At 39.6% G+C, this 142,233-nt stretch overlaps 2 protein-coding genes and 1 long non-coding RNA gene across 4 annotated transcripts; 1 reads left to right on the top strand and 2 right to left on the bottom strand.

The window, feature by feature from the left end:
- Positions 1-8,539: 8,539 nt before the first annotated feature.
- Positions 8,540-81,649, bottom strand: GSDME (gasdermin E). Of its 2 annotated transcripts, XM_075212247.1 has the most exons (10): positions 81,518-81,649; positions 78,575-78,809; positions 66,900-67,092; positions 46,602-46,761; positions 43,431-43,551; positions 37,569-37,757; positions 34,145-34,272; positions 31,386-31,572; positions 16,115-16,188; positions 8,540-10,620 (listed from the first exon to the last, which is right to left on the bottom strand). In XM_075212247.1, exons 2-10 carry the CDS (start codon positions 78,789-78,791, stop codon positions 10,387-10,389), a joined length of 1,503 nt encoding a protein of 500 aa, XP_075068348.1. In that variant the 5' UTR covers positions 78,792-78,809; positions 81,518-81,649; the 3' UTR covers positions 8,540-10,386. The 2 variants fall into 2 exon arrangements, with proteins under 2 accessions (XP_075068348.1, XP_075068349.1); XM_075212248.1 differs by lacking the exon at positions 16,115-16,188 and having other exon boundaries at positions 10,512-10,620.
- LOC142157669 (uncharacterized) lies at positions 62,973-66,032 on the top strand. The gene is made up of 3 exons (XR_012692560.1): positions 62,973-63,099; positions 65,042-65,146; positions 65,853-66,032. It is a non-coding gene; the product is annotated as an uncharacterized LOC142157669 (long non-coding RNA).
- A 28,819-nt stretch (positions 81,650-110,468) lies between the features above and the next one.
- Positions 110,469-140,106, bottom strand: OSBPL3 (oxysterol binding protein like 3). The gene is made up of 14 exons (XM_075212250.1): positions 139,990-140,106; positions 139,157-139,307; positions 136,569-136,693; positions 130,760-130,894; positions 126,418-126,511; positions 125,490-125,734; positions 125,087-125,224; positions 123,910-123,973; positions 118,656-118,734; positions 117,960-118,104; positions 114,997-115,141; positions 113,908-114,034; positions 112,032-112,154; positions 110,469-111,850 (listed from the first exon to the last, which is right to left on the bottom strand). Exons 1-14 carry the CDS (start codon positions 140,017-140,019, stop codon positions 111,754-111,756), a joined length of 1,698 nt encoding a protein of 565 aa, XP_075068351.1. The 5' UTR covers positions 140,020-140,106; the 3' UTR covers positions 110,469-111,753.
- Between the last annotated feature and the right edge of the window lie 2,127 nt (positions 140,107-142,233).

The raw sequence follows: 142,233 nt of genomic DNA on the forward strand, positions 1-142,233 counted from the left end.
TCATACCCATCACTTCTCTTGGTGTTCTTGACCCCTCACCCTATCTTCCCTCTGTGTCTCCAGTCGGTCTCCCCCCGCCACTAGATTTGTAAGCTCCCTTGAGCAGGGCACTCTATCCTCATGTCCACTTCCTCCTTTGCCTTGGCCCCCTTCTCTTTTCTCCTCTTCACCACTCAACTCCTGCTGCTGTCTCTCCACTTCTATCTTGCCTCCGTATCTCTATTTTTGACCTGACCCTGTTGGCAGCGCCCACACTTGTGTGCACAGCTTCAGCCTCCTATTCTCTCCCCTCCTCCCTTCATCCCCACTCTCTGTGCACTGGTAGTCACTTTCACCTCTTTGCCTGTGCACCTGCTTGCTGCTGAGTTTGAAAGTTTTGTCCTTCAGCGCATTATTTGTACTTTGTTCTGCTTGTATGCCTTGTATTGTTACCATGTACTGTTAACCTTTACTGTTATCCCATGCTCTATGTAAGGAGATGTGGACCCTTTGTGGCGCCTCATACATAAATGATAATAATTATTGATTACATTAAAGTTTTTATTTGAATATTTTACTGTTTCTTAGTAATTATATACATTGTGAACGCCATTCTATATAATAGAAGAATTTCAGACCAAAATACTTTTATATAGAGCTATAGGATTTTAAACATGACCAACTAGCACTGATATAGCTTATCCTGAAATCAGCCTCACTATATCTTGGCAACTGTTTCTCTCACAGTGTTAAGAAAATAGAGTTAATAACACAACTGTTAGCAATACTTCATCTATTCTATCCCCAGGTAGGTACATGAAGTACTGAAATTCTCATCATCTCATCCTCTCCTATTCGCAACTGTGCTTATGTCTTACATACTTTTTAACAGGAATGTGTTATATATTGTTTTAACCTGTGTTTCTAACAGTGTTCTGGAATCATCTAGCCTATTAACACAAATAGCTGCTGTTTTTTTCTCTGATCAGATGACCAATTAGCATAGATGTAGCTTATCCTGAAATCAGTCTCACTATATCTTAGCATTCAGTCTAGAGGGACAGACGCGTGTTTTCTGCTCTAAGTATTTAGAAAATACAGTTAAAGAACACAATTGAACAACATCAGAAAACATCCAGAAATAAGCTACATCTTCACCAACCTAACAATGTACTTATTCTTTATCTAGACTGGACATTGCAACTATTTCTTGTTTGTTTCACTCAGGTTTCTTGCTTTTACTTTTAAATCCAAATGTTTAACAAATTGCTTTACATACTCTCCTTTCATGGCATTATCTTTAGGACTATATCATCCTTTGTTCACATTGCCCCTTAATTACTCCACTCAACTATATTTAACACACGGCATTTTTTTCCTATTTATATTCACTAACTGGAACAGCCTCATCCTGTCACCAAAAATTAAAACATCACAGATATTACAATCATCTTTCATATATTTCTGTCTCTCTACCATGGCTGTGAAAAAGTCCACAAGCAGTGGACGAAATGCGTCGACTGCTATACCAGAATCCGACCTGCTAAGCCTACTTGGTATCCAAATGTGACTGCCTGTCTATATTCCAAGTTTGAAACGCCAAAGAAAAGCAAATTTACTATGCAGAACTAATCTATTGCGTCATCTGGATAAATAAAGGTGCGCACCTTACTCTCTGCATTGGAGAATATCTATGATTCAAGCGACAGCCGAGACGGAGGAGTTCAGCCGGACTAATAGTCAGTGGAGATTGTAAGTGAAGTAAATTTGCTAAACTTCTTTTCTGCTTGTTAATATGCCGAATTATACTCTGAATCTCTGTCAGCATATTTTTCCGTTGTAAACAATCAATATTGGACGGTACACTTATGAGAGACTTTCACTCGGTTTGATTATCGGAATAACGGCAACACTGTTGATTTCTATTACATTTGGACTTGGAGTCTTAATACATATAACACTTCTAGAGAGATTTATAGCTTGCAGCATCAGACTCACTATATTTATCAAAAACTTATGTAAGATAAGACTTTCTATGTCTAGTTCTGGTTTAATTTATGCGTATTGTCAAGATATTTCTATTTAATTTTTATATTGTGGGGTATTTACCTCTAATGTTGTTTTTAATATGACATGTGCATTTTTATATAGGATTTATTATTATTATTCATTTTTATTTCTAGGGCGCCACAAAGTATCCGTAGGGCTATACATGAACAAACAATAGTACAGTACAAGGTGAAACCACACGGTACAATTAACAATAAGTACTATAACTCCGAAAGCTCAAAGCACAGCTAGAGAGAGAGGCTGAAAGTGGGAGTGTGAGGGATATTCAGCACAGGCTGGTAACCTGAGCCCAAGAGGATGGGTGCGGATGACCGGTTAGGAGCCACTGAGAGGTGCAGAGAAAATCAAGAGGAGTCAGAGGGCAGAAGGTCCAAGAGAAGGTGGGCTGAGTAGCTGGAAAGCAAAGTTAAAAGTGGTGGAAACAGGAGAGATGGCCCTGCTCAAAGGAGCATACAATCTAAAGGGAGGGGTAAAAAGACTGAAAGACACAAGGGTGAAATGGAGATGGAGTCATTGAAGGGGAAGAAAGGATGAGAGGGAGAGGTAGCCGACAAGGTGGGTAGTTAAGCAGATGACTGAAAGACTTTTAAGAAAAGGTGGGTTTTTATTGCCCGTTTGAAACTGGACAGATTGGGGGATGTTCTTTTGGATCAAGAGAGCGTATTCCAAAGGAGGGAGCAGCGCGGGAGAAGTCTTGAATATATGCATGAGAAGAGGTAATCGGAGGGGAAGAGAGGCGGCGATCATTGTCCAATCACGGTGGGTGGGATGGAGTGTGAATAGAGATGAGATTGGTGATGTAGAGAGCAGTGGAGTTGGTGAGGGCCTTGTATGTGGGTGTGAGGAGCTTGAAAAGAATTCTGTAGGGGTAGGGGAGTCAGTGTAGGGCTTGGTAGAGGGTGGACACAGAAGTGGAGCTGCGAGAAAGGATAGCCTAGCAGCGGTGTTGAGTACAGATTGAAGAGGAGTGAGATGAGAAAGGGGGAGGCCAATAAGGAGAAGGTTGTAGTAGTCCAAGCGGGAGATAGTCTCCCAGGATGCCACCAAATCTCTCATCCACTCTATGATTAAGGGCCGAATGCGAGCACTGTTGCATAATTGGAAGGGCAGGATTTGGCAAGAGAGTGAATGTGAGGGGCAAAGGAGAGAGATGAGTCGAGGATGACACCCAGGCAGCGAAGTTGGGGTACAGGCGAGATATAGGAATTTTCGACAGTGATAGGTCGTAGGGGGATGAGGTTTGAGTAGGAGGAAAGACTGAGTTTGGTTTTAGCAAGACTGAGTTTAAGAAATCTAGAGGACATTCAAGAGGAGATGGCAGAGAGGCATGCGGACATCCTAGAGAGGAGGTAGATCAGGAGCTGATAGGTAGAGTTGAGTGTCGTCAGCATAAAAGGTGGTACTTGAGGCCAAAGGAGCTGATGAGTTAATCCAGGGAGGAGGTGTATAGCGAAAAGAGTAAGGGTCCAAGAACAGAGCCCTCTGGAACCCCAACTGGAAGAGGGGGAGAGAGACCCAGAGGTGGAAACACAGAAGGAACAGTTGGCAAGGTAAGAGGTGAACCAGAAAAGGACGATGCCGGAGAGGCCAATGGACTGGAGGGTGTGAAGCAGGAGGGGGTGGTCAACGGTTTCGAAGGCCACTGAGAGGTCCAGGAGGATCAGAAGGGAGAAATGGCCCCTGACTTTAGCCAGGGCAGTTTCAGTGGAGTGGAATGGGCGGAAACCAGAGTGAAGAGGATCAGAAAGGTAAGTCGTGAGATGGTTGCAGACGAGCCTCTCAAGTATTTTGAAGGCAAAGGGGAGAAGAGAAATGGGGCTGTAATTAGAGAGTGAAGTGGGGTCAAGATTAGGTTTCTTTAGAATGGGTGAGACGAGAGCATGTTTAAAAGAGGGGAAGATGCCGGAGTAGAGAGACAGATTAAAGAGGAGAGCGAGGTGGGAGCAGGTGGTAAGGGAAAGGGAGCAAAGGCGGTGAAAAGGGATAGGATCCAGGGGACAAGTAGAGGGGGGTGGGATGAAATGAGAGAGTGGACTCCCTCACCCGTGGTAGGACAGAAGGAGTATAGGCGTTGGTGGCTGGGGGGAGGGAGGGTGAAGGTGGGGGGCGGCAGAAGAATGAGTGGAGGAGATTTCAAGTCTGATGGCCTCGATTTTAGAGGAGAAAAAGGAGGCAAAGTCAGTGGCAGTTAGGGAGGGGGGCAAGAGTGATGGCGAAGAGGCATCGGGGGTTAGAGGACTGGGAGGAGATGAGGGATTTAAAGAAAGACTGTTTGGCGAGTGAGAGGGTGGAACTGCAAGTTTATCTTCTCATCTTAAAGTGGAGGAAGTCAGCCAGGGAATGAGATTTTCTGAAGTGGTTTTTAGAAGTATGGGTGCATTTTTGGAGGAAAATTTGGCTTGGGGTTTGGAGCAGCGAAGGTGGATGGAATGGGCAGGGGCAACCGCATCAAGTGTGAAAGTGATGTGGTTGTAAAGGGAGGCCGCCTGATTGGGGCAGACCTGGGTCGAAAGGGGAGAGTTTTGAGAGAAGAGGACAGAATAACAGGATCAAGGGCGGCAAGGTTGTATCTGGACTGAGAATGATAGGAGATGGTGATCAGATAGTGGAAAGGGAGAGATGGATTAAGATTTATTAAAAAGACTTATATTTGTAGTTGCCTTGGATGAATATTTCATTTCTTTTCAATCATTCTTCACCGTGTGTATCATCTTCTTTGCGATGTGTATATTTCTCGTGTGTTTTTTTTTTTTCAAATCAGTGGAGACTGACACTATCCCCAACACAGTTGCGTTTTGTAGCTCCACCATAGGGTGTAGTTCAAATCAACAGCGGCAGGTAAAGTTTTTATTTCTTGGACATTCACAGTTCTAGCAAATGTCTCAACACTCATGTTCACTTCTTTCAAAGTACATGCTATTTGGATTCTTAATCCATTCTCTACAAGTTACTGTAAACGATAGCCCCCTGGACCACACCAATAAATTCTTGAACATTTTTCTGCATGGCTCCCTCATTTCTTATCTTCTGACATCCCTACCGTCATCAAGGTTGATTTTCAACATCTACATTGCTAATCCACATTCCAATGCAGCTTCCAAACTATTCTCACTATCCTGTTCCCTCAGCCTTTTGCAGTGGGTTGAATCCTCTACTCATCACAAAGGCCACTGCATTGAGCTTGTTTTCTCTAGAGTCTAGACTATGGTCAGTTTCTGATTTCTTTAACACGGCTTTCCCCCTCTCTGTCCCACGTTACTGATTGTCTTTCTGCCATTTCATCTTGGATGACCTCTCGCCAACTCCATCTTTCAAAAACAGAATTAATAATATTCCCACCCACCAACAGAAGTTACCTACATGACATTTCTATTTCTGGTGACATGACCATAAATGCCACCCTGCACGCTCACTGCCTAGGTGTAATCCTTGATTCAGACCTATCCTTTATTCCAAACATTGACGCTATATTTAAATCAGGCTGCATATATCTAAAAAAATATATATATTTCCAGAATTCGCAGATTAATATTCCTTGCAAATAGTTCTTCCTCTGCTGAGCCACTATCAGTGTCTATCTTGGTTGCCTTTTTTTTTTACCGAATCCACTATAAAACAATTCTACTAACACACAAGACCATCAACAAAACTGCATTTACATACATCTCCTTACTTGTCTCAAAATATCTCCCAACTCTGTATTGTATCTCTGCACTGTACTGTCTGACTTGAAATTCGTGTACTGTACCCCTTTCTCTCCCCCTGTGTACTTCTTCCCCTTTCTTCCCCTCAATTTTCTTTTTGCTTTCATTGGGGAAAAAACAAAAACTTATAATTAAAACTATTGTTGGAAAAAATAAATCTCTCCCAACTCGACACCTCGTTCTGCACAAGATCTGCATCTCACTTCCACTATCATTACATACTGCCATTCCCTGTTACAGGTTTTTTTTTGGGCTGCACCCACTTTGTGGAATTCCCTCCCTCACACAGTAAAGGGGTATGGGATTTGCTGGTGCTATATAAATAATTGTTGATGATGATGATAATATACACTACGTGGCCAAAATGATGTGAACATCACATCCATATGTGCTTGTTGAAAATCTTATTCTAAAACCATGGGCATTAATAAGGAGGTAGTACCCCCTTTGCTGCTATTTTGGAACATGGCAGTGGGAATGCACATACATTCAGCCACATGAGTATTAGTGAGGTTGGGCAATGATGTTGGACAATAAAGCATGGCTCACAATCAGGGTTCCGATTCATTCTAATGGTGTTCGATGGGGTGAAAGTATCTGGTTTACATGTCCCAATTATACCCACTTAGTAGCAATCATTCAGACAAAGCATTTATCAAGTACAACAGCACTTTCATTATTATACAATACACCAGAATAAAAATACACTTTAAACAAATGCCAGGCGGGTTTTGCACACACCCCTTACTCCCTTACCCCTCTATCCAAAAGCACTGCATTCACTTTTTTTTCTCCTGGATGCAGTCTCTGCATCTTGGGCCAATTTTCTTCCCCTTTACCAGTGCAGTAGGTATCTGATACAAAGTCCTCCTGCTCCAGCAAGCCCACCAAGCTATCAGACTTATGGGTAATGTGCTGAGGAAGCGTGAGTGAGTGCTAGGCCAGCAGAAGTCAAAAACTCCAACGCATAGACCCTCTAAAACAACCTCTACACACTGCTCTTTTCTCTCCACTCTGATCCACCTGTTCCAGGACTGTGTGCCTCCTATTAAACAGTTAGATATTTCACGCTCCCAGAACTAACCCATTGGTCGGTGTAAATATATGACCACTCTGGAATATGTCAACTGCAATAAGGGGTTGTTACAGGGCTGCACCTTGTCATACTAATACACTCCTGATGTTTTGACTACACAATGTCTAGCTGACCACAACCTGAGACTGGGCACATACTCAGGTTAATTAAAGGACTAGGTCAGGATAATTGACACTCCCAGGATTAACCCAATTACAAGCTTTTTCAGCCAGAACTAGCTTCCTGCTTCCTACTGTAGATAGAGGAGGGAAAAAATGTAACTACAGCCTCCACACCTGTCCTTGAACTGGACCCCACCCAATTCTTATCCCAAAACCTACCTGGCCACTTTTAAGAAAAAATATATACGTTTCAACATTATAGTAATGCTTTGGTATTATATTTACGGTGCATATTACGGATATAATTATGGTACATAATTACAAAGCACACCACAGTTGCATAGGAACACATTATAAATTATAACCCCCCCCTCCCCCTCCCCAGGTTGGTTAAGATGAAACAACCCCTCACTTCATCATTGAGATCAGGGGGGTATATTTACATAATGTAAAAACGTCATCCATCAGACCAGGCACTTTCGGAGGTGGACAGGAGTCAGCATGGGCACTCTGGCCGGTCTGCGTCTACGCAGCAAGCTGCCATGCACTGTGAGTTCTGACACATTTCTTTTATTGCCAGCATTTACTTTTTCAACAATTTGTGCTACAGTAGCTTTTCTATGGGAATGGACCAGATGGGCTAACCTGTGCTCTCCATGTGCATCAATGAGCCTTGGGCACCCATGTCCTTCCTTGTACCACATTTAGTAGGTTCTAACCACTGCATACCAGGAACACCCCACTAAACCTGCCGTTTGGGAGATGCTCTGACCCAGTCATCTAGCCATCACAATTTGGCCCTTATCAAAGTCTTACATCCTTACTGGTTGTTCACTTGCAGCCTAATTTATCCAACCCCTTGACAGGTGCAATTGTACAGAGATAATCAGTTATTCACTTCACTTGTCAGTGGTTTTAATCTTGTGGCTGATCTGTGTCTGTGTGTGTATTTGTATGTGTATATATATGTTGTAGGGTCAACTGGCATATTGCACGGGTCCCATTTTTTATGTGTAGCAGTTTTTTTATATTAGCAAATTATTTGGTAAATAGACCATAAATGCCATTTAGAAAATAAGATCTGTTGATTTGCCGCGTTGTACAGTATAACACAATATTATATATGTTTTTTAGAAGAGTTTAAAATATGGAATATATTTTCATAAGCACTTGATCTGCAAGCAGATTAAATTAACTTGTGAAGCTTTGATTTGCAAAATAAAGCTGTAGGTTTTTCTGTTCATATATTGAGGTATATGTGCTTCTGGAGAGGTATTAAAAGTGAAGAAGAGACAAAGAAATAGTATATACAGTTTATTCAATACATTTTCAAAAATGTGTCAACAGAAAAAAAAAAAAAAGAATTCATGAAGGTAGGATGAAGGAAAATAATACAACCACATACAGAAAGGCTGATGGAAATCTAGTCAATCGGTTACATATTATTTGACATTGTTCTCATACTGCTTGAATTTTTCAGTAAATAATATATAGAATAATGATCTTCCTATGGTACATTATTGGGGTATTAGAAGTCACTAAGGGAAACGTGAGGAAACTTCTAATATCCACTATAATTTACAGTAGAGTGTGTGTTAAGTGATGACATCAGAACTCACCATTCATATAGATATAATTTAAAAGGAGATTATACTTAATTAACATCACTTGTGAAATACCAACAGTAATTATATTAGTAATAATGAAATATTATTCCAAATCCCGTCTGGTATTCACAGCATAGCAGAAAGGGACATTTGCAGATAATGCCATTACATTATTAAAAAAAATATCTGGTTTTAATGATCCAGAAATTAATGAATTTGAGATAATGCAAAAAATGTGCTGTTGTTTAAACCAGATATAGGCAACCGGATGTACTTCAGGGGCTGCATGGGCGGCTCTCTAACCTTCAAAAGGGCAGCACATTACCCAGTAATAAAGTAAAACCGGTACCAGTCACAATAGCGACATGAAAATATCGGCAGGCTAATTGCCGACACTTCCATTCTTTGGACAGGTTGAAAATGTCGACTGTGTGATTGTGGACATTCACAATGCTAACATTAAAAGACCAATGCCGGCGGGTCCGTCAATATTGCTATTTAGTATCCTATTGTTACAGCAGTAACTAGTGGTACTATCATGAACTTGTAGAACCAGATGGAGAGGTCTTCACCTATAGCAGCTGCCTTTGCTGTAGAGCTCGTTACGCACACAGGTACTCGGATGCCCCCAGGTCTTATACTCAGAGTTGTACAAGTTCATGAATGTACCACAGAGTAGCGGGTGATAGTAAACAAAGCATGGTCAGGAAATAGGCCGAGGTCTTGGATCCAAAGCAGGTACCGTGGTTAGAAACAGGCAAGATGTCAGGGCTGGCAGCAAACAAGGAAGGTCCAGAAACGAAGCATAGGTCAGGGCAACAGGCAAGGAAACAAAGTCCAGTACACAAAGCCAAGGGTCATACACAAGCAATCCAATTCAGAAAATCCAGGAGCAAGATAGTAATCAGGAACTGAGAACTATAACTGGCAGGGAGGCTAAGCCCTCCCTGCCTTTTATACACAGATGAGCCAATCACAATAGGGGAACAACAACTGCACTAATCAGCCCATAAGGCTGTTACTTAATTTCACCAGTGCGCCCAGCTGTTGCTTTAGCTGAGCCGCGGCGGTGAAAGAGCGAAGCGTCCCGGCTATTGCCTTGGTGACAGCCAGGATGTGTAGACGGAAGTGATGTCCCGGTCTCCATGGTGACGGCCAGGACGCCAGAGGCAGTCGGAAGCGAGCCGAGGCGGCCAGCAGTGGAGCCGCGACTAGTGAAACCTACCCGTTATAACAATACATTAATTTAAATAAGGAGACATCTGTAATAACATATCAGCAGGCATTTTAAATAAGTGTTACAAGACCTAACAAACAAACTTGACAATAAAGCAGGATGGAGCTGGGGTGGGTAGGTGAAGGCTCGTAGGGCTGTCTGTTCATCACTGGTTTACAAAAACTTCAACGTTGTGTTCACATAGAAACAAGTGAGTAAAAGTATATACTTTTAAATGTGCTCACATCAGCGAAACATCCCCACACTTGGGCACACCAACATGAAAATGGTTACATGTAAGCAAAATGTTCTGAACTGATCACTGTAGTGTCTACAACCTACTGAATAAAAAAAAAAGAAAAACAAAGGAATTGATGAGCTTTGCAGGAATTGTCTGCTGGGAAAACATCCATCTGTTTGAAATGTATGACCTTGCTTTATATATTGTATATGTTTTCATTTGAAATAATGGGAGTATAAAAAAAAAAACTTATATATTTTTTTTCTATTGATTTGTTTTTGATGTTACATTTAGTTATTCACAAGTTAATTCTTTAGTTCACTGCATGTAATTGTTGCTATGGCAGGGCCCAGGAGGAAAGTCCAGCATAACTCAGATCTTATTTTTCTTTAATGAATGAAAACCTGATACTGAAAAGTAAAGAACTAGTGGTAGAAAGCCAGGCTCCTGAGTGATTGCTGCACTGATTTCTTTTTCATTCATGTCCAGCCTTATGTTAGATAAAGAGAACAACCTCTGTACAATCTGAAATGTGCCTTGGTCGATGAGATCAGACAGCAGTGGTCCTGTCCTTGAACAAAGTCCTTCATCTGATGTGATGTTTGTCTAATTAAAGAGAGAACACAGAAACACAGTTAATCTCAGAGGCTGTAAGATTCTAATTTATAGCTCTAAACTAACACTTGAGCCTAGAAGGCTCTATCAAGGCATAGCTAGCGGCAAGAAAAGACCACTTTTTTCTTAGATTAATTTATTAGCAGTGCTGATGCAGATTGGACTGAACTTTTGACATTCATATTATTTTTCTTTACTGTCTGCTACTTTGAAAATTACAAAATAAAATGTGAGTAAAGATCATGGAACTAATAAAGTTAAACATCAAATATGCTTTAACTGCAGTAAGAAGAAATTACAGTAACTGTATAAGTATTTGTAACAGGCTAAAGGCACTAAATCTCTTTCAATAATTTTCCCCATAAATTATATTTTCCCCAAATGATTTGTGTCGTAACTACAGTACTTCATGCATTGCCATATCATTTGTAATATAATAAGGCACAAGAAAGCCCATTCCATTAATCTCATCGTTCTCTAAAATAACAATATTCTCTCTTTCCACGTTTAATTAAATCCCTTGTCTTCTATTCGTCCTCTTTCTCAAAAGAGGGAAATCATCTTTATTTTTCCTTATTAAAGCATAGTAATGCCTACAAAATCTGACTTCATTGTCAGGGCTATATCATGGGCCTTAAATCTGGCTGTGGCTTACGGAGAAGACCAAGACTGATTTGCCCATGAGGAAACTCTGTGGGGGAGGTTTGGTAAAAACAACATTAAAGAAAAAAATATATACACTATATCACTGAATATACTTATTGTCTAAAATATAAATAAAAAGCAACAAAACTAGGTTAGGGTCAGGGGTGTTAACAGTTCATTGCTGGAGACCAAAAATTTAGGTAGGGGCCTGGCAATGCTTTTCACCGAGTGTTCATGTGTCAGAGGGGCCTCTTGGGAGAGCAGGGTACTCTGGGAAGGGTAAGTGTGGGAACCTCATCTCCAACCCTGTAGTGACCACACCTCCTGTAGTTACGCCCCGGGTCACCGCGCCATTCAGAAAAAGCTACTTTACCTTCAGCTACAAATGTGTTATCCATCATTCCTATTTATTCAGCATACAAACACAACGACTGAACGATATTTACTGGACAGTAAACAGTTTATTCAATTTCCAGGCACATTGTGAATGCTATTCATCGCAATGCGGAAAAGGTGTCAGGGCTGTCGTGCAAGGGCGCAGTAAATCCAATCCAATTGTCTCCTCTCCTGAATTAATGCTGAGCTATAGGACAATGTTGTTAATAGTGATCTATTGCTATCTGGCATTTAAGATAGTGTTCTATCACCCCTGTATCAAAATATAGAAGTAAAAAAATAAAAATAAAAATTGTTCATGTGTACCTTCACCCCATTCCTCATCCTAGCCACCCAAAATGTCACCCATTCTCTGTGACAAGGGAGCATAGAAACAGAACAGCAGAATTGTACTGTATGAGTCCCCATCACAACTACTAGGAGACCATGGATCTATCACTCTTAGATCCTCTATCAGTCTACCACCCTCTCATTTCAGAGTGTCCCCACTTGTTCTGGAAACCATTTTATTTCTAAAAATACCAACTTCCTGAACTCTAGTAATACATCTGGTACATTTGAATGTTTCTGCCATATCGCCCATCCCTTTATTCCTCTACACTGTACAAGGTCAATTCTTTAAGTCTTTCTTGATGTATTCATATTGACCATTTTACTAGTCTCTCGATTTTTTTTCTATTTTTATTAATGTCTATTGGAGAATGGGCCTCACAAAGTGTACACAGTACATGAGGTAAGTTACCAGTGACCTATGCAATGGCAATGGAACCTTCCTTTTTTTTGTATAACTATGTATTCTACTGGCTTATCCAGCTGTTTGTCTACACTACTTGTTTATCGTCCTGTCATCTGATACTATAACTCTAAGGTCCCTTTCATCTCTTGTTGCAATCTCCTGTCCTTCAGCCATACCTTTATCCATTTCACTATCTTTGGATACAGTATTATTGGCTTGCTTAAATCTAAATAACTTTAATCCACTTATCTGAACTGATCTATTTAGTTAGTCATAAGTCCACAACATTTGTTTGACATACTCTCTCAGCAGCAAATCCTCGCTACCTTATGTCTGGTCAATTTTTTTTTTCTTTATTTTTTTTTTTTTAAATCTAGTCAAGATAGGGGACTAATATGTTTAATGTTATATGTATTAACACTTTTAATAATAGTAAGAAAGAAAGAAAAAGAGGTATGAAGGCTCTGATTGTACACTTACATATTCTTCTTTACTGCCTTTATTGTGTAGTGGAACTAAATATGCCATGGAATTATACCTATCAGCAGCAATTGGTTAAAGAGGTCGTTTTTTTTTAATACTCTTGGATACCTACCATCCGGATCCATTAACTTATCTACTTTTAATTTTGTGACTTCACGTAAAACATTTTCTGTCATAAGTATATACAGTGGGGTATGACTTTCCACTCAGTCTAGGTGACCCCTTTCATATGTCAACAGTAAATAAATAGCAAAAATAGTAATTTAACATACCCACTCCATTCAGTGTGGAGCTTTACCTTTCTTCTTTCCTGTCACTATTGTATCTAAAGAAATATTTTGTCACTTTTTACTGTGACTGTACAATCTTTTCTTCTGTTTGTGCTTTAAAGCTTTTGCCACCTTTCTGTTGCATTTACCAACACATCTGGCACAAATATATTGCATATAGATAATATATTTTTAGTCTACTCCTCAGTTCCAGCACTCTACCCATCAATGTCCACCCAGTCAGGGATTCAGTATATGATTTCTCATTTCACTGAAGTCATGCACTAAAACCATTGTTTTTGTGTGGTTACCCAAAATATATTCCATGTATTTTTGCACATTCTTGCCTAAAGTTTGCAAAAAAAAAAAAAAAATTATAGCAATTTTTTCTATTGGCCAATGACTCCCAATCTAAGGACTTGCAAATATAAAGGGCCCGATTCATTAAGGAACTTAAATTAAGAAGTTTCTTACTTAAGTCTCCTGGACAAAACCATGTTACAATGGAAGGTGTGAAAATGAGTTTTTTGTTTTACACATAATTTAAATACTGACTGTTTTTTCATGTAGCACACAAATATTGATAGCTTTATTGTACACTGAAATTTAAAGTTCATATTTGTGTGCTGCATGAAAAAAACAGTCAGTATTTAACTTCTGTTCAAAACAAAAAACTAATTTTCACACCTTGCATTGTAACATGGTTTTGTCCAGGAGACTTAAGTAAGAAACTTCTTAATTTAAGTTCCTTAATGAATCAGGCCCAAACTGTGCACTTTGCATCTAAGTGCAGGTGCAATATACCTTTAAGAAAAAAAACAAACCAAGCTTCTAAAACCAAAATGGTATACCCTTGTCTATGGGGCAAAGTAACTAACTTTAAACAAGTTAACTAATCTAACTGCAAAAAAGAATCACGGGAAAGGCTTTATCTTTGCTAAATTCTATATTAGTATTTCCTAATAAAAATATAATATAATATACATATATATATATATATATATATATATATATATATATATATATATATATATATATATATATATAATTTTATAAAGAACAAAAGATAGTCCAGCACTTTAAAGCAAAAACTATATTGAATCGCTATGTGTCATCATATACATAAGTAGGAGATTTTGTGAACTATATAGGTATATTGGGGTAAGCTCACCTACCAACAACGATAAGACATCACCTTTAAGATGCTTTGACATTGGTAACAAGAAGTATACTCAGTATACCTCTATTTTAAGTTTGCAGCACCTATAAAGGCATAGGTCTGACTCCCAAAACAATTTTTTTACTGACTTCTTAATCTCCAAGCTTGCAAACTAAATGTAATTAAATTATTTGTAGGCATAGAAACAAAGTGCAGATAGTTGACGTTTCGGTCATATACAGAGACCTTTGGATAGACCTGAAATACTATGTGAGTAGCCTCACATGTATACCCCAAGTGCCAATTAATAAAAGCCATCCAACCCAGGTGTATAAGGTTGGTTTTAGTGCCAAATAAACCAAAACCAGCTTGAGACGCAAACCGGAAGTTCAAAACCGTAACTAATTATATAGAAGTGTAAAATATAAAATGACAAAATGTACAATTTAAATTAAACTAAATTTTATATAGCCAAAACCAGAAGTGCATTCCACACTGGACGGCAAACCAGATATTGCATAGCCGACTGGTAAACACACCCTATTCCACCCTGATACCCTGACCAGAAGTGAAAAGAAAACTGAAGGGAGAAACCAAACATAACAAAACAAATGAACATACAAACCACCTAGAAGCAAACGTGCCTTATGGAAAAAGCAAAACGGTGGTATAAAAAAAACAAACAGACTTAAATATACAGAACCATATATAGCCTCAAACCAAGTATACATTCCAACAGCATTTATTCACATGCATTTCTTTATTAATAAACCAAGCCTTTATAAAGACTGCCTGCTGTGTCTTTCAATAGACTTGTTGACTTACATAGAAACTACTAAATAAAAGGCTGTTCTATGAAAGAGACGTACTTATTATATGCAACTGTTGATGTTCATAGAAAGTATTTTTTGTTTACCTCTAACATTAATGTTAATCTGTTTTTAGTTCAGCTTATTGCAGCATTGTCTTTCTGCAAATGTGCCAGTTGCAGTTACATTTCCAGCGCCTTCTGCCAGTGACAGCTTTGATTTACTGATAGCATGTACTAGATATTCACTAAGCAGTATCTGGCCAACGCTGCAAAAGGTGACCTTATAAATCAGGGACGTAGATATAAAAAAAAAAAATCTATCAGGGTTTCACTGATGAATTACAATTGCATTGATTCACATGGTTTCCTGTTGCATGTTTTAACAGGCAAACCAATTTACCTGGTCAGCCTAACATCTCATAGTGATGACAAGCACCTTAGCATATTCCAGAGAGTGCATTACATGTATCATCATCATCACCATTTATTTATATAGCGCCACTAATTCCCCATTGGAGCTTAAAGTCTAAATTCCCTAACATACACACACAGACAGAGAAAGGCTAGGGTCAATTTGATAGCAGCCAATTAACCTACTAGTATGTTTTTGGAGTGTGGGAGGAAACCGGAGCACCCGAAGGAAACCCATATATTTGCAGTTTAAAATATCCTTTGAAGTTGTAGTAGGGTTGATATGGATGTGTACTGATCCTTTAATGTCATGGACCATTTCCTCCTTTCTTATACTCTACTGGAGAACAAACCAATTGTGCTTAACATGTCCATCAAGTGCATAAAAGGCAGATGAAACAGTAAAAGTATTCCTGAAAGTGTAGGTGGAAGAGATTGTTTGTAATGCGATTTCTATGAGTTTTATTTTAATACTCTGCAGGATTCATACTTCAATAGGAAAATACAATAACAAATACAAAACTCTGTATTTGCATTTATACTGAGAAACAAGATAACATTTATGTAATACTCACCAGGGCAGAGAGTGCTGGCAAAAGATGAAGTTTACAACAGCCACCAAATATTGCCATGGCAGAGTCTGGCATTTCTGTGAGACAAATGCCACATATCATTCATTACCTGAATACAGTCCACTTACTACAACATGATGTAATGAGTACTATAGATATTGAAATCAGAATCTACTCCGTGCAGTTTTATCATACAGTAAGGCTGGGTACACACTACCAAAATTTCGACCAATTTGTTATCACAAATGATTTTACAAACGACTGAAGTTCCAGTCTGCCCGATACATGTGTGCACACTATACCCGATTTACCTTCAGATCTGTGCTTTTCATCTGCTCCTGTAGTCGTTTAGAGAATGACAGCACAGTATTCATTCATTCCTGTCACACTGATTAACCACCTTGTTATAGCTATCCACATGTCATTACAAATTTCATTAGCTTCAGTGACTCAAACGAAATATTTAGTCTCAAAACGAACGGGCGAATTATTCTATCTACAGCATTCTCTACATTTATTCGCCGTCACATGTTCATTGCCGGCATCGGCTGAGTTTACGGAGTTTCACAGATCACTCTGTAAACTCTATGGAGATTGTGAGTGCATACACACTGCAGGAATGGAAGGTGGTTGGAATGAGATTATTAGTGTTACCGACCAACCAAATGAACTGATGATCGGTGCTTTGGAACGACTATCTGTTATCGTGTAAGTGTATACACACTACTGCGATATCGGGCCAAACAGTCGGTTTACAGGTGTTTGGCACGATAATCGGCTGAAAAACCTGTAGTGTGTACCCAGCCTATTTACAGCAAGAACTGTAGAAACGTTGAGGACGTGTGAAAAGGGTAGGGGGCAGACACTGTGTTAAAGCCAAGACTGCCCATTTCTCACATCTGTGACTGGTTATGATGGCACCTTTGCAAAGTGTTTCTTACTTAACACATAAATTATTCAACACACGAAAAACGAAATAATGGAGTGAAGTCAGAAAATGTTAAAGATAAAATATACAGAATGATATGCAGAATGCCAGACAACAGCCTATGTCATTTCATTGTAATGAGGGACTTGGAAAATTGCATGATACATTTAAAAAGAAAAAAAACTACACAATTTCCCACGCAAAGTATTTGCAAACATATTAAAAATAGATTTGGGGGCTTAGGTTTCCTTTATTGAACAACTTAAAACTAGCTTGGACCAATAGTCTGCCAATAGTGTATATGAAGAACATATGCAGGAATATTTTTCAGATACACTGTGAATTTCATGCTTGTAATCTCATTGAAGGAAAGTGTATCCAAGCCCTTTTTTTTGCTTGACTTGACTGATAACAGAACAACAATACATTACCCTTAGCTGTGTATTTAATGTAAATATAATGTTCTTTGACCTTCTAAGAATAGCAGATGGCAGGTAAAGCATAGAATATATTTGACAGAAGGAGACTCTCTGGAATGAACTTTAAAGACATAAACCATAATACTAAGAATGGGAAGTAAAAGCCATGAAACAAATACAATTTGTGATTCCACTTGGGAGACATCTATTTTGCCAAGTACCATGGCAACAGAGCTTTCATGATGTGAGAATAATATGCTCCTCTGTGACCTAATAACATTTTATTTCAAAAAGGTGCAGCTATAATCCCTGTAATCAACAGAATTTACTTGAGCACTATATACTCACTTATTTTTATACAATTCAACAGAAAATTATACCTCATTAAGGTTTAATCCCCATTAAATTGCAAACAAGTCTTAAAATCCACTGGTGGACATCATGTGTTTATATATATATTATATATATATAATCTACTATATAAATGCCTAGTGGCGTGTGTGAAAAAAAAAAAAAAAAAAAGCTGCAGCGCCACCTGCTGGGCATGGTTATACACTGACCTATATATTTCTTGAAGAAGAAGTGACAGTTGGGAGTGGTTGGTGGTTGCCGGGGGTGACAGTGGGGAGTTTTTAACACCTTAAGTAGCTTGATTTGACTAGAATGCATGAGTGTCATGCACGGGTTAACTTGTATATTATATATTCCAATTTCTTCTAAGTTTCCAGATAATAAAATAAAAACTCCTATTTGGAAATTACGATTTTAACGTCAAAGAAATTCAACCAGGGTCACAATTGCACAGTAAATGTTAGTCTGAAATAGAGCTACAAATTGACAGAGTAGTAAGGGGATGAAAGTTGGATAAGATGAATGCAGTAAGTTCTTCAGACCTATTCCAAAACGTAAAATGTTCTTGTTTTCTTTAATTGAATGCATATCATATTTGGTTCGTATAGCAAAGTACACAAATAATGAATGTAATGTTTTTGCTTTGTAATGTCTATTGAGTATTCTAAAATTCTTCATGACTGTTCCCTTGGAATCCACTCATGGTATTTCATATTACTTTGACTAAGAGCTGCTATTTTGGTTGTTCTGGCAGAGTATATACACCACTTGTGATATGAGCCTGAGCTGTGTTCAACCACTTACAAACACTGCTTTTTATTTCATCAATGAGCAAGTAGTGGTCATAAGCCATCCAGCGTTACATACGACACGTTTGACGTGTGTACCAATTTGTGCCATTTTTACCCACAAGACCTGACGGCTGCTCTGTCTATTATTGCGGCCCATCATCTTTGTGGCATAATCGAAATCTGACCTGGCTTTGCATTCAGGCCTCCAGTTCGATACTGAGGAGCGCTTTATTGTTTTAGTGGTCCATATTCCCTTCTCCGACGAGATTACTTCCTGCAACTGACCATCAGTGATCCTGTAACTGCACCATGTGTTTCTGCAGTGGCTCTAATATGTATTTTTGCCACTCATCCTTGGGGGACTGGCCTTGCTCTTGCTTCTTCACCACATCTCCATCCCTCCACGTCCAGACAGACACTGGCTTGATCTGCAGTGAGTCACTGGAGGCTTGCTGGATAGAGGCTTCTTTTTCAGCTTGTTGCCCGCATCACCATCTGGCTCCCCTTTTGTTTGTATGTTCTGCCGTCTGACCTGATTGCAGAGGAGAGCTACACTGCGCACCTGGAACCGTCTCGGTGACCTTAGTCTGTTTTACCCTCATAGCTGCAACAGTGATTACTTCTCCATTTTGCCTAAATGGACAGTCTGAGACCACTGCTACTGTTTTCTCACATTGCATTTCTATGTCTTGATTGATATGGTCTAGACCAGTGGTTCCCAAACTTTTTCAGTTCGCGGCACCCTTAGAGTCTCCAAATTTTTTCAAGGCACCCCTCCAAAATAATTATTGAGCAGTCCTGTTTTAGAAGTAGTTGGGTCAAAAAATTATAATAAGTATTTAGGTCAGGACAGAAATACTTATTTAGTTGTATGCAAAAATGCCCCCTCTGCATCCAGACACACTACCCCCTCTGCATCCAGACACTCTGCCCCCTCTCTGCATCCAGACACTCTTGCCCCCTCTGCATCCAGACACACTGCCCCCTCTGCATCCAGACACACTGCCCTCTCTCACGCTGCCCCGACAACCTGTCCCCCCTCCTCTGCCCTCTCTCACAATGTCCCCCCTCCTCTGCTCTCTCTTACGATGTCCCCCCCTCCTCTGCCCTCTCATGCTGTCCCCTCCTCTGCTCTCTCTCACGATGTCCCCCCTCCTCTGCTCTCTCTCACGATGTCCCCCCTCCTCTGCTCTCTCTCACGATGTCCCCCCTCCTCTGCCCTCTCACGCTGTCCCCTCCTCTGTCCCTCTCACGCTGTGTCCCCCTCCACTGCCCCGTGGTCACTCTCCTCTGCCCCTCTGTCACTCTCCTCTGCCCCGCGTTCTGCCCCGCTGTCACTCTCCTGTGCCCCTCTGTCTGCCCCGCTGTCACTCTCCTGTGCCCCTCTGTCACTCTCCTGTGCCCCTCTGTCTGCCCCGCTGTCACTCTCCTGTGCCCCTCTGTCTGCCCCGCTGTCACTCTCCTGTGCCCCACTGTCACTCTCCTGTGCCCCACTGTCACTCTCCTGTGCCCCTCTGTCTGCCCCGCTGTCACTCTCCTGTGCCCCTCTGTCTGCCCCGCTGTCACTCTCCTGTGCCCCTCTGTCTGCCCCGCTGTCACTCTCCTGTGCCCCGCTGTCACTCTCCTGTGCCCCGCTGTCACTCTCCTGTGCCCCGCTGTCTGCCCCGCTGTCACACTCCCTCTCACTCCTCTGCCCCGCGCCAGACATAAGAAAAAACAAAGAACACAAACTTACCAATCCGCCGGGCGCCGGGACCCAGCAGCTTCCTCTCTCCAGCAGCAGCTTGTTACTGACGTCGATATTCAGTGACAGCTACGGGAGAGAGGAGGCTGCTGGGTCCCGGCGCTCGGCGGATTGGTAGGTTTATGTGCTCTTTGTTTTTTTTTATGTCTGGCTCGCGGCACCCCAGTGACAGCGCCGCGGCACCCCTGGTAGCCGCGGCGCACACTTTGGGAACCGCCGGTCTAGACTGTTGTAATTTCATGGGGGTTTTATTCACAGAGTTTTCTCGTACAGGTCACCATCTAAACATCTACATAGTGGCTCCGAAACAAAATAAGAGTGCTAAACCTATCCCTACAGTGAATTATTTAACACCCACCCTCCCTCCAGAGGCTTTTTTTTTTTTTTTTTTTTAACTCTGATACGCTACTTCCTGACCCATTTCTACATAAGGCAAACCCTGGATTCAACATACTTGATGGCTTGTTTGCTGGTAAGTCACACTCACATGGTTAAATTGCTCTCTGTTAGGGGTCTAAAGTCCCCAAATTGAACACGTTTGGCCCTTTTTCTCATTTTTTTTTACCCAAAGAAAAAGGAGGATATAATAGCTGTTCATTTGTTCATATGTGCTCCCCCCTTTTTTTAAAGATCATAGATACCCCCTTTGCTATACTTCCAATAATTTAGCCCCAAAATTAATTTCACACTTAAAAATAAATATAAAGATATACAGGGAAGATTTCTGATCCTGACATGGGATCTGGAGGATAAGCCAGTGCCATTTGTAAATCCTTACGCCCCCAACTCTAGGCAATTACTGTGTCTTAAAGCAACCTTGAGGGAGGTCCAGAAACTTAGAATGGAGAGCCTAATTTTGATGAGAGACTTTAACCTAGTGTTGTTATATAGACTATTTCTTACTTCAGCTAGGTTGCACAAAATTTGGGTTGCACAATCTGTTCTGCTGGTGCAAAGAAGTGGGAGATATTTTCCATGCATTTTGAACATGTCCTATTCAGTGGCTATGGTACAAAGTCACCAAGATCTCATTAACGCCCTCCCCACTAGTGGCCCTCTTCCACTTATTCCTGGACCAGCTCCTGAAACATTATCGGTACATATGGGGACACATCCTAATCGCTGCCAAAGTGGCAATAGTACAACTGTGGAAAAATCCTTCACCTCCCACTATCCAAAAAAATAGTCTAAATTCCAGTTTAGTTTTATAATGGGAACAACGGCCTCCTCTCCTCTGGATAAATGGCATAATTGGCATTCGTTTTTTACAGACAGATCCCCACTATGTACCTCTTCACTCGCTTTTTTATTTTGTACCCCCACCTCCCCCCTTGCACCATACCCTCAAATAAAAATAATGATAAAAAAAAAATATAAACAATGCAACATAAATTATCATCAATAACATAAACCAGTATTAGAAGCAAATTTGTGTTCAAGAACAAAAGAAAGAATTGTAACTTATAACAAAGTTAGACCATCTGACTCCTCTGCAACCCAAAAGGTTGGAAGATTTTGAAAGCAGCAAGATCTGTCCTCAAAGCCCATTTAAAGAGAGTCACATTGCCAGACACCCCGATTAGGAGATAACTTGATTTGAGCTGTGGAATTAGATATCAACTCATTCAAAACGTTTATTGCAGCTAACAACACTACCTCCACACCCCCATCTGGCCTAACATTTATTATCGGATAACTGCATTATTTCATGTATGTACATTTTACAACATAGTAAGGAGGTAGCAATATAAAAAAAAACAACTTCTGGGAGCTGTGGTCATCGGGGTACCCTGTCTCATGTTTGATGGAGTTGCCCTAAAATTGAACCCTTTGGCGAGAAGTATTAGAACTTATTAATAAGATCACACACTTGTCAGTTCCTTTTCATCTCTCCTTCTGCTCGTCTACCACGAGGAATCCACAGACTAGCATGGAAATTTCCTGGCCATATTCTAACTGCAGGGAGATGTTTGTTGCAGAAAATTGGAAAAACCCTGAACCCCCCCCCCCCCACAATTATTACCCTAATTGCCAGTATCTGACAAATATATAAAATGGAACACATCGCTACCTTACTTCACAATAATCCCAAATTTTTATCAACATGGCATTTTTGGACGGAGTACTTCAATACCTAAGGTCGTCTCCGATTCTTTGTTTTGTCACATAGGAGATGAGAGTTCTTTACACATTTTTTCATCCATTCCCCCCTCTTATTTTATACCGCCCCCTCTGCCTTTCCCTACCCCTTTCTCCCCCTACCAACATTTCATGATCCCCTTCCCCTTCTTTCCTTCCTTCCCTGGTTCCCTTTCTCTCTCACGATTTATATATCTGTCTGTACTATTTTTATTCATTTATCTGCAATCTCACACGGAGATACTCTAATACTTTCATTCTCTTAATAAAAATTTGTATTGTGGATTTGCACTTGTTCTGATATTTATATGTTAACATTCCAATCCCAGTCCCCTCCCCGCTCTTTTCTTTTTTTGTACCCCTCTCTAACACCCTTTATTTCAATGGAATTTCAATAAAATTTTATTTTGAAAAAAACGAAAAACTTCTGTGTGTGCAATAACATTGCGGAAGGTGCTAATCTGCAGTAAAACAGTAACCAACCAGAATTTATCTGTCATACGCAAACCTGATAGATTGGGTTTATGGAGTCCAATGACTCTGTTCACTTAGCCATTTTTAATTTTGACATTTGAAAAAAAAAAAAGGAGAAAATCTGTCCTTAAATGCTCTCAAGTTTTAAAAGCCTCCTGTGAGCTACACTACTTTGATCAACTGAGTTCCCACAAAATTTGCATTATCAATATAATATGTGCAATACTTTATTTAGCAAGTACCCGTGATTCAATGACTTTTATTTATTGCATTAAAAAGTTGCTTCTGTGCAGTCTTTTAGCATCCAATGAAATTAAGTCTTCAAAAGATTGTGTCCTGTACGTAATATTCAAAGGAAAAAACTAAACTCCTGCTACACAAGAACACTTAAAGCATCTGTACAGTGGCTCAATGTAGAGCTAAAGTATACATGTGTGTATGCATAACTGAATGAAAAGATACTCTACCAGTGTGATAGATTGTCTTGTTTCTTTTTTTTTAATCTAGGCATGAGGAGAATTCAACATAGAGCTCTGCAGGCAAAGTGTAATCAGAGAAACCAATAAAAGTGCATAATGCTCCTTAACCTCTGATGTTTAATTCCTGCGCCTGACTTTTTATTTTTTTTCCAACAATAGTTTTAATACAGTTTTTTCAAATAAATGGGGAGGGGTGGGTTGGTACACAATAATATCCTCAATGCAAAAAATACACATTTAACACCATTTATCCAACAGAACATGTCAAGAATCAAACATAGCAGCCTAAGGCGAGTGAGGTCTTGGGGAAATATGATGACGTAGGGCACTCGTACCATCAGCCATAAACTTGTACCAACTAAACCACTTCATTAGAAGGGGAAATGCTGCAGTAGAGTAGGCGACCGTCAACATCTCCATCTTAAAGCTGAACTGGACTGTGATTATTTTATGTAGTGAGGGTAGGGTAGGCGCCTTCCAAGTTTGGGCAATAGCTGTTTGCATGGCAATAACGATATGACATAATTGTCACCTAAGGGGACCTGGGGAGGGAAAATGTAAAAAAAAGCACTAAATCAGGTATGGCGAGTAACACCCCTAAACAGTAGTAAAAACTTCTATCCATAGAGAATGAGCCACTGGGCAGCCCCAAAAGATGTGAAATACCTCCATAATCCCACCACAGTTACACCAGCAATACTTGGAATGAACGGGCCACATCTTATGAAGCTTGACAGGTGTCAAAACAAGCCTATGGAGTAACTTAATCGGCATCTTGGTGTGGTTCAGACAATGGGACATACAGTGCGTGGACTTGAATATGATCTACTCTTGGGCCACCTCCAACTTTTGACCCAGCTCCCATTCCCAGTGCAATTGAGATGGAGACTTTGGGGGAGGGGGGGGGCATCCTCCACAGTCAAGAGTTTATACCAGGAAGTAATAGCTGCTCTATTATCACTTTTAATTAATTTGGTTAGAAGGAAGGGAGGAGGTTGGTGCAGGGAAAGTTGGCGGAAACGGAGGGATGTAAGCCAACATGTAACATGGAGCAATTTGTAAAAGTCGCAGGACGGGAGGTTAAATTGGTCTCACAGCTGAGCGAAGAACATAAAGGATCTCTGCAGAATAAAGATGTTTGAGAGTAGTAATCCCATTATTGGACCAACAAGAGAGACTGAGATCTGAGATAAGTTTGGCTATAGCTAGCAGTGAGATATTAGAAGCGGGGAGGGAGATGACCTTATCTAACGCAATGACGATTATGTAGTATCTAATGACTGATTGTTATTTTCTGTTGAATTCATGTATGACTGTATATTGTACATAACCTTGTAATGTAATCTCAACCTGTGCTTTGCAAGATGACATGAGTTTGAACTTATGCAAGTGTTTTGAAACTAGCCAGGCCCGGGATAGCTAAGAATCTTGGAGGAGTTTGAAGCCCCAAAGTTGTAAACCAACTAACCAAGCAGAACGAGTAGAGGTGAGAATTCAAGGTACTGTGAACATTCCTGATCTCAGGACATCCCTAGCTCACTTCGAAAGCCCTGTGACATTTGGGAGATCAATCTGTCCTTATTGACAGCTAAACGCCAAAGGTGGGGGGTGAAGGCTATGCATTACAAGGTTTAAAATCTTCTGACTTAGACAATAATGTGTGCATTTTCATGAGGGGGTCTATCAAGACTGAAATGTCCCATGTGTCTCAATTGTGTTCCCTTATACACCAGGGGGTGAATGTATCAAGCTGAGAGTTTTCCGGCGAGTTTGAAAAACCAATCAGATTCTAGTTATCATTTCTTTAGTACATTTTACAAAATGACAGCTAGAATCTGATTGGTTGCCATAGGCAACATCTCCACTTTTCAAACCCGCCGGAAAACTCTCAGCTTGATACATTTACCCCCAGGTCTTAACTTGTAAGAAGTAACTCTGATCTTATTTCCTATTTTATTTTCTGAAACTTATTTGTGCAACATATTGTTTGTCTTGTTATTCATTTTTTTGTAACTAAGCCTTGGAAACATTTTTCAGGTTAAATAAATTTAATCTAGTGTGTTCACCGTGATTCTTTGTGAACTTACGAAGCCCAGGGAGGCATATACTTCATGTGTATATGATTTAAGTGTGAAACATTAATAAATGGTTCTGGTGAACGCAAGGACACCATAATAAATTGTGGTGACAGAAAAGGTGTATTTATTGCTTAGTGGCTAAGGTGACGACAGTCATGGCCAGCTGTTCAGATTGCTGTATCTGGGACAAGCTGGGCGTTCATTACAAACTGGTTGGCAGCTTGGTGGGATTGATATTTTTCTTTTTATCATAAGAACTTAAGTGAATTAGTGGTGTGTAATTCTAGAGAGAATCCGCATCCTAATAGACCGGAGATTACGCTCAAGGCTTACAAAATTTTAAAGGACATACTGCACATATAGTTTTTGTTCCCTCTACTTTTCTTGTTTTCCTTTTCTATTTTTTATTTGGTGGAAGTGTGAGGTCCATGATGGCCCCAGACTATAAACACATGAAAAAGGAAGAGCTTTTGACTTTGTGTCGAAAGAGAACTTGTTGTCGTCTCTGGCAGGAATGGAGAGCAACTGATTCAAGTGCTTATGGGGGCTGATCAGAATCTAAGTGTCGGTCGAGGCAGTGGAGAAAACCTCTCTGCTTCAGGAGGGCAGTCAGCACTGGACACTACCACAAATACCTCTGTTGAACCAAGTGGGGAGTCTAGCCTGGACAGTTACCTTCATACTGCTCTCAAACACATGAAGGATGCTGATCCTGCAACATCACTGCGGCTGATCCAGCAACTCCAAGAGGTTGCAGAACGCCATGCAGACAGGGAGGCTGCTGCTGCAGATGTGAAGCCGAACACAAACACCAACAAAAAACCCAGGCACGACCAATTTCCTGTGTTGGAAAAAGATGGCGACCTTGATACGTTCCTGAGGGGATTTGAAAGAACTTGCCGACAGTTTGAGCTGGACCAAAGTGAATGGGCCAGCTATTTAACCCCTGGACTGAGAGGGAAAGCTTTGGAAGCGTTTGCAGACCTTCCCCAAGAACTGGCCGGCGATTATATCGCAATTAAGAAAGCTTTGTTACTTAGTTTCAACATAACTCCTGGGGCTTACCGGAGGAAATTCCGAGACTCAAGGCGCAGTCCCTCTGATACCTATGCTGGACTGTGAGCGCATGATGCATCAATGGATTGAGGGATTGCAGATACTGGACTATGATAAGCTAAAAAAGCTAAAGGATCTTATTCTCCTGGAGCAGTTCCTCACACTGCGCCCAGCTGAGGTGAGGGAATGGGTTGTGGATCATGAACCTAAGACAGCGCAAGCGGCTGCTAGCCTGGCCGACAAGTACACAGTTACCAGGGCTCCTGTAACGAAGAAGAGTTGGGGAGCGCCAGGGCACACTACGTGGAAAGAGAGGCAACCTGAAGGATCACCCCCTGAGTTACCAGTCAACCAAACCAGCTGTTGCTGCACCTTTTAGGGGGGCGGGGGGAAAACCTGTTTTGGCAACTGGCCGAAGGTGTTTTACATGTGATGAAGTGGGGCACATCAGTGTCAACTGCCCCAGAAAGAGGAAAACAACTCCTTCTCATGTGGGGGTTCTGACAGGAAAGCCAGTGCTGGCCGTGCAGGAAGACTCCAAGAACGCCTCAGAGACAATCTGCAAGTGGTTAAGGTAGGACACCAAGTCACACTTCCAGACTCTTGTACATTCAGCTCTAGTGAGCAAAGAGAACATTATTCCCGGGAAGACTATTGCTGTCTGAGGAGTGGGGGGAGGGCCTACATCCTGCAGTACCCCTAGCCAGAGTGTACCTAGATTGTGGATATGGCAGAGGAATAACTAATTCCTGGAAACATTTTCAGATTAAATAAATTTAATCTAGTGTGTTCTCCGTGATTCTTTGTGAATTTACGAAGCCCAGGGAGGCTCATGCTACATGTGTATATGATTTAAGTGTGAAACATTTAATAAGTGGTTCTGGTGAACGTAAGGACACTATAATAAATCCTTTTTGGTGGCAGAAAAGGTGTATTCATTGCCAAGTGACTAAGGTGGCGCCAGTCACTGCCAGCTGGGACAGGCTGGGCGTTCCTGACAAATTGTATTGTCAAAAACAGCGAAATAGTCTTTAGTAAGATTGGGTGAAATGGAGGGCAGGGGTCTCCATTCTCTAGGAACCCACAAAAGGTTCACAATGGGAAGGTAGGGATTAAGGGCCCTCTTCAGATCTACTCAGGTTTTATGGAATGCAGGCAGAGGTCATTTGATAAAAAGCTAAACGCGAAGGAGTCCCCTTCCAAATATAACTTAACATGAGAGTGCAGAGATTATCTAGATTTATTTTAGGCAGAGAAAAAAGTACAGTACAAAACAGATACATCATTTTGGGAAGCAATGTCATTTTAAAGCTAGTAATTCTACCCAGCGAGGAGACTTCATAGCACCTCCAAAGGGTGAATAATTGGCATCAATCATAGACTCAAAGCTAGGCGTAATTAATATACCCAGACAGGACAGCAAAAAGACTTCTAAGAGTAAGTAAATTTCGACCTTAGTTGAGCATAGGTCCGACATTGAGGTATTTAGTTTATAGAAAGAAGCTTTGCTATAGTCTTCCAACTTAGCATGGAGGGTCGGCAATGAGGTCTCCGGGCTACTACTAAACAATAACACATCACTGGCAAATAAAACATAGCTTATGAGAAGTGTTGCCTATAGTAATACCCTGACAGGCGGGGGCGAGTCTAATCTTTTCCACCAGGGCCTCAAGGGCCAACAGATAAATAAGAGGGGAGAGGGAGCGAGTCGATAGTAGGATTGGACGGGAGAGGAAAATAGGCAAGAGGCATAAACTCCGCATTAGATGCTGATCCAGACGTAGCTGTGCAGATCCAGCACAACACATGGTAGACCACAATGTGTTATGCATCTAAAACAGCTTCTCCACACCACACCAAGACTAGCCTGCTCCCCAGGCAGGGCCGGACCGGGACTAAAAAACAGCCCTGGCATTTGAAGCATACAGGCCCACCTCTGTTGATGAGCAGGAAAAAAAACCATGTGCTGCAGCTACTCAACGGCGGCGCCAAAGGCGTGACAGTATTATGTTGGGGGCGTGGTCAACATGGGGCATTGATACATACATTACAATAAAACATTACATTTATCACGCCCTCCCCATCCACATCACACCACCACCCCCAGACACATTACGACACCCCCAGTCTACTGTATTTATCAATTCTTATGATGCTGCTGACATCCATTAGGGTGGGAACTTCCTGTAGAGTGAGCAGGGAAGCTGTTTGTCTCACGAGATTAATAAATCTCATGAGACTTAGAGCTCCTTGGCTTGCTCTGCAGGCTGTGCCCTGTCCGGGAACTGGAAGCAACTATCAGATTCCTCCTGTTAGCCAGAGCTGGATTAAGGCTCGAGGGGGCCTAGGCACTTAAGACAGGGGGGATCCTATAATGTAATATGGTTATTAGACACATTTTCAACAAATACACAGGCAATACTGTGAGCACTAGTGTTAGCTGCACACAGTTCTGCCTTCACAAGCAGTACAGTGTGAAGCAGGACATACCTCCCAACTGTCCTTGCGTCAGACCAAATCCTGACTAAGCGGGACAGTCACCCACCAAATTCAGGACAGTTGGCAAACTGTCCTGCTTTCTCCTACCTATTCTTGTCACTTTCATCACTTGTGGCTGCTTGTGTCTTTAGATCAGTTGCTGCTTGTCTGGATCCTGGAATGTTGGGGGCCCTATTTGGAAATAAAATGGGTACATGAAATTTAGAAAACTCCAACCAGCACCGAGGTTAAATCAATATAGCACCCACGTTTTAACATTAGGCCTCACTCCAGCCCCAACATTAAAAAAAATAGTATTCACATTTGATAAATACATCTATTGCCCTCCAACTAGCCCTGACAATAAATTAATAGTATTCCCATTTAATAAATAAATCTATTTCCCTCCCTCCAAATAACCCAAGGAAGAAATTAAATAGCATTTACGTTTAATAAATATAACCAGTTCCCACAACCATCCCAGGCATTAAATAATTCATAATCACATTTAAGAAATAGACTTCATTTTCCCCAAACAGCCCCACATTCAATTAATAGCTCCCAAACCACCCCAGCATTAAATTAAAGGTCCCAACACCCCATCTTAAAGTGATAGGCCCCACTAATAAATTAAATTGCTCCACCATCATCTCACAAATAAAATAGCACCCTATAATTAGCCCTTACCTGCAATTAGATTAATAGCCTACCTCCCACATTATATTAAACCCCCCTTCCCTCGCACATTAGTCATATACTGTCCCCCACACACGTTGGTCATTTTTATTTCCCCCCTCCTACAGCTATTGTCCCCTCCACAGTCATTTTCACTTACTCCTACAAAACCCCCTTCAGACATTTTCACTCCCTCTTACTCCCCCCTTCCCCCGGCAGCCATTTTCACCCTCTCTCCTTCCCCCTGTGGACATTTTCACTCACTCCCCTTCCCCATGCAGACATTTTCACTCACTCTTACTCCCCCCCTTCAGTACCTTTCACTATCCCCCCCTGCACCATTTTCCCTATCCACCGAACGGAATGTAAAGAAAAAGAATAGAGACCCATTGAGAACAACAACTTTCCTCAGCACTGTACACCCTCAACAGACTGTACACCCTCAACAGACCGCACATCGCGAAGGCTCCTACGTGGCTGCGCATGACGTCACATAAACATGGCCGTGCGGAAGTAAAAGCAGCGGGACTCGGAAGCGCAGGGAGCCTGACCGGTCCATACGGCCATTGGCCCTTCTGGCAAATGCCAGATGGCCAGTCAGGCCATGGGGACCCTAGGTAACAGAGGGGTTCTATCTGGCCCAGGATGCCAAACTAGATAGGTGGGGAGCCACAAAATTGGACCTTTGAGATCCCGGAGTTCGGAACTCCAACGAAGTGCATCCACTCAAGCAACACCCCCCCCCAATGTGCTTGACCTTTAAAGCAGATGCAAACACATTTTAAAAATAACCTGTTTTATTGTGTCAATACCCATGTACAGTCAAACTTGCATCGACATACTCTTCATTTATTGAATACTGCTTGTTCCATTTCAGGAAGTTGAAAGCATGAATGGAAGAAGATCAACTTGAATACAGCGCTCAATGATGTATATGAGAAGTAGATGACTACATTTTGCATAAATCTTTAGTTCTACTACAATTCCAAATAAGTAGAGGTAGAATCACGGAAAGGGTTTTTTGTTTTTTTTATATTTTCTACCTGTTTTTACTTATAGAGAACCCTGAGAATAAAAATATATTTACTCCCCAATGCTACCAAAAGGAAGCTCTATCAGCTATGAAAAACAAAAACAAAATAATATCACATTTTATTCTAAGAAATAAAAAATGTATTCCCAGTGAAACAGGCACACCACCAAATGTGACTGGTCGTAAAGGGGTGGGTTTTGTCCATCCAATCATCAAGTATTTAGCAACAATACACTTAATTTGTAAAAACAGTCATAATTGAAATTAAATAAATAAAAGTTAATCCTTTGTTGAGAAACTGATTCACATACTTAATATGGGTCCTACAAAAGGGGTAAAAAACTGTTGCCTTGGACTGAAAAATTGTTATGTATGTATGTATGTATGTATGTATGTATGTATGTATGTATGTATGCTTCATTAAATTGTCATGCCAATATGAAACAGATCTACACTCTAGTACATGAAGAAGTTTATAGAAAACCATTAAATTCCTGTCAAATGTGAAAGAAAAATAGAAGCTAAAAAATACACATATGATGGAATATAAAAACATGGAAACATTTCATAAATCTGCTGTTTAGCAGGAGGCTTGAAATAAGGGTGAGAAACATAAATACATGAATTACCATCCAGTGCGCTGATAAGGATGTGTATGGCTTCAAGCAGGTCCTTATTAGATGGCTCTAGAAGCTTCTCATTCTGTATATCATATCCTATTAAGTATAATATCTTCTGTGCTTGTTCTTTGCGTGGCGACTTTAACTCATCCAAGAACGTCAGACTAGGCCTATGTCCTAAGCAGATCTCTTCTACCTACCAGAGACAAGAGAGATAAATAATCATGTACTAAACGTTAATCAGAGGTAAGGAAACAGACGTTCTATCATCTGAGTTCTATGTACAAATGGCTCTCTGCTTCACAGTGCAGAAGGGAGAAAAATGGCTGTATTTAAACAGTACAAAAGCAATGCTACAAGTGGAAGGAAAAACATTAATTAAGCCTCTCAGCTAGATACAGTTTGCCCTGCATCTGCAGTATGAATGTCCTAGCCCTGTATATAAAGTAATTTTGATTCTAAGTTACAACAACACAATGTATAATGGAATATTTGTCTGTTCAAAATAATATACATTTTGACAATTCTAAAAATGAAATTATGCGTGGAAGTTATCTAAATATAGTTGAAATAAATTGTGTATTTATTTATAACTAAATATGTCCAAACATGCTGCTTGCTCATTTAGAGAAAGCAGTCAATGCTTAGGATGGGTTACATTAATGCAGGACGAAAGCCTATGAGATTGGACAAAAAGTTTTCAACTTAATAGAAATGATCCATACAGGCTGTGGGTTTAGCGGATTTATACAACAGGACATTGCCAGTCATATCACAGCTAACTGGATGGGCCTGATTCATTAAGGAACGTAAATGCAGATCCATGCCTTATTTTGCGTAAAATCGCTCTGCCCATCCATAGCCGGACTTTAGGTCAGTGAATGCAACAATATCCAATTAATGTTAGAGCGCAAAGGACCCTTACGACTGCCTATGATTTCAGGGGAGCAGAACGGGGAGGGAAATGGGCGTATGGAGGCAGTCAATGTAGAGTTTTCTAATCTCAAGAGCAGTGTCCAATTCAAGCTTTGGGCATCTCAAATGTATGTGGTTTTCTGTCATACACCTGGCCTCTAGCTGGTGCAAGGGATAAGTACCGACTGATAGTGATGACAGTGGCGTATTGCATGCAAGAACATGTGTTTGCAATCGGGATCAACTGTGAAATTCCCTATTAAGTACAGCTGACATTAATAACATCATGATGAATGCGTTGCATGGGGTGGATGAAAAAAAATAAATATACAGTATATTTAAATATGTTCTCATTAATGACTAGATTATTAACAGGTGACAATAATAGAATACTCTTTTTTCCTGTGCATTCTGATTGTACTTTATATTCCACATATATATTTGACAGACACAATACACTGCAGGATACGTCTAAGCAGAGCGTACCTAGACCCATATTTAACAAAAGACATTTCTGCAGATCCGCTTCTAGTAGAATACGGACATGTGTATGCCTGAACTACGTGCATTTAAAAAAATAGGAATGCAAATTATCGTTCGTTTACTGTGCCTTAATGAATCAGGCCCGATGTGTTCCTAGATGTACTAGGAACATGTCTAAACGATTTGCAATGTGACTTCAGTTACCAGTAATGAAAATTAATTAGTATCTTAAAGCTTTAATATTATAAACATTATATTTCATTTATAAAGTGCAAGTACATGATGCACCCTACTAGCGGATCCCCCCCCCCCCCCCCAGCAGCAATCTTCATACCTTTAAAGTGCAGCCGAGAGGTCCGATCAAAGGGAAGGAAGGGCTTGGCTATGCTAAATACCCCCCAATAAAAAAAGTCTAAGTCCACCCTTTGTGCACCCCAGTAAAAGCCCTAAAGGACAAATCTAGAAATGGATCATTAATAATAGTAATAATAATAATAATAATTCTAATAATGCATACATATTATATACTATTAAGTAAAAGACATAATAATGAGACTAGAAGACTCTACCTGTGTGTACAAAAATCTAATTATCAATTTTATTCTATATTTAAAGGAGCTTAGTGAAAAAATATTTAGATTTTCATATTTATAATTGCTTATGTCTTTTTTTTTTTTTTTACACTCTTTCAATACTTTTTGTGTTATACCACATTATACTTAATATTGGTCAATTACTAGCGTAACAAATTTCACTATTGGTACCAAACAGTGATTCCAGAGAGGATTTTGTCATAGGGACCTCTGCACATTACGAAACCTGCCCATGCTGAAACCCAGATTTATAGACATTATCTCTCTAAATCACACACTGTGGGCTGCAAGAAACTTTTTTTTACAAAACTCTGAAGCTTGTGACTGGGTATTGTAGGTTAGATAGTCTTTATCAACCAAAAAGTAGTGATTTGATTTATTGCTTCCTATCAATCACAGAACTTTTTTGCAGTTACCTGCACATCAGTTTTCGTACATCTACTGCTACACATTCTTGGTGAAAGAGACCAATCATAGAAAGCATTGACAATGTAAATGGGATGTTTTGGAAAACAATTTTGCTGGATATAAATTGAGCAACTTTAAAAGTTTTTTTTTTTTTTTTATAAACATCTTTAAATTGAAAACACACCGACAGTGACTATGGCTATAAAGTACTGTAACAGAAGACAAAGTATAGTTTAGAGAAGGTGAAAATATTAGCAAAATGTTCTGCAAAAAATAAATTCCGATACAAGTGCAAAATTCACGTTTACAGTTGGAAAAGATCTTAAAATCCCTGTTAAACAGCAGCAATAAAGCGTCAGCTGATCTTACCACAGCCTGTAGCTGAGTGACTGTGTTCCCATCATCTAATATTTCACACAGTAGATTATATATCTCTTCACGTCGGGTTTCAGCAAGCTCTTGGAATACAACAAAGGGCTTTGTAAGCTCCAATATGTCTTTCAAGAGAAAAAGGGGAAATAAATCAAAGTGTCTTTATGCTGCAATGATAAAACCACATGACATAAGCATAGTATTAATATCTTAAAGTACAAAACAGCCTTTTAAAAGATGAGAGCCATTTAATGGATTTGTTCCTGCAATGTGGAGCATTTTACTAGTGATGGTTCCCTCCCGCCACGTGCTTTGAAAGGCTGTGTGCATTATAGCAGCAAGTATTGGAACAGTGGCGTTGGAAGGTAGCTCTATGGCGCACAGCTATTTCTTCAAATGCCCTCGTCATTAGTTACAACACATTTCAAAGCTGTGTGAAAACCAAAAAGTCAACAGCATACACATAGGATTGTTTTTGTTGGGGGAAGTTTAAAGCCACATTATTAACTAGAACAAGCCTATACTATTCAATCACCAACATTCTACATACCATTGTATAACTGTAAAAGATGAACAGACATTTAAATACAAGTACAAACCAAAACAAAGGGTAAAGAGGAACCGGATACCCATAAAGTGGAATGAAAGACGCACACAAAGTGCGGATTGTGTCAATGGCAAGCATGTTGTGAGTGTGTAGGTTGGGAAAGGTTGTGAGAACAGGAAGATAAGAGTCTGTGTAATGTTGCTGAAAAGGAGAGCGTTCAGTAACCACTTACAGTAGGCCTCCTCCCAAACATGTTATCTGTGTGCCTCTGAATTGCCTTTGAGTGAGCAATGCTGTGTTTTGCCAGTGCCAACAGGGGAGCAGATGAGTCTGCATTATTTGTTTCTTAACAACCTCAGCTTCCGAGACCTCACTGCACTGGGCACATTATAACACTTAATTATGACTTTGTCTGTTTGTAACTAATTACTAGATCACTACTGAATTCTCAGTCCTATTTCTTAATGTGGCAAAGCAAACCAGCAAAGCAATTAGGTCTTATGGATATCATACAACACATTAATAGTTTCTCTTGCCAGTATTTCTATGTTCAAATTGTAGTGTTCCAATATTTAATAGCAAAATCACTGAATTAAGTCTGTCAGGGCCACCCATTTTCTTGTTTGCAGACCTGGGGGTAAATGTATGAACATGCGGGTTCTTCAACACCCGCGTGTTCGGCGATTAAATTTCAAGCGGCGCTGCATTGTAAAGGGAAGTTTCCCTTTACAATGCAGCGCCGCTTGAAATTTAATCGCCGAACACGTGGGTGTTCATACATTTACCCCCTGATGTAGCTTTTGCAAGTCATTTATAGAACTTATTTTATTTTGATATATACATACAAGTTGTAGGGTGTATGCACTACAAGCATATAGCCACAATAATAAACTAAAGTAAATCCTAAACAATATATATAGGGTAATATAATAATAATATTACAGGGTATATACTAATATTATTGGTAATACACTAATCACAGTGCATCAGTATGTAAGGATGTCTGTCCAGACATGCATTAAGAGCAAAATGGTGGCAGGGAATATAGCAGATATTCTTTTGCTGAAAAACTGTCTGTCACAAACACGCTCCCGGCTGCCGTGACTTTGGATGTTTGCTGTATGAGGTTACACACGATTCCAATCCGCAGTCTCTCTCTCTACCTATCACACAGGTTATAGACCTACTGAATCGCCCCTGCACAGCGCTCTCACACCCCCACACACTTCAGGTTTACCACCACCTATCAAATATGGGCAATAGGACCCCAATATACTGTCCCACACTGGCACACAGGCTTCTAGCTGCTCACAGACTAGCAAGCCCCACACCAGCGAACAAAGGGTTAACTCTTCACACCTCCAGACTGTTACACATATGTAAATGCAAGCACACACTAAGCTTGTTAATCAAATGTATCAACAAATAACACACTGGCATTCAAAGAGTTAACTTAGTCGAGCTATTTCTTTTTAACAGGCTAATGGATTTGTTCAAGTATTAAGGATGCAACATATTAAATTATAGATTTAATATACAGGGCATTCAGATATAAAGAAAACAATTAATAAAAATGTATATAACATACACAAGTAAAGCAGTTTAAAATAAAAGGGGTTACATTCAAAATAGCACTTACATGAGTTTCATTTTCTGGCCATGGGAAATTGGCTTGGAAGATGGACAGCTTATCAATGTGAATTGATTTCCCAAAGTCTGACAATTTTTTGGACCTGGTCTCACCCTTTTAAAGACACTTCCACACCTCTTTCTACCCCCAGGGTGTTGTGGCCTGTGACAATTTTTTCAATCACCATTTGCATGCTGCCCGATTTACTAACCAATTCTATTATATGACCTAACTTTCCTGTGGAGCGACAGACAGATCCAATTTTATCATTAATAAATCCCCTATGAACCGGTCTATCTTTTGATATCAAACACACCCAGATACAGTATAATCGTACAGCATGTACTCATTTCCTTAACTTCTCTGTGGGGCAGAATTCTTAATTTAACATATGAACGGCTCTTCATGATGCTATTGAGGAATATATGGTTGATGCCTACTGCCTACTTTTATTGATTTTAAGTGGTGGCATATTTTAAAACGGAATTATTTTTGTCTATATCACATATAGCCAACGTCAGCACATGGCCTCTTTGAGCCAGACAATATACTGAGTGGTTCCTAAAAGTCTATTCGGGTGTCACAACTCCATTCCAGGCCAGGCTATATCTCACCGCAGGAGTTCTTTGAAGCTGTCACAGGTGACACTCCTATCTTCTCACACTGGAATGTGCAAAGCCATCAAATACATTTACATCAGACTCTGTCTTCACGTTTTACACTGTAGTAGCTAAACTTATCAATGGATTCATTTGATATAACATATTTACACTACAGTTATGATTTATCCCTTATTCCCCACAATTATGTGATGGGTTAACCCTTATAAATAACTGTAACTTCTCTATGTTCACGACACTGGTTGATGAGCAGCATATACTGCAATATTATGGTTTTCATGCAAATACATAATTCATATAATAAAGTCATTATAGGGCCTCATTCTATTGACTATTTTAAGATTGTTATAAGAGGGTTTTACCAATGGACATGACAAAGCGCTCATTACTAAAATAAAGCACGAGCCATTGGATATTAGGGAAGATGTACTGGACCTGCTTTTTAAATCAGTGAGTAAGCAAGTATTTGGCTTAATTTTTGAACTGGGCACAATAATTAATGCGTAGGTGCCCATAATAATGTGCGGACACTGGCAGGGAAGCACAAGCAGAGCTTTGTAAATAAACTTGGTTATGTTTAAACCAATGTAAAATGTGTCATAAATATGCTCACTGCAACAATACCTTGCTTTAATACAGACAGGGCGGCATTGCCTGGAAGGGCCTTTCCATCCACAGATGCGCCTCTGACATCATCCACTACATCCCAGTCAAACAGAGGCAGGGTATCGTACAGAACTGAGGCAGTGTGTTGATGCTTTTCACTGGTTTCCTTTTCAAAACCTCCTTGTTTCTCAGATAACAAACAGAATTCTAGCAGAAAAAAAAAAGAACAAAACATATGTGACCACTGATCCGATGTAACAAATAAGCAAGAATTTCTAAAAAAGAGTATTGTAATACCCCAAGTGTTCTTGTGAGTAATTTATATAAAGATTCCCATATAAGATCACTACTGAAAAAAAGGTACAACAGCAACACATTGTAATTTGCATTTTGTGAATATAAATCCATTTATGCAGGAAGTGGCCATGTTGGAAGTGAAAGGCATGCATTATAAGTTTATTTTCAAATACTGAGGATGTTTTTGTGCTGTTTTATTATGTTTCTTGTACTGTCCCTGAAAGGAAACCTTTCATTATCATCACACCCTGTCAGACATCACGCTGTTCACACGCAGCCCACACCACAGGCAGAGGTATAATGACATCACAGTGTGACAGCTGCACAATGAAAAGACCACTTCACAGATGACAAGAAGGCCCATCCCCATTTTTTTCATCATCTCTAGATGGATGGATATTTTGTACACGGAAAGATAACAAATGTCTGCCCAAATCAGTACTATATTATCTCATGCTTGGAAACCATTACACGCGAGGCTTCTCAACCTACATTATTGCCGCAGAACTTCATTACATGCATTTGTTAAGCTTTTGCCATTTGTCAAGAGTAATTCCATTCTGTAAAACAGCAAGCAATGTACGCACAAATGGAAAAGATACAAGAGAAAAAAACTTGCACTTTACCATCTCTATTGTAACATGTATTGTAACTGGTACCTTAAATATTCTGCTATTGTCTTGTGTTAAAACATTTGAAAAACCCTCAACCTAAGAATTCTGGTAAGGTAATGTCAGTGATCACATTTTGTGCATATAATGTCTTAAAATACACTCATACTCTCCAAACAGTTAAGCCACTTGGCTGGCAGGAGTAATACTTGTGACAAGTCATGAGAGTAGCTTCCTACATCTTATATCACTATGAAATTCCATGTAATTTTCCCATCTCGTGCTGCCCAATCAGCTGTAACAGAGGCAGAAGCTTTCAGACATAAAAAGTGTTTACTGTATGTCTTCTCGAATGCATATGAAGTCTCTGATGCAACACCATAAATCCCAGAGTGCACAGCTTAACCTCTCTTGATACTTGATTCATATTGTGTGATACCGTATTGTGGACTCAGGCATTAACTAAATCTCGTATACTCTAGCAGAGGCACATATTTTGTTTCTTTTGCAGTTCAGTGTAAAACACATAAAACTGTCACCACTTGGTAAAAATAGATGATAAACCTATGTAGAGGTCACTAACGGCAGCTGGGAGAATGACCAGAGGCAACAAGTGTGAACACATGCTGATATTGTACACACTCACTTTGGTGTGCTATATGAATTTATACTTGTAACATTGCAGGGTAAGGGACACGTGGTTTAACAAAAAAAAATGATCATGATTAACTCCCAAAGTTTCTGAGGTCACAGTGGTACACTAGTTTAGAAGTGTATAAGACTGCTGAAGAGACTGTTATATCATTACTTACCAAGATCTAAGTTATTAGGCCTATATAAAGAAAATAAAGTATTTAGCCATCATTGAATGTGTGCTTGTATTTCTTAACATTAATTGGATCTACGAAATGTAATAAGTAATATTTGAGAATACTCTCTTTTTTAATAGGGGACATGAAATGGTTGTGATGCCCAAGTTTCTTCCACATAGAACATGTAACAAAATGCAATTACAACAGTAAGATTTTAGTAACAGTATAAATGAGATGAAAATGTGTTGTCTTCTTGGATTGGCAGCGCCTGTGATACAGTGGGTGGTAAATGTAGGTGTTGTGATGGTGTTGGAGCAGTCTTGGTGCAGGAATATTTATTAGCAACAGGTTGTGTACTAAGACTGCTTACACAGTGTCTCCAGTCTTTGGCACAAGAAGATCTGTAAAAATTGATGAGCAGAGAGCAAATTTAAAGGAACACTGTCATAGAAAGAAAGTTATGTGCCTTGTGCTCTATGGCCGTAAAAAATGAAATACAAATAAACATTAAATATCATCATCTTTCTTTTATGTAGCGCAACAAATCTGCAGCGCTGTACAGAGAATAATTGTCATTACAATATATAGCTTACAGTCTATATTCACTAACACATTAGTGTTAATTTTGTCATCAAACTAGAAATTAGTGTAAAGAAAGTATAATTCTTTAAATTAATGAAATGTATACAAGTGGAAAGATAATTTGAAAAGTGCAGCCAGGACAATTAAGTCCACTCTGTATGTGAAAATAAAAGTCAGGCACTGTAAAACAATATATAAATCAATAAGAGAATTTTGTGCTCAATATAGCTATATTGGGATAAACTCACCTGCCAATGCCAAAGTGACTCACCTACAAGTGATGCCTTGATGTTGGCAAGTGAACTTATCCCAACATAGCTATATTCTGCAAAACATTCTATTTATGTATATTCTGACACAGTGAATTATATATTGTTTGTTTTAAGAGCATTTGACTATCTTTTAATTTTGTCCACAGCCAATTAACCTACTTGTATGTTTTGGGAGTGTGGGAGGAAACTGGAGCAACTGAAGGAGAGAACATACAAATTTCACAAAGATAGGGCCCTGGCTGGGGATCAAACTCATGACTACATACACACAAACACATATATAAATATTATATAGAGACACACACACAGTATATAATATCTGCGGGACCACTGTACTTGCTTGACATTCCACTCACTCCATCAGCCTGGCTATATAGTGCTGGCCCCACATGGACAGATCCAAACACTGATCACTAAAGACGGGACATATGATTGGCCGATCGAATTACATGGTTGATAAAGAACAATTTGAGGAGGTTAGGTGGAGGCCTGTTGCAAAAACCTTTCAAAATTGGTTATTGTCATCCTCACATGGCATTAATAATTAGTGCTTGTACCGCTGCTTGCCTTGTTATATAGACTTCCCCATGCTTGGTATGGTGGCTTAGTAGTTAGCACTTCTGCCTCACAGCACTTGGGTCATGAGTTCAATTCCTGACCATGGCCTTATCTGTGTGGAGTTTGTATGTTCTCCCTGTGTTTGCATGGGTTCCCTCCGGGTGCTCAAGTTTCCTCCCACACTCCCAAAAAATACTAGTAGGTTATTTTGCTGGTATCAAAATTGACCCTTATCTGTCTCTATGTGTATGTTAGGGAATTTAGACTGTAAGCTCCATTGGGGCAGGGACTGATGTGCGCGAGTTCTCTGTACAGCGCTACAGAATTAGTGGCGCTCTATATATAAATAAATAAATGATGATGATGAAGAAGCTTCACTGGAGACCTGCCAGCAAAGACTGTCAACGGCAATACCCTGTGATAGCTACCGCCAATCCAGGGCCCTGTTAAAGAAGTTAAAGTCTTTAATCAGGGGGAAACTCTTGTTTTTGCACATCTCATAAATATACCCCTTAGTTCCTATAAGTAAAGTGTGTTCCTCAGGTATAAAGTCCAAGAAGCACTACAGTCAGTAGAAAAAGGGAAATTGTACCAAGATCAAGACCTGATAAACAGACAAAGATGCTTGGGTTAGAGTCAGTAAAAATACTAACAGCAATGTATGTCCAATGGAATTGAGGAATCAAATAATGGATTCCAGGCCATTTTTGCCAGGAACAATATTGATACACTCAGAGGGTACTCCCCTTAAGATCTTTTCAATTTAAGAAAATGTTTAGGAATTGTAGTTTTGCATCTTATGGCTTTTAAAAACACCTCATTTGTTTAGAATAGGTTCTGCTACAAAAGCAGCTACGTTAGGCCTTCTATTAAATATAACTAAGCAAATCATTTTCATATTTATGTGCTCAATTAATCATACACTAACTTTATTATTCTTGCAAGTCAAGTGTAAAGAATAATAATTATCATCGGCCACAAAACAGCAAGCTTAGTAATGCAGTTACGGGGAACAACTTAGTCATCCAGCCTATAAACTATTAGATTGGGAGTGGAGGTTGGAAGATCAGCTTCATCTCGTCAGCTAAATCGTATATTCTCAGACCAAAAATCATCTTAATATATGCTGGAGGAAGTGATTTAGGAAAATTTAACTTCTGCCTAATTTTATGTAGCAAAATTATCAATTTATCTAAAATTAAGTTCATGCTTCAGATGCAATCATAGTTTTGTCAGAGATAGTTTTTGAGCCTCTGGATAAAACAAGAATTAAGTTAAACAGATTAGTAGTATAAGTGTATACTAATGTTAGGTGGATACACAGATTATGTTAATAAAATGATAAGGTTGTGTGTTTAAAAAATGTGGTTCAAATGGGCAGCTTCAGTGAGAAAGGCTGAGCAGTAGTTATATACATGTTTATTCATGATGTGATATGAGGTTGGTGATACAGTTTTTTTTAATTGAATTTAAAGAATAAAGAGGGATGTGACCTTCCACCAAACCAAAGTGTATGGTTATATTCAATGTTCTTATATAACAGGTTTATGGTTTGCAAACACATTGACCCATGTTTTTCTCTTGGCAGTGCCTCAACGACAAAACAAAAACCACAGAGTGTTCCACAATGTCAATCCTGGCCATGTAAATATTGCCATAATTAATAAGCACTGAAGTAACATATGAATAGAGCAGAGATAAATGAGAACTAGATCACCATGCCAATCCCTTCATCCAAATCCGCGGGGGCACGACAAGTGCTAAGTAAAGAAAGGGAAGCCCTGAGGGAACGGGAATGTAACCCAGTGAGGTGGGAATTATCCAGGTTGACAGCTGGCATTATATACACAGCTGACTACAGTTTATATTTAATTTGCACCAATGACACAGGAACAAGTTTGTGAGATGGGAAATTAATGAATATTTCCAATAGCGTATTAAATTATTTTAATTTGATTTCTAATATATATATATATATATATATATATATATATATATATATATATATATATATATATATATATATATATACTATGAATCTATAACAAACATAAAATGTACACTTTTGTTAGTATAACTTTATATTGTGTGCTTTGTAGAAGCAACAATGAAGACTTCAAGCTTGGTTCTGTGGACAATCCTAACGGGCAAGGTACCTTGTAGCCCCACTGACAGCCTTCCACGCTGTGCATTACATGAAATACTCTAGAAGGAGTAATATGCAAGTTTTCGTTTGAATAAAAGAGTGGACTAGATTGCAGAGAGGATGAGTAACAACAAGAAGGCGTTAGACTTGCAACTGAATGAACTAATGTGCTTTGTTTATAGTCCTAGGGGGGGGAATTCAATTGTAAAAAAAAAAAACAGCATAAGGTGCCCCAAGAATGGCAGCAAGACACCTCATACTGAATTTTTTTTTATTTTTTTTATTTTTTTTTACAGAAGTAGAGCTCATTTTGGCTCGCGCCCTGTAGAGATACGAGCAAAAATGAGCGTTACTTTTACCGTAGTAACAGTAAAAATATGCAACCGCAATGTTCTGAGAAACATCAATGAATCTGCCCCTTACAATCCACAAATATTAAAACAAATGTTGTAGTATTTCTAAGTTGATGACGTTCTGACTAAGTTAAATAGCTGTAATAGGAAAATAACATTCATAACCTTTCTGGTTTGTATTTCACAGCTGTATTTCACACCAATGTAACACACAAATTATTAATTACACGATTGTAGTTACTGACTCACCAAAGTGACCATCACATTTTAAGAACAATTCCATTACAGCGAAAGCAATGGTAGTAGAAGCAGGTATTTCCAAGACTGTTTTGTCATCCTTAGTAACATTTCCATTTTCATTCACTGTTACCTGCAAAACATATTATTTTATTGTATTTATGAACATTCAATTTCAACTGGTCTTTTAATGATGTGAAAATGTTCACCGAAAATGTGTGTCCTTGAAACGATACCAAAGTTATTTTTGGTAATTTGCAGTTTTAATATTAGTTCGCAAAATAAATAAAACATGGTGAAAGGGATATCCACATTGCTAGGCTGATCCCAAGTTTATACCTTATTGAAGAAGAATATATATAATCCATTATTACATATCTCTTTTTCCATCAGGAGTAGCCATTATCAAAATTAACTGATTCCACTGCGCATAGCTCTCCTCACCCACCTTATCTAGCGAAACAGGTTTTGGCCTTTGAAGCAGCCTACATTTACATAACAAATGCTGTGAGCCAGCCCCTTTTACATGGACCTTTCCTCCCCTTAGGAATATGTTAAAACCACACAAGACTAACTTTCCTCCTATACCCACACACATTATATCCCATGGACAAGCAGGTATGTACTGTACAATTGTGGACGATTTATGAGACACATTTAAACAAGATAAAGTGTTACATGGGATAAGTTCAGTTTTGTAATTTAATATGGCAGCAAAGTCATATTAACAAGGATTGTGTTGTTATGTTGGAGTTTAGTATTAATATTGCTAAATACTGGTTGTAGAGTTTAATACAGACTGTAAAATGCTCCTTACATGGTTTTGCGTTAAAAAGAAGTTATACAGTACTTGATTATAGCCACATACCTTGAGTGGTATAAAACAGGCAATTAGAAAAATGGCCACCATAGAGCCACATGCTTTGTTAGCATGTGCTTTCAAAATGGACGACCTCACACAATGCTTTGGAATTTAGTGACTTTACACAGGATAGTCTCATTAAGTAGTGATGTAGTATTGGCAAAATTTGTCTGTAAGATAAGTTTTATTATGAGCACTAGAGTATATGTATCAGAATAGTGAGATATATATATATATATTATATATATATCTCATCATTATGTGATATATATATAGTGATAATGCAGCCAACGTGGGAACAGTAATGAATTCTGAGATACATATATATATACACACACACAAACGATTAAGATTTACACAATTAGCAAGAAATCAGTAATAAAAGATGTTATGCCTACACTGGTGGTTCCCAAACTTTCTCAGTTTGAGGTACCCTTAGGGTCTTCATACTTTTTTTCAAGGCACCCCTAAGCCAAAATAGTTAGCGGCTAATCTGTTTTTTAAGTAGTTGGGTCAAAATGACATAATAAGTATTTAGGCCCCTTCATCATACTACTGTGCCCCTTCACAATATCACAATGTGTCCCTTTACAATATCACAATGTGTCCCTTTCATTCTCCGTTACTTTACTTATCTTTTACTTGCCCTTCAATCTTCTGTTTTTTTCTTTTCCTCTTCTGTAGTATAGTATCTGTACTTCTGCTATTTGTGTTCCCTGCTGCTTGTTAGTATTGTGTTACAAATAATGTAAAAACCCAAATACAAGCACATTGGACACTAAGCAATGGTGTATTGGGATGTGTTTAAAAATTATTAAAATAAAAAAAATCTCTATGCACACAATCTACTCGGACATAGTACGCATAGAAGATGAAGATCTTCACAAATTAGGCAATTCTGACCAGAAGTAACTGCGAGGACTACTTGGAACATCCAAGAAAAATAAAGCATGTTTATTATAGCATCTATGAGGTTCACATCAACTCACACAGCAATGCCACTACATATAGTGAAAGTATCCATAAAACAATATATTACCAATAACAGTACTCACTGGGGCTATTAGCCCATCACCCCTGCGGCCAGCAAGCTATGGCGTTGCTGAAGTCTGTTACATTAAACTTATAAGTTGTTCAGGAACAATGACCTGTTCTTTATGCACTGTGGAGCTGGAGTAAAAAAAACGAATCCATTCTGTAGCAGAACAAACGCTAACTTGCATTTGAATTTTATATTTATGACAATGAAATCTTTACAGAGTTACTTTTTTAACTCTGTAAAAGACAATAAATGTGTACTGGAAACCTGTGAGTTATATACTTAATATTATGCAAAACTACAAAGTACTCATTTATTTGTCTTGAAATTTTAAATAAAAGTGAAATCAAATTCCACTGTGAACCTTGATTCTGTGTCAATGTTATTAGAAGTATAACGTGACCCAATACTCCTATAAGACTGGTGCAGGACAACGAAGGTGCAACATTCACCTATATATGGATGGAAGTTGTTTTTCTTAAGTTAAGCAGACATGATAAACACATACAACACATGAGGAAAAGGGCATACTTGCCAACATTTTAGATTTGGCTTCCGGGAGCTTCCGGGGGGCGGTGGGCGTGCAGGGGGCAGGGCTCCGAAAATCGCGTCATTTTGTAATGCCGCAAACCGCATCATTTTACAGGGGGGGCGGGACCAAATGCCGAGATTCCGGGTGAATCGCGGGGATTGCCACACTCTCCTGGGAGTCCGGGAGACTCACGCGAAATGCGGGAGTCTCCCGGACATTCTGGGAACTATTGCCCTCCCTGAGCCAATTTTGGTTTAAAAAAGAAAAAGCAGCATGTGATGACCAAGACTTACTTAATTTATGTAATGAAGATACTAATGCAATAATGTGTGGTACAATAATGTGTGGTGAGGTCCATGCACCAACAATAGTGAAATATTATTAATATTATAATTATTATATTATATAATATAATATTGTATATTATATATTGTGTAGGCACCACAAATACCTATGCTTCATGCAATACTACATTTTTCAAACCAAATTTCAATTGAACCAGTGGATACAACTCACACACAATACACCTAAGCGGATGAACTAGATCCAAAAATATGTCAGTCAGGCAAGTACATTACTAGCAAACAGCTTCCCAATCAGACCTGTAAACTGTAACATATTGACGTGTCATAATCCTACTCCTGCTTACAGATTTGGCAGGCGAACATAATTCCAGAAGCAATCATCTTTCTACAATCTAATATAAACCTCATACTGGTGGCAGCTCAGGGTGACAGTAATCCCTCCTACCTTCACTGTTTTTGCTTTAACTCCACACTTCTCCTCTGTCTGTGTGTGTTCGGAAATAATGCATTTTTGTGTGGTGACAATCTTCTCTTTCACGATACAGAGTACGTCATTCTTGTTCTCACGCAGCTGTTGTATGAAGGGATGGTGCGAGTTTATTATCCTGCAATTAAAAGAAAAGTTAAATAAAAGCATTGACAAAAATGTATTTTATTAAAGTAAATTCTGCCCTGATCACTACTGACCAACCCTCACAATACCTCTAGTTTAACATTTTTATTTGTTGTTAAAAATCAGGGACCAATTTACCCATCTACCAGACCTGATATTTTTCAGACTCAGGGTAGTAGGAAAGAGACAATTAACTTTTGGTATCAACAATTACTTCATGTAAGGATCCCATTAAAACTACCTCTCAACTCCATTGGGAGGTGGACTTGAATAAGACCCTTATACTTGCATAACACGAACAGATTTATATCACTTACTCATAAAATCTCTACAAGTTTGAACCACTCTGACAGTTTATAATGATTAAACTTTTAAGCAGATTGTTCCTCACCCCCGACAGAATGCACAAACTGTGATCCACCCAAATGTATTGGAGCTCTCATTTATATCTTTTGGAACTACCCATCTATCAAACCATTGTGGCAAGAGGTCTATAAGTTGGTTACTAAAGTTCTCAATATTGATTTAACCCCTTCTCCAGAAGAAGTGGCTTTGCCTCATCTTTACCCACTCAAAATCTCTAAATATAGCAGATATGTGTTGGGACACATTTTTATTGCCACAAGAGCAGCTATTGCTCCGCAATGGAAGGACCAAGCCCCCCTCCTATTACTAAAACGATGTCTAAATTTCAATTTAATTTCCTCATGCAAACAATGAGAGAGTACCATATTCCACTTCTGCTGCATCTCCTAATATTAAATGGGCTCAATGGCATGAGATGGCAGATGGGTACAGATGGAGAGGGTTCCACATTGATAATCCCGCACTGGTCACCTCTACCCACACCAGAAATTAAGATTTCTGGAACTACCTCCCTCGCTCCATCCGTCTGTTCCCGAATCCGAGCTCCTTGAAACGGGCACTCAAAACCCATCTGTTCCACAAAGCCTACCAGACATCCATCTAACCTTCTCCGCCTCCCTCTTTCCCGTTCACGCTCCTCTAGCGCTTGATCCCCTCCACTGACTAATGTCTGTTTTTCTTTCCTTCAGTATGTAACTCGTAAGAGCAGGGCCCTCTACCCTGTATGGTCCATTGTACTTTGTATTATGTACAGCGCTGCAGAAACCTTGTGGCGCCGTATAAATAAAGATTAATAATAATAACAACCACAACCAACAGGAGAGACTTTGACCCCCAGACCTTTCAGACTGGATTAACCACCACAACCTTAAGGCATTATGTGATTATTATCTGATATTGTTGTCCAGGCATTGTAGTAGACATGATATTATCCCACATTTTTATATAGATAAAGTTGTCCTTTTTTGATCCCGGTTATTCCCTTTTTTATAGTATTCCCCTGTTTGATTTCTGTTCCCCTAATGTTTTTAAAAAAGTTTCTCAATAAAAATTATTGATGCAAAAACAAAAAAAAGAAAGGGTTATTAATTTTGTCCATTAATCTTTTTGAGAGCTGGCGAAAGTCATTGTAATTTAATTGTAATAAGTATTCAGTTTCTAGTAATGAACTCTTCATGTCAAATAATGCATTTTGAGTTGTCTTTCTGATATAAAAGTGCATTTGTTTGTTTTTTTTTTACAAATATTGCTTTTCTGTTCATTGCTTGATTAAAAGTTTCAAGTTTTAAATTGTTACTGTGAAATATAAATCTTTAGATGCACACTGAAATAATAGACATTAATAGGAAATAAATATGTCTCCCTCTTCTGGTGTACAGCATGTACTGCGCTAGAAACATGAGTGAAAGAACATATTTAGACCTCATAAAATTTCTATGTATTATTGCTACATCACAATCCTCAGAACATATATAAACAATATTACATGTTTAACAGCAAATGGATAACAAAATATAAATTGAACAGCTGAATTATATTAGTTTCACTCTGTACCCCTAGTTGTTTTAAACATTACTTCAAATATCCATGTCACGCTAAACAGTAAGGATATCAAGTTCAATTATCAAGATGTATGGCTATCAAATTTAAATTAAATTTACATTCAACTAAACTAAACTGTAACCCATTCCTAATATTAGTAGTTCTACATCTTCCAAATGTGCGGCTCTATATGTAAAAGAAGTTTGTTTCTTTGTTTGTTGGTGAATATCTCTCACATCTCTCAACGTAAAGCTGACAAATCTTAAGTTATTTAGTATCCAAAAAGCAACCTATTAGACCAAATAGCGACAGCGCGATAATGCTACAGAGCGTGAAATGTTGAAAACATAATTTTTTGTTTATAAACAATTGTTTGACTGCTAGAAGGAAACCTCACCACAACACTACATAACGACCGCGACAAAGCAACAAATCTTATTTTCATATAACATTACATATAAAAACTGCTACATATCACCAATTGAACCCACGCAATGCCGGGTGACCATGCTAGTGTGTGTGTGTGTGTGTGTGTGTGTGTGTGTGTGTGTGTGTGTGTGTGTGTGTGTGTGTGTGTGTATCTGAAATGAAAATAAAAATAAATTTATTGTAAAACAGCATATAATACTAGTACATTACACCTAGAAATGACCAGTGCACACAATGTAGATCATAGAGTGTATCCCAGATATTGTCCAGCAGAGTGTATATACAGTAGTCCAGCACAGCATTCCCAACAACATCGAATGATATACCACACAGCACACTATTATTTGAAATTACCATTTCCAGCAACAATAGTAACATGCTCAGATGCAGTGATCCCGAGCATAATACCAGCTGCAGTATTACCACATTACACAAGCCTCTAGTGTTACTGAAAATATTAGTGCCCCTTCATACATCAGCACCTAGTACCCTACATATCTGCCTCCTATGAACTCATATCAACTGTATATGTCGACAGAAGCAATATTGCCAGACCTTTATCTCAAAGTCATTAGCTGCGTCTGACTTTGTTGATATGGGTTTTGTACATAATAAATGTGGGACAGGGCCCCAGTAACAAATGTAAGAAAATAGAGGGAACTGAAATTTTAATCCAGAATAAATTATTTACATCCTAAAAATGAGGGTCTGAAAGATGGGAATGTAATGATAGATAGCCTTTGTGCAACACATAAGAGGGGGAGACCCCCTGGTAGGTAACCTCTGAAGGACCATGGTATTAAATAGTTCCTTCTTCTGGGAAAAATGGAAAGAACATGGAAAGTGAAAAGATAAGAAGCTTGTTTATGGGATATTGTTTAAAATGTGAACATGCCGTTATATTAGAACTTTGTGGAATAACTGTTTAAAGACACATTTCAACCAGAAACTCTCAGCATCTCATCCTACTGCAGTCCATGAGCATCACTGCATTCAGCCAGTAAACCCTAGATCACCACCATGGTAGCAAGATAATAATAATAATAAAGAGGTAAATGGAAGTGATAAGTTTGATTATGTTCGAAAATATGGATGTTATACAGACAGAAGACTAGAGAAATGGGCATATGACTTGAATGAATAATTAGATCTTCAAACTGAATGACACAATAGAGATTTGTAGTCAATGAAGGACATTAAGGACTACTGAAACTGGTATAGACTAAATAAAATAATTTTGTAAATGGATATATCAATCAAATTAATGAATAGTAAACACTGATATACAAACTATATTAAAAGAGTAATGTGTATATAAATCAATTGAAGGACTGGGATAAAGCATATATAAATGTAAAAAGTACTGCGCAAATGGGTATTCAAATAATAAACAGACTACATACTACATAAAATAGTATGCAAATAAAGGACAGAAAAATGGGAAAACAAGTATATTAATAGAATAAAGAGACTTCAGAATGGGTATTCATTTTGAATAAAGGGTAAGAGAAGCTTGTATACATATCGAACAAGAAAAAAAATTGATTGATTCAATTATGTGCATGAATTGGATAAAAAAAAACAAGGAGAGGGGTGACAGAATTGTTAAGATAAATGACGTTGGAATCAATAAAACACTTGAAGTTGCTACCGGTTAAGGCTCAGAAAAAGGAAGGATTTGGATCAGAGCTAGGGGTCTTCAACAAAATCCTAAGTGTCATATTTCTTTATTTTATTTATAATTTTCTAATGATGGCAGGTATGGGATATGCTTGGCCACTTGGTGGTGCTGAACGAAGAAAAAGAAGAAAAGGAAAACTTTCTTACATGCAAGAGCATACTTGCCTATGCCCCCGGAAGAGTAGGCATCCTCCCGGAGGTGGCGGGGCTTAATGGCGCAATTCCGCATCACTAAGTTCCCGACCCTGTTATGAAATGCCGGGGATTTCTGATTTCCCTGGCAGGAGGCGGGGCTACGCCCCCTCCCATCCCTGTCACATGACTTCTTCTCCAGGATCTCCCGTAGGAGAAGTTTAAAAAGTATACAAGTATGTGCAAGAGATAAAAGCAAGAATAGAGTGGATGGCTGTACAGACTACTTAGTTTTCCCAGACACACTAAAGGCCTGAATCAGAGTGAGAGGTACACCTGTTTGTGAAATGTATATTTTCCATTTTTTCGCATTGGCCATGCTTAGAATGTGAATGTACTTTTCGACACCTACAACTTCTTATGCCTGAACATAGGCAATTCACAGTGAGGGAGTGTTTGAGCAATTGTGTATGGATTCAGACTGGGACATAGCCTCAGATATGGCTGAAAAAAGTGGATTTGCAGGTGATCAGGGGGCAGGTAGATAGGAAGTAGAGAATGATGATGACGACGAACAAACACTAACAAACCGCTTAAGGGTTTGTAAATGATTTGCAGACACTTATTGAGACTTTAGTAATTGCTCGGTCATAGATTAGGATTTGCACAGCATGTTGTAGCAAAGATAGCAAAAAAAAAATTTGTATGCACATCAGGAAGTTGTTCCTGCTGCATAAGCTTGGTTATTCAAGTTTACATGATGCTTCTTAGCAATTGTGCTCATAAGATACAAAATAAAACTTGTTTTGCACCTGTTAGGCATAGCCCTGCTGGACATATGTGTCTGAGGGGTTTATCGATTGTCAAGTGACTCATCTAGACCTGGACACATCTTTAAACATGAATATGTCGTAAATATGTATATACTCTTGTATCAATTTTTTAATCACAAGTAATGTTTACATTTGCGTTCCACAGTGTGATCCAGATTTTTCCCTTTTTTCCTCTTCTTCTCCTGCTCCTAGTTTTTATTGGTTTATCTCAGACTTTTATTTGTATTGAATTTCTTAAGTTCCATATAGATCATCTGCTTAATGTGGTTACTCAGCATCAATATTGTGCCAATTGGCTTTACGATGGGATTCTAAGAAGTTAAAAACGTTTCCATTTAACCATCACTAGTATTATTGTGCATATCTGTACTGCCCTTTGTATCTAATATATAAAAGCCTAGTGGCGTGTGTTAGTCTGTGTGTGTGTGTGGGAAAAAAAAACCAAGCTGCAGCACCACCTGCTGGGCGGAGTTATACACTGACCTACTAAATTATTAGTGTGTGTGGGAAAAAAAAAACCTCAGAAAGGGCTTAAATTTGGTATACTAAGATGTTTTTAATTTGTTAATTTAATTTGTTAATTGTTAAAAGTGTTTATAAAGATTTAAAAAATATATATATATTTCTTGAAGGAGAAGTGACAGTTGGGAGTGGTTGGTGGTTGCCGGGGGTGACAGTTGGGAGTGGTTGGTGGTTGCCGGGGGTGACAGAGTGAGAGGAGTGTGATATTCAGGACCGCTGAGAGAGATCCCTGTGTCTGGATAGACATCTGGATAGATGTGACGATAAAGATGAAGGATGAGGTGATGGAGAAAAATGATGAGGTGGTGACATGTGGACAAAACCAGGTTAAAAAAGGGCGCTTGCGTCGGGAAGTAACGCTCTTCCCCTGAGGAGGCCTGGGCTAGGCCCAAATGCATGACAAGAACCTTTTTAACACCTTAAGTAGCTTGATTTGACTAGAATGCATGAGTATCATGCACGGGTTAACTTGTGTTTTCATATGTTTGTATTTGGAGTGATCAGATGACATGGTGACATATTAAATAGTACAAAAAAGAAAAATCAAAATGACAAATTTAATTACATGAGAAGCACAAACAAGTGACACTTCCACCTTATCTCAACGAGTAGAGCAATGGGATTGGGTTCCTGTATGCCCCAGTCCAATTTTTTACCTGAAATCTTGAACTTCCAAAGTCCTTTACAAAAAGAAGTATTAAAACTTCAGATCATAATTAAAAATTATGGGAGCCCTAAACATGGGGTCCGCACCTGGAGTATTTTCTATGTGGCCTGGACTGAGAAGTGATTTCAACTACAACTGTAGTGTACTGTAAGCAGGCTGAGCGCCAGGAGGAAAGTATCACTAGAACGATGGATGTCACAGGGACAAACTGACAATTTAATGAGCCGAGAGATGTAAAAATGATTTTATCAGGATTACAAATGATAAAGTGGTTATTTGTTGCATGACAGTCTGTTGCATTTGTGGTATGAAAAAAAAGAGACTCTTACATACTATAGATTATCTACCGTAGTCTAAATTAATCACAGTTTTTAAAATGGCGGGGAAATTTTAGCTTTGTAGATTTCATGCCTAATAAAATACTGCTTAACAAATGAAAATCTGTTTCACTAGACACAATTAAAAACATAGCATTCTGCAATTATTATATGTACAAAATTAAGGACATTCTGCTGAGCAGTTGCTGAAGGCATATGGCTTGTGCCTACACAATGACAACAGACTAATATTTATACTGGGCATACTTCCAGAACTGTAGTGTCCAAACATGTTACTAATGTATTCTCAAAACTAAGCAAAAAATGCAAAGGTGGAAAAGAACAAAATAATACACTCAGTATTATTATTTTCAGCACAAACACAAGCTTGCATTAACTGACTTAAGATGCCAGAATCTGTGATTTAAATACAAAAGGTATGGCGTTGAATCAGAAATAATTAGTAACAGGCATATATGCATGTGCAGGTCTGCATGAGCCGCGTCTGCATGAACACACCTTTAATGTAGTCAGCCTGCATTTGTACCCCCTTTCCCTCCCCCATCCTGCCTCTCCAGGAGCAAGCGGGCATAAGTGGCAGAATCACACAAGTCCACATAGCAGTAAATGCATACACCCACTTTTTGGGTATGCATAGAGCGATTTCACTCAAGATACGCTATGCAAACTGGCATACGTCAAACTCTATCACTCATCTCTAGAGGCCACTTTGTACAAATTGTCTTCCAGAGGCCCTATTGATTGATTCATGCTAACAAGAAAAAGTCACCATATATGTTCTCTCCAGTCTTGTGTGCTCATGGAAATAGGAAAACCAGACTAGTGTAATACTGTCAGACCAATAGTGGGTTTATAATAGACCCACATACCTATATATATGCGTACCAGAGGAATGGACTGGAGGGGACATACACGGTTCAAGTAGAACAACCCAGAACTCTTGTGTTGATGAGCATATGTGAATCATATATCTGGTACGTCTCTAGTTTACACCTATATGGTTTTGGGTCGATCATCCTGAAAATAGTACACTCTTAGGTGTCCTTGTGTCCGTCTTTTTCATCTCTCAGTTTTTGCTTCAATCAGCTTTACCACCCGAAGCATTGAAGGAAGGTTGCCGCCTTGCATGAAGGTAGTGTTTTGGTGTGACTGGACATTCTCTAAATAGTCTTTACAATCCTGGAGTGAGCGCCATTGTTTATTGTTTTTTTTATTAAATAAATATATATATTTAGAGAGAGAGACCCATCATAATCAGACATACATTAAAAGGAGCTTTTTGTGTCCCTATGCACAACTTTCACTTTTGCAACTTGTTTTATTGTTTGTGTTAGTAACACTGTAAAATATTTCCCTGTTTAAAGTGTGTTAAAATGACTGGTGCCTGAATATATTATCAGCAAATAAGTAATTTTTCTGCTCTTTTCATACTGAATTTGTGAATTATTTATTTTTTAAACTAGATGCCTAATTAATTATAATGAAGCAGAGATCAGAGTCCTAAAGTAGTGAAAGATATTGTTAAAAAAAATAAATCACTTGCTTAATACTTCCCTCACCAGGCACTTTGAGCTGCTCCCGGCAGCTATTTTACTTGGGCCTCCATTAATGGCCTCACAGCCCTGGTTGAAAGCTGGTAATTTTTATGACACTGCAGAGAGGTGTGGCATGTGGCATGTGGCATGGAGCTTCTTATTGGTCCTCCCATCCACAACCATCTCAGCAGCCATATAAAGTGGTGAACAAAAGACAGTTGTGAGTGCGAAACTATAGAAACGAAGGACGTCCAGGAAAATCTCCAATAAGCCAGTAAGTGAAACTTTGACAAATCAGTGGGAATTGTGCTAGAACATCTTATTTGAATACTTCCACACAAGCAGTAAGCCAGCTTCTGATCACTTTAATAATATACAGAAATACTAGTTTAGTTTTATGTGCAGAATGGTTAACAACCCTATGTTCTAACTGAGAACATTTTATTTTACATAGGTTTTTCAGGAAGAATAGGGCTTTGTTTTAGAACTATATTGAAATAATTATACATTATTTTAATGATATAAGGGGGAAAGAAGCATAAAAAATAGCTAAATATAATTTATTTTTTATTTTCACATAGATAGTTCTATCCTACACATATACCTTTAAATATATTCTTTAACTTTATAAGCTTTATAGGAATACTAAATGTGAATACAGGTTTAGTCTATCAGTGCTTATAATAAAGAGTGTGTGCAAATATTTATGTGTCTATGTGCATGTATTAATATTTCCCCATTAGCAGTAGATAATCAGGACATCATCGAGGTATGATAAAGCTAAAGAAAAGGTTTCTATAATAGAGCAAATCTCACAAGCTGTTTCTTATACTGGGTACACACCTATGCAATTATTGTGCAGATTACACGATTGACGACCATTTGGTCAGATATGGCAAGAGTGTGTACGTTCCTGCAATGATGTTTTACCGTACCAAACCCCATCACATCTGTTGATTTTGTTTTATAAACTTTTTAAAAATCACAATCATCACCATTTATTTATATAGCGTCACTGATTCCGCAGCGCTGTACAGAGAACTCATTCACATCAGTCCCTGTCCCATTGGAGCTTACAGTCTAAATTCCCTAACATACACACAGACAGAGAGAGAGAGGCTAGGGTCAATTAACTAGGGTATCATGATGGGCAAACATGAAAGTGTGTGTACGTACTCATGACGTCTGTCCAACATTTCTGCCGATAGTTTCTCCAACATATTGCAGTAGCGTAGGCATATATCTGTAGAGTGTGTATGGTGTCACAATCTTTTCAGCAGTAGGTTATGAGAGATGAAGAGCACAGATCTGAAGATAAATTGTGTAGGTGTGTACACATGAATCGGAATGCTCATTGGGACTTTCAAACGTTGGTGAAATAACTGGAGACATTGCATCTGAAGTATGATTACATAGGTGTGTACCCAGCTTTACACATCTCATCTACTCTCATCTTTACTTTACTGTCTTCTATAACTTTATTAACAACTTATCAAAACTTCAAACATATAGTACAGTAGTTATTACAATAAGTATATAAATTTACACTATTCTAACACCTTTGTCATTAGAGGAGAAACAATTTATTTTATTTAAAATGCTTAGACATCAGTATTATATGATCCAGATTTACTAAGAAATGATTCCTGGAACCATTTTTGCACAGTTGCAGAGGGCAGTGTAAACATTAGTGAAGGATATGTGTGGGCAGGAATGGGTTAACAATGCATCATCATCCATGTTCTGATGCAATGTAATTGGATAGATGCAGTATCCAACAAAAATGAGAAATTTTAATTACTTTCTCTATGGTCATTGGTCAATCAAAAAGATAAAAGGTTTTGCAAATTTACACTACGGCAAATTTAAGGCAATACAAATATAACCCTTTTCTCAATTAATACCAATAGAGCATTGTTCACGAAGGTGAAACAAATAACTCTAATTATTTGTTGACAAATTCTAGTCAGGCATTTGAGAACTCGCTCATTTAAATAAACTACAGGTATGCCTATTTATCTTAAATTAAACAAGTGAAGCAAAAAGCTCAGCCCTGATTAATTCCCTCTCAGTGACAGGGAAATGAAACAGGTGCAGGACATGCTGCTAAATCAAATTGTCGGTAAAACAGTAAGGGCTCAGTCAGATGAGCGGTTAACGAGTGTTTAATAAGAATTTGTTCACGCCATGTTCCAGGCAGACCACGGCATGAGTAAACTACTATGAATAGTGCATAGCCACTGGGATAATGGCTTCCAGAGCTTGCACGGTTGTACTGTTTAGACCAGGCCTGTCCAACCTGCGGCCCTCCAGATGTTGTGAAACTACAAGCCCCAGCATGCTTTGCCAGTACACAACCTATTGATAGCTGGCAGGGCATGCTGGGACTTGTAGTTTCACAACATCTGGAGGGCCGCAGGTTGGACAGGCCTGGTTTAGACGAACATTGTTGGAAGCAGAGGGTCAGCACCAAATGCCAGAACATCCTGTATGCACATTATTCTGTCCTTAGAGCTTGTCAGGGTTCCCAAGGTAAGACCACGGAGAGAAAGTAGGTGAACAAAGTGGTTTTATTAGGGACACACGTAATACCGGTTCAGGATGCAATAACTGGTAAGGCAGTAATATAGCCACAGATCTTAACAGCGGAATAGACAATACTGTAAAGCAATGGTGAGAAGCAGTAGTCAGTGGGTTGCAGGGTGGATACCTCTGGAAGAGGAGGAGAGATGAGTAGACTGCGAACTGCAGGGTTAGATACCTTTGGAAAGGTGGATATGAGTAGCCTGCGGGTTGCAGGGTTGGATACCTCTGGAAAGGTGGAGATGGGTAGCCTGCGGGTTGCAGGGTGGATACCTCTGGAAGGGGAGGAGAGATGAGTAGACTGCGAACTGCAGGGTTAGATACCTTTGGAAAGGTGGATATGAGTAGCCTGCGGGTTGCAGGGTTGGATACCTCGGGAAAGGTGGAGATGGGTAGCCTGCGGGTTGCAGGGTGGATACCCCTGGAAGGGGAGGAGAGATGAGTAGCCTGCGGACTGCAGGGTTAGATACCTCTGGAAAGGTGGATATGAGTAGCCTGCGGGTTGCAGGGTTGGATATCTCTGGAAAGGTGGAGATGAGTAGCCTGGTAATGCTGAAATACTTAACAGCAGAAAGCAGGTAAAGGTAAAAATAAGCTGAACAGGTTACACTGAGAAGCAATAAGCTGCAGAGAGCAAAAGCACAGAGATCCACGTAGGTCTATAACTCAGGAACAGGGTAGATTAAGCTGTGTCTGCGCACTGGAATGAATCAGCAAAAGACAGGTAATCAGGTAAGTATAACCAGGACAGGAGACAAAGGCAAATGCTTCCTATCAGGTTGAGTGACCTGATAATCTGGCCCAGACTGCTGGACGAGGCTGTCTTTTAAGGAGTAGCAGCAGGTGAAAATCATCCTGAGAAAACAAGCTCAGTTCAACAGGAAGGGAAAAAGTTCAAGCGCCACAGTGGCCTCTTTGGTGGCATGGTGGTACTGCAAAAAGAACTGTGGTATAGATACCGAAGCATTCTACATGGTCTCTTTCATAATGTACACAAAATATTGGAGATGCAATGTCAAAGAGAGCACTATGATCCACATTGCCCCAATTGACCAATAAATAAACATTTCTGTTACAGTTTCTACCACATTTTCTATCATAGACACGAGGGACCTGATTAAGACATGCAAAGCAAATGTATTCTGCGTTTTTTTTAAAAAAAACGCACGTAAGCCGGGCATACACACGTCCACGTTCAATCTAAACATATGTCTATTCATGAATACGGGTATAGGTCTGCTCTGCTCTAGCAGACAATACACCACAGGATAAGTCCAAATGCATATGTGGAATATAAAGCCTAAAAAAAAAAAAAAAAGGACGCATAGAATGAAAACCAAAACTATTAATATCACCTGTTTAATAATATTGTAATTAAAGACAAAACATCCCCCCCAACCAAAAAATACAATTGTTAGGATGTTCTGGATGTCTACTGTAAATAAAATTCATTTTTACATTTGCTCTTGATTGCAAGCACATGTTCTAGCATACATACACGCCAGTCATCACCAGTAATCGGCACTTACACATGACCTGTAGCTGGTGCAAGTGATACGACAGAATACTGTATTATACGACATTGAATGTATGTGTAAAACAAAATAAGCGGGAGGGGGCGCCACATAGTATAATACTGTATATAATAATACAGAAAGATGTACCACAAGACAAATTATTAAGTCACCAAGTGGGTATAGACATTCAGAAATTATTGGTGAATCAGTATGAGAAAGGGAAAACACTCTGGACCACCGACACTATATATTGTGCGTACCAGATATAAAAACTTTAAGGCTTATCTGTAGGTATAGCTGATATCTTCATGAGTCGGATTGAGCTCTAATTCCCCTTCAGAATAATAGGATGCTTCACTCAGCACTTAGGATTCAAAGCTGACAGTTCATATACCCTCAATGGTAGCCAGGGTTATAGGAAGGAAGAAACTCACATAGTGTGATACTGTATATCAACATTTATTTTATAAAACGATACAGATGTACACTTACATAAGAAATATTTAAAATAAGCTTATCTGGGTATCTTTATACAAAGCGAAGCTGTTTAGATCCACAATGGAGGCTCACCACCATGCAGCTGGATATGGAGTCAGCAGATCCTTGAAAGCACAGTTCTCAACGCGTTTCGTCTTGTTAGAAAAATACTTCATCAGGAGGGATAGTAATAAGTGACTCTCCATGTCACGAGTATAAATAGTATGCGCCGCGCCATCTTGCGCATGCGCACAAGTGGCGTCTCGCATACTATTTATACTATTTGTATAAAGATACCCAGATAAGCTTATTTTAAATATTTCTTATGTAAGTGTACATCTGTATCGTTTTATAAAATAAATGTTGATATACAGTATCACACTATGTGAGTTTCTTCCTTCCTATAACCCTGGCTACCATTGAGGGTATATGAACTGTCAGCTTTGAATCCTAAGTGCTGAGTGAAGCATCCTATTATTCTGAAGGGGAATTAGAGCTCAATCCGACTCATGAAGATATCAGCTATACCTACAGATAAGCCTTAAAGTTTTTATATCTGGTACGCACAATATATTGGCTTGGTGTCGGTGGTCCAGAGTGTTTTCCCTTTCTCTTACTGATTCACCAATAATTTCTGAATGTCTATACCCACTTGGTGACTTAATAATTTGTCTTGTGGTACATCTTTCTGTATTATTATATACAGTATTATACTATGTGGCGCCCCCTCCCGCTTATTTTGTTTTAGATTTTTTCCAGTCCACCATCTGGTCTTGTGGGAATTTGGCAGCTGCCTGAACATAGGATATTTATTCACCCAAAGGGACATTATTTGAACTTTCTCGTCTCTTCAGAGTTACGCGCTGTACTATCTATTGTTTTTGTTTATTTGAATGTATGTGTGTTTCAAAGTGCAGTGTTTACCGATAGGTTCTTTAATATGTCCCCTAAAGGAGCTATGGTCACCTGGGCTTAAAGACATTGCAGGATCAGGTGGAGAACCAATTTTACCCAAAGACACTCATGAGTTAACACAGGGATGGGAAGTGGATTTAAATGAGTTATCTTTATGGATCAACAAATGGGTGCCCATTGTTTTTCTCAAGCTTTAGCCAGATGTAACGGAGCCTCTCTCCTTGGGGTGCCTGCTGCAATCTGAGGACTTTGGTGAGGCAGAGGAACCAGACCAGGTTTCAAAGAGGGTGTCCTGTCGTCCAATCCTTGTTCTACATCCTACTTCACACAGGCTGACTATGGCTTATGGTTCCTATTGGAATGCTCAAGCAACAAGCTGAGAATTGTATCTGCTACGTCTCCACAGACTTTGTGGACCTGCAAAATGTATGAGGACATTGAGCTTTGTCCCTACCTTACTGATAGAGGAGTGTATGGCATGGCTTGGTGGCCAGAACAGTGTTCCAAAGGAATGGTGACTACAGCCCCTTTAGATCAGGGTTGTCCTGTAGTGTCTCTGTGTAGTGACCCTCAGCACCTTAAATTACATCTCTTTTTTCCTCCCAATCCTGTTCTATTCTGTAACAAATCCCTAGTTTTGCTATTGTATGTTATGTGCTGCCATCAGTTTATTATTCCTAAAGGTCAGTAATAAATATTAAACAAAATTAAATTGAATTAAACTTAAATACAAACTAGATACCATAGCTGTACCTCTGGAGTAATAATTACTGATAATATTTTTTATCTGGGAAGCAAACAAAATGGATTTCAGCTGACACTTTAATATACAATAATTAGCTCTACACTGCCTAAAACAACAGATAAATTCCAATTGGTTTGTCCAACTATGGCCTGGTTTTTGGCTTTGCTCATGCAAAAACCTCCACTGCAATTTGTTGAGTTTACTCCTTGTGCACCAGAAACAAATTTTCTGACATCAAAGCTGCCATTCAACAAATTTCCTGCAGTTTTTAGAAATGAAAAAAGGAGAAAGCTTGTATTATAGCAAAACAACAAAAATACCTCATGGCTGCCACAAGAAAAAGCTTTTCAGATCATACTCACGGTATGGGCAGCACGGTGGCTTAGTGGTTAGCACTTCCGCCTCACAGAGCTGGGGGTCATGAGTTCAATTCCCAATTCTGTGTGGAGTTTGTATGTTCTCCCCGTGTTTGCGCGGGTTTCCTCCCACACTCCAAAAACATACTGGTAGGTTAATTGGCTGCTATCAAACTGACCCTAGTCTGTGTGTGAGTGTGTGTCTATATTAGGGAATTTAGACTGTAAGCTCCAATGGAGCAGGGACTGATGTGAATGAGTTCTCTGTACAGCGATGCGGAATCAGGGCGCTATATAAATAAATGGCGATGATGATGATACTCACATTATAACAAAGTATTGCATATATTCTTTCACAAATGTCACATATAGTTATAAACAATAGGCTACTTATAAGGGAAAGATACAGTAATTGTGTTTGGTTGTGTACTATAAGATGGTTATCAGAAGAGGCGATAAAACGTGCAAGTCCAGAGCGTAGTGAAATGTGAATAATCTAAAAGAATCCTGCACTGCGTCAGCCTCTAGTCTGCAAAACGAGTTTGAAATAAAATACAAACTATATCAAACATACATCAAAACTAAGAACATGGTGTCTAAGAGTTGAACAAAACATAGTAAACAATTATGCTTGCTCATTAAAGTTTAGAAACAAGCACTCCATCCACAGGGGAAGAATCAATTAATACAAGAGTAACGTGGTCTGCGCACTGTTACCGTTAATACGGTAATTTTAACCAAGATTTCTGCTCGCGGCTAACTGAGCAAAAATCAGCGTTGAAGTTGCCGTACGAACGGTAATAACGTGCACTATTACCAAACTATCAGTAATAGTGTGCGGGCCAATTGAATTCACCCCACAGTTTTGTGTGTGTGAAGTCTACAATTGGTAATTATGTAGACTGAATATTAATCAGAGGGAAATTCATAGGAGTACCATGAGGTGTGCTGGAAGCATTTCACCTTGGCTTGTTTGGTGTCTATAGGAAGGATTTGTAAAAATTCCCCTCAACATTGGAAAAAACTAGGGGGTATATATACTAAACTGTGGGTTTTAAAATGTGGAGATGTTGCCTATAGCAACCAATCAGATTATACTTATTTATTTAGTACATTCTACAAAATGACAGCTAGAACCTGATTGGTTGCTATAGGCAACATCTCCACTTTTTCAAACCCGCAGTTTAGTAAATATAACCCTATGTGTTAGAAGTTCTTTATTAAGTGTGAGAAATGTGATTTTGCTAAGCTGACGCCATCTAGTTGCCTTATAGCTATTTTGTTCTCTTATAGCTTAAAGCCAGATTTGATACAGCTAGTTTGTAGGGGTTATTCATTGTTTGTAGGAAACTGCTCATGACCTTGAATATGGCAGCACAGGAGATAGGTATACTCCCCAGGGGGGAGTTGGTTTGTGTAGAAATGAGAGAATGTAGCAACATCTGTGTAAAGGGAGCATGAGTGGTTAAAACCTTTTGGAGCGTAGTTTTCTGTAATACGTGATTTTGTGCTATATAGATATGAACTTGTAACTAATAAAGCAGAGCTAATTGTACACGCAAACATGCAGTGTATTTATTTCTCTCCAGCTGATGAGCTCATAAACGGACACTTACAGGTGAACAATCTGATTTAGATTCGACAAGTGTAAGTCTCGAAACAGTCCATCCTGAACAAAAAGAGGAGTCTGGAGGTAATCATATTCAGTGTTGATGGATTGTTGAACATTCACTGTTGAAGCGTTGGTTTATGACCTACTGTTGCCAAGACTGACAATAATTTCTTGTCTTTACTCGTGATCGCTGGTTGATATGTAAAGTGTCTGAGAACAGCCCATTGTGACTTTCTTTGAAGTGTACTCCTATTATGTTACGTAGACAATGGTATTAGTCTGAGTCTTTGGAGCCACATTTTTTGCAGGAATTGTCTGAGGAGAGGCCAATCATGCACCTTCAAAATTAGACCAGTATACCTAGTGTAAGATTTTATATGAAAGGTGTGCAAGAGATCTGTTGTGATTAGTCCCAGAAACTGCATTTCCAACTTTTTAATGCCATTTCCTCTTCAGGGTTGATTTCAGGTTTAGTTTTTGAATACAGGAACAGGCTCACTAGAGTATAAATTAATCTCTGTACAGCGCTGCGGAATTAGTGGCGCTATATAAATAAATGGTGATGATGTGATGAATCGGTTGATTACAGCTGTCAACTAGTGAAAGAATGTGTTGCTTCTCCTGTCTGACAGTCAACGTTTGCCAAAAGTGGCAAAAATAATGATTGTATGTGGTGGAAGTTTTTTTTTTTTATTTTCTGAACAGTTTTCAAGCTTTGCAGGTGTAATTTAACAATATAATATCAATATTACAATTTTTAAGTCTTTTTTAGAGGTGCATGTAGAATGTAATAGATAGAGGGGAGTGCACTGCTGTATACTATACAGCAGTACAGTGGAACTATTTTTGTTTCTGATCCAGTCTATTGTGAACCTCAACTGGCAGGCTATGTTGCAGAATTTGAGGTTTTCCAGGTTGTTAAATCCCCCACCCGCTGTAATTTATATAGGTTAATTCTGGCTTTTTTTCCTTTTCCATATGAAATTTGTGAAGGGCTCATTTGCATGACAAATAGGGACCGATTCATGTTTGGACATATGTCCATTTGCGTAGCATATCTTGCATGAAATAGCTCTGCACATGCTCAGAAAAGGACCTTACGCCAATAAACGCAATTACATGCAATTCATGTCTGAACGCAATGACACTTACAACAGCCTTGAGGGGCAGGACAGGGGAATGACGGGGCGGCAATGTACAGTAAGGCATGCCGAGGGCGTTCCGACGCTGATGTGGCCGATTCAAGTCCTGGGTTTCTCATAAGTACAGTTGGTTTCAACAGTAACATTTTCACAAGCTATAGGGCAGGAGTAAGTGCTGACTGATAAGATTACTGACAATCTTGTTTTAAAAACTACACGTATGCGTGCCATGTGTTGATGCAAGTAAGATAGACTATAAAAACACACTATGTACAGTACCCAATAAAGGCATCTCGATCTATGCTTTGAATGTAAAAGAAAAACAACGCTTTGAAAATCCAGATTTATATTAAGGATTATACTATTGTTTATTTTATAATATATTTTGTGTATGCTTTCTGAGGTGACCTTATATTGCACATATGCTTGTGCGTATACTGCAGTCTGTTCTGTCTGTCTACGTAAGGCAAGTATCACTTAGAGTGAACTTACACTCAGATTGAAATCAAAATCGCACCTTGAGATCCATTTGATTTAAATACAGTCGGAACTACGCTCAAGTTCTGCTCTTTTTTTTTTTTTTTTTAAACACAACTTGTGTGCCAGTTGCTACCCAACATGTTTCAGGCTGTAGTATTTTAGGGAAACTTGCCATTTAAGCCTAGATGCATCGACCCAGAACGTTTAGGATCAGAGCTTGAACAGATTTGTATTGTTTGGGTATTTTGTCATTTTATGTTTAGCCACACAGTGGCAGCAAAGTTCCTGTAATCACAATTTAAAATCTTGAATTGCTTGAAGAGCAATGACAACAGGGTCTTCCTATGAGTCCTATAAATATGAGATCATGCCGGTAAAATGCTTGTGTCTTAATTATTTAGAGTCTGTGCCAGAATTGTTGGAACTGCTTCTTATAATTTGTGCAAGTCTTCTGGTGCCAACTCTACTGAAGTTCCGCATCCTGAGACTATGGGTTGGAGTGCCAGGTGACTGAATAGAATTTCTTGAATAGTAGGAACAGTTCTTTGTGCACTCACCCTGGTATCTGTTTGTGACTGTCAATGTATTACTGCTTCTCTCAGAGTTCCACTGGGCTTTCACACAAGTATGCTGCTTTGAATTCCATGCATGAATGAGGCCTAAACAAATCATCAAAACTAACATTCTGCAATCTGGACTGGGCTTGACTGTGTAAAATGTGATTGTGTTTTGCATATGGTGTGTATCCAGTGCTTACACCTGCAGAAACTCCATTGACTAACCCTAACCCTTCAGTGAAGGCGAGAAAATGGAGCATGTAGCGTATAATATACACAAGCATGCGGCTTCTGACCACAGGAGCAAGTGGGTGTGTGGTCATAGGATTTAAAAGGTCTAATTCCCAGCATTGTTTACATGCTTTTATTTGTGTTAAAAATGTCATTAAAGAAACATGCATTTTAATTCCAATGGGTAACCAGCCTTATATAGCAACCATTTAAGTCCATGCTAATTCAGCTGGGATCCCTGACAATGACAGACAAATATGGAGAGAACAAGTGAGCCAAGAATGGAGGAACTGCTGTCCGCTGTAGATAGATGTGTTTCTCCTAATGTAAGAAGCTGAAAAGTCTCACCCTAATTAACAGAGAACAGGGATTGGACTACTGAGGACTGGGGTAAAGTAATTTTCTCTGATGAATTCCCTTTCAGATTGTTTGGGGCATCTGGAAAAACACTTCTCCAGAGAAGTAAAGGTGAGTGCTAACATCAGTCCTGTGTCATGCCAACAGTAAACCATTCTGAGACCATTCATGTGTGGGGTTACTTCTCAGGCAAAATTGTGAGCCCACTTCCTTGGCTAAGAACACAGCCATGAATAAAGAATGGTACCAAAACATCCTCCAAGAGCAACTTCTCCCAACCATCCAAGAACAGTTTGGTGACAAACAATGCCTTCTCCAGCATGATGGAGCACCTTGCCGTAAGGCAAAAGTAATAACTAAGTGGCTCGGGGATCAAAACATCAAAATTTTGGGTCCATGGCCAGGAAACTCCCCAGACCTTAAGCCCACTGAGAACTTGTGGTCAATCCTCAAGAGACGGATGGACAAACAAAAACCCACAAATTCTGACAAACTCCAATCATTGATTAGGCAAGAATGGGCGGCCATCAATCAGCATGTGGCCCAGAAGTTGATTGACAGCATGACAGGGCAAATTGCAGAGGTCTTCAAAAAGAAGGGTCAACACTGCACATATTGACTCTTTGCATAAATTTAATGTAATTGTCAATAAAAGCTTTTGACACTTTTGAAATGCTTGTAATATTACTTCAGTATACCATAGCAACATCTGACAAAAAGGTCTAAAAATACTGAAGCAGCAAACTTTGTGAAAACCAATTCTTGTGTCATTCTCCAAACATTTGGCCATGACTGTCGTCTCTAATGTATTTTTATCCCTCTGGGGATATGGCGTCCAGAACTGAACATAATATTCTAGATGAGGCCGAATCAATAACCTATACAGTGTTTCCATTTTTTTTTTTCAATTAAAGCATTGATAACAATGCTCGACTAGGATTGCAAAATGTTGCCCATTTCTGTCAAGGGAAAATACTTATTAGAGGGGGGCGGGGGGACATCTAGATTTTAAAAGTCTTATTTAGCAGAAAATGGTTAAACAATTCCTAAAAATATAAAGAAACCTTTTTTAACACTACACAGGCAAACAGTTGTAATAAGTATGATTACCTACCTGTCTTGTACATCTTTCATGAGATGCTGCATGTCAACCTCTTGTTTTCTTAGGGTTCCAAAGGAAAACTGTCTCTCTATATGTCCGGACCCACCAGCATTACCATGAAATATTCCAATTTCAGCATCCATATTGCCCTGTATTACATCAGCACATGTTTCCTGATATTTCGCAAATTCCGATTCAATTACAACTAGAAGAGTGAAAGGGAAAGTGTTGAATGGACATAGACACAACAAAAACAAGTACTAACTATTCATAATTGCATAACAAATGGACCATATATACAGGAATTACATGCTCAAGGGTGCTAAATATACGTTTCTGCTTGCCCTAGAATGGCTCATGTTCAGCCATTTTATCTTACATTAATATAGATGCTTAGCTGTCTTTTGCTAGGTTATTCATTTTTCTGCTGAAATGCAGTTTTAACAAGATATGCACCCACTGCCTTCAGGTTAAGCTGACAGAGAATTCCTGTGAGAATGTAGCAAGGTTTGTGTAAAGGAATCATGCACAACAAGTGGTTTATTATTAGCTTGTTGTTTGCAGGGAGCTGCGCCCATGACCTTGGATATGGCAAACAGGAGATAAACCTCCAGCCCCATTGGGATAAAAATAGTTGACATTTATGGGGGGTTAGGAAGCTAGAAACCTCAAGAATATGTAAGATAGTTAATCTGCAGCCCATCCCGTAGACTATTGTATACTTATGACGTAGGATTCACATATATTCAGAATGCTATAAATACTTGTAACTTTGAGATATCAAACAGAGAATATTTCTTGCATATAGAACTCGGTCTGTGTCTATTCTCTCCAGCTGATTGAAGCGCTTCCAGATATACTTGACATCACAAGGTAAACTGAATCTACTTTGAGACTCCAGTAAGATATAGTTCTATAAAGGGCCATATACCATTGAAACTGGTCATACAATTACGTCAATAAAAGCTCACAGGGAAGTGGAGGGCTCCCCAAAATGTATTAGAGCACTCATGCTGCCCATTGAAAAGTTTAATACGTATATTTTCACTAAAGGTGCCTCTCCCCATAGCCAGAGCCCTATGGCTGCTGCATGCAGTCTGTTTTTTGAAGGAGTTTTGGAACACAGAACAGGCAAATCAATATAGTAAACCAACCTTAAATGCAGGGGAAAGGATGAGCAGCAGACCAATCACAAGCTGCAATGTCTTAACTGCAGCTTTTGATTTATCACATAACTCCCCACTCCCTGCTTTTCGTTAGAGCAGCTGTCTGACTATTGTCTTATTCCAGTCCTTTTATGTTAGTTTACTTTGAATGGACTATTTTAAGATTACTTTAAATGTGTTTTCTCCTGTACTTGACATCACAAGGTAAACTGAAGTTACTTTGAGACTCCAGTTAAGATATAGCTCTATCAAGGGCCATATACCATTGAAACTGGTCAGTCCAGTTAAGATATAAATCTATCATACTTGAAGGTCGGACACAGAGATTCACTTTCTAATCTGCAAGATAGACAACGGAGATTTCCCCGAATGTTGAAACCAAACATATCTGCGGTGAGTAGATTTCTGCTCATTGGTCTTCATATTCCTGGTCACCTAATGTCTATCTGAGGCACCTGACAAGCGAATTTGTGAGTCTCAAGTATAATCTGATTAATATAAGTACTAACCCAATTTGTTGACTGTAATTAGAATTTTGAAAAATGAATGAATTTTGAGTGCATGTGTTTGTGCTTACTGTATGATGTACAAAGAATAAAAAGTCAAATAAGACGTCAATCAAAGACCGCAACAGAGGCTTGTCCTTCACAAACTGTGATCACTGGGTTACGTCTTAAGACTTCCTAGCTCATACAGGGCTGAATTAAGTGACGGCTAATAAAACACGGTAGAAGTGTTGAGAAAATCGACCATTGTGTCCAATCAGGGTCCTTGGTGTTTTCTCGTTTGTACTTGTGAAACGGGCACCAGCGGCCGGGGGGTTGTCTTTGTCTAAACAATAACTTGTTGACAGTTAGTTCCCCGATATCTAAATACTAACAAAGCAGGTGGACATAGAATCCCTATTTTTTTGTAATAGTGATTGTTTTAGTTATTTTGGGTATAATATACATCTTTTGGAAAGTACGTAATGGAATAGAAGGAATTAGAGTTACTGTTTTGAACATTTTATAAAACATCTCCAGAAATATATCCAATAAGGGAGATTCTGTAATCTGCCCAAAAGTTTAAAAGAACTTTGCAGACCTTCATCCCAGAAGTTGTTTTGCACGGACACCCACTATAAGGAGTTCACAGAACGAGACATCCATAAGGTGCCTATTTGGACTCAACAGAATACTGTCAATATAAGAAATATAGATAGTAAACCGATAAATGACAACAGCTCCCCCATTGACATGATGCGCAAAGATTTTAGGAAATGGGGAAGTAGAAGGTGTGCCGGAAGTATTCAAGAAAGTGGGGTTAAGCAAAGAAGGAATTGATATGTGTAAATGAAGAAACAATGGTGTTGCAAGTGGTAATGTGACAAGAACAAAGGGGTATTGAGACCAAACCCCAAGAGATTGTTTGAGGTGACACAGGAAAGTTAAGAGATCTGGAAAGTCGCAATATATGTGAATATGTTAAATACATCAGAATCTGAATGATGAATCAATTACTAAAAAAAACTGATACATGATATAATGACAAAAATAATGAATCAGATACCACATAATATGTGGGCAGGTGGGTCGTGTACTGTGCATGTATGTATATGGGAGGAAAATTACACATTGTGCGTATGCTTTTCTGTTTCTGTCTTATTACGTGCGAGTGATAAGTAGAGGACGGAATGTCTGCCCCTTTTATTTTGTGTAAAAGACTTTAGTGTGAAAAAAATCTTGGAGACGGTTTTTGTTATTTGACAATGTATGAAAAATTGCTAAAAAGGGGTTTGTAGTTCCACAGCAGTAGGCTGGAAGATATCCGTTAATTTTTCTTCCTTTAGAAGGGAGTTCTTTTTCTGTTTTTGGTTTAAGGTCGAAAAAGTTATGCATTTGTAAATGTAATGCCTGCATTGGTTAATGGTAAGCTTTTGAAAAGATGCAAAACAAGTTTTAAAATCTTTGGTCTGTCACTGTACGAATCAGTGAAAGACAAGAATGTAAATAATGTACAGATAGTGTCAGAAAATACTTAGCTCCAGCTGGCTGGGGTCCAACAGGACGTATCTGCATTTGAACAAAATAATTTTGTCTGTGAATTTGAGAAAAATAGCTTTCCCTTTAAGATAAAAAAGAGAAAGGTGAAAGTGAGCTTTTACATGCAGATATTACAAGCGGTTTTAATCTGTGTGAAAATAGCGCTGATGAATGTTCTCAGAAATCAGCTGGAAGTTTGTTATGCCCATAAAGAAACGATACAAGATAAAATGCCGTCTGTTAGCGAGACTTGTTTAAGTGAATATATCTGTACTTTCGACACGGAAATCACAGAAATCTGAAAATATGTGTGAATATTTTAGAGATGGTCACTGACCCCCGTGTTTTGGTTTTGGATCTGGATTACCTTTGTGTTTTGGCAAAACTGCCCTTGCGTGTTTTGGTTTTGGTTGTTTGGTTTTGTTTTACAATTTGCTAAAAAATTCAATTTTTTTGGGCTAAAATAACATAATTTAGTGCTCCACCTGTTTCTTGGATAAGTAAGGTAATTCTACAGCTAATAAATGTCAACGAGCGCTGCCCTCCACCGGAATGTGCGCTTTTATCAGACACACACCAATCCAGGGTGCCAGACAACGCACTATAAAGAGTGATTGAAATTCATAGCAAAAAAGGCAGTTTGGTGTCTATCTGTATATTACACCCTACAGTTATAGTTAACTAGAAAAAAAAAGCAGCCTGCAAAAACTGGACGGTCAATAGAAATGGTCAAAGCATCTTTTCTGTTTGGCTCTAGATTACACCCAAACCTTATTAGTGCAAATTAGGAAAAATACAGTTTAATCCCTGGTAGGCCTTCCTTAATTCTACAGCTACACACCCCAATCCAGGGTGGCAGCCAAAGGTCTAAAAAGAGCTATAGAAATTCATATTTATTCAATGTAATGTAACACTTGCCTGCAAATTCTACAGACAAGCCTGCTTGTCTTCCTCTCCATCTTTGACTATTGGCAATGCAGCCATCGTCTTTGGGTATATATTACACCCTACACTTATAGTTAAAATCGAAAAAGAAGCAGCCTGCAAATACTATTTTATAAATAGAAATGCCCATTGCAGAGGTTCTGTTTGGGTCTAGATGATTCCCAGAGATTAAAATTGAAATAGAAGAAGCAGCAGCCTGCATGGACTGTACAATAAAATAGAAATTCAGAAATATAGAGTGCTGGTATATAATAATTTCAACATCAGAAAAATTGTTTTTTTCAAAGAGGGGAATATCTGACACCCCAAGCACTTGTAGTGCAAATTGAGAAAAATATAGTGCTGGTATCCAATAATTTCAACACCAGAAAATAGATTTTTGGAACAGGGCAATATGTCACACCCCAAGCAATTGTAGTGCATATTCAGAAAGAAATTGTGGTGGTATATTACAATTTCTGCAGGCAGAAAATAGTTTCTTTAGGAGGGAATATGACACCCCAAACAGTTTGTAAATTTTGCAAAAATGCCTCCTCTATACGCATCTCTTCCTGCTCTAATAACTGCTCTCTTCCTGCTGTAATAAGTGCTGTAATAACTGTTCTCTCCCTGCTCTAATCCTGCGACCTAACCCTTCTCTTTCCCTCTGTCAAATGGCAATGGATTGCTGTGGAGGCGGATATTTATGGATTTGAAACATCGCGAGAACCGAGCTCTGAGATCTGACGACGTCACTGTGATGTTTTGCCTTGTTTTTAATTTCGAATAGGCGGGAGAGTACCAAGTCGATACCTGAAATTCGGGCGGGTTCGGTTCTCGGGGAACAATAAAAATAAATACGATAATATTAAAAAAAACTGACCTGACTTTTATTACCTGAATAAAAGTGATTGTAATTTCTCTCTTTCTGTTTTTCTTTGTTCTTGCTGTGCTTCCCTTGCTCTTGTCTTCAATAATGGCTGCAGAGGTGGGTGTTTGTCCTGTCCTGCTTAAATGGGAGCCTCATACTGTATTGGAAGTTCCCATTGTATTGGTGGGCAAGCCACCAGTATATAAATTATATATATATAATTTATATTAATTATTTATTTTGTTTATATATGTATATATTAATTTATATAATTAGTTATATATTTATTAATTAATTAATCTTTACCTTCTTCATGTGAGGCTCTTAGTGAGATTGAGGCTCCCATGTATATGAATATGATTGGGGCTGCCCAATCATATCTAGAGGGTTGTACTAGGGGGAGGAGAGGCAGGACACAGGGTGTCAATCTGACACCCTGGCCCTCAGTAATTTGCTGCTGCAGGGCTCCTGTAGGCTATGGGAGGAGCCCTGTAGCACTGTCCACGGAGCGGCAGGGCCATCTTTTCCATTGGGCACGATGGGCAGGTGCCCGGGGGCCCCACGGGCAAGGGGGCCCCATAGGCAGGGCTCTTAATTAGAATAAATAATCCTGCAAAAGAAAAAAACCTGCAAAAAAACCTTCAAGGATCACTGAGCAAGTACATCTATCTATCTCTATCTCTATATATCTATATCTGTATTTCTATACATCTATATCTATCTCTCTCTCTCTATATATATATGTAGGGGCCCCGGTGCACTGCTTTTCCCGGGGGCCCATAATGTTGTTCAGATGGCCCTGCAGAGCGGTATTGTTGTCATTCTGTATATGCGGTGCCGTCCTCATATACAGAATGCTATTCAGTGCACAGGCGGTTGCATTACGTCACTCAATGCGGCCGCGTCATTCATTAATAAAATATTATACTACAACTTATAGTACTATATTATATTAATGAGTGACAAGGCTGCATTGCGTAACATGTGATGCGACCGCCTGTGCACTGGATACCATTGTGTATATGAGGACGGCCCCGCATATACAAATTGGCAGTCCAAAGGGGATACCAGACCAAGTGGCCCAGGGGGGGCCTCCCTGCCCAGCGCGCCCCTGCCCCTGTACCTAATGGTCATACAAATAGAGAAAGGACTCCCTTGCGCTCAAATGAGGGGTGTACGGTACAAGTGTGTAAAAACAAATGATTGTTTATTAACAATGTATGGTGTTTTCTTTTAAACACAGTAAACAAACAGTTTTGGCCAGAACAAAACATAGTACAGCAAATGTGTGCCTCAAAGAAAAACACTACATGGTATAAGCAGTAGATGGGGCGCACAGATCGCACCACTAGCATTTGAATGTATAGTGTCAAAGGGCAATATACCTATGAATCAATGGGCACATGCAAAACAGTGACTTACTCGTTCCTGTGAGAGCCAGTCTGAATGATATTCCTTACCTCTCTTTTGATGTTCGGCGGCGTGTGTAGAAGCCGTGAAAGTGGTAGTATCGGCGTTTCCAGCGGTGCGCACCTGCTCAGAACATGAGGGTATGTTCCTGCTGTTCCTTCAGTAGACAGTGCTGACGTGGCAGGCCTTCGTCGCATGAGCGGCTGTTCCTTCAGTAGATAGTGCTGACGTGGCCGGCCTTCGTCGCCTGAGCGACTGTTCCTTCAGTAGACAGTGCCGACGCGGCAGGCCTTCGTCGCATGAGCGGCTGTTCCTTCAGTAGACAGTGCTGACGTGGCCGGCCTTCGTCGCATGAGCGGCTGTTCCTTCAGTAGACAGTGCTGACGTGGCAGGCCTTCGTCGCATGAGCGGCTGTTCCTTCAGTAGACAGTGCTGACGTGGCCGGCCTTCGTCGCATGAGCGGCTGTTCCTTCAGTAGACAGTGCTGACGTGGCAGGCCTTCGTCGCATGAGCGACTGTTCCTTCAGTAGACAGTGCCGACGCGGCAGGCCTTCGTCGCATGAGCGGCTGTTCCTTCAGTAGACAGTGCTGACGTGGCAGGCCTTCGTCGCATGAGCGGCTGTTCCTTCAGTAGACAGTGCTGACGTGGCCGGCCTTCGTCGCATGAGCGGCTGTTCCTTCAGTAGACAGTGCCGACGTGGCAGGCCTGCGTCACATGAGCGGGTAGTTTTAATATAGCCATCTTGAGATGCGCTCTGCTGCCCGATATGTAGTCTTAGTACAAACGGCTTAGTCGATCAGGATAGAATAGAATGTAAGTCCAGTATGGTAATATCAGTTGGGTGTTTCAACACGTTTCCCCCGCACTCAGCGGGCTTCATCAGGGATGAGGTGTAAATATAAAAAATTTTCCCTACCTATTTACTCCTCCAGTATATAGCTTGATTGGATGGCCAATCGCCGAATGGGATTAATGAACACTGACAGTTCATAAGCAATCCATCTTGGCCGCATACAAGTGAATAAATTGAATAGTACATGTATATATCAATTTCATGAATATACCATGGGGGAATGTATATTGGAAACATACATATATAAAATTGCAGCACAAAAGTGGAAATGATCATTCTGAAAATGGATCAAAGATATTGTGTGGTGCTATGGTAGTCTAGGAATAAGGCAAACAGCAATATTCTATGTAGAGCAAAAAATACAATCATAGATGTAGATATAGCAGACCAATTAAATCCTTCCATCTACACAATAGGAGGTATGTGCGATGAGTAAGGGCTAGTGACCATAGGTAATGGTCTATTTAGGAGTCATTAGTGGCGATGAAAGGGACTTCCTCTTAGGGGCTGCTGGTGTTATAGACATTAGGCTTATTAATGAGATCTAATTCTAGGTAGCTTTACGTACCAGGTTATTCATTATCTAGGAAAGTTCCCAGACCAAAATCTAGGTTTAGGCCTTTGGGGTGGAGGGTGTAAAGGTCATAAATCCACCTTGCCTCTTTTCTAGATATGTTTTTGATAATGTCCCCAGTTCTCCAATATTTCTGAACTTTTTTGATGCCCATAAATCTGAGGGACATGGAGTCATAATTGTGGTGTACAGAGAAATGTGCTGAAACACTGTGCTTTTCTAGTTGGTTTCTAATATTTCTGATGTGTTCAGAAACTCTTGCCTACAGACTTTGGATGGTACGACCCACGTATTGTAGTAAACACGGGCACTCCAGCAAATATATGACTCCTATTGTGTCACATGTGATTTTCTCTTTAATCTCAAATAACTTTTTGGTGACAAAGGATTGAAATATTTTAACTGGTTTGGTTGATCCACAATGTGTGGATATACGTGATGAACAACTAGTACAGCAAAAAAAAAAAAAAAAAAAAGCCTGTTGTTTTTTCTTTAAGCCAGGTTTCTGTAGAGCTGGTTATTTTTTTTGGTATACAACTTGACACTAATTTGGGTGGGTTGGGTGCTTTTTTTATAGATAAATGTAGCTAGCATGTGGGAGAGCTTGTCATCTTTCAGAAGTATGGGCCAGTGTTTGCGTATGAACTTTTCAAATTGTTTAGAATTTTTATTGTATTAAGTGATGAAATTCTGTCTGATTCTAGGGGTTTAATTTTGGAATCGAACAAATGGTCTCTTTCTAGTTGTACAGTCTCTAGAAAGGCTGAATTGACGATATCAGGGTCATAATTTCTATCCACGAACCTTTCTTTCAGAGTGGTTACTAGCTCTTTGAACACATTGAGGTCAGAGCAGTTTTGTCTTAGACGCATAAATTGGTCTCTAGGAATATTTTTTAACCAGGCTTGGTGGTGTCCACTGGAAGCAGGGATGAAGGTGTTACAGTCTTTCTGTTTAATAAAGGTTTTGGTTTTAACAGCTCCTCTTTCTGTATAGATTTATAGATATAGAAACTCCACTTTAATTTTACTTTTATTGGCCGTTAAAATGGAGGTGGAGGTCATTGTTATTGAGGTGCGAGATGAATGCATCTAAGTGTTCATCAGTCCCCTTCCAGATGCACAGAATGTCGTCTATGAAGCAACGCCACAGACAAATCTCCTTGATGTGTGGGTTGTTACTTCAGACTGAGGTATTCTCCCAATGGGCCATAAAAAGGTTTGCATAACTCGGTAACCAATTGCAGTGCCCCTCACTTGTTGGAAGTACTGTCCATCAAACCAAAAATAGTTATGGTTTAAAACAAATTTGATGGATTCAATGATGAATTGGATCTAGAGGGGGGGGGGGAAATATCGGATCGATGGATAAGGATGTATTCCACATGTCTGCAGCCTGCATCATGATTGATAACTGTTTATAGTGATGAAACATTGCATGTGAGTAAAGTACTGTTCTGTTCCCAAGTGAATTCGTTTAGAATGTGCAGGACATCAAAGGTATCTTTTAGGTAACTTAATTGCTGAGTGACCAATAGTTGTAAGAAATAGTCGATAAATTGGGATAGGTTGTTGGTTACAAAGCCTATTCCTGACACCCGAGGGATTCTTGAGATCTTTGTGAATTTTTGGGAGGCAGTATATAACCGGAATTTTGGGATGTTTGCGGTTGAGATATTCAAATTCTTGCTTAGTGAGAATCCCCTTTGTGTGTGCTTGACTCAAAAGGGTCCCTGGGTTTTGAATGAATATAGTGGTGGGGTCACATAGAAGTGGTTTATATGTGGACCTATCGCGTAATTGTGTGTTGAGTTGGTTTTTTTTTTGCAATCACTCTTGTTTAGGATAGTAATACAGCCTCCTTTGTCCACCGGTTTCATAACTTGCTACCCTTTAGCTCCTTAAGTGCAGTAACTTCCGATTCAGTGAGGTTGGATTGGTGGGATTCGGAATTGTGGTGGATCAGCTTGTCCAGATCATCCTCCACCATCTTTTGGAAAGTATCAATATAGGAACCCCTGAGGTGACTTGGATAGAAAGTGGACTGTTTTTTGAAATGGGTGTGTACAAATGGAGGACTGGGATTGGAATTGGTGATGGCTTTTTTGTTGGTCAGGAAATATTTTAGTTGTTGATGTGTTGTACAGGGCATAGCTCTTTGCACTGGATACAACTGTATCCAACAAATCAGCTTTGTGCAATTTGCCACCTCAGCTACAATAAACAGCTCTGCCTGTTAATATAAAACATGGCTGAGAGGGACAGAAGGTAAAGAGAAAAGAGCAATGTATTTTAGTAAAAGTGGCAAATCATTCTCCCCCCATAGAGCAAAGAGCAATCCTTGTTTGTTGTAGCAGAAAGCTGGCTTTCCATCTTGTCACGCTGCTAGCTGTACATAGCACTTCAAAAGAGCTGTATTGAAGCACTATAGATGGACTGAGTCCTCCAGCACTGTAAACCACAGTGAAAGCTGGCTGTCAGATTCAGGCAACAGTGGGATTCTGAGGAGGCAGGATTGTATAATAAAGAGTTGCCCACAGTAGACAACTCTTTAAAAAGTGACATTTTACACTATGCAGAGTCAAAACTAGTTGATATCCAAGAAAAACATTAGCATTTTTTTTGTCCTTCAACCATCCCTCATTCCAAAAACGTGTACAAAGAGAACATCAATTATACAAAGTCACAGGTAAACAATTTAGCAGGATAAACTCAACTACATATTTGCAAGGCTTGGAAGCATACATCAAATCCAACTGAATTGCAATAAAAATACAGGGAAGATAAGGATGAGCAATTAATGACTCCGTACTTTCCAATATGCAAAGTATATGCTTTTATGGAACAGCAATGACACTGCTAAAACCTTAATTCATGCACTTCTCTCCCGCATTGACTATTGCAATTGCCTCCTTACTGGTCTTCCCAAAACAGACTCAAATCCCTACAATCTATTTTGCATGCTGCGGCAAGACTGATTTTCCTTGCAAATCGCTATTCCTCTGTTGAATCACTCTGTATGTCTCTACACTGGCTGCCTGTCTTCTACCGAATCCAATATAAAATACTTTTACTAACCTACAAGGCCATCAACAAAGCTGTACCAACATACATCTCCTCTCTTGTCTCAAAATATCTCCCAACTCGGCAACTCCGTTCTGCAAAAGATCTGCGTCTCTCATCCACCCTCATTACATCCTCCCATTCCCGGTTACAGGACTTTTTTCAGGCTGCACCCACTATATGGAACGCTCTCTCTCGCACAATAAGACTCTCCTCTGGTCTACAAACTTTCAAGCTTTCTCTGAAAACCTACCTATTCAGACAAGCTTATAATATTCCCCAACCACCCTCTTAACCTCACTACCTTTAGCCTGTTACTGCCTGTTACACAATTTCACACAAGACAACTACCCCCTGACAAACATTGTTGTGTGACAGGATCATTTAGCTTATGAGTCACTTTTTCCTTTGCAGTCTGGCTGGGCCAAGATGCAAAATGTAGACTTAACCTCATGTGTCAATCTCCCATTGTCCCATAGATTGTGAGCAGGGCCTTCTCACCTCTTTGTCTGTTTTACCCAGTTTGTTTATTAGTTTATTATGTTTGTCCCCAATTGTAAAGCGCTACAGAATATGTTGGCGCTATATAAATAAATGATGAAGATGATGATGATGATGATGATAAAGAACAATCAAAACAGATAGGTGCACAGAGAGTTCCAATATTTGAAACAGATCATAATCAAAGGGATGCTTCCCATATACAGAACTACCGTAATGGCATAGGTACTGGCAGCAACTTTATCAAGGTTAGAAAGAGAGGTCACATGCCGTAGGATATTAATTACTAGGTGACGCTTACCTGGATTCACACTGTTGCCATCAGTCAGTATATCACTCAGCAGGCAAGCACATGATGAAAATTGGTACCTTGGTTTCTTCCAGCACCAGAATCGCCTCTTCTTTGTCACTACGCTAAGAAGCTGGGCCTTATCCGAATCATTTAAACTGGAGACAGATATTAACTCCCCGCCAGCATCAATATCTCTCAGAAAATTCCTGGTAGCTTTTGCAAACATCTTAGTATAATCAATGTCCTAAAAACATCAGCAGAAATTCATTAATGGGTACAAATTAAAAATATGCAATATACACTATAAAACTGCAATCCAAAATCACAGTGTATGGTTAACAGACTAATAGGGATGAGCGGTTGGTTGTACAGTATAGAAAAGTTTACATGAGATGTAACAGAAAGTATTTAATCCCAACTTTTATTTTGGTGTTAAGGTTGAAGAGATTGTAAGAAGAATATGTATATAAAGCTCAATCATGGTTAGAGCATAAATGAGAAACTGCAGGGATACTCTGATATGATGTCCAGAATGTCCTCACGTGTTTTTCATAAGTAATACTACTACGCACCTCCAAATTTTCTCACACAGAAAATCAATATGATTTATTGTGCATAATTGAGGAAAAAAAAAATTGAGACACAAAGTTACAGATCAGAATAATACGTGGGTTTTTTTCCCCTTAACAACAAAAAATCATGCACCACCTGCAACTGTTACAGCGGCACAAAGTATTTTGAAAAAAAAGCAGGTTGATAGTAGTTCTATTAATAAAAAATAGCTAAACGTACAGTCACAAAACAGCTTCAGAGAGACTGCAGCTGGGCATCACGGTCACACAGTGGTTAGTATTGCTATCTCACAGTGCTGGGGTCATTAACTCAACTAAAACCAGGGCCCTATCTGTGCAGATTCCTGGTGTTTGCATGGGTTTTCTCCACGTGATCCAGTATACCCCCACAGTCCAAATATATACTGATAAGTTACTTGGCTTCTGACAAAATGGACTCTAGTTTGTGTGTATGGCAGGGAATTTAGATTGTAAGTTCCAGTGGGACAGGGACGGATGTGAATGACTACATATTCTCTGCATAGTGCTGTGTATGATTGGTGTATATAAATAATTGTGTATTTTGTACCAAATCCTTCTGCTGCCTAAGGTGGCAATCTAAATCTTGTCACATATACACGAGTGGTCACACCCCATTTGCCTTGCAAACAGTCTATATTCCTTAAGACATGGACTTATCAGGATGTCGAGAGCGTGCCCACAGGGAAGATGAGCCATGTTCACACCAATGTCTGCAATGGTTATTGCAAAGTAGCTAGTTGTAAATCTCTATACAGTCTCTCGTACACTGCAGTAAAGTATGGATGTGGCTTTCGGGCAGGTCTTACACTCACGGTGAAACAAAATAAAAATGAAGATAAAGGACCTGAGGCTGAGTTGGACGCATTTGCATCTAAAACCGCAGAAGTAAAATGCATTTGCACAAAGACACGCAATTACGTGCATATGCCAAGTTGCAATTCAGATGCATATTACCTTCTATATCATGCCATTGCATGGTATTTGTTTGTATCAGGATCTCCTCACTGTACAGTATCGAGTACTATGTTAGTGCTTTATAAATAAATAAAAAATAAATAATTAAACCTTTGTTTGCTTACACACAAGAATTTGCTGGAAACCATTTTTGACTAAAGTACACTCACATATTAAGACAACATTAACACATTAATATCATAATTATCCTGATGATAACTAAGCTGTAATCATGATAGTTGAAAAAAACCGTGTCACCTAAAAAAAAAGCAGCATGGCGGATAGGTTATACAGCCACCCCACTTTTAATTTTTTTGAAAGAGTTCTGTACAAACAGGCCCCTCTATAATACATTTCCCAGGACCTGAACCATGTTCCTGACGTGAGGTTGCAGGTACAGACTTGTGACATGCTGTACTACTACAGTAATCAGAACCAAGACCATGTTCAGAGAAAGGTTCTGACCACAGTAATACCACAGCATGACTACAATGTGCATGGGAATTGTGATTGCTGGGAACCAGTTGTCAATTGGATGGCACAGGCTGTTATAGTGCTATCAGGTCAACAGAATGGAACACTGTGCTAGCTATAATTATTTTCAATCAGTATACAATGGAGTGGCTCGAAAAATTTTCATTACAAAATTGAGGGCTCCTAACTTGTGGATCAATTTGTCCATGCCTAAATACTCTGTATTTGTAAAAGCTACATTTTGTCACAGTTATTACTAAACCTACCATCAAACTAAAGAGACCAGAGCAGTTTTACATTTCCAACATTTTACTGTATTACAATAATAATGCCTCATTGCAGCACATTGTTGCATTTCAGGACTTTCAAGACCACACTGAAATCATGAATAGAATTGTAATTGTATCTTATGTATTTATTATATAGAACCATTGTTGGAACAACAGGTGTATGATCTGTGTAAGAAGAAATGTGAAATCTGCAGCTATAAATACTTCCACTGGGTGAGGCGATTGTAAAAAAAAAGAAAAAAAAAAGATTTAAAATGTACAATTTTCAATAATCCTAGACAGGGTAGTTAGCACATATAAACTATGTACTTGCAATAGTCTGAACACATAAATGAAAAACATCAATACACCAATTCCATGTCAGTCCTTTACAATAATGTATTATCAACTATAACTTCATTTGCATATTATCTATACATACTATATAATTGTGGTTCTTATTACTTTATTAATGACTTAAAGTTAACTTTCGCTTTGAGAAACATTATCACAAACAACCACTAGTTACTGTCTGCTATCTCTGTGACACAGAAAGATCCCCACTGCTACAATGGCAGTACAGGTCACACAGAACAGGTCACAAAGTACACAGGGACGGTGCACACCTCTTATGTTTTCAGTGCACAAATCACCCAACTCACCGGCTATCTGCAATAAACCCAGTCCCGTTCTGTCCGTTCTGTGGAGTTTTGTTTACTGTGCAGCACTCTGCACACTGCTGCTGTCAGCTCTACTTCCCTTTCTCTGCTGTTCGGATCCTCCACTCACTGAACTCCTTATACGTCATTATGTAGGTGCTTGGACTGTTCTGTCATTGGTAGTTTCAGTTGTGTACATAGAAAGTAAAAGGGGCGGGAAGTGCTTCTTAGCTGCAATGTATGCATGGTCTCGGTTTCAGACAAAAATAAGTTAAACTCATAACACAATCGTGGAGGTAAAATAAAATAGCATTTGTGAGTAGACAGAAGAATACATACGTGTTAAACATAAAGTAATTTAATCATTTTAATATAATGAAGGAATAATACATGTATTTTTAGCAACTCCTAAACATACAATAACATGGAACTGTCTGGCATTGTCATGACAGACCACAATCAGTTCTGTTGGCAAAAATGCCTTCCTAATGAGAGAAGTGAGAGGAGAATGGGCAGACTGTTTCAAGCTTACAGGAAGGGGACAGTAACACAAATAACCATGCATTACAACAGTGGTATGTAGAAGAGCTTCTCTGATCACAGCATGTTGGACATTGAAGCTTACTTGCCAACTTTTGTGTGTCAACCTCCAGGAGATCCTGGGGGCAGATGGTGGTGGGGCTCAGCTAATCATGTCATTTTTGCCCCGCCTCCTAAATGGACATCACCATTTTAGCCTATTACACCAGAGGGTGGGACCATGATGACGTACAAATCGCGCCACTAAGCCCCATCCCCACCCACCTTACTAACAAAGTAGGTAGGATCCAGGGCCAACTTTTCCATTGGGCACGATGGGCAGGTGCTCGGGGGCCCCACAGACAAGGGGGCCCCATAGGCAGGGCTCTTAATTAGAATAAATAATCCTGCAAAAGAAAAAACCTGTAAAAAAAACCTTCAAGGGTCACTGAGCAAGTACATCTATCTATCTCTATATCTGTATCTCTCTATATATATATATATATATATGGGCCCCAGTGCACTGCTTTGCCCGGGGGCCCATAATGGTAAGAAGGCCCTGGTAGGATTTGGGTGGTTGCCCTGCTGTCACATGATTTCAGTAGGGATTCCCAAAAATTTGGGAGATTCACGGACATTCGAGGAGAGTAGGCAACTATGCTTTGAGGTGAATGGGATATAGCAGCAGAAGACCACACCAGGTTCCACTACTGTCAGCTAAGAACAGAAATGTGAGGCTACACCAAAACTGGGCGGTTGAACAGTGGAAAACATTGCCTGGTCTGGTAAATATCTATTTCTGTTGCAACATGCAGATGGTAGGGTCAGAAGTTGGTGTAAACAATATGAATCCATGGATCCATCTTGCCTCATGTCAGACTAGTGGTGTCCTTGTATGGAGAATGTTTTCTTGGCACACATTAGGCCCTTTAATACCAATTGAGCATTGTTTAAATGAGTGCGGAAATAGTGGCGCTATATAAATAACTGGTGACGATTGCGATGAGTGTTGTGCATCCCTTTATGGTCACAGTTAACCTATCTTTTAATGGCTACTTCCAGCAAGGTAATGTACTATGTCAAGCTGGTTCAACATAACAATGCGTTCACATAGGAGTCACACATATTGGAATCACATGAATCAGTTAATTTAATGTTATCTATTTTTGTATATGTGGTAGTAATGTAGATGTATAGCTATAGCATTGAGTCCCAAACCTCATGGGCACATTAGTACTAATCTGCTTCAGTGCACCTCCCGGCTCGCTCAGACTTGTGTAGCATCCTTATGTTTGGTGGTTGACCATATAAAAAAGGTCCTTGCTCATGCAATGAATGGTGGCACATCATAGCACATCAATATTGTTCATAATAAAGTTGGTAAAATTATGGGTTCCAGAACAACTCTTGATAAAATCTACTGTGAATGACTACATATTATTTATACAGAATCCCAATATGGCCCCAATTGCACACAGTATCTCTGCGGGTTCTCTCAACTTTTGCTAAACTAAACTCTGTCTGGAAGGTTTCTCGACTGTTATCATGTCATAGGCTCTCATCATTTATATAGCGCCAGCAAATTCCATAGCACTTTACAATTGGGAACAAACATTAATAAAACAATACTGGGTAATACATACAGACAGAGAGGTAAGAAGGCAAGCTTACAATCTATGGGCAGGTGCGGGCGGTGCCGTCGCCCAGGGCGCATGCCCAAGGCGGCGCAGCAGCCGCTCGCTAACCTACTCTGTATCTATAGACTTTTACTTCCGCAGTGGAACGCATGTGCCTTCCACTGACAGGAAGTTCGGCATTTGTAACGCAAACTTGCGTTCCAAAAACAGGCAACCAATGTAGAGACTGACAGAGTAATTCAGCAGAGGAAGAACGATTTGCAAGGAAAATCAATCTAGCCACTGCGTGCAAAATAGATTGTAGGGGTTTAAGTCTGATTTTGGGAAGACCAGTACACAGCTCCAACCAGCCATCCAACATGGTCACAACTATCCCGAAGTTTGACGTTGAAAAGACCTTGAAAACTGCTCACTAAAACCTCTGTCATCTCATCACATACACTCTTCAGGTGAGTATGTTATATTCCTTTCTCCATGCTTTCTTCCATCACACCACTATACTACTTCTCTGTTCAGCTTGCTGACTTTTCTGTCTAACCTCCCAAATGGGTGCATCCCACACTAGTGCCAAGCCTACATGGACATTTTAATAAACTGCTCTGATGGCTACAGATATTTATATTTTTTTATTTTAAATGTTTAACAAAAATACATAAATGAAGCCAAAGCAATTCTATATAATTGTAAAGTGCTACAGAATTTCTTGGCGCTATATAAATAAATGTTGATGATATTATGATTGAATTACTTCTTTTTTAGAAGACTGTTAATTAATAGCATCAAAATCATAATAATATAGTAATACAGTAACATAAACAGCACATTTACAAGATGTATAACTAAGAATGCAATGACACAATCAATCTAGATAATAAAACAGACATCAAAGAGTGTAAACTGGGGCTTGAACTAAAGATACTGATTTTTCATTTAAGGAAGGAGCTGGAAATGAGGTGAGGTGGGAACGTAAAGGGCTTATGGTAGAGGTCCGGAGCATGGATGATAGTGAGCATGAGGCTAGGTTACAAATTGTGGAAATGTTAATTATGGAAAGAAGCCCAAGGAGCCCAGACTTTATGGTAGAATACAGAGAAGTTTCTCAGAATTCTTGTAGTGCCCCATCCAGTACATGTGCCAGACCCACTTGTACACCATCATAATGGTGGGAGAGTGAGGATTTTTCCATGAAGCCACCAACTAAAATGTTTTTGCACATAAGATGTGCCTGAGCAGCTTGTAGATGTGCTTGGGGAGCAGTATGAGGAGTCATTTAGTTGATGATGTTAGAGGCTATGGATTTTACTTCAATCTATAATGACTGGATTTTGGGACAGTTCCATATAAGAAGGAAAGATTCAGGGTTGCCACAATTTACTTCCGAAGTATCCGTTGAGTTGCTGCAGAGCTTAGCTGGGACGTAGTACCATCAATAGGGTCATTTTTAAGCATTCTCTTTAATACATACATGAATGGAAGATTTCTAAACCACTCCTCAGGGTCCAAGGTCTCCTCAAAATATCCTCTGCTCAAAATTCAGTTTCCATCCCACTTTGTGTGGGGCTCTCTCAAAAGCTGAAATGGGGTGAAGGTCATTATAGAGAGTTGAGATAAGGCCCCTAGAGGAGTGGCTGCGAAGACACAAGTTTTCCACGGTGGACAGGAGTCTGTTTTCAGAGGAGAGTTTTGACGGAGTGGAAAAAGCATCTAACCTGTTACCCCACAGAGGTATTTTACTGAGGAAGGAGGGGGGGGTGACTTATTGTAGCAGGACCAGATAGCTGGAGACAAACAAATGAGTGGATGGGAGCAGGTAAAAGGGGTCTTAGAATAGAGGTCATACAGAACAGGCTGTATACCATGGTCTTACAAATAGCTGTCAATTCAATGTCAACCCAGACCCTGACACCCGGAGGCAAGTGCAATTGAACGCACTCTGCCAGCCAAGCTGCATGACAGTACCAACATAAATTAGCGATGCCAAAGCCACCTACCAAAGTGGTCCTCAGACCGATGCAAGCTTTGTTTTGCAGTTTTCTGCCTGACTAGATAAACCGCATCACCAACTTCTGCAAAGAGGAGATTACCTTGGCAGGGCTGGGAAATGGAAAAGATCCGAAAATTTTGGAAGATGTTCATTTTAATTCAAGCAATGCAGCCAATCCAGGAAATAACTAGACATTAGATGATAGTGAGTTTCAACTTTCTTAGTGAAATAATCCCTAAGAAGATGACCTGATTAGTTTGCACTATGTTAAGTTCTAGGAGTTGTTTCATTTTTGGTGGAATGAAGCAGTCTGATTTCTGTCTTGGCCATATTTATTTTAAAGTTTGACTACAGGGTAGAGAAGAGGTGAATTTTGTTAAACATGTTTGGGAGTGAGATCAGGAGAGTTTGTTATGGAGAGAAGAATATCATCCGTATATTAGGTTACCTTATGATTATTGGAAGCCACCTTTATACTCGTGATGTGTGTTAAATATAAAGAATTTACAGGCATTAAGGTGGGGAACCAAGAAATCAAACTTGCTGTTTGCGGATGATATGATACTGATGGTGTTGAATTCGGACCAATGTGCCCCCACAATATTAAGCACCATAGATGTGTTTGGTTCATTCACAGGATACAAGGTTAATGTAAACAAATCAGAATTTGTTAACAGGTGCAGCTACAACTTATTCCATCAAAAAACTTTATCTCAATTTGGAGGCGTTAAACATAAGACTTATTGCCTAGGCATACACATACTATCTTCCTTGCAGGACCTGTATAACTACAAGTACACATAGCTAATAAATACAATTGTGAACACTCCCAAGAATTGGAAAATCCTTAACCTATCTTTGTTGGAATGATATGCACTTATAAAATCATTAAGTTTTCCAAAGTTCTACCCAATGCAAATGCTTTTAAATTGTTTATCAAAACCAGACATGTATAAATATACTAAGATATTCATGTATTTTTTTTGTTGTGAGGGCAAAAAAACAAGAATAACTCATAACAAACTAGTGGCAGGCAAAGACCAGGGAGGGATTGGTCATCCAAATAGTTTAACATTTTCATATTCTGTGTGTGAAGATACCGGGTTTATCTGGCCCAGTGCTACCCAGTACCTTCTAGGATTCGTATGGTCACTCAGGCAAAATGCAGTTATAAAAATACAACAGTATATTTATTGTTATACAAACAACACTAGAATATTAAATACACACAGTAAATAAATGCCAGGCAGATTTACCACATCATCTATCCCTTACCCCAATAACTTAAGGAGATATAGTCACCTGCTGTCCAGACTTCATGACCCATGGATCCCTCTCAGCTGCATATATAGACTCGAGTTAGAAAACGACAATTCAAAACTCCATCTTGCACCTTCCTGAATGAAATCCAAGCATGAACACCCCTCCCCCCTGGAGTTGTTCCTTATATATCACAGGTCTAATTTCCACAGTCTTTCCCCTCCCTGGACAAACCCCTGCATCTATTCTACTTCCCCATTGGCCAGTGCAGGACTAGGGGGTTTGGACAGGGCAGTGGAGATGAGATGTCCTTTCACAGAAGCCCCCTGCTGGGATGCAGACAGAACGTCTGGACTAGTCCTAAGGAGAACAATTGATGCTTAATTGGCTTCCCCTACTTCCAAGGATAAGGTAGCAGTGAGCCCCTCCTAAAATTAACCCCTTACACTACTTTGTGATGTCACAGGGTCCCCAGCTGTTCCATGCTTCCTGTAGAGGAAGGAGGGGGGAGAATGAATGCAGCTCAAGCCCTCTCACCTGTATCCTAGACACCACCTGATCTTTACCCATAACCCTCCTGGCTTCAGTTTAAGGACAATGAATAACATTACTTCAAGTCATCAATATATAATACAAAATATACATATTTAAATTGAATTACAATGTCCCCTTAACCACATGTAATTGGACAATGCAGTTGTAGTCTGATGAGCTGGGGAAACAAAAGAAGGGCTATACAAAGTATTTGCTATAATTCACATATCACACTCGTTTTGTCACATTCCTCCCCTACTTTTTTAGCCCTTGTTTCCCAGTGGCTCCCTAGCCCCAAGTAATCATTTCTTCCAAGTCCAAAGTTTCTGGCCTGCTGTGGTTTCTCCTGGGTCTGATGGCAAGGTAGACAGCAGTACACAGTTCCTCAATCTCCCACCAGGGTCCCATGGCTGCAGGCATATCTTCCCACTCAGCTGGAGTGGGGGTTTATGCTGCCCTGTGTCATAAGATGAGACAACAATAAAACTGGGCCACTCCTGTGCACACATCCATGGTAGGAGAGTTGTAGTCCAACATCCCTTGTGTGCCTTATCCACCCTTAATTGCCCAACTGCAAATAGTCCCTTGGCCTGTCCTCTGTTTCTGGAGACCATGCTCCCCTCCCCCACATATTCAAGTGAAAACTGCCAAGTGGCAGGCAAACTTTCTGGCTCCTTGTCTGTTTGTTTCTGGCAAAGATCCAATCCCCCCTCCCCCAAACACTCAAGGGACAACTGCCCAGTGGCAGGCAAGCGTGGGGGCTCCATTAATTCTTTGCTTATGGGGAATCCTCTGTCCCCCTCCCAAACCACATGTGGGTGCCCCTGTAAGTATGTTTGTGTGCATCTCCCCTCCCCTGCTACCACATCCAACTGTTGCACTACTTCCCTCGCCTCTGGCGCATCGGGGTAGTGTGAATCCTCATTGGACACAGACTTGTCCTCCTGGCAGCAAAGCAAAGTGGATGGTCCAGTGCAGGCCTCTGGTATTGGGTCCTGGATTCCCAGATTTGGAGCTGGAGTGCGATGCATCAATGCTGGTGGGGCTGGTGAATCTTGCTGTACTGGTGCCCTCTCAGACACCCACTCAGTCACCATCTCCTCATCTGCCAATTCTGCATAGGGGAAGGCATAAGTGTAATTTTCCCAGGGCCCCATGGTAGTGGCCTCTGACATGACAATTCCTTTATCCTCTCCCATTAATTCTGTCCTACAGTCTGTAAACATGATTTCTGCTGAGATCATATGTTGCGCAAGTTTATGATTCTCTTCTGTCACAATTGGGTAAAGCTGTACATCACTTGCCCCGGAGAGCACACATGCGGTATCCTGCGTTACTTCATTAAACAAATTCTTTTCAGGCACAACAGGGATGGATAACTGGTCTTTTCTGTAATTCTGTTCTAACTCAGACACAGTCTCAGGTTCCAATAACACTGGCAAATTATCAGAAGATGCTACTACATGGTACTTACTTGGTAGCTCTTTTCCATCCAAGTCACCAAATGGGAGAATTTCTCCTAATCCTTTCTGAGTAGTCAGAGGTACAACATCCTCACCAAGCAGTTCTTCTCCAGTCTCCCCCAAGATAGTAGCTTGGGCAACTGTATTTAATCCACTGGGATGGACCTCCCCCTGATTAACAGACTGAGCAGCCATCTTTTTAGAGTGTGATAAAAGATATTCCAATTGGCATTTTTCAGTATTCACTCGATAACACTGATCCTGCCACATTTCAGTGTCCGTAAATCCTTGCCGCCATACCTCATCCTCTGCTTCTTCAAAACTCTGTTGCAGACATTGCATTTGTTCCCAGAGAGGTATGTGGGGACCTAAAGTGAGCATCCATTTTCTATAAACACTAAAGGCATTGATGGGATTCTCCTGATCTTTTAACAAACGTTTCAGGATATCCATGTGTGTGCTGTACAGGTAAGGTACACCCCGGATCTGGCATTCCACTATCAGCTCCTCCATACTCATTGTCTCTAGTGGATCTGTAGAATCTGCTAATGGGACAGATTCTATTAATACATTTGCAGGGGATTCATCAGGCATGTCCCTGTGCTGTAATAGTCCATTTACGTCTTGTTTGTACTGCTGATTATTGTTGTATCTGGATTCTCCCTTGGCCAGATTCTGCATAGTACAAATAACTTCATGTGTAAAATCATCCCATGCTGGTTCATCCTGAAAATTACAGGCACTTGCCTCCTCTTTCAACATTAGGAACACATCCAACAGGTTCTCCAATTTCTCCTGTAGACTGGCTCCTTCCCACATAATAATCTTTGGGCACTCCTCATCCCAATAATCCAAAATGTGCTGCATTGTGGTGGGGTGGTGCAACACATCCATATCCCCATCCTGCAGACACTCCCACAGTCCTTCATCCCAGTACACCTTTCTCCTGGTTGTACTGGACTGCTTCATCCCTTCCTTTGGGAACTTTTTCAACACTGGGCTGTGATCTGCTCTCTTGTTCCTAGAGCTCACACCCATTTTAATTCCAGGGATCACCTCACTGTGATTTCCTCTCTTTGAGACACGGTTCCATCTTCCGCTCTCCTCTGGCGGGGTGCGCTTCCCCTTATCAAATCGGCACTTAGGCGGCATCTTCCCTCGCCTAAAGCCCACAGCGCTTTTCGTGACACTTTCTACCTTAAAGCCTTTAGGAGTAAGTTCAGGATAATGTGGTAACTGGTTTCTAGTGCTAACTGCTTTGCAGAGCCCTGGAATGTATCACGATACAGTTCCCCTGCAGCTCTACCCAGAGAAGACCTGGGACTGAGTGACCCCACTGCTTGCCACCAAAAATGTGAAGATACCGGGTTTATCTGGCCCAGTGCTACCCAGTACCTTCTAGGATTCGTATGGTCACTCAGGCAAAATGCAGTTATAAAAATACAACAGTATATTTATTGTTATACAAACAACACTAGAATATTAAATACACACAGTAAATAAATGCCAGGCAGATTTACCACATCATCTATCCCTTACCCCAATAACTTAAGGAGATATAGTCACCTGCTGTCCAGACTTCATGACCCATGGATCCCTCTCAGCTGCATATATAGACTCGAGTTAGAAAACGACAATTCAAAACTCCATCTTGCACCTTCCTGAATGAAATCCAAGCATGAACACCCCTCCCCCCTGGAGTTGTTCCTTATATATCACAGGTCTAATTTCCACAGTCTTTCCCCTCCCTGGACAAACCCCTGCATCTATTCTACTTCCCCATTGGCCAGTGCAGGACTAGGGGGTTTGGACAGGGCAGTGGAGATGAGATGTCCTTTCACAGAAGCCCCCTGCTGGGATGCAGACAGAACGTCTGGACTAGTCCTAAGGAGAACAATTGATGCTTAATTGGCTTCCCCTACTTCCAAGGATAAGGTAGCAGTGAGCCCCTCCTAAAATTAACCCCTTACACTACTTTGTGATGTCACAGGGTCCCCAGCTGTTCCATGCTTCCTGTAGAGGAAGGAGGGGGGAGAATGAATGCAGCTCAAGCCCTCTCACCTGTATCCTAGACACCACCTGATCTTTACCCATAACCCTCCTGGCTTCAGTTTAAGGACAATGAATAACATTACTTCAAGTCATCAATATATAATACAAAATATACATATTTAAATTGAATTACAATGTCCCCTTAACCACATGTAATTGGACAATGCAGTTGTAGTCTGATGAGCTGGGGAAACAAAAGAAGGGCTATACAAAGTATTTGCTATAATTCACATATCACACTCGTTTTGTCACACTGTGCTCTTCAGATATATCTCAGAAAGGCTATTAGAGCAGGACTATTTTATTAATCAAGAGCTACCGCATACTCTGTAGCAGCATTACTATACATACCAAAAACCTGCATACCTAAGTCCATAATCAAGAACATTTTGTTTAAAGGTACTTATATGGCATGGCTAAGCATTAAAAAAATATATAAATGCAACTACTGTATTTCTATATACATTACAATATGGGGTAATCCTGACTTTATTCTGGGTTTAGATAACAAAGGTTCCTTGGAGTGGAGGGAGAAGAGGATTGGTGCGATTGCAGATGTCTATGTTCCAAGTGGGACACTGTACACTTTGCAGTTCTTAAAGGAAATACATTATCTAGCTAATGTGCACTCTGCAATTGAGACAATATATTTTGCCTTTGATCAAAAACCTATCTGGCCTGACTCAGATGAATTAGAAAGTTTGATGCTTTTTCTGAGGCTCAGTAAATACAGAATGCGATACTTATATTAAGTCATGTTACACATTAATTGGAACAGATGGTAACGAACATATGGGGCATGGAAAAAGGACATTGTGGATAATCCGGAAACTATCATATGTTATTTTGAGAAAACAATGAAGCACCTTAAACCAACTAAATTGCAAGAAATACTATTAACAGGGCATATTTTTTCCAAGACAAAAGGAAGCATGTTATTGAAGGTGAATTTCTCCCTGCTTTGTTCCTGGCGCAAAAGTCTCTTATTTCTCTATTGATATCTGCAGTTAAGAAACAGGGATTAGTTTGTTAACGGATTTAAGTCAGTGACTATTGGTGTGTATTAGGGAAATATGTCAATCCATCCATAGTGAGCAACTTGTAAATAATTTTATAACTCTGTTCTGACATTAATCAGTTGACACCCATCTACCTTTTTTATTTTGTTGGTGAAGGGGAGCTTTTACTTTTGCAATAAACTTTAGAACATGTTTCTTATTACTTACTATGCAGTGTTTTCTGTGCAAGTGTCTGAAATGTACAATATTAACAATTATCAGCAAGGGAAATGAAAGCAGAAGTTGACAAAACTAAATGTTGGGATTACATTTCAAAGCGGCTAGACTAATTTGTTTTTAAATGTATTTCAATTTTTTATCATTGATATTTTTGTTTAAGAAAATTTTGAACAATAGGGGTAAACAAGGTAAACAGGGGAATAGGGGAAGGAATAACAATAGGAATAAAAACGGGGGGGGGGGGGAGGAGTTCACCTTTATACATGTGCAAATGCAATATTACATCATATCTACTACAGTCTGTGATTGGAAAGTGACAATCATATAATCTCTGAGGATTGTGGTGGTTCATTTAGGCTAAAGGGTAAGGGATTAGCTTCACATCTGGTATCAATCAGTGTAGAAGCCTCACCATCCTTGACATGCCATTGGAACCAATTAATAATGGGTGACGATGCACAGGTTCAATATGGTACTCCCATAGTTTCCACGAGAAAGTTAAGCTAAATTTTGGAGACAATCTTAGTCATAGATGGGGAAGCCGAGTCCTTCTATTTCTGGTCAATGGCTGCTTGTGTTGCAATGAAGATGTCATCCAACACATATCTACTATGCTTAGGGATTTGGGAGAGATAAAAATGGATTAATGTCACCTCCAGAGAGGGAGTTAAGTCAATATTAAGGACTTTCCAACACAATGGATTGATAAATCGGCAGTTCCAAAAAAATATGAATGTCATCTCCACTTCATTACAATTGCACCAACAAAATTTAGTTTAGTTGGGACATATTTTGTGCATTCTGTCTGGAGTGAGGTATTCAAAAGTTTGTTCCGCATATTTATGCAGTGTAACTTCTGATACCAAAAAGTAATTACACCTTTCCCACTACCCTTTGTGAGTCTAGACAATATTGGGTCTGGTGGAGGTTGAATGGGTCCCTGAGTTTTAATAATTCCAATGATCCAATGTCGGATTTGGAGATATTTACAGAGATCAGTGGTAAGAAATTTGAATCGTTTTTGGAGGGTATGGAAGGGCAAAAGGGAGTCTGCTGAAATAAGGTGAGGTAAGGACTTGATCCATTCTGTGTACCAGTAGGCGGGTTCCAGTTGAGGATTAATATTGACAGGGCACTTATAGACAGATTCCAGGTCAGTAAATGTCTTTGTTTAGAGATAACGCACCATCTCAAACCTTTAGTGGGGGGACAGCAAGTTCAGGTTGACTGCAGGGTCTTTCCCAGCCTTCAGTATGGTAACAATCTGGGTAACATTTCTGTGGGGATGGAACCATTATATGTGACTGCATTGAATAATCCTGTAAGGATGGGGGTCAGTTCCTCATAGAAAGTGATATAAAAATTGTTAATAAATCTGTCTGTCCAGGGGCTTCATCCTTAGGGAGATTTGTAACGATGTAATTTATTTCCTGCACGGACCAAAAAGAGCATTGAGGCTATATAGATTTTTTTTTTGCCTAACATAGGAACTTTCAGGTCAGTTAGGAAAGATTGAATAGTCTTCCCTGAGGGTGGAAAGTGCGTTTATCACCCTTCTGGTTATACAGCTGAGCGTAGTATTCAGCAAACTGATTAACTATTGCTGCTGGATTAATCATTTAGACACTCTTTATTGTACTAATATGTTTAATTCTCTTTTGTGCTTGTTTTGTGGGATGGCAATTTACCAGTTCTATTACCTGCTGTGTACATTTTTGGGTGCAAACTAACCAAGGCTGACTGTGTGCAGGACATTAACATTTTGGGGATTTACCTTCTATTGAACGGAGTTCCTTTTTAGGGGGTTTTCAAGGCTGCTTTGTGTTTTGTTCTTCCATCTTGGAAAGCTTAATCTCTAAATTGATCTGAGTTTTGATCTGTGATTTTTTTAAGCCTATAGCTTGTCTGAATGCCTAAAGCTGGATACACACTATACAGTTTTCATCCAATAATCGGCTAAATCAGCAGACATACGACCGCTCATTCAAAAGTCGGGTCAGTGTGTGCAGTGACACGATGGTGGAAAGTCTGCCCAAATGGACGATTGTCGGCTCATTTGGTTGGTCGTACCGTTTAATATTTTCGTTCCAATCTCGTTTCCGTTGTGTAGTGTGTACAAAATTCCAACCGATCCACAACAGTGAGTATGAAATTACAGTCATTGCTCACGACAACATGGCTGTAAAAAGTCGCTAAAGGGACGTCCGCTCTTCCCTTTATCGTCCTAAACAAGACTAGTGTGTATGCAGTCCATGGACCGAGCGATCGGAACATCGATCGCATGTAAAATCGCTCGGCATAAAAAGTTGGTTGCAATTTCTGTAATGTGTACCCAGCTTAAGACCACTTTTAAGGCGCACCAAAATGTATACATGGATGTGTTATTTGTATTGTTGGTTTGTTTAAATAGTGTCATGTCATCTGATAATGCTTTTTGTCCTTCAGGAATGTCAGTATGTAATTGGGGAGTCATCATGGCCTGGGAGATATACTAGCTTGGTGGATATAGCTCATACCCAATGCAAAGGTGCATGGTCTGACCATGTAATTGGGAGAATTGTAATAGATTTAAATTGTTGGAGTGTCCATTTGTCTGAGAGAATTAAATCTATACGCGAGTATGAGTCCTGCACATTGCAGAACAAAGTATAGTCACTTTCACAGGGTCCATTTACTCTCCACACATCAAACTCTGACATAAGTTTACAGAATGCTGTGGAGGGGCCAGTATTATCAATAGTGACAAGGTTGAGAGAAGGGCACCACAAGGTTAGGATCTGTTGCAAATTAAAGTCTCCCAGGATAATTAGATTAACTTTCTTATGCTTTTGAATTTCTTCACAGACTTCTTTGAGGAATGGGACTTGAATTAGTGGACATAAAGAGACAACATTCACCCAATTGTCTTCAAGCAGACCAGTTATTATTAAGTAGTGGCCATTTTTAGTTTCCAGTTTACTTTTAAATACAAAAGACAATTTTGCATTGACTAAAATAGCCACAGCATTTCTTTTAAATGGACCGTTTTCAGTGTAACAAATAGGATATCAGCTGTCTGTAAAAAGTGGGGTATTCCTAGAGGAAATATCTGTTTCTTGAACTGCTACTCCATCAACTTTATGCTTATAGAACGTGGATAGAGCAAGCCTATGTGTATTAAGGTAATTAAGCCTGTTTACATTTAATGAAAAAAAGGAACCATATTGTAGTAGTTATGGTATTTTCCTTTTATTAAGAAACAAGATGGAGTCTATCACTGATTTCTATGTGTCTCTTTATGAACAGATAGTAAGTCTGTGATGTTTCTTCATATTATTTACTTGTCTTTTATGACCATGTTTTCTCCAAAACTAATGCAGTGGACTATGTCTTGCAAACTTAGCTCTTTAAGTAATTTAGAACTCAGAAAGACAATGGTTATTTACCAACAGACAGATATAAGTATTTGTGTATTCTTAAGTATACTTTGCAATGTTTGTTTATAAGCAATATGGATGTATTGCGTAAGTATTCACTTTAGCCATCTAGCTGTTAATGATTCAGTTGGTCTTGCAACATATGGCCTTATAACATGTACACCTGTGGTGGTGGCTGGAATCATTTTCTGCTTACTATATAAGCTCAGACAGGGGAAGACTCAGGAGCCTTTTCCCTGGAATAACGCGGACTGCAGAAGTGCCAGGGAGGCTGAAACCTATTCTAGCCTCACTGATTGACTCAGGAGTAGGGCTCCGAGAATTGCTGATGAGATTGCTGTACTGGACATATACCATACTAACCAACTTTTAAGATTTCTGGGGGAGGAGCCATGTGACTAGGAGGGGGGCGTGGTGACATCGTCGTATCACCATAGCCCTGCCCCCACTATAAAATGCTGAAATTCACGGCATTGAATAGCGGGGATGGGGCTTAATTACATGATTAAGCCCCGCCCCCTCCATTCAATGCCGTGAATTCCGGCGATTGCAGGAGCTTTGCCTACTCTTCCAGGGGAGTCCGTGAGGGAATTGCGGGAGAGTAGGTAAGTATGACATATACCTATGAATTGATCAACACTTGTAGCTGACTATATTGTAAATAAATCTATTTGTTGTGCTAACTGAAGTTGTGTCTCTTACTTGAGATTATATATCCGAGGTCTCATCGAACTTGAATATCCAACTGTTTAAACATATTTGCCACAATAATTTAGGGTAAAGTTGAACCAGACACATTAGTCCAATAAAAGTAGATGGATGGGGGATCTTGCAATGACTCATAAATATGTCCCACATAAGGGACGAGACAGGGAGGGGAAGGAAGGAGCAGTTAGAAGAGAGGGGGAAATTGAACTAGCCCAGAATATTGGGCTAAAGTATTTACCATAAGGGAAAACATGCAACAAAATAGGTATTGAGTTGGGGGTAGCCAATACTGCCACCTTCCAATCAATGTAATATGAAAGTTAACATATTACTAACTTTTATAACTATAAATGGTTAAACATAAACCAGGAGCAAGTGGCTCAACTTGGGACCCAAAAGGGACTACACATGTAGGAATTAAATGATACTAAAATATAGCAGGTAAATTAAACAAACCATAAGGTAAGGTGCTCCAAGAGACAGGTGTTAATTATAAGTTTCTACTTGTCTTAGCATGGCTCATGTTCAGCCATTTTGTCTTACATTAATATAGATGCTTAGCTGTCTTTTGCTAGGTTATTCATTTTTCTGCTTAAATGCAGTTCCAACAAGATATGCACCCAAGGTCTTCAGGTTGAGCTGACATAGAGAATTCCTGTGACAATGTCACAAGGTTTGTCTAAAGAGATCATGCACAACAAGTGGTTTCATTATTAGCTTGTTGTTTGCAGGGAACTGCGCCCATGACCTTGGTTATGGGCGCATAACCAAGGTCATGGAATATGTGAGATCGTTAATCTACAGCGCATCCCATAGACTATTGTATGCTTAAGACGTAGGATTCACATATATTCAGAATGCTATAAAAGCTTGTAATTTTAAGGTATTAGACAGAGAATATTTCTTGCATACAGAACTTGGTCTGTGTCTATTCTCTCCAGCTGATTGAAGCGCTTCCAGATATACTTGACATCACAAGGTGAACTGAATCTACTTTGAGACTCCAGTTAAGATACAGATCTATCACAGGCAAGAATAGAATAGGCACAAGTTACCTCTATATTAAAGTCCACAAATCAGTTCAATCAAACTGTGACCATTCTGTTTCAAAGGAACCTCTTGGTTTAGGGGCACAGTGGGCGACTGGAATGTTCCACTCAGTAAGCAATTTAACCGCAGCATCCAATGAGAAGATGACATACATAGAGCTATCATAATGAGGAAGCAATTTGACGGGCAAGCCCCAGCAGTATGGAATATCTTTGGCCCTCAAGGCAGAAGTAATAAGTTGGAAAGATCTCCTTTTGGCTAAAGTGGTGGCAAAGTTGCAGCCCACCCAGGATGTCTGTGTTCTCTTCCCTGCTTACCGCTTTCAATAGCTGTTAACGTGGAAGAAGTAGATCCTGAGAAGGCAAATCCTTGGATAGTTCCCTGTAGCAGTTCTAGGCTTAGGAAGCTGGTGTATTCGATGAATGAGAAGGTCTTTTTAATCTGTAGCAGGGAGAAGCTTACGGAATAAAGCCAAAGCAAATTCTTGTAACTCTGCTCTAGAGACCTCATCAGGAAAAGCCGTATTTACTTCAGATCCGCCAATTTGTACTGAAGAAATTAGACCTCTGTTTGAAGGATATCATAAGCTATGATCAAATCATTATGCAAGGAAACTAGTTCTTCATTTAGGTCTCAAGATCATCTGTATGGTCCCTGATCTCCAAGACTCCAGTCCTGAGCTCTCTGTTGCTCACATTTCAGATGATAAATCTGCCCTGAGTGCACTAAACATTTGATGTAAGGTTCTCATTGTGAGGTGGGTGTCTAAATCAGGATTTATGCCTAGGTCCTTCTGAGGTACAGGGTCCGGGATGTGTGGGATAGAAGCAGGTAATTCATTCTTGCTTTTGTCTTTAGATGACAGTGGCTCTTCTTCCCTAGGAAATCATATTGAGGGAGTTAGTCATGTTACTTTAGGTTTCTTCGGAGGAATGGCAACCAGAGTGACGGAAAACAGTAGTTTATATTGAATAAAGATGTAAGGATGGTGTGTTTGTTAAAGGCCGTCACTTCGTGGGTGGAAGTCTTAACCAGCTAGTTCATTTGATGCATGTTAGTAGGGATTTAACAGGTCTGCCTGTACTGTAGGACTGAGAGCAGCAACCGTGAATCAGACTCTTGTATTTGAACGATAGAAAAGGGAGGGAAATTCAAGGTCACATAGAAAGTTCCTTGGACAGATGGCTGAGACACCCTATGAGGGAGGCGGTTCCAGGTGTAAGCAGGCTAAGCTGATGGTACAGAAGCCACTCTTGAGTTTATAGGGAAACTGTAATTGACACCAAAATACAGATTAACTAAAAGCTTTACCTCATCCATACATTTATGCATCTATTGTGTGTTGTTGTCTCTTGGTGTAGCGCCTCTACTTTTTGACTATCTTTGTTTTGCTGCATTGTGACTACAGATACATATTAAGAGAGAAGAAACTGCTACATTACACAAGATCTATATTCAGTTGCTCAATAAAGAATAGTTTAAACTAGGGATGTACAGAACATTATATTTTTCAGATTCTGCAGAATTCCAAATCTTCAATAATTGATTCAGCTGAATCCCAAACAGAATTTAAATCCTATTAAATGCATACTAAAAATGATTACAGCAAACTTTTATTCCAAACACAGGCATTTTACACTGACATACTTAGTTTGAATTGCACTGCGTGTAGAGGTGCCCACATAGTTATATACCAGCCCGTGAAGGTGCCCACATACTTACTTATGAGCCATCATTGTCTATTATGACTATATGACTGTCCATTAGAGTGCTCATACAACTTTATACAAGCCTAGCAAAGTGTCAAGAAGATTATATAAAGGATTCAGCAAAATGCCTAGGTAATAAAAATAAATCTTAATCAGCATCCGGTGGGCCACTGGAGTGGCTAGCACTGTGACTTAGAGGAGTCCTTGGAAATGCGCAGCTAGTTCTCTACAACAAGGTTGTGACTTTCCCGCTGGGTGAGCTAGCACCACTTCAGAGGGGCAGAGAAGTGGGATTAACAAAAACCATCACACAACTTCACTTACACCTTTTTCCATCCATTCTACAAATTTGGACAAAGGATTTGTTAAAATCCTTGAAAAAAATTATAAATTTGGCCAGAACTTCAAACCATTTTCTGGATCAGGACATCCCTATTTTAAACAGACTGTGGATAATACTTGTTTGATGCTTGCATGACATTGTTAAGACCCCGAGGACTCTTAAATCCTTGACTGGGACTACCTAGGGGAAACAACACTTTGGACCTCACATACTGGTTGAGCAGTGCAAAATGCCTTTGCAAAAGTTCACTTACATAGTCTTCACTCAACTCTCAGGAGACTACTCTGCAAATGATAGTGCACCTTAGTGTTTGGAGAAGCGCACCAAATCTGTGCAAATGTGTAAACATCACATCAAAAGTGCAACCGCCTATTACTTTATAAGAAACCCATTCATTAATGAAAACTTTTTAATTCCTCTCCATAAATACTGCTCAGTTTACCCTAATTTATGGTCTAAATTAATCATGAGGGGGAAGAAACATTGGAACGGTCTTTATTACATGTGACACTTTTGTGTGCTTAGATCTGTTTTACAGTGGGACAAATATTTTGGTGAAAGGCAAAGTTGGTGTTGGAATTCCCAATTTCAAAATCCTTGCTAATGTCAGGAATTATTATTTACCATCACTTATAAGCAAAAGTACAATAATTCCTGTTGTACTTACAGTATATTATAATATTAATTACCTACTTTGTACTTTATTTGTACAAGTTACAGCTTTTTTTTTTTTCCAGACACTTTTTTCTATTTAGTTATGCGAGTCTACATCAAGTTTTTAATCATCAATAAGAAAAGCAATTTTGTTTTAAACACAAACATGATGATTATGTAGCATGTAGTTCAGTTTGATGTTCACTAGGTGGCACCAGAAGGCTAGCTCTAAGTACAGTAAGCACTTCACAATGTATGTATTAGAGATTTTACAATATACTCTGTAACATAATGTAACTTAAACATTTGATTTGCAGTTCTCATGCGGTGTACCCACGGTTGATATGCGCTAGACACCTTTACATGAGTTTGGGAATATGTCCAGGTGCAAGTACCACAATATTACTTTTTTTTCATTTGAATGGGTTTCCATTCAAATGCCTCCATCCTGCTATATAGTTCAGACTGTACAGCAGAATGAAGAAAGATGAATTTTAAATTAAGGACGAATTTGTTTTTACCTACATGTATTAGCGTATCGGCGTGAAAAGCGGGGGACGCTATGAGCCTAGGGCTGCCTGAACCCTTAATCAGGCCCTGTCAACCGCTGAATCACTGTGACCTACAGTGACCAACTGTCCTATTAGGCACTTGGCCAATTACAAGCATTTTCCCATGCTGGCCACTTTGTTGTTACCTAGAGGCTAAGGGAAGTCCAGGTCAATTCAGGTGGCAGTGATTCAGTGGTGGACAATTGTAGTTAGCAGTTGCATTGGTTTTTATGGGGTATTTCTTCCTCACAAAGACAGAAAACTGAAACAAGTGAATATTATGCCCCCCTAGGACAGGAGTGGGGAAGCTTTTTACTGCATTTGGATATTTATAACTTCATTTGCGGGTCATACAAAATTATCAACTTAAAAATTAGCTTGCTATATATGGTCAAACATTTAATTAACTCACCCCTGAGGGTAATGTATCAAGCTGCGAGTTTCTGGCTGGTTTGAAAAATCAGATTCTAGTTATTATTTATTTAGTACATTCTGCAAAATGATAGCTACTACATGTAGGCTCTGGAATATGCTAAACCAGGGTTTCCCAAACCCAGTCCTTAGGGCTCCCCCAACAGTGCAGGAAGCAGGGGGACATAATCTCTGAGCTCTGTTATTGAAGACGCAGGGGGCACCACGGAGGCTTAGTGATTAGCACTTCTGCCTCACAGCACTGAGATCATGAGTTTGATTCCCAACCATGGCCTTACCTGTGTGGTGTTTGTATGTTCTCCCCGTGTTTGTGTGGGTTTCCTCCCACACTCCTAAAAAAAATACTGGTAGGTTAATTGGCTGCCATCAAATTTACTCTAATCTCTTTCTCTCTCTCTCTCTCTCTCCTTCTCTTGTCTGTGTGTGTATGTTAGGGAATTTAGACTAAGCTCCAATGGGGCAGGGACGAATGCGAGTTCTCTGTACAGCACTGCGAAATTAGTGGCACTATATAAATATCTGATGAAGATTAGAGGCAGACATAATATCTGTGCTCTGTTACTGAGGGAGCAAGGGTACAAAATGTCTGAGCTCTGGCAGGGGGACCTAATCTTCACTTGATCCTTAGAAAACACACAGGTGTGTGTGTGTGTTTGTGTATATATATATATATATATACACATACATTTTTGAGGTTGGGGGGGTCATTTAATTATTTAATTGCCATACATTAGTTGTTCTATAGTATTAATGAACACTTAACTGTTAGCATGTACTTAATAAACATTTTACATTACCATGTGGAAATGTACATAGGCAGTAGTCATAAACAGGTGGTAAACTTAGATGCTTGTTGCATCTTGAGTTTACAATTAAAACCAGTACAAATCATAAGAGACCTTATTGCATATATCTCGCTTTGAGGCATAAAATAAGAATAAATCTTTAGTGTAAGAGCAGTGGAGGCAAAGAACTCAGACCACTGCCAATCCCTGCTAAGGTGTAGATGGATTGACCCATATGTCATACTCAGGAGCTACTCCCAGTCCTGGATTTGTGGAAAGCTCTTATAGAGATAGGGAGACAGAGGTGCAGGGGCAGCACTCTGCGCACCGGTCTTCTCGGTTTTTGTTTTGCACAGTAACAAATATAATGTTTGCCTATTATTACCATTTGGATTAAGCAAAATTAGTTTAGAATGATTTCCATCAGCTTTATTAGTAAATATGGAATGCTGCAGGGGCTTAGACCATGGGGAACTAAAACAATGAAGGGGTAAGTGTATTGGGCAGCACACAAAAAGTGGAAATGTAAGTTTGGGTCTGACTGATCCCTGGACTACTATCAAGGTGTTAACATGTATTATGATTACTGTAACCTTCTCATCGGTGTCCCCCTTTCACCCCTCGGGTCTATACTTAACGCTGCTGCGAGACTCATCTTCCTCTCCCACCACGCCTCTTCTGCCTCGCCTTAGACTGGCTTTCTTTCCCCTACCGAATCCTTTTCATACTCCTCACCATCACCTACAAGGCCCTCTCCCATTCCACATGCTCCATCCGACTTTCCCCTAATTTGTGCACCTTTAAATGGGCACTTAAAACTCACTTCTTCCTCAAAGCATAGCAGCCATCCTCCTAATCTGCTCTCCATGTCTGATTTACTCACCTCTTTTCCTCTGTCCCGCCCTCACTTCTCTTGTGATTGATCCAGGTTTGAAGTAGACGTTGCCTATAGCAACCAGATTCTAATTGTCATTTATGTAGTACATTCTACAAAATAACAGCTAGTATCTGATTGGTTGCTATAGGCTTAAGCAACATCTACACTTTTTCAAACCTGCAGCTTAGTAAATATACCCCCTGGTATTTCTCGTTTATTGGTCTGTATTTTTTTTTATCCAAGATGGTCCACGGTCTGTATTTTGTACGGCGCTGCGGAAACCTTGTGGCGCCTTATATAGATTAATAATAATTAGCTGTGAGACCAACACCCTAAACATTTTAAAGATGCTTATGACCACAAGAAATTATAGTGTTTTCAGTGCTAATCATAGTACATGTGAACAGCGTCTATTAGAGGTGAGGGGAAGTTATAATTATTTAGATATTTATAAAACTACTAATATATTGCTGGTCAGCAATGTGAGAGCCATGCAAGGAGATCGTTCATTCATTTCACAGCAACTTCTGAGCAAGTAACATGGGTCTATCTTCAAGCAAGGCAGCAGAGATTGGTAAAAGAGAGGAGGCTACAGTGTAGGACAGAAATTAGTCATACTAGAAAAAGTGCAGAGGTGCAACTAAATCATTATGGTACTTCATGCAGCATTGAGGTTTATAAATTAGAGATGCTCACTGACCCCCGTGTTTTGGTTTTGGATCTGGATTACCTTCGGGTTTTGGTTTTGCCAAAACCGTCCTTGCGTGTTCTGGTTTTGGATCTGGATTTTTTGGGAAAAATTGCTAAAATATGCTAAAATCACATAATGTTGCTGGTTTTTTTTTATCCTACATTATTATTATTAACCTCAATAACACTAATTTCAAGTAATTTGCAATCAGTTTTGACCACCTCACAGGTCACATTATTATTTTCATACACTTTTGGACCAATACTGCAGCGACCTGGCTGGATGGTAAGCGACAGAGCAATGACTCAAACACACGGCAGTTCCTACCACATGCCACACAGCAGTGGGAGAAAAGAAAAGTGGTGCAAGATGGAATTGTCCTTGGATCATGACATTAGTTATGGTTCATTTGATCGCTCCACCCATTCCTTGGATAACTGTGGTAATTCTACAGCTAATACATGTACAGAGTGAAGCGTGCGGTCATGTACAAGGAGACCCTCAAAAGGTGGGAAAGGGATCCTGGATATCCCCACCATGCTGTGAGCCTTCCGCAGAACTCTTATTGACAAGAACATTTGCTCTGCTGGGAAGTCCATGTCTCGCTTTTTCCTCCCCCCTCTTTGGAGGACCCTTGGTTGGGACAAGTGGGACAGCTCCTTCCCTTACAACTGGACTACACCTTGGTTTTAACTGGATGTTGGACAATTTGTGAGGGAGCACCGTCTGGAGGGACTTAAACCAGATTAGTGAAAGCCAAAAACTGTCCACAAGCTCATCAGAGCTAAAGACATTATGGAGTCTGCTCCCTGCTGCAACAACAAAACACGTGTGGGAGAATGTGGCCTCTAAGAAGCTGACTAATAGACACAAATACATTGCATGGATGGCTATCCAGGGATGTCTGCCTGTCAGGACATTCGTGCACTCCCAGAACCTGTGCCGATATGTCCACTGCCCCTTCCGCATCACCAGTAGGAAAACAGCACAGCGTATTTTTTGGGACTGCCCCACTGCAGGCACTGTTGAATACCTTGGAACATGAACATAAGGACAGTGTGCCCAGAACTTGCCTTTCATACCATTTCGGTATTTTATGGATTATTTCCTGGGACCCACATCATTGGGGCAATCCAGGAGCCTTGGAGCCTAATGAACTGCTTTAAGGACGCTATCTGGCTTGCCAGGAATCGCCTCATCTTGAAAACAGAGAAGATGACCATCCAGGACTGTCGCAGGCTGATCCACAGCCTACTAAGAGACTATAACACCATTGACAGTCGTGAGGAAGAGGAAGATGATTAATTTTCTGTTTTCCTCTTCTCCTTCTACCCCTATGTGTCCATTTATTCAATACAACACTGTTGAATTTGCCTGCAAATTCAGAAGACAAGCTTGCTTGTCTTCCTATTCATCAATGACTCTTCGCAATGGAGCACTCGTCTTTGGGTGTATATTAGACCCTACACTTAGTAGTGCAAATTCAGAAAAAAAAGACTGCAAGGACTGGTATATTAGTATTTCAGCAATGACAAATTCAGCAATGGAGTTCTTGTCTTTGGGTGTATATAACACCCTACACTTTTTGGTGCAAAGTATAACAAAAAGTCTGCAAGGACTTGTATATTTCTATTACAGCAATGAGAAATTCAGCAATGGAGCTCTGTGCTTTGTCACTCTATCCTCCCGCTTCTGTATCACTCTCTCAAATTGCGCTAGATCACGGTGGAGGGCGGTATTTATTGATTCCAAAACTCGCGAGTTCCGACGTCACGATAACGTTTTGCCTCGTTTTGGAATCCGAATAGGCACGGAAGTTGCTCGGTATTCAGATCCCCGAAGTTCGGGTGGGTTCGGTTTTCAAGAAATCGAGCCTGCCCATCTCTATTATAAATACATAGGTCACTATCTGAATCTTTTCCAGTAACATGTAATGGGCTACCTACCTTATCCAGGGGCAAAGGCAGGATTTTTAGAGGGGGGTTTCCACACAATGCCGCCAGCGGACGTAACAAGCATGCATGGGGGCGTAGCTATAATTTTAGACAGTGCTTGGCTGCTCTCAAACTCTTCCTATCCCCATAATATACATGGGCAATTCTGCGTGCACTCTCCCTGTTCAAGCAGAGCCATGTGAAGCAGGGGCAGGGTAAAGCCACCTCAATTATACAGTGCCCCAGGCTTGGAGGAGGCTTTCCATGCACTAGGAAACCCCCCTCTGTTTGCCTATGTTATCTCAAACACAAATACAGAAGCACCTTTCACAGCTCTAGGGAATGAGGATGCAGATAGAGTATACAGATCCCAAATCAAGAGCTAGCATGTAAGCTTTTCTTGTTATCATAGCACTGTGTGGGCACATACTTCCCCCTGAAGAGTGTTGCAAGAAATGAAAATGTCTTCATTCTGTGAAGGCATGCAACTGCTTTCTGGTCAGAGAAGTAAAACTGGGTACAAACTACAGGTTTTTCACCCAATTATCATTCTGATCACACGATAAACATCCATTTGGTGAGATATATTAGTGTGTACACTCCCACAATTATGTTTCATAGTACCAAAGCACATCTTAACGTCATACTTACCTACTTTCTTCAGCTCCCTTCCGGGAGCCAGCCAGTGGAGGGGGGCGTGAAGGGGCGGGGTGGCCGAAATCGCGTCATTTCGGCCCCGCCCCCTGTGACGTCATGACGCAAATTGCGTCATTTGACAGCGGGGGCGGGGCCAAACGCCGCGATTCACCGGGAATCGCGGCGTTTGGGATCTAATTCTGCCCACTTCACTAGGAAGTGGGGCACTTCCTAGTGAAGTGGGCAGAATTCGGGAGATTGCCACACTCGCCCGGGAGTCCGGGAGACTCTCACAAAATGCGGGAGTCTCCCGGACATTCCGGGAGAGTTGGCAAGTATGCTTAACGTTTGATGTGGAAGTGTGTACGCACTCATGACAAGCAGTGTAGGCAGATCTCTATAGAGTGTGTAGAGTCTCTGGGCATAAGTCATTAAGGGGAGTAAAGCATAAAAAAGGAGAAACTTTGCACCTGGGAAAAACCATGTTGCATTGGAGTGGGATACAACTTTAAAATGTGGGGACAGATTTATAGGTGGGGTAGAGCATGTCCTAGATCAACTTTACATATCATTGTAAAAATACAGCTATCAAGTATTTGTGTGCTATATGACAAAACAGCCGGTATTTAACTTGCATGCAAAATAATAAACTAATTTGCACCTCTTGTATTATAATATGGTTTGTCCTGGAGAGCATTTACTCTTTTTTTTGCCTTAATTTCCTTAATGACTCAGACCCTCTATCTTTTCAGCAGATGGTTACAACAGATGATGAGCACATATCTGAAGGTAAATCGTGCAGGTGTGTATACAAGAATCAACAGGCTCATCTGAACTTTCAGTCGTTGGTAAAATCATCACAGAAATCGCATCTGCAGTAGTTTTCTGCAGTGTGTACTCAACTTAACACTATTTCAAGAAAATAATTTAGCACAGCAATAGATGCACAGGCTTTGTTACATGTGTAATATTGGGTGTAACAAATAAATTAAATCTTACAAAAGGTAACTGACTGCAAATCTGACAACAGTGGTAAGGGGTGTTACATATTATATAGTGCCAACCTTAAATATTGTTCAAAATAACATTAGTAAAGGACAACACAAATATTAAGAGTTATTTTTAAAACATTTAAATGCATATGGTGTGGTATGGTATAAAATGACTGAGATTAGGGGGTCATTTAATTGACACATATTAAGTGTTATACAGTATAAATGAACAAGTAACTGTTAGTGTGTACTTAATAAACATTTTCCATTATCATATACCTCAAGGAATGTACATTGGCAGTATTCACAAACAGCTGGTAAACTTCAGCAATAGTAAAAACGCTTGCTGCATCTTGGGTTTACAATTAAAATTCACAGAAATCATAAGGGACCTTATTAAGGGCTCATTTAGACTGTTGCATATGTTATCTTGCTTTGAGGCAAAATAAGCATAAATTATTGACCTGACTTTCACTGTGCTGCAGCAAAATGGTTACCATCAAGTCAGATCCAACATTAACTGCTTCTTGCTTATGTAGGATATCCCATTTTATGGAACACAGCATGCTGGGTAAGCAACTGGAAAAGCAGGCCAGCATGCACGGTATAGAAGCTGCCCAGACTGCAGGACTTTGAGCCACACTTGTCTATTTTATCAGTGCTCCAAGATCTTTAATATATGTTCTGATGCATTTTATAGAACATATGGTTACTGTGCACAGACATAACTAGTTCCTCATACTTACTATTGGATTCATAGAGACCATTTAACTCTATGGCCACCGAACCTCTGTGATGACATAGCAAGATATGTCACAATACAACTTGTATGACTTATCTCTATGTATGGTTACATACACACTTTTGATGCATTTTCTGCAATGCATGCGAAAGCATTTTGTTTTGGAATGTAACACATGGGTTTGTCATCCGGTTATTGTGTGTTTATAATGCACTATGAACAATCTCGTGTGGTATACAGCATGTGAAGGAACCTCTTGCTGCAATACAATGGTTACTTAATCTCAAGGTTTATTTGAACAAAAGAGTATTAAGAGATTGTGTAAATTCCATTCTGCTCGCAGACATCGGCATAACACCCCTTATACTGCTAGGACTCAAGGCCTACAGGAAATTCAAACTTTAAACATATTTTAAATAGATGATAATTTCACATAGGAGAAAGTAACACAACATCATAACACCTATGGGTTCCTCCTTTTTTTGGATTGGTGCCATATTTAAGATTTAGTTATTACAAACAACCAGCCAGTATGGTAATAATTATGTATTAACATGCGTGCAAGCTCCGCCCCCAACTCCTCCTCCAGGCACAGCCCTGGTAAGCAGGCAAAGTGGCCATGAGGCAGCAAATATGGAGGAGACAGTATTTGTTTTAGTACATAGACCTCTGAGGTGGATCATCCAAGAAATTAGTCAGAGTAAAAAACTACAATGAAAGATGATGTAAGATCATTCACAACAGTTCCAAGTCCACATGAGCCGAGAGCCGAATTGTAGGATAATCAGCTGTAAGACATTAGGCTTCCTATAGCTGCATGCTGTAACATTGTCACTTATGGGTTTTGAGGACTGCTTGTCCTAACGCTCGCTCTCTCCATTTCATCTAACATTTTATTGTAATCTATTCAGCTTCTATTATTGTAGGACTGTTATTGTCCTATAACTTTTTAAATCAATTATGTATTTTTAATCCATTTCTGTTTCAATATCTGAATATTTATATTGTGTTCAATAAAATAATTGTATCACTTTCATTTATTTCAACACAAAAGGTAGCTATAAACATTACTCTAGTACAGCACTCCGCTGTGCAATCATGGAAATGCAACACATCAGATATTTACAGTGAAATAGTTTTATTTACACAATCATACAGAATGTTCATGCTCACCAATAATTATTCCTCTACAGTTAAAAGTCTTCATAGCAGCTTACCAATGAAATATTTGATATATACATACGGTTTATGCGTATGTGTGTTTTTTTTCTTTGTGTGTCCAACAGAACTAAGGCTATTTATTTATTTTTATTTATGGAAGACATATTTATAGCTTTTGATGTTATGGGTATTAAAAATAGAAATATATAATTAAATACATTCAGGTTTGGAATAGAAATGTACTGCAGATAAGTCTACAGTATTCAACTAATAAAACAAAAAAGACACCGTAAATAAAAAAAAAATACATATTGAAAAATAGTAGCCTGTGGCATAGTATATGGTAGGTTTATGTTACTACACTCTGATATTAGTTGACGGATTACATTTATAAACTGTGTATTCCTACATTATGTACATAATCCAAAAAACTAAAAAAACAACTAAAATGTAAGAAGATACCAATAGAATATCCAACAACAAAAATATTTTGGAAACCAATAGGCAATTTGTTGTAGCCATCACCTGCACCAATCACATCATCTAATCATCTGTCCCTGCTTTGCTTGTTACACACAGTGGAGGCAGCCATTTTGGGAACGGAACCAATAAAAATGAGAATATAGTCACATGACGTTGAACCAGTGACCACACTGAGGCAAGAAGCATTTCAATGTCACTAGCTCCTAGCGAATCGATAAGCTGCATTTTGAAAATGAACACCGAGTGTAGGTGACAGAGGCACTTTAAAGAGGAAATGACTTGTTAGCAATTTTGATTGGGTCAAATGCATTCCTGCTTTCTGGACTTTAATTTTACCAGTATATGTGGTGATAAAATTATAGTTTAAACAATAATGACGAGCTGCATAATTGCATATCCCTTGTCTGTAAAGTATGAAAGTTTGATTTTATATATGTCACAATTCAAATGCCAGTTGTTAGCGAAATACAGATTTGTAACATACTATTGCCCAAAAGCAACACATGCCACTAATAAAATTTCATTCCTTCCTGCCGTTGGATAAATTAACATCTACATTTGTTTTGTGCCACAGTATACCATTCTAATATTGAAGACTGTTCATTGAGCCTTTTCCAATATAAAACAATTGATATTTTGTTTACATCATAAAATTGTTATACCTTTTCTAAGACAAAACACCCAAATTAAAACCAAACGTCCTGTATAAATTACTCTCATGGCAATACACATTTTACTACAACTTGTTGTCCATCAGCTACTTAATATTAAAATTGCCTCAAATAGTACTGTATATGCTTATTTTTTGGGCAGTTCAAATGTAAACACATTCCAAATTCAATAGAGTTCAATTATGAATACGTTTAGATAGAAAAGTATAACAGGATGTCAATCAGTAAAGGCGATAGCTGAAAAAATTCTAGAAAAATAAATATTAAAAATAATACTTTACACTGGTTCTGAATTACACAGGCATAGTGCAGTGTCATTAAAACATGTAAAGTATGTAAACACATTTAAGTTTGAGGATATTTTAAGCGGTTTAAATTTCAAATCTGTAGTTAACTTTAGTTCATCTTATATGTCTATTGATATCTTAATTAAAAAAAAAAAAACAAAGTCACTGATTACTTGTGTGGTAATGGCAGTCATGCATTTTTCTATAGAGCAGAGAAAACACTGCTGAGAAATAGTTTGATTACATACAGCAAATACCAGATACATGAAATACATGAGCTGTATTTCATACAGTGCATTTGTGTGGTTTCGTCATCACTGTTCTCCAGTGTCAGATACAGAGGTGAATAATACAGTAAATAAAAATTAAAATTGATTCAAGAGTAATATCCATAATAGTCTTGTGATTCTTTTACAACTAAACAACACAGTCTCTTGACGTACTGGCACTTCAAATGGTGGAGAGTGAAGACTGATCTTAGTTGCCGTTAGACCAGATTATATTGATGATGTGTATTGATGTGGTGCAAAGAGGAAAGAAATTCGGAATAGAATAGAATTTTTCCATGCGGAATTCCCAAACATGTATCCAAATACTACTTGGGGAGCGACCAATCTCTTGGCCTTTTCAGGATCAGATATTTGGTTTTTAATAAACACACATTGCACATAGCCAGATAGAAAGTGCACTTCCCACATCTACTCAATTTGGATTCCTTTAAAGTGCTTTAAAAATAATCATCATCGTTGTCTGTTCACCGGTTTACCAGTAAATACACAAGTTTACAAGTATTTCCTGCGTCACTGTGCGCTCATAGCGAAGCTCTCGTGAAGTTGGTTATTTCCCTGCAAAGACTAAGGGATCGTCTGACATAGTTCATGATATTGCACACAAATGCCATTACACGCATAAAAAGCAAAGCTGGAGATCAACACAGCTGCTTGTTTTACACTGAATATATCCTTTCTAGCCCACTGAGCAAAGTGGCCCTTTAAAAATGATGGATAATATCAGCTATTTAAATGGCAATTAGGTCATGATTTTTAGATCATCAGACAGGTAAGTCTGCTACCAAATGGCATTATAGACACAAGAAAGAGAATATCATGAACATGCCTTTTATGTCTCTAGGATGCAACTTGCGCATGGTATATATTATTTTAAAAGTTATTTAAAATAAGCCAAACATATTAAGTTGCAGATCCGCATAAGGAGATGAAATGCCGCAGTTATGGGGGAGGAACAAGGTAATCTCACTAACACAAACAAATGCAGATCATGATATTCTGCACTGTAACACATGGGCTAACAATACATCAAGTTTGATTAAAGACCAGCTCTAAAAATGGTAGGTTCCAGCATGTGACTTTAATACACACACTACAATGTGCATCTGAACAGTGCTTGGTACGGGTGGATTCTCTTTGCCGTCACCATAATATTGGACAGTCCAGTTTAGCAAATCCTGGATATCTCCGTAGCTGCCAGTAAGAGTCATTCGTCACCCATGAATCATCACTGGATTTTCTGTTGATAAAGACACTCTATTTAGTTGAATGGTAAAAAAAATACATTAAGCTCCTTAAATTGTGGGCATTTTAGTATCTTTTGTGTAGTAAAAATGGAGCTTTGTTACCCAGACAGATAAGCAACAAGGAGCAGACAATGCAGCTACTGGAGAACCCTAAAGTACAAGTGAAATCTGCACCTGAAAAACCGAGCTGGGTGCTCCAGATTATTCTCTTCCAGAACCCTTCTCCGCTCCCTCTGCAGCTGCTCTATGCGCTGCTTCTGTGCTGTAGCTCCTTCCACATTTCCTTCTTCAAGAAATCTATCATAAAACAAAACCACACGTTATTAGTAACGGAGAACAAAGTACCACTGAAAACTCCACTTAGCTGGGACTGTGGCAGGATACATCTCAGATTACTCTGTTTAAAATACTCTGAAAACAGATTTTTTTTTTTTAGATGGAGTGGATACATTAAAGTCCAGTGTAATATATATTCTTTGTATAAAAGGTAGAGGAGGGCAGAGGATGTGGACCATTCTTAGTATTCCTACACACTGTGTGACTTGTACAGTACAGAGTGTGGTCTCCATATTAGTCTATATGTCACATTTAATACTGTAGACCACTTACTTTTTTTTCTACAAATGCTGCATTTCCTAGGTCTCCTACTTGTCAAACCGCTCCTTCACTGCTGTTTCTCTGGATTCAACTCCTCTCCACTTCCTCTATTGTTCAGAGAGCTACAAAGCTGGGCCCGTTGTTCTGTTATATCTATACTACTTCTCTTGGAAAACAAATTAGCTCCTTTGGGTGGGATCCACTTAGAGATGATAATGAAATCCAAATGTATCTATCCTCTCCATTTTCACCACCTGTGCTGGCTCATGTCACTAAATGTCTTCTCATTTCATCTTATATGTCTACTTACCCAACATCTCTATGTCTGTTAACACCACAACAATTATTCATGCACCCCTCAAGCTCGCTGCCTTGACTCAGAAGTGTCCTTGGTTTCCCTCATCCAATCTAAGTCCTGTTAAATACATCCAAGAAACATCTCCAGAACATGCATCTCTCATATAAATCACTTCAAAACTTTAATTGATGCTCTCATAATCTCCCTCATTGCAGTACCCTTTTTACTGGTCTTCCACTAACCAGACATTCAGCTCTACAATCCATTTTGGATGCAGCGGCTAGACCAATTCTCTTCCTTACACATCCGCCTGCTGTTCCTCCCTGACAGTCCCTACATTGGTTGCTTGTGTACTTTACCAAATTTAATATAAAAGAATAAATACTAAAAAAAAATCCATTAACAAAACTTCACTAACATATGTCATTACTTGTCTCAAAATATCTATGTACTCAACTCCTCTGTTCTGCCCATGATCTGCACCTCTCGACCACACACATTACCTGTTCCCAATCCTAACTACAAACCCTTTCCAGACTGCATTCACTCAGCGGAATTCCCTTCCGTGTAGAAGAAATTCCCTTAGCCTCCCAACCTTCAAGCACCCCCTGAAAAAATTGCTTCTTCAAGCAAGCTTATTAAATTTCAAAATCACCCTATTAAGTTCCTTAGGCTATTCTACCCAATTACCACGCAGGCTATGTAAACCTTACATTTATTTCTATATTCAACCTGCTGGCCCCAAAACCACTGCTGTGTAAATGGTTCATATAGTCCTACTAAGCAGTTGTGTCCATTGCAATCTAGCTGTAGACATATACAGTATGTTGCACTTGGCCTTGTGTACCAATCTCCTATAGAAAACAGGGCGCTCTAAGCTGTGTTAACACCCAGTTTTATTACTGTGTTTCTACCTACATGTAATGGGAACAGGATATAGCATCTCACACTAATTATCTAGCATAATCCTTACCTATGAAATGTATGTCCAACTTCCTCTGAGTGTACACAATGCGCACATACAGAATATAAATACACTGTGACCAGAGTAACCGAATATGAGGTTTATAAAATATGAAACGGCACCAGTGTCAGATACAGGGGGTGAGTAACACAGTTATTAAAGATGGAAAATGTTTTCAGTCAAGATTTAACCTTTGGTCTGGTCTGAATCTAGTGTCAGTGCACGGTAGCAGCAGTTTTGTCTTTGGATCCATCTCATTAAGCTGTAGTGCAAATCTTGTAAACCCATAGTACAGCTCAGAGTCCTTGGCCATGGGATCTATTAGAAAATAGAAACCGCGTATGTGAGTAAAACAAACTGCACAGAAAAGACATATAATGGCACATAAATGTATCACACAGACGCTTTAATGCAAGGAGTCCAGAAATGAGTTTGTCCACAGGGCTTGTAGGTATAACCCTCCCCCCGCCTCGCATTCAATCTCTGCCACTCAGGCCAAGTGTCTTCCTTGAACCTGCCCTTTTGTAGATCGACATCAGTATCATACATGGAGCTCACATTAATACAAGGGTGCACAACTTGTGGCTCGGCATCCCAGAACCTGTTTTTGGAGCCTCCAGATTGTCTATATATTGATGCTATATATTCCATTGGGAACCACCTTTTTAGAGGCACCCAGAACAATGGAACACTGACATTAGGGGACACAGACAAAAAGGATTGAGCACCAGGGCTTTGATGCACATGTCAAAGCTGCCACCTGTATGTTTAGCTGATTTCTATATAGATGTACAAAATACACAAAGCACATTTTGAATAATGCAGCGTAAATGTAAAGCATATAGAAATGTGCTTTTAATTTTTATATTAGTGTCTATCAAAATGAGACAGGTCTGAAATATTTTACCCTGCAAAGAATAAAAGGTTCTTAGGGGCATATTCAATTAACTTTCCGGTCCGCGGGATCGCGCCGGAACAGCCGCGAAACTTAATCCACGTTACTGCAATAACGTGGATTTTCGTTCGCAGCCAATAGGGTTGCGTACGAAAATCAGCGTTATTGCCGGTATTACGGTACCGGAAGCTAATTGAATATGCCCCTTAAAGTTTTGCTTTTTTTAGTAGTAATACATTAGAAATATAATCCTACAAACTCTTTATTTGTCCAGTCACAAAAAAGTGAAGGTAGTCAGGACACAGATAAATGTATAGCGCTGTCACCCTTTATTTTACTGTGTCCCCTATTATGCAAGCCCTAGAGGCCACCTTTGTGAACTTACTAGTCCTCCAGATGCAGATTGGGGAGGAAGGGGACCCGTAGAAGAGGCTCTCGTTCCATTTTCCAAACAGCCGATGCACAACTTTACCTTTCCTGTCCACCACCGTCCCTTCAATCTCATGTACATTCGGATTCCAATACTTTGCCTACAAAAAAATATGAAATTCCGTTTAATTTCAATATAGCAGCGAAAGTAATGCAAATCATTCAATCCCATACACAACAGTGATTATCGCCCAGTTCAAAGCTCAAAAGATGCATTTGCTAAAAATGTCACAAAATGTATGATCACAACAAAACAACAAATAACTTGGGGTTGCTGCTCAGCAGCCAGATGCCATTTGAGCGATTTCACTTCAAAAATACCTGTAGATTTAAAGTGATTAGACCATCTTCTGTGTTGGTTTTCCATTGGAAACCATTTTAACTGCTGGAGAATGCACAAACATAGTCTGTGTCATTTTTCTTACTGCTGGTACATTTTTCCACTCCTGCGCAAAACGTTCTTTAGTAACGTATACAGTTATTAGGGACGGAAGAGAGTTACTAATGTAGGGGCATGTTTGGAGGTGTCTATACAGAGGGTGAGGAAGGAGGCCCCAGAGCATGCAACATTGGCGAGACAGGAGGAAACTAGCGGCAACTACTTAGTGCTAAATTACTAACTAATATATATATATATAAATGTAATCATATGTGCATCATTGTTGCCAATGTCATAGAAAATCAATAAGAAAAAGTACAGATCTGCCAAAAAACATGACTACCTCTTACAGTACTAAATGTCACAGAGCATTATTAACTTATTTAGGAGCTGAATAGGGCTATGAGCCCGGTACTTTTAGGGTCCAGTATTTATTTATTTTTTCCACATAAAGTATAATGGTAAAAATGTTGGTCATCAACACATTTTTATTAAACAGTCATATGACTTAGAATTGAAAAATAACAAATCAGTGAAAGTGTGAAATGTACAACCATATATTTCTAATCACTTAACTAGACCGCAGTGGAATCGCAGTAATGTTTTGCATTGAGTTTTAGGTCCAAAGTGCAAGCAATAGAGTCTTCATTTTTCCTTTTGTTGCATCATTCTGCACTGTTTTCATAAATTTCACAATTTGTGGTATTAATACAGCTGGGACGACAATTAACAATTCATTCTGCTGTGTGGTGTGTTTGGGGGTATTACTGGGAACATTTAGGACAAAATTCTGTAAGGACCAAATGTGGAACGAGGTGTAATAAAGCCATTTTAGAACACAGAGTCATTAAGGAGAGCAAAGCATAAAGAAGGAGTAACTTTGCATCTTGGCAAAACCATGTTATATTCGAGGGGAAGGTAAATTTAAAATGTGGGGACAGATTTATAGTTGGGGTAGGGCATGTCCTAGAACAACTTTAAATTTAAAAATAAAAATTAATATAAAATACAAGACATTAAGCGCAAAATTTTACCCAAAGGTCAAAAGAACACATATAAATGATCATGCCAAATAGTCCATAATATATAATCCTCTTTCATATAGCGATTAAGAAATGGATATAATCTTGATCTGTGATCCACACCTCACCACCACCTCGGTAAAAGAATGAGAAATGGATTCCTACCAGAAATAGTCAGATCTCCTTGAGAAAGACCGATATATCGGTTGAAACGTGTTGGAGCTATTAGATTGACATATGAACTTTTGGAATACACCTACGTCTTTGAAACCATACCCATGAACATGAAGTGAGATTGAATATCTTTATTACTGTTGGATCCATGACATGCGCTTTTGGTCTGGTTTTCTGGTAGGAGTATTCCCACATACTTTATTGTGGTTTTTATTATTGGAATGTTTCTTATAAGATTTTTATGTATTTGGGATGAATAAATCTTTTATTGTGACGATATCACGCTAGATCGATTTATTTTTCCTTTTTATGGTGAAAATATCCCTATCTACTATATAAATGCTTAGTGGCGTGTGTGGAAAAAAAAAAAAAAAACAAGCTGCAGCGCCACCTGCTGGGCAGAGTTATACACTGACCTATATATTTCTTGAAGGAGAAGTGACAGTTGGGAGTGGTTGGTGGTTGCCGGGGGTGACAGTGGGGAGTTTTTAACACCTTAAGTAGCTTGATGAAGGATGTGGCGATGAAGATGAAGGATGAGGTGATGGAGAAAAATGATGAGGTGGTGACATGTGGACAAAACCACGTTAAAAAAGGGCGCTTGCGTCGAGAAGTAACGCTCTTCCCCCGAGGAGGCCTGGGCTAGGCCCAAATGCATGACAAGAACCTTTTTAACACCTTAAGTAGCTTGATTTGACTAGAATGCATGAGTATCATGCACGGATTAACTTGTTGGCTAATAAGATCCATGTGACTATCCATTACCACATACCCACGACCCTATCGGAAAGGAGAGAAAGAGTATTCTAAAGGTTTATGATCTGACTATTTCTGGTAGGAATCCATTTCTCATTCTTTTACCGAGGTGGTGGTGGTGAGGTGTGAATCACAGATCAAGATTATATCCATTTCTTAATCACTATATGAAAGAGGATTATATATTATGAACTTTTGATTGACTATTTGGCATGATCATTTATGTGTGTTCTTTAGACCTTTGGGTAAAATTTAGCGCTTAATGTCTTGTATTTTATTTTTATTGTAACTATAAGTTATAGGTTTGTGTACTCCCATTTCAAGATATTTGTCAGCTTTTTTTATGCATTGAGCGCTTGTTTGATTTTGTGATTTATCCATTTTAACTTTAAATTTAAGTGTAAAAATAAAGCTATCAAGTATTTGTGTGCTACATGAAAAACCAGCCAGTATTTAACTTATGTGAAAAAAATAAACAAATTTGCAACCCTTGCATTGTAACATGGTTTGTCCCAGAGAAAACTTAATACTTTTATTTTTGCTTTGCTCTCCTTAATGATTTAAGCCCACAGAGTGCAACCAATTTACCTTTAGAAATGTGATTTTGCAGTGACAGGTGCTATCTGCAATGTTCTTGATTATTATCTCTCCATAATGTTCTATCCACCTCTGCCCACTTAAAATGTTGTGAATACAGGAGGTCACCTTGTTCCATTCATAATGGTCATCAAATCTATAAAGTTGCAAAGAGAAAAAAAAAAAGTTAAAATCCCCAAATCACTTGTTTTATCTTCATTTTCTAGGAGCAAACAGACTATGGTATTTGATAGCAGTAAGCAGAGAGCATTGAGTGCTGAATGACTAGAGATATCCTAGAGATTCAGACAAATATGCCAGGAGTTGTGCAGGGAATGTACAATCAACTATCTCATTTTCTGCTCAAAGAGAAGGCAGGACTCCATCCCAAGTGCTACAACAAAAAAGCTCTGGCAATGGGGACATGGTCTGGAAGATTTGGTATTCTTCTTATAGATCATCATACAACCCTGTTGGCCAATTACATAGAAACATAAGGAGAGTAAAGGGTGGAGAGACAGACAGATGGAGAGGTAGGCAAGTAAATAGATATATCCACACAAAGACCTAACAGCCTGTATTTGTTTTGTTTGGGGCCTTAGCTTGTATGAAGACCATGGTTTGTTCTGGCAGCTCTGCTTATGTATAAAGACACACCTAAAACTGTTGTTTTCTACTTTAAAAATATTAAAGGACAGCACATATTACCCTGGTAGAATCAGATGCGTTGTGCCAATTGGCACTATTTCCATGGATTTGCCCCAAAATTTATTTTTCCACCGAATATCTGAAAAAGAAAAATAGTCAAAAGAGCCATTTATTTTACATTAAACTGCAAAACAATTGTAAATTGTGGTGTTATGATACAAATTATATTTGTTGTAAGCACTATGGCACAGTGGTTAGCATTGCTGCTTCACAGCACTGGAGTCATGGGTCTGACTCCGACCTGTGCCCTATCTGCATGGGGTTTCTTACTGGTAGGTTAATTGGCTTCTGACAAAACTGACCTTAGTGTGTGTGTGTTTGTGTGGTAGGGCATTTAGATTGTAAGCTCCAATGGTACAAGCACTGATGTGTGTGATTCTATGTTCCCTGAAATATGCTGGTTTTCTACAACTAAACAATAATAAACAAATGTTTCTTTCAGACTGACAATATAAAGAATAGAACCGCACCACTAGAGGGCCTAATCAAGCTGTTTGCAATTATGAGAGTACATTGTAAAAACACATAACCATGCCTTCCCTATTCTAAACAAATATCCACCTTGTGACCAGAATGTATGTCGTCCTCTCCTAGTTAGTATCTGATTTCTATCAGATACTGGATGGACCCGCCTGTCATTAATGTCATGTAAGTATTATTTTAGGGGTTAGGATTCGGAGTTAAGGTTAGGGTTAAGGTCAGGGTTAACCCTAACCTTAACTCCTAATCCCCTAAAATAATACTTACATGACATTAATGACAGGCGAGTCCATCCATCGCCGCTTTAACATAAGTCGCGGTTTCTGATTACGTCATTTTGCAGAGTCGGCAACAGAGCGAGCCGTCCCATCAAGTCATCTGCATCCTGGTAAGTCATTTTTTTTCAGGTCGCTGTAGTATGGAATCAGAGTCCTCATGTCGTCTTTTTCAGTATCAGGGTAGTCAGTACCGTTAAACCGACTACCACCGTAATCTATACCCACAGCTTTTGTCTGTGACATTGGTCCAGTGCATCTAACAACAACAGCTAGGCCCTGGTACTGTGTGCACACTGAAGTACAGCTACCAACACCAGCTAGGTCCTGGTACTGTTTGCACACGAACACACTGAAGTACAGCTACCAACACCAGCTAGGTCCTGGTACTGTGTGCACACTAACACACTGAAGTACAGCTACCAACACCAGCTAGGTCCTGGTACTGTGTGCACACTAACACACTGAAGTACAGCTACCAACACCAGCTAGGTCCTGGTACTGTGTGCACACTGAAGTACAACTGCCAACAACAGTTTTGGAGAGTTATATTAAACGATATCTAGGGACTGTGTCCAGCAACAGGAGTTCAGCATGGCTGGTTTAATGCATGCCAAAGTATTGGTGTCAATAGGTAAATAGTGGTCAGTGTGTCAGTAGAAAAGCAACAGAATGTGTATAAACATGTATAATCCGTAAGCGAGTGAGCATTATGAGCAAAGGAACGGTGTGCATCTGAACTTTTGCAAGTTAAGAAATATAAAAAGTTACGAAATAAGAGGCCTGTAAGTAGAGGTAAGGAATTTCTTATCCAGAAATATAGAAAGTTCCAAAAACCAGAGCAAATTATTGCTGATGTTCTATGATTTTATCATAAAAATAGACACGATCACCAAATGTTCCTACCTGCAGGATGAGGAGCGCTCTCATTTTTAAACATGTTTTAGTACTTTTTTTTAAGCGTGGTGTCAAATTATAGAAAACCCTGCACCCAAAAAAAACCAAGTCCCAAGTATTTTGGATAACAGATCCCAGCACAGTATCTTGTCAACTCCAAAACCAGTAAAAGGTAGCAAGGAAAGTACCACTATCATCAGCAGTGAAGAGATGAGCCAGCGTTGCACTCTTACCGCTTCTTACAAATACACTGCTATAATGAATACATAGTACCACTGCCATCAGCAGCAGTGAAGAGATGAGCCAGCGTTGCACTCTTACCGCTTCTTACAAATGCACTGCTATAATAAATACATAGTACCACTGCCATCATCACCAGTGAGAAGATGAGCAAGCGCTGCACTCTTACCGCTGCTTACAAATACACTGCTATAATGAATACATAGTACCACTGCCATCATTAGCAGTGAGAAGATGAGCAAGCACTGCACTCTTACCGCTGCTTACAAATACACTGCTATAATGAATACGTAGCTTTGAGAATAAATATTATATTTAAACACTTAGGAATACTGTTATGGAACAAGAGGGAATTCATATTGCCGGAAATCAGCAGGGAGGAGGATAGGTGCTCTCTGGTCTATGTATCTAATGAAGAATACGTAATGCATTCCTATTAGACACTTCTCATTACAATTGACTGGTAATGTGTATTTGAAATCACATTTACAATCATCACTTGTTCATTAAATCCCATTTGTAGCCATCATTTCCAAACACAGTAGACGGTTTATGCTATTAGTAGAACATCCTGTATCCCAGGATGATACTTGACCCATTAAAAGCTGCCAGCAATTGCAGCCAAACATGAAATATCACTATAATTCATGACGTCTAGTCATCATGTCTGAATAGGTTTTTGTGGTCTGTTTAGTCATTCTAACGGAAATATCTTGGATTACTTTATATACTATGAATCACATTTTTATTTTTTTTTGCTGTTTATTTTAGTGATATTAACAACTTTATTTTTATCATACCGAATTCTAAAATCCATCTACCTTATTAAAATCTGGGAATAGGAAATTATATCAACTAGGGTCTACCTAACAGTGTGCACATGGGATATTCAAAACCATATGAACCTTTATTATTAAAGCACCCACTACCTCAGTACATTAAAAAAAGAGCATTGAAGTAACTATACTTCACCTTTTTCTGTGGTATGCGTGGTTGATTAAATAAACTCCTTTTTTGGCCACTCTTACCACATTAATATGCCAAATATGACATCATCACTTGAATATCAAGTACTAATTGCCTACAATTCCACAAATCACAAGAGGTTTGCACCAATATGTTTAATTTTATTTGATGTCTCAAACTCAATCAACCCTCCACTGAAAAGCAGGTGTTGATACTAACAACCGAAAAATACAATAATGCCCCGAGGCGCTGGGTGACCCAGGCAGAAATCCGTAAATACTCCTAATTGTCTCCTGCAGCTCTGTAGGAGACTGTGCTCCTAGGGAAATGTACGATGGAAAGAAAATAAGTGCTTTTTATTTGCAGATGCTAATTAACGCTTAATTCCTGAGAGGGAAAGTCAAAAGTTGTGTGATTTCACAGAAAAATGTAAGGTAGTAAAATGTCTGAGGGAGACAGCAGGGCCATCTTTTCCATTGGGCACGATGGGCAGCTGCCCGGGGGCCCCACGGGCAAGGGGGCCCCATAGGCAGGGCTCTTAATGAGAATAAATAATCCTGCAAAAGAAAAAAACCTGCAAAAAAAACTACAAGGGTCACTGAGCAAGTACATCTATCTATCTCCATATATCTATATCTGTATCTGTATACATCTATATATCTATATCTATATCTATATCTAGGGGCCCCGGTGCACTGCTTTGCCCGGGGGCCCATAATGTTGTTAAGATGTCCCTGGGAGACAGATCAAACAGTTTACTGCTTTATGCAACAAAGAATCTAGCAGGAGTCAGCAGCAGAATTCCATACAAATCACAAATGCAAAGACAGGTTGGAAGCTATCTAACCGTGCCGACCAGCTCCCGTAACGGCTAAATCTACAGGCATTAAATGCTGGAGAAAAGTACACCAAGACAGGCTTGCAATGCATCAAAATGAACAGTAATGTGGCCTGTGCATTCACTTTAGATGACAGCCAGTCAGTGCAGACTGTGCTTTTACAGGCATTGAAGTTAGAGAAAGGTGTATTTGATGAAATTTTGACGGCATGAAGTCTTCTGCAATACCTCACTAATAATGACAGCAGCGATATCCACCAGGCACAGGGTGCCTGTAACTGGGCTGTAAACAACAGGAATATTTTAGGCCAAATAAATATTAATGACAATGTAGCCCATTACTATTATGTACAGGTGCAGTTGAATGTTTTGTTTTGTTTATAAAAGAAATAAAAAAGCACAAACAACAAAAGTATTTTCCCTTTATAGGGGCTGTCTACTTTTGGACAACCCCTTTGTCCTTTTTGCCTGGGGAATACCCCCATCCTCCCTCACAATACCTTTTCTTTGCTTTCCTATTAGAGCTGCCCCATGAGCAGAGACCACCACATCCCCCTACCAATAGCAGTGCCATGCAGCCCAGCTTAACATGATCACTTTCTGCTTTACTGAAAAGTCACACAGTCAAGTTCCTGCCGACAACCTCAGCATGCTGGATTGGTGAAGCATCATATAGTGTTTGAGAGCCCGTTGCTCTCCACAGTTACAATAGCTGGAGATCCACAGGTTGCTTTAGCAGCATCAGGGCCAGCATCCGTGGGGTTGTGAGTGATGGGGCAAAACCAGGCAAGAGCAACAACTCTGACTTGGACCGGTCTTTTTTGGGGGGGTGGGGGATTCACACTTAGGAGACTCTAATGTGTATCCACTGCACACTAACACTATCAGCTTATCTGGATTTAATAGCAGCTCATTTGCAAAGCTGCTATTAGGGGGCATCTAATTAACCGCTAGTAAAAATTAACAAAGATTTCAGGCTGGGGAATGCCCTGGACCTCATCACACAAAGTTTCAGTAGCGGGGGGCCATCTGATCTGGATCCCTCCTATACTGCTATCGGAGACCTCACCCCATTGGGAAGTCCTGGTGACATCATCATGATGTCACCAGGATCCCCAACAGGCCTAGCTTCGCACATTCACATTCAGCACACTGACTTTACGTTGAAGACGGGGTGCTGGTGACTAGATCGCTTGGTTCCCGCCTCATCAGGGGCCCCTTGGGCTGTCATTACCAGCCACATTAAATACACACCTGGTTAGATACATAGAGCCTCCAGCCCCATGTAAACCTACTGTGGCCAACACAAAATAGGTAAAATACGAATATATATATATTTTTACATTATTTTGGTGATCGTGTCCCTTTAAGCAATAATATCAGTTTAAACGACTTTTCTTAAAGAATGTACATATAGTTACAGTCCTTCTTTATTTTGTATCAGAGCAGAAAGTGCCCCACACCAACACATAGACGATCATGAAAGAATAATTTAATTACCCTAACTTGAGAAAACCATCGCTATTAAACACCTTTACTAACATTTTTGAATAATTACCTTGGTATAAGATGAAACTGTCAGACTCGGCATGGCAAGCAGATATAGGCGGATGGTGACTCACCTGTGAGGGAAAAACAGAAAACATTCCAAAAACGCATTGCACACATTCATTCCTGTAACATTACAATTATCAGAAATTCACATTACTTGGGTCATTAATCACCAAATTACTAGATCAACAGAGCAAATACTTAAATGCAAGTCACTCCCATATAGCACAGGTTGTGTACAATACAAGAGGAGACCCCACTGATGGGGTAATTCGACCATCCAGACATGCAGCTACACATATACTGACGTTTTTTGCACTTGGGAATCAATTTGCACTCTGAGCGTTCAACTTTATTGATTCAATTCTTACTTCACAACTAGAATCAATGCAACTTAGAGAAGTAATACAATTATTTGTATCACTTCCTTTTAGAATAGCTAATAAAAAAATAAAAATGGTCTTATGCTGAAAACTTTTAATCCAGAACTAACTGTCTATTAACTAGCACAGAGGAACCAGCACATTTCTATAACGTGGGCATCATGGTGGCTAAGTGGTTAGCACTTCTGCCTTACAGCACTGGGGTCATGAGTTCAATTTCTGACCATGGCCTTATCTGTGAGGAGTTTGTATGTTCTCCCCGTGTTTGCGTGGGTTTCCTCCGGGTGCTCCGGTTTCCTCCCACACTCCAAAAACATACTGGTAGGTTAATTGACTGCTAATAAATTGACCCTAGTGTGTGTGTGTGTGTGTGTGTGTGTGTGTGTATATGTATGTTAGGGAATTTAGACTGTAAGCTTCAATGGGACAGGGATGGATGTGAGTGGCGCTATATAAATAAATGGTGATGATGATGATGAGGATGATTAGGCTCTCCTTATAGAAAGTAGTCCAATCTACAACTACTATCTACATCATTCCAACATTGCCAATAAAATTGGCCCCTGGGACTAGCCACAAACTGAACCCTAAACCCTGATGGAATATAAATCCTCTTGGCTCTAAAGAACAACACACTAAAATTATAACACAAGTAAAAATCACAATTGTACCTTCTGCATTTTATTCCTTCATTTGTCACATCTGTATTAGTGTCTTTTTTTGTACACTAGCAGCACAAAGGAGAACCATATATAATAACTCGTAGGACACAATGGTGTTTCTAGAAAAACAGTCCGGTACCTGCTCTGAAATAAACTTGAATCCTTTGCCTTCATTCACATATTCATACGTTTCTCCCAGAACAGGGTTAAAGGGCTTGCTGGCAGCCCTATAGAAACTAGGTGCGTAAGCAGATACAGCAAATGTGGCAATGTAAACCTAGGGTAGAAATGACACATTTTACAATTAACTGGTTGGAATTATATTATAAAACAGAAGATACGAATGAAAAGACAGAGTAAAACAAAACCTTGTAACAGTGTAACCATATATTTAGTAACAAACACTGTGTGGAGATTTATCACACCAAGAAATCAGCTGTACATTATTAATAAGATGGTGACACACATTAAAGAGGCTGTTGGCCAAAGTCACAAAAGGTGCATTTAGTGTGAGACAATAAAATGAAATGAGCATTCCATACCATTCTTTCAAATGGGTCCTGAGTCTGTGCTGCTTTATCCAGCAGTTCACTGTATTCAAGTTCCTCACACATTCGCTGTAGAGTGTTGAGGGGTTCATTCAGCTGTACCGGCATGGACACCTTGGAGAGGTCCTTCCCAATGTTATTCCTCAGAATGTTCCACAGACTGATATTACTTGTGTTTGGGCATGGAGCAGGAAGACACAGTCGGTGCTTGGGACAACCATCCACTACTGATGCTCCGTCTAGAACAATAGAGAGTTGTACAAAAAAAAAAAAATGCTACAATATTCAATCCTTTCCATTAATTGGTTTGTTTAGACCAATGTCATAATCCTAAACCATCCTCCCTCACTATCAGATCAGAACAGCAGCATGACATGTTCATGCAGTAGGTTAAACTAAGGCTGGTGAGAAGACACTATCATCCACTCATGGTCTAACCTGCTAGACTGTGTGAGTGTACTGTAACATCACAGTCACACAAGGATATTTCTCCAGTCAGTAATGCCACATGTGAGCTGTTTAAGGGTGACTGGTGACACCAAGACAGCCAATCCACACAGGATACATGACATGAATAGCTATATTTTATACTACAAACACACCCATATGTTTTTATGTCTGATGACCTACCATTAAAGCAACATTGCTATCATTAGTTTCTTATCAAAACAAATACGTATATCATCAGTAGTTATTTATTTAGCGCCACTAAATCCGCAGTGCTGTACAGAGAACTCACTTACGTCAGTCCCTGCCCCATTGGAGATCACAGTCTAAATTCCCTGACACACACACACAGACCGAGACAATAAGTCTGTAGAACAAAATCTCTCATTAGAAACCACCTATGAAGTGTGCCTGATTTTTTTTTTTTTAAGTTGTAAACAGATGCATAAAGTATGGAAAACACAGAATGGCAAACCTAGTGATTGTCTTTCATTATCAAGGTCATTGCTTAGATTATCCTCCGATATATTATCACTGATATCACTGACATACGAGTCATCATCCGATACCTAGAAACAGATAAAACACATGCATAAATGACCAGTGCAATGGATAGCAATGCTTGATAACCATTGATAAAGAGACACTGCAAATAAAGTATGAAAATGTCTCTACGTGGAAAAGAAACTATAACGTGGATTATAACCAACTTTTGAAACAACATTGATCATCAACTTCTAATGGGCAAATTCACAAAGGGCCTCTTTTATGAAGTCATAACAGAGGATGCAGCACAAAGCCCCCTCAGATGATTACGTGTCTCAGTTTGCAGTGGTACACTTATGTTCCCACCACAGTATATGGCTTTACAGAGCAAGTTGGTGGCATTTGCACTGGCCAATGGGTGGAGTTCGGCAGAGTGAGGGCATTCCTTCCTAATTACAGTGAAGGCAGACGTTGCGCTTAGTTTTGGAGAGCATTGTAAACAGTGGTGGCACTAGATTATTAAAAGTAGATAAGTGTGTCGAGAGGGAGCATTCCTTGCATTACAGAAAGATGCATGCCCATTTTCACTCTGCACAAACATTGGAATTTTTAACCAGTTCATAGCTGGACGTCTTATGCTTAGAAAAGTTCCACTAACTGTAAGGTGCAGAATGCATCCAATTAGCAGTCCACTGCTAGGATAATGCGGCAGAATGTTAAAAAAACAAAACAAAAAAAAACCAACTTAAACCATCCCAAAAAACCACATGTTGGAAAGTGGCTGGTCCCCAAGGAGGGGCCAGCCACCAATAAAGACTAGGCAGGGGCCAGCCCAAAATAGTCTTTTTTTTTTGGTCCGCCCCGGGTGCATATGCCCCCCCCTGTCCCCCGCCCGCCCCTGTGGGCCCCCTAAATGACCCCCTAATTTGCTAAGGACCAGTCCCACATGTCCTACTGCAATCTGTGTGTTTTCTTATAATGCTGTAAGGAAAATAACTTTTCTGGCATTATGATTGCACATCAGTGTCACATTATGCGAGTGCACGTGCACAGCCTGTTAGAACCTGTGAGAAATGCCAGGGATTGGGGGAGGCTTTGCAGTACTTGGAAACGGGCTGGCTGGGCTGGGGGCCTTTAGAATGTTCCCAAAAGGCTGCTGAGCTAATTCTCGCCCCCTGGGCTAAAATGTGCCAGCCAGCCCCTGCTTGGAAAGCTGGGGATATTCCTGTTTAAAAGAGAGAAGTCCCCGCTCTCAAGTGAAAAGGGTGGTTGTAAAGTGGTAGTGTGCTGGACTTATGCAGAGTGCACAGAGGTTTGTGGTGAGGCGGAAAAAGAAAGATTGTGTAGATGTCTGTCGAGAGCACCTTGAAATGCGCTGGGTGGGCCAAAGTGATTTGTGGTGCCATCCAGTATGCCACTCTATCTTGTTTAGGATGAATTAAACATTGCAAATTAAGACAGTAAAAAAGGTATTTGAGCATTATTAAACGGTTTCCTCTTACTTTCCTGGCCTTTGTACATGTGGAAGAATTGCAACTGGAAAAAGTTACATGATTAAACAATTTTTGTGGTGTGCTAATAAAACACAAGCTTATTAGTTGCATTATTTTATGGAGGTTTATAGAAGTTTCTTGTTGTTTTTTTTAATTAAAGCAGCAAATAGGTGTGATTTTTAACATATCCTGTGGCAGACTATAAAGAAGAATATTGGTATTTACCATTCTCTCTCATTTTTTTCAGGCTCCTATTATTGATTTATTATTCTGGATTATCATTCAGTCACATGACGTTATGAGCAGGGCCGGATTTACCACTAGGCAACCTAGGCAATTGCCTAGGGCCCAGAGGGCCCCCCCAGGGCCGGCGGTGAGACCACCCTTTAAAAATGGGCTGCTACTTATGGGCCAGTGCTATATGCTTGCCCCCCCCGGGCTAAAGTCTGCCAGCCAGCCCGTGAATAGGGGTATATGTTATGCTAAAAAACTATAGTGCTATGGATTTTTTCAGGGAGGGGGCCCCAAATCAGTATGTTGTCTAGGGCCCCATGAGGTCTAAATCCGGCTCTGGTTATGAGCAGTAAGGCTCTGGAACCTGACTCACAGTGAGCTCTGTCTGCACTGTGACAGGCTACACCCACCTCCCGCCAACCCCCTTAGCCATCACATGACATGCTGAGAGCTGTGAACCTGTGTCTGACAGCTATTTTGGTTTGCCACTTAGAGATTTTGAAAAGGAGATGATGACTTTTAGGTGGATTTATATACTTAAAAAAGTAGTTAATTTGCTATATAAAAGAAAAAAAATTCTATTAGGGATTATAGCTTTAACAAAGACTTCCCGCAAACAAATTAGTAGAAGGTTTTATAGCAATATTAAACTTAAATTAAATAATAAAAGAGAAGTAAAGTCCCTCATTTGTACTATATGTAGAACCACCAAAGAGCAGTAGCAGAACGTATAAAAGATAAACACATACCGACAATTCTCAAAAGGTAACTATAGCAACAGAATTAGCCTGGACAATAAGGGATTGACAGGAAAGGGAAAACAGCATGGGCTGTGGGAAGTATGGCCTGATTATAGAATATACAATATGAAAACTATCATTGCTATACAAGTCATTGTATTTGTATACAATTGTTATATACATAATTTACCACCAAATAATGGAACTAGCTCTACACATCAGACTTTAATGTCTTCATAGCAAAGATAAACAGACTGTACAATGATTTGCTATAGTTCTAGAAATATGTTCAGCACATACGGATTAGTCTGTCCTGAAGGAGGAAATAAATGATACAATTACATTGTTCAGACTCCTGGATGAAATAGAAATATGTACTGTAGCTTTGTGTGATCAACTTGACAGAGTAAACATTTCTATACTAGTCTGACAAGTATGTCTGCATGACTTTTTTTTTTATTATTAATTTTTTAACAAAACAACATGTTTTTAAAAGTGACTGGGATTACATTTTAGGAACTATAAAAACACTTGTGAACCTTCAACTCAACTGAGAGAGAGAGATTCCAATATAAACCTTATTACTCCCATGTACATGTGTATAAGCCTTATTACTCCTATGCACATGTGTATAAACCTAATTACTCCTATGCACGTGTATAAACCTAATTACTCCTATGCACATGTGTATAAACCTTATTACTCCTATGCACATGTGTATAAACCTTATTACTCCTATGCACATGTGTATAAACCTTATTACTCCTATGCACATGTGTATAAACCTTATTACTCCTATGCACATGTGTATAAACCTTATTACTCCTATGCACGTGTATAAACCTTATTACTCCTATGCACATGTGTATAAACCTTATTACTCCTATGCACATGTGTATAAACCTTATTACTCCTATGCACATGTGTATAAACCTTATTACTCCTATGCACATGTGTATAAACCTTATTACTCCTATGCACATGTGTATAAACCTTATTACTCCTATGCACATGTGTATAAACCTTATTACTCCTATGCACATGTGTCCAGTTGCTAAGCCAGTAGATGACTGGAAGGAGTGTCCTCTGTGGGAGGAGAGACTAGAGATTTCAGAGAGTTCCTATGGATAAGAGTGGGAATGCGATCTAGCAGGAGTATAGTTATGATGTCTGCATAAGATTTAAGAGAAAGCTTAGCATATTGGACCAAATTGAATTGCTACCTAAAAAAGTAACTATATATTTAACTGTTTAGAGGTGATGGGTACACTTTCAGAAAATTCCCCAAAAGAGCCTGTTGGCAGGAATATTGGAATAAACAACCACTGTGTTATTATGTATTATTCTTATGTATAGATTGGTTTGCACCCATTTTTCATATATTATGTTACATACACTGACATTTTCAGTGTGTCTGTGTATAAGAGAGAAAGCGCGAGCGTGCAAGAGAGAAAGCGAGAGAGCGACAATATGAGCCACCAGGGAGTAGAGACAAATCTTCTTGGGCAGCCAGTTAGGAAAAGGGTTTTGGCTTTAGGAAAATATTCCAGGAGTGCTCAATTTCTTGCTCAAAAGGTCTATATTTGGTGGTTGCACCACATTAGTGAATCAAAAATAATTAAAGTGAATTATAGTGCACAGCAATAGTATACAAATGTTAATATTGATTAATGTAAGGGTTGAAAGGGAACCTAATCCAGTTTTAAAATTAGTCTTCAAAATGATTAGGCACACCACTGTAACACATGCAATGCCCAAATAACTATCCCCCATACCAGTAATCTATCGGAAGAATCTGTCTTGCTAATTGTATGTATGGGAAAGACGGAGAAGCCAGTCACATAAATAAAGTGTAGATTCTGACCTCATTCTCTGATGAACTTGAAGACAACAGAACTTCCTGAGCATCGTAGAACTCTGTGAGGGAATCTGTGATGGACAGTCGGCTTTCATTGGACAACTGATGAACCAAGGGCTTGTTCTCTTCGCAAGGGTTCTCCTAATAACAAGAAGTTCATAAACAAATTATTATTTTGCCTCTGTTATAATTGCAGTCCTCAGGTTTAAGAAAAACAGACTAATAATTACAAAATTACAAAATGTCATCCCTGTCAAAAAGATATTTTGTGAAGTTTGATAAAACTTTGCTTTAACCCACAAACAAACAGATATAAACTGCACTCAAATCCCAAATAGACTGTAAAATCCCTGGTAATAGGGACCAGGAGAAGACTTAGTGATTCCTTTCACTAGCTTCTAAAACAGCAATTCTGTGACTGGGGATTAAGCAGTGAGTCATTTCCTAGACCAATCTTTGCTCATGCATGGATATCCTAGTTAAGAGCAAACCTTAATATATTGCTTCAAAACTGGTGTACTACAGATGTGCACAAAAAAACTTTATTGTTTTATAAAAATCTGAAGAATATCAACAAACCTAGAGCACAGGCAGGTCTGGTTCCCCAAAGTAGTGTTACCATTGACATATAGCAAGTGCCAATACAACAGAACTGGGTCATATGCCCAAATGATTCAACTGGAAGCTGTGTGAAGCTTCCAGTATAGAGTGTACTTGGGAACACTCTGAAGCCGAGCGCTGCAGAGGGTCTCTAAGTACACAGATGTACAGCACCCTAATTTATATGGCACAACCTTCATTGTTCACCAAAATTGTTAAAAAGTACAGCATGAATGAAAAATATGTATAGTGGCCATCATAGTAAGACGTGCAAAGATCAAAAACTTTACCTTCAAAAATCCATATGTAATGTATCCATTATAGCGCTCTGTCATGTACGGAAGACACCTCTGATGGGCATTAGAATAATGTGCTTTGCAACAATTAAATGTGTACAGGACTTTTTGACAACAAAAATTATACATTAAACTATAAAAATAAAATAGTTGAAGTATACACTGATCAACATGCTCCAGTATATCCATATTAACACCACAATGACACAGAAATGATTAATGCTGTATGTAGGTCAATATTATTTCATGGTTAAGAAGACCGTTCTCTCTCTAACCAAATACTATGTTTTATCACCATCTCTCCCAGGTATCCGGGGGGTATGTGGTCGCCCGACAGAGTGACAAGAATTCCTAAAGGCTCGTTCACACACACGTGCTGTGAAAAGGAGTAAAATCGTATGAAAACTAGTGCGCACTTATGAATCATTTTAGTGATTCTTTTTTAGCATATTTTTCATGTGTTGCTCTGTTATAGTACAATCTACTGCACTGGTGCAGTGCTGCATGAGAAGTAGGTCATAATTTAAAAAAAAAAAAGCATATAGTTTTGAACGGTCCTAATACTTTTATTTTTTTTCATGAAAGTGAAGGTTGCTCTCACATGACACTAATCTCCAGCACGCCTCTCTCAGGGGGAAGCTGACTTGTGAATAATTGAATTGATGAGATGCTGCTGTAACATAACAGACTAGTCTCTTATCTGCCACTTCCAAAGAGCCAGTCTCAGAGAGGAAAGTCTCACAAATGTGAAATCTGCATTGTGCGACTCTTTACAGTCTTCCAGAGAAAATATTTCATTGAAAAAAAATAAAATCACAAATGTGGGCTAGAGCTTTCAGGGAAAAGGTTTCTCGGTTCTAATTTAGTTCGCAGAGTACTGACTTGTTATCAGAATCAGAAGAACTATTACTGTTTTATCTACAGCGAGAAACACACATACTTAGCCAAACAGAGGTGGACATTTATGAAAACTGGTGCACAGCTCACTTATAATGGTGTTGTAAGGCACTGTAAACTATCAGATTCTAGCTGTCAATTTGTGTTCCCATAATTACCTTTTGTGGCCCCCGCATTGCCTGATATGCAACACATTGTTATTGGGATCCACCTCAATAGCACGCAGGACTTTGTCTCAGCTAAAACAAGATTGACAACCACTGGTTTAGATGCGATTTGTTACTATGGGTTCCAGTCTTCACAGTTATCCGTGGAACAGTTTTTGGATCCAAGAGGGATCACAAAACCTTGTTACTATTCCTGGGGATGAAGCTCACAGTAGATACCCTAAGACTCGGAAGGGACCCCACACACATCTAAACTTATTGTGTTCTGCAGCTTTAGGAACTAAACTACAGATATTTTCATTAAAAGGGGAAAAGTTCAAGGACATATTTCAGGGGCTAGACTATTGGTCTATGCTGAAGAGCTGTCTGGCCGCAAGCCATCATTAGGATGTCTTCATAATAAAACACAACGTGGCATGTCAGAGCTGGCAAATATCACAACTGCTCTCTGTACACAATAAACAATACTCTGCCAATATTCTGTATATTCCATATGGATAGCTGCAGTATATCGTGGAAGAACAATTCTAATCCTGACGAACCGAAAAGGTTTCTCCACTCAAACTATTGACTGTAGTATATGGAGGTTAGGCCACCCATATGATGATTGGATAACACAGGGAGTGACCTATCACATTCTCATGCACATGGGGAGTGGTCAGCATAGTGATAACACACAGGACAGGTTGTATGGATAAGCTGATTAAGTGCTGTATATTACACACATCAAAATACCAAGAAGAATCCTGCAAGGCTGGAAAAAAAACCTTTCAAGCTAGAGAGTAATTCTAGAATAGGTAGGCATGTTAAATGAATTAATTCCAGATAGTATGGTTCAACTAGAGAGAACATTCTTACACAGACCGGAGACTGATAAATAGCATTTAATTGCACAAAAAAAAGAGGTTTCCACAATCTGGAGGTAGGGGTCATGTAGAATTATAAAAGAAGATAAGAGCAGAGAGGATGTTAGGAAAGTTTTACAGCGCTCCACAATTTATACTACTGACACAAAATCAAGAGTTACATTTACATAGAAGTTCAAATGTACTTCATCAGAAGTCCACAGCAGCTTTGTTTAAATGTGGTGTCATGGGATACTCCCTTACCTTTAATCAGAAGTAGAAAACAAAGGAAACACAACACACAGCCTATATTTAATGACTCAACAGTTGTAGAGAGGAGTCAAAATGAAGAAACAGCAATACAGACCATGCTTTATTTTCTTTCTTCTTCATCAATGTAGAGTGATGCAATCATTTCTGGCATTTTAAACCCCAATCACGGCACTCCAAACAGACTTGCTGCCTGCAAAAGTGCTCCTGCTTTGTCGAGCGTCAAAAGGAGAAAATCCCATTATGATGCCAACTAGGTCCTTTACAAATTCATCCTGTCTTCCTCCTACTCCCCAATCTCTCTAGCCAAGAAAACTTACTTCAAATCAATAATCTCCACAATATCGAACAACACCTGCCGTGTCTATGCCACAGTCAACTCTCTTCTCTGCCCTCCCTACTGCCAGCCCCCTCTTCCCTCAACAATCACGACTTCTCCACTTACTTTAAAAGCAAAACTGACAACATTCATTATGAAATCTTCCCTCGACAGACCCACTTTCCTTCCTCTGTTCTTTCCCTCCCGAGGTACTGACTCTTAACTCTTCTCCTGCACCCTGCCCCTGGATGTACCAACACTAACTCAAACTTGACCAAAACAGAGCTAATCATCTTTCACCCTACTAACGTAGGCTAATCTTCCTCTCCCACCACTCCTCATTCACTGCACCACTCTGCAAATCCCTTCATTGGCTCCTCATACCCTCCAGAATTCAATTTATGTTTCTAATCCATACCTACAGAGACCTCACCAATGCATTCATACATCTCCGACCTCGTCATGAAATACACCCTGCTCGACCTCTCTGCTCTGCCTCTGACCTTTACCTCTCCTCTAATCACAACCTCTCACACCAACCTCTAAATATTTGCAACACTCCCACCTGTGGAACTACCTACCTCGCCCAACCAGACTCCCCGCAACCTCTAATCCTTTAAGCGCTCTCTCAAAACTAACCTCTTCACAATTGCCTACCCTACCCTCTCCTAGACCACTACCCCTACCACATCCAGTCATGTCCCATTTGCTCCTACTATTTCCACCTTCCCTCTTCCTTTCGACATGAGCTGGGCCTTCTCTACACTGTGTCTCTTGTCTACAACTTCTTTGTCCACCTCAAACGTAACCTTTGTTATGTAAAGGTTTTATGTATAACTTTTATTTGTGTTAAGGTTTTATGTTTATCTTATACTTGTTGAAATTGTACATGACTATGGGCTACTTGTAATTATACTTGGTTATATTGTACTTGCATTTAATGTTATGATAGATTTCATTAGTATTCATGCGATTTGTACGCAGACTGTCCAGCACAGCACGGTATTGTGGCACCTTACAAATATACCATTATGTTGATAATACAAGACAGAAAAAACTGGCCAGCTGATTTAGGGACAGATGTTAGCACAGAAAAACACAGATTTTAACTAACTTAGATCATTTCACCATTATTGGTTGCAACATTTTTAATGACAAACCTCAGTTTAAAAAAAAAAAGGATCAAAAAGGAAATTGCAGCAGCAGCAAAACAAGTTATTTCATGTATGTGACACATACCTATGTACACTTATCTCCTTGGGGAAAGTTAATATTGTTTTTGGACTGGTAATTTCCTAAACACGGGGACCTCCACCCACCTTCACTGGACTGTACTAGTGGCTGAATCACGGATCAAAGATTCAGCATGAATTCTGTGTAAGCGTTCTTTAAGATCCGCGTTTTGTTTTACTGCCTGGAATATTTAAACAAAACTATAGATGGCAGTAATAAGATCTGTAAATGTTTGGGGAATTTCAGGATGGGCTCTTAAGAATTTTGAAAGTCATTTTTTTTGATCCCTTAACAGATTTACAGATCAAGTATTTTAAATCTGACATTTCAAATACACACGTTTACGTTTTACGTCACATTACCAACCAGATCGAGGAAAGCCTTGAATAACCCTTTAATAAATCAGATTGTGGTAAGTGTACATGGTATTGTGTATTTTGCAGATCTATTTATTTTTCAGAAACTGATGACATAAAAGCAAGAAAATATGTAAATCAGAAAAGAAGCAAAAGCAGCAAAGGGTTCTCTCGCTGAACAAAATACAAGCAGCTGATTAAGGCTAGCAGTTGATATGCAGGTGTACCAGGGCTTTCAGATACCTATATTTGAGGTGCCCTTGGGAGACGGAACTTTCAGACCACATTTATGTTCATGCAGAAAACACTGTCCCTTTTGTACTAACTCACTAAACAGTACAAACATATCTATGTTTTTTTGTATATTCCCCATGAACCACAGGACTTTTAGTTAAATGACAATCGTGCCCCCTCTCTTTCTAAGTCACTGTGGTCTCCTCCTCTAACCATGGCATACCAAATATTGGGGAACTAAGAAATCTGGTTACTTGCCAGTCCGTCTGAGCAGCCAAATCAACCTGTGTATGAGCAACTTTAGCATAATGCAACAAACTGTCTGACTGATTGATATGGGTAACACTCTTGTGATGTTCGCATCATGTAACAAACATTGCAAAAGAATGATCATTTTTTTAAATATATATGTAGTATAGATCCCTCCTGCAGAACAGTAAAGCATACTCTAGCTGTCACAATAATTACATGTAAAACAAGTAGAAAGGGTATTAGTGTTTTATGTTACACGGATGACAAACTGTACATTATTAGAGAGACAGAGAGGAATGATAGATCTTGGGAACATAATTGTACACAGGATCAGGTAATCTCTTACCGCAGATAAGGCATTCTTTAGGCCCAGAATTTGAGCATTTGGGGGAGAGTCTTGCTCTATTAACTGCTTTAGCTTCTCTCGCTCAGCGAAGATTGTGCTATAAGCAGACTTTAAAGTAAAATAAGCTATAGAAAAAAAAATGGAAAGAAATATCAGTTATCTGCACTGCTGATCCATGGGTAATGAAATAAAATAACAATGATACGGTATATAAATATGGCAGATATAAATAGGAGCAAGGTCAAAACCTCTTCTATATTTGTAAGATTCCCACTGCTTGCAGCACCAATGACCACAGCACATTTTCTGCACTATAGATGCTTAGTGTTCTGAACCACTGCTCCTTGACTGAACTGTGACTCAGTAACGCTGCAGCTCAGATGACCATTTTAATCCTTTAAGTTTTTATATGGTCAACCAAGGACAAGAGAAGCACTTCATTATTACCTGGACTTAGTTGATGAGCTCTCTAGTACATAAGCTAATGTAAGTCAAAGGGAAGCTTCATCTGTTCCACAAAACAAGTATAAGAATGGTAAGGCGTGAGTGCTACAATATCCGATGAGGAGGAGCTATCTAATGAACTGAGGTTTAGGGGACAAGGTGAACTTTGAAAAGACAATTCATTACACTGAACTGACCTATGTTATAGCACCAGTCCAATGATACAGTGGGAGCTATTTTTGCGTCTGCAACTCTTACATATATGACAATTAACTGGTAACATTGTGACTATTGGTAAATACTCGACCTATCAAGTTACTACAGAGTTGAAATGAACTCTTTTCAAACTATCTATAACACAGCACTCCAAGCAACCAGATCAAAGGCTAAAATGCTACAAACGTGGACCTCTGAATTTGTTGTTTGCATACCTAATGAAGTACTAAGAGTTGCAACTATACACTGTTACGAAGAAGATGGTTACCCCTATTTTAAAAATGTAAAAGCACCTTTACATACAGGGTAATATGAAGTTACAGCAAACATTGTTACAGTCGAACCACCATATTTCGCAGTGCTACTGCTGAGTACAGGATTGTTCAATTAAACCAAATTTGGTCTTGAAAGGTTTTGGAGGCAAGACTTCTCTAACATATGTAATCTGGTCTCTACACCAGCGTTATACACTCATAACATGCTACATTATATCTCATGACTCATGCCATAAAACATATAAATCTGTATGTGTACTCTATTACATCATTGCCATTACAAGTGGGTCATTTATTGAACTGTAACACACACGTGCCACCAGTGTTGTAGTAATGCAATAGCCTTAAGCAGTGCTTTTTTTGTCATAGAACGCACCGGAGCGGCATTCCGGCACCTTTTTTCGACAAATTTTCCGTGGACTTCTATCATTTTTTTTTTTCTCCTTCGCAGTGCTGCTACAGTGCAGCACTGCATCGTAGTGTGTGTCCTGCTGGCTTCCGGCTATGGCAGCGCTGTGACATCACGACGCTGACAGTGAGAGGAGCCACAAGCAAACAAGCAGAGAAGTGAGAAAAGAAGCATAGAAGGTAAGTACAGACTACAGAAAGTGGGGGAGGGGCGCAGAAAGTTAGAGCTACAAAAAAAAAAAAAAAATCGAGGGAGACAGAAAAAGAGGAATACAGAAAAACGAAGGGGACAGAAAGAGAGGGCTACAAAAAAAACGAGGGGGAGAGAAAGAGAGGGCTACAAAAAAAGAGGGATAGAGAAAGAGAGGGCTACAAAAAAATGAGGGGGGCAGAAAGAGAGGGCTACAAAAAAACAAGGAGGCAGAAAGAGGGCTACAAAAAAACGAGGGGGAATAAAGAGAGGGCTACAGAAAAATGAAGGGGGCAGAATAGATAGTGGGCATATGTGAGAAAAGTTGGTAGGCAGCAGGGGACATGTCAGTGTGTAACAGGTGAGTGATGTCCAGTTGTTTTGTTTTGTATTATTAAATCTAACATTTGGGGCATCCCCTCTAGATATCCTGCGTTTCCTCCTGGGCAGCAGTGAACACTGGACAGCATTCTGCTTTAGACATCAGTGCATCTGGACTGCAGCCTCGCCAAGAGTTACTAAGGATGTAAGAGTTATTATTTTTATTTTACAATTGTCAAGTGTGTGAGGAGCAAGGAAGGGAGTATTGGGGGGAGGAGGGGCGGTAGGCTAAAGATTTGCGGGTGCGGTGCTTAGTGAGAAGTATTTGATTATCTAGCACAGCGGTGTTTGTAAGGAAACATTGTACAGTGGCTCAATAAGTCGTATAACACCAGTACAAAAGATTTTTTTTTTAATAAAACATTAACAAGATGTGATTTCCGGCACCTTTTTTCTTACAAAAAAAGCACTGGCTTTAAGTCTCAAAAGTGTTACTGCAGCAGACGCCAGCTTAATGTTGCTTCAGTGATTACACAGGAGCGAATACAGGTGGCGCCGTTCCTAAATGTGGTACTGTGTTGTCACTCTGTGTTATAGTAATGTACTCTGTTGTACATGCAAGATGTGTTATGTCTGTATGCAGACATAACGAACAGTTTAATATAAAAGTTATTCCGCTAAGAACTTCCCAGTCAGTGCCTATAAATAGAATGAAAGAAGCGTAATCCTCTCACCTTTGTGTGCAATATGACACAAATCGTCCTGCATCTTTAAGACCTCCGAGCTATCAGAACCACTGGAGTATTGCTTCTCCTCTGTATGATCTATGGTAGACAAATTAGGGTTGGAAGCATGTAATCTCACATTCCCAAGCGTTGAGGGCACCTGGAAAACATAGCAGCCAATTAGCAAAACAGGGCACCAGATTTATTACATTGATTTCTATGGATGTCTGGCATGAAAATGAAAACTAGAAGACGGAAAAAAAAACAATGGAGATAGAAACCATTTAAGGCCTTTATGTGTATGTATTAAGTTGCCACTCCTTAACTGGCGTGTACCTTTTAACCTGTGCTTAGGAACAACTGAATCTCTGCTCAGGAACTTGGTGAGAGAAACAAACCGCAATTCTGATCTCTGCTACACCATGCAAATCACTGCAAACATTAATGATTGTAGCAAAAGACTATTTATATTTCCCAAACAAGATCTACAGCAGGGAGTTGCAAACTGTGGCTTTTCAGCTGTTGTTTTGTCTCTAAATTAGTTCTATGTATTTGTCGGTATTATAAAAAGTAATTTGTCAGAATAATGTTGGTTGGCAGTAAACCATCACAGAACCTCAAACATATCCCTTATGGTTGGGTAGAGCAGTGTGAAGTGATATCTGGCATTGAATCAGCATCTCAAAGATTTTCTGCCTATGTGTTTCTTACAGCTGCCAGTCTCCAACTAAGAGATTACATTAGTAAAGGTCTTGGGTGTCAGTACAAAATACTTAATACTTCATTTCAATTTGTGTGTTCACTGCCCTCCACAAAACGTGTATAGGAACGGGAAGTACTACCTGCAGGGAGCCTTTAGAATCTTTATTCATTCCTTTTGTCCGCCACTTTCTCCTGTGTATTCCTTTCTCTTTCTTGGGACTTTCAAGGGCACCAACCTTTCAAAAACACATTGACTTCAGTTATTACTATTTATTTATGTATTGCAGCTACTTCAGCACACCATAGCTCTATATCACCATTTATAAGGTACTACTAAATGAGAGATAGAAGGAGAAAATTCCCAATCTACATGAGCTGCCCCCATTGGTGATATCAAATTAAGACTGCACAAACGAACTATTTGACTGTGTCCACATAGTCCAGCAGATGGGTTCTTTCTTCATCTTTCCCTGTCCAAGCAATGTATGGGTTTGTAAACACATTGTGGACTTTATTGCAGGTTTAATGGTAGTTCTGTTATAATAGAGAGACACACAGGCATAGAGAGAGAGAGAGAGACACACACACAGGCATAGAGAGAGAGAGAGAGACACACACACACACACAGGCATAGAGAGAGAGAGAGAGAGAGAGAGAGAGAGAGAGAGAGAGACACAGGCATAGAGAGAGAGAGAGAGAGAGAGAGACACACACACACAGGTATAGAGAGAGAGAGAGAGAGACACACACACAGGTATAGAGAGAGAGAGAGAGAGAGACACACACACACACAAGTATAGAGAGAGAGAGAGAGAGAGAGAGAGACACACACACACACACACAGGTATAGAGAGAGAGAGAGAGAGAGACACACACACACACACAGGTATAGAGAGAGAGAGAGAGAGAGAGAGAGACACACACACAGGTATAGAGAGAGAGAGAGAGAGAGAGACACACACACACACACACACACAGGTATAGAGAGAGAGAGAGAGAGACACACACACAGGTATAGAGAGAGAGAGAGACACACACACAGGTATAGAGAGAGAGAGAGACACACACACACACACACACACAGGTATAGAGAGAGAGACACACACACACAGGTATAGAGAGAGAGACACACACAGGTAGAGAGAGAGAGAGAGAGAGAGACACACACACACAGGTAGAGAGAGAGAGACACACAGGTAGAGAGAGAGAGAGACACACACACACAGGTAGAGAGAGAGAGAGAGAGAGAGAGAGAGAGAGAGAAAGAGACACAGGTGTAGAGAGAGAGAGAGAGAGAGACACACAGGCATAGAGAGAGAGACACACACACACACAGGCGTAGAGAGAGAGAGAGACACACAGGCATAGAGAGAGAGAGAGAGAGACACACACACACAGGCATAGAGAGAGAGAGAGAGAGAGAGAGAGAGAGAGAGAGAGACACACAGGCATAGAGAGAGAGAGAGAGAGAGAGAGAGAGAGAGACACACAGGCATAGAGAGAGAGAGAGAGAGACACACACACACACAGGCATAGAGAGAGAGAGAGAGAGAGACACACACAGGTATAGAGAGAGAGAGAGAGAGACACACACACAGGTAGAGAGAGAGAGAGAGAGACACACACACAGGTAGAGAGAGAGAGAGAGAGAGAGACACACACAGGTAGAGAGAGAGAGAGAGACACACACACACACACACACAGGTAGAGAGAGAGAGAGAGAGACACACACACACACACACAGGTAGAGAGAGAGAGAGAGAGAGACACACACAGGTATAGAGAGAGAGAGAGACACACACAGGTATAGAGAGAGAGAGAGAGAGAGAGAGACACACACAGGTATAGAGAGAGAGAGAGAGAGAGAGACACACAGGTATAGAGAGAGAGAGAGAGAGAGAGAGAGACACACAGGTATAGAGAGAGAGAGAGAGAGAGAGAGAGAGAGACACACAGGTATAGAGAGAGAGAGAGAGAGACACACACACACAGGTATAGAGAGAGACACACACAGGTATAGAGAGAGAGAGAGAGACACACACACAGGTATAGAGAGAGAGAGAGAGACACACAGGTATAGAGAGAGATAGAGAGAGAGAGAGAGAGAGAGAGACAGGTATAGAGAGAGAGACAGAGACAGGTATAGAGAGAGAGAGAGAGAGAGAGAGACAGGTATAGAGAGAGAGAGAGAGACACACACACACAGGCATAGAGAGAGAGAGAGAGAGAGAGAGAGAGAGAGAGAGAGAGAGAGAGAGAGAGACACACAGGCATAGAGAGAGAGAGAGAGAGAGAGAGAGAGACACACAGGCATAGAGAGAGAGAGAGAGAGAGACACACACACACACAGGCATAGAGAGAGAGAGAGAGAGAGAGAGACACAA

Source organism: Mixophyes fleayi, chromosome 5 (genome assembly GCF_038048845.1).
Source record: "Mixophyes fleayi isolate aMixFle1 chromosome 5, aMixFle1.hap1, whole genome shotgun sequence".
Lineage (NCBI taxonomy): Eukaryota > Metazoa > Chordata > Amphibia > Anura > Limnodynastidae > Mixophyes > Mixophyes fleayi.

What these genes read in the sequence shown, in the direction of transcription:
- GSDME (XM_075212247.1), bottom strand. Translation starts at nt 78,791, where the DNA reads ATGTTTGCAAAAGCTACCAGGAATTTTCTGAGAGATATTGATGCTGGC. An exon ending in CCTGTCTGTATTAAAGCAAG is followed by an intron (nt 34,273 to 37,568) that starts GTATTGTTGCAG and finishes TTCTCTTGAAAG; the next exon opens with ACATATTGGAGCTTACAAAG. An exon ending in TGCCAGCACTCTCTGCCCTG is followed by an intron (nt 10,621 to 16,114) that starts GTGAGTATTACA and finishes CTCTTTAATTAG; the next exon opens with ACAAACATCACATCAGATGA.
- OSBPL3 (XM_075212250.1), bottom strand. Translation starts at nt 140,019, where the DNA reads ATGAATAAAGATTCTAAAGGCTCCCTGCAG. An exon ending in ATTCTAAAGGCTCCCTGCAG is followed by an intron (nt 139,308 to 139,989) that starts GTAGTACTTCCC and finishes TATGTTTTCCAG; the next exon opens with GTGCCCTCAACGCTTGGGAA. An exon ending in CAAGTTCATCAGAGAATGAG is followed by an intron (nt 126,512 to 130,759) that starts GTCAGAATCTAC and finishes ATCTGTTTCTAG; the next exon opens with GTATCGGATGATGACTCGTA.